Source organism: Capricornis sumatraensis, chromosome 8 (genome assembly GCF_032405125.1).
Source record: "Capricornis sumatraensis isolate serow.1 chromosome 8, serow.2, whole genome shotgun sequence".
NCBI classification, from domain to species: domain Eukaryota; kingdom Metazoa; phylum Chordata; class Mammalia; order Artiodactyla; family Bovidae; genus Capricornis; species Capricornis sumatraensis.
Genome location: NC_091076.1, coordinates 18067949 through 18212127, shown reverse-complemented (window position 1 = coordinate 18212127; position 144179 = coordinate 18067949). Strand labels below are relative to the sequence as shown.

The following is a 144179-nucleotide window of genomic DNA, read 5'->3' as shown; positions in this document are numbered from 1 at the left end:
TGAGATGAGTGCAATTGAGCATTCTTTGAGCATTGCCTTTCTTTGGGATTGGAATGAAAACTGACCTTTTCCAGTCCTGTGGCCACTGCTGAGTTTTTCAAATTTGCTGGCATAGTGAGTGCAGCACTCTCACAGCATCATCTTTCAGGATTTGAAACAGCTCCACTGGAATTCCATCACCTCCACTAGCTTTGTTCATAGTGATGCTTTCTAAGGCCCACTTGACTTCACATTCCAGGATGTCTGGCTCTAGGTGAGTGATCACCATTGTTATTATCTTGGTCGTGAAGATCTTTTTTGTACAGTTCTTCTGTGTATTCTTGCCACCTCTTCTTAATATCTTCTGCTTCTGTTAGGTCCATATCATTTCTGTCCTTTATCGAGCCCATCTTTGCATGAAATGTTCCCTTGGCATCTCTAATTTTCTTGAAGAGATCTCTAGTCTTTCCCATTCTGTTGTTTTCCTCTCTTTCTTTGCATTGATCGCTGAGGAAGGCTTTCTTATCTCTTCTTGCTATTCTTTGGAACTCTGCATTCAGATGCTTGTATCTTTCCATGTTAAACATTTCTAAATACTTGAATTTTCTCTTATATGACAAGCTTGCTTAGTGCTCATTGCCTGGGTGACTCTCTTCAAATAACTGATCATATTTATGAGCATACATTAGAGTATTTGCCTCTGAAATCACTCCTGTTTATTAAGAACCCTTTTAAGGTGAGCACCAGGAATTGCCCTCCAGGCTTTGGGGCAGAGGGCAAAGTCATCCTGGACAGAGTCACCTCCTCCTTTTCCCCCTGCTCTCCTTTTCTACCAGTGCACCTGCAGAGCATTCAGGCCTTTAGGAGGCCAGCACAATCGACTGCAAATTCTCGGGAATGCAGCCCTAAGGAAATGGAGGACAGGGCCGCTGAGTTTTGATGCAAATAGGGTGGAGGGCTATCTGGAGAGCTGGAGTTTCGGGAGAATGACAAAGTCAAGCTGGGAGTTATCACAGGTGGAAAAATGCAGGGAGGAAAGGTTCCCCTTCCCCTTCCCTTCCCTCAAAAATCAAATATAAAATAGGAGTGGGGGTGACTGGGGAGGTCATTCCAACCTGGAGGCTAAGAAGAGAGGCTTGGGGTGTGGCAGGGAAGGGAGGGGGTGCTGAGACAAACTCCCCCTACCTAGACCCCTAATCCAACCCCCACCTATAGTCCAGTGCTTAAAAATAACATCTTATGGAAAAACCCAAATGAACTTTTAGGCCAACCCAATAAATCTGAGACTAAAGTTATTGAGCTTAGCTGTCAAAGAGAAAGGATCCCATTTTAATTTCATTTTAATAGACTTCTGCTCTATGAATTTTGCATCAAAATGTTTTACATTTGCACTTATACAAAATGTATGATCGAATTCAGAATGAAAAACGATAAATTACAGAGATACACGTTAGATCTTCTATTCTAATGCCAGCCTATTAAACCAACTCAGTAGTTAAGCAAATTCAATCTTCAATTAAAATAGACAAGTATTTTCACTAGTGAAAAGCTGAAATACAAATGACTGGCTTATATCTAGAGCTCTTTTCCTGGTCAGTAGGTAGGATAATCTGTTGTGAATTGGTCTCTTTTCATCAAGAGAAAGCAGTGAGGCTGTAATTTCCTATCTATCACTCCTTCTTCTCCTTTGTCTTGAAGATGTTATTTTTCTTCAGAAAAATCTCGGGATGGATTAGCAGAACTTGGCTTCCATAGCCAGATGAGTGTCTTGGTGATCTTAGAGTTCAACATCTTATTTTGTTGCAGATAAAAGCATCAGAGAGGTTGCTGATTAGCCTGCAGTCATACAGCTAGTTGCTCACAGACTGTTAGTCCCTTAAAGAGTGTTATATTCTGCCTTTTCTTGGACTTCCGGTATTTATTTGGGCAGTTTGTTTTCTGGCCAGGACTCCCAGTCCTCCTCTCTCCTCTTGAGCTCCAGTGTTGCCTCTGTTAATTCCAACTGTACACACTTGGAATGAACACAAGCTTTCCCTCCTCCTTGAGAAATGTGAAGACATGTGTTAACGCAAGTTTGTGTTTCCAACGCACAGTGAGGCCAAACAAACAGAAATGTCGGGACTTTGAAGCAGAGAACGGTTTACTGCAAGGCCATGCAAGGAGATGGGTGCCTCATGCTCTATAAAGGGTTTCCCTGGAGGGTTTCAGCAAAGGATTTTTAAAAGCCAGGCGAGGGAGGTGGGGGTAGAAGAGTACTAGATGGATCTTATCGAACCCAATTCTCTGATCTGCTGATGGTGAGGGAGCAGGGTAGTGTTACAGGGGTGAACGTGATCAGTCCTCAGGCTTCAGGAGGCCTGGGGCTGTGTGCTCAGGCTCATCAAGTAGTTCTTTCATTTAGTGGGGTTTTTTTGTTTTTGTTTTGTTTTTTACATCTGCAAAACAATTCAGGAAATGTGCATCAAATACTATTATCTATTCAATAGGTACTTCAGAGAAAGCAGATGGTGCTAGGGTGGAGGGAAGGCCCCATAGGGTCCTGCTCAGTTACGCACAGAAAAATTTAGCGACTATTTCTAACACATTGTCCAAATCAGGTGGGGAATATTGGTGTGGAGGACTCCCGAGAGAAAAATACAGGATGGACATAGAATAGGCTGGTTTGCATCTGATTATGCTTAATCAGACCTTTCTCTGTGGCGAGATAGTAAATAATCTGCCTGCAGGAGATTCAAGAGACACGGGTTTGATCGCTGGGTCAGGAAAAGTAAGAAATGGCAACCCACTCCAGTATCCTTGCCTAGGAAATCTCAAGGACAGAGGAGACTGGTGGGCTATAGTCCGTGGGGTTGCAGAGAGTCTGATGAGACTGAGCACGCGCGTGCATGCATGTGGAAACACACACACACACACACACACACACACACACACACACACACATTAACTACATTTACTGAGTTAACCCTGCAGGGCTAAACAGAAGATTACATAAATTAATCCTAATTTTGCTAACTAAATGACTCAATTTTGCACTTCCATGCATTCACATTAAGAGAAAGAGATAGAGAGACAGAAAAACATGGAAAGGAGATTTAGGAAGAACAACTACATCAACCTTGCTGGTCAGCATCTCTGGTTCTCTCCATCTGGGTCTTCCTTCTGCCCACAGGGCTTGTCTGCATGGACAGCCTTGGCTCATATGGGACACAGCCTTACCATGTTCCACCGAAATGCATTTACTGAATTTTGTTATTTAAAAAAAATGGAGGGGCTTTCCTGGTGGTCCAGTGGTAAGAACCCTGCACGTCCTCTGCAGGGGGCACAGGTTCAATCCTTGGTCTGGAAACTAAGATCCCACATTCCGTGGGGCAACTAAGCCCGTATGCCGCAACTACTGAAGTCTGGGCACTGTAGAGCCTGCGCTCTGTAACAAGAGAAGCCATCGCAATGAGAAGCCCAAGCACCACAACCAGAGTAGCCCCGACTCACTGCAACTAGAGAAAGCACACACACAGCAACGAAGACCCAGTGCAGCCAAAAATAATGTAAATGAACAAAAATTTAAAAAATAAATTAAAAAATAAAACAAATGGAAAAAGACTTACTCGGCAGTTTCATATCTGGCATTGAACTTAACGACATCAGGGGTACACAGTAGCCAGGCTGGTTCCTCTTTATCTTCCCATGTCTTCTCTACAGCCTGTTCTCTCCTTTCCATCTTAATCTGCTTCTTTTTCTTCAATTCCTATCCTTCTTGTTTTTTTCTCTTTTCTCTTCCCCCATGTTTTTCTCTTGGGCAGATGAGAGTTAGAGAAATTAGGAGTCAATTGAAAGTGACCCAGGAGGCCACAGGGAGAAGTGTGGAGCACTTCAGCTCTGGACTTGAGGCTGGAATCCTGGTTTTGACCTTTGCTAGCTGTAGAAGTCCCAGCAAATTATTTAAACTCTCTGAGCTTGTGGTTACTCATTGGTAAAATGAAGATGAAAAGGACAGCTTCCCTCATTGGTTTTTGTGAAAATTAGAAAAGATAATGCATGTAAAAGGCTTAATACAGTGGTTGGATGTTAATGGTAGCCACTTATTTTATTAAGAGAAAGAGAATGTATATTGTGAAAGCCATGCCTATATTTTCTATGTTATCTTAGAGATATGATTCTTTAACAAAACTACATGTTTCAAATGTGTATTTGAGGGCTATGTGACAAGACTTTCCATGTGTGTCAGGTTCTTTTTGAATGAATAGCCCCATGGATAAGCATCCCACTTACCTGTCTGTTCCTCTCCTCTATTCCAGTAATTCTGAGCAGACAGCTTGTGGTAATGGTGGAAACGAGCAGATGAGGGAACCAAAGAAATGGGAGAAGGAGGGGTCATGTCTAAACCTGAAGCTGAGATATGCACATTAGGTACTGTATTTATTAGAAGTCATTTGGGCCTATCTCTACCCCACCAACAGCCCCAATGGTAGACAGATACACCTCAGAGTTTATTTGGACTTGAGGAACACAGGCCGGAAATGAGATGCTCTAGTGGGTGTTAAGAGAAGAATGGGAGCTGGGGAGATCCAGGGAGAAGGGAGGTGCCAGGCACCACGTGCTCAGTAAACAGCAGAGAGACCAAGTAACAAATACATTTATTCACTATTAAACTATCTGTCATGGGCCAGGTCTGTACCAGGCTGTAAGAAAAAAGAAGACTAAGAAATGGTCCTTATCTGTAATAACATGGATGGACCTAGAGATGATCATACTAAGCAAAGTAAGTCAGACAGAGAAAGACAAATATCATATGATATCACTTTTATATGGAATCTAAAAAACTGATACAAATGAACATTTTTACAAAACAGAAATAAACTCACAGACATAGAGAACAAACTTATGGTTACCAAAGGGGAAAGGAGGGTGAAGGGATAAATTAGGAGTTTGGGTTGAACAGGTACACACCACTACATACAAAATAGGTAAACAAGACGACCTATTGGATGGCACAGGGAACTATATGCAATAAAGCATTGCAATAACCTGTAATGGAAAAGAATCTGAAAAAGTTTCATACATATATAACTGGATCACTCTGCTGTCTACTTGAAACTAACACATTGCAAATCAATGATCCTTCAATAAAAAGTTATTTGTTTTGAAAAAAAAGAGTCAGTCCTTGTCACCAAGAAGCATACTATCTACTGAGAGACAGATATCTAAATAAATACTAATTACAAAAACAATGTGGTATAGAATCTGGTACTGAATGGCTTGCTCTGCCTCTGGAGTTGGAGTGTGTGGGTTTGAATCATACTGCTATCACTTTGCAAGTATATTTGGACATGTCAATTAACCTCATTGTGTCTCAGTTTTCTCATCTATTAAATGGGGATAATAACAGTGTCTGTCTGTCTTCCTCATAGGGTAGGTGTGAGAATTGAATGAGTTGTACATAAAGCATATAGACTTCTGCCTGGCACAAAGTGCTACGTATGTGTGGGCAACTATACTTATTTTTACAGATGGGCACACCATGTGCTGAGGTTTCCCAGGTGGCGCTGGTGGTAAAGAATATATCTGCCAATGCAGGAGACATAAGAAACTCAGGTTCGATCCCTGGGCTGGGAAGATGCCCTCGAGGAGGGCATGGCAACCCACTCCAGTATTCTTGGCTGGAGAATCCCAAGGACAGAGGAGCCTGGCGGGTTACAGTCCATAGCGTCGTAAAGGGTCAAACAAAGCTGAAGCTACTTAGCAGGCATGCATACCATTTGCTAGATGAGCAAGGTGGAAAGAGCAGATGATTCTGGAATGTTTTATGGAGAAAGTAACATTTGACTTAAGTCTTGATATAGTTTGGTCTCACCTGGTGGCTCAGACATTAGAGTCTGCCCGCGATGCGGAAGACCCGGTTTTGATCCCTGAGTCAAGAAGATCCCCCAGAGAAGGAAACCGAAATCCACTCCAGTATTCTTGCCTGGAAAGTTTCATGGATGGAGGAGCCTGGTGGGCTACAGTCCATGGGATTGCAAAGAGTCAGACACGACTGAGCGACTAACACTTTCACTTCATATAGCTGCTTGCTGGCAGAAATAGGGCAGGAGGAGGTATAGGAGAGAGGGATCCAGGCAGGGAGAAGATCACTTGCATGAACAAGGACTCATGAAAGAGGATGGGGTGACTGGAAAACACAGTCCATGGATTACTTGTAGGTCCTTAAATGCATTTCTTTTCTTTCAAAGATGCAGTAAAGGGAAAATGACCAACTTACTTGGAGAAAATACATCTTACTGTGTTTTGTGCTGCTGTTGTCTTGAAAGCACTGAATGCCTGTGTGCATGGGAAGACAACTCCCATAAGGGGATGAAAGTTGTTTTTATACCTACAAGAGTAGAGAGGACATCTGTATGCACAAACACACCAATGTCTATGCACAGAGACAATTGTCCTTTGTGGCTCATTTGGAAATCATCGTGTTCCCGGTCTTGCAAAGTTCAGACTTGTATTGATTGTCATGATCACAGACTTCTAGACCACAGAGATGACATCATCCAATGACCTCATTTTATAGCCAAAGCCTGAGGCCCAGTGAGTGACTTGCTCAGCATGACTACATTGCCCAGTTACTTAGTGGGAGAACCAGGATGAGAACTGGGGTGTTGTTATTGGAGGAGCTGTGTAGAACAAGTCCATATGCTGAAGTCCTGACTCCCAGGACCTTAGACTGTGTCTGTATTTGGAGATATGGTCTTTAAAGAGATGATCAAGTTAAAATAAGGTCATTAGGATGGGCCCTAATCCAAAATGAGTGGAGTCCCTTTACAAAGAGGATATATACATTTTAAATTTTATTAATTTTTTGAAGTAGAGTTGATTTACAGTGTTGTGCTAATCTCTGCTATACAGCAAAGTGACTTAGTCATGCACAGACATTCTTTTTTAAAATATTCTTTTCCATTATAGTTTATCACAGGATATCTAATATAGTTCCCTGTGCTATACAGTATGTATGTGGTCAGTCTTTTCAGTCGTGTCCAACTCTTTGTGATGCCATGGACACAGGCTCCTCTGTCCATGGAATTTTCCAGGCAAGGATACTGGATTGGTTTTCCTCCTCCAGGGGGTCTTCCTGACCCAGGGTTCAATCCCGTGTCTCCTGTACTGGCAGGTGGATTCTTTACAGGGAAGAATTCTTTACTTGGGAAGCCCTGTGCTATACTGTCAAAACTTGTTATTTATCCATTCTATATATAAGAACAAGATCCCACATGTGACAATTAAGAGTCTGTACTAAGACCTGGTGCAGCCACATTAAAGGAAATAAAAATAATGCTGATTTAATTTTTGTACAGTGACTATTCATAAATATTGCTGGTGTATTTGCATGTCTTCATCTTTTTAAATACTTATTTTTATTTGTTTATTTATTTGGTTGCTCTGGGTCTTAGTTGGCACATGTGGGAACGAATTCCCTGACCAGGGATTGAACTCAGGTCTCCTGCATTGGGAGCATGGCGTCTTAGCCACTGGACCATCAGGGAAGTTCCCAGTGATTTAACTGTTGTACAGTGACTATCCATAAATATTACTAATGTATTTGCCTGTCTTTATCTTGATTGCATGTCTTGGCAAGGACTATAATAATGTACACCTTTATGTGTTCTTTGTGTCAATAAAAAATCCTCATTAGATAATAAAAAGAAAATTTATCAGCGATAATTCAAACAGACAGTGCCTCTGCTTTGGCATCAGCACAAATTCCTGCAATTGGTACCTCTTGGACACGCTGTCCAACTCCCTGTTGACACACTGCCATCTGGTGGAGCGGGGCCTGTGGACCGCCTTTCACAGTCTGATGTTCCCTGTGTCTTGACATATGTTTGTTCCCTTTTCCTGCTGATTTTCCTGACAGCTGTCCAAATCCAGGGGCGAGACCCATGCAGGCCCAGGCCTTTGCAAAATACTGCAGGAGGCAAAAATTGTCTTTGATTTTCTCTTGTTTTGCCTTTCAGTGATGCTAACAGCCTGGTGTTCCCCGGTTTGGGGATGAAAACTTGAATTCCACTCACCAAATTAACATCTCTCTCCCTTCCTTAAATCCCCTTCAATTTGCATAAAGTTCACAGTTATAGAAATTTCTTCTGAAACTACTCTCTCATTGGCTTCAATTTTTTTGAAGTAGGCATGTCTAGACTATTGCCTTCACTCAACAAAAATTTACTGAGTATTGACTTGCTCAGTATTAGAACTAGGGGTACAGAGATGGTGGAAAGACCAAGGCCAACTTAATTCATTGGATGCAGAAGGCCCAGTGCCTGGAGTCTTTCATATTTTTAGGGGCCTATAAAAATGTTTCAATTTCTTTTAAAATCAGAACAAAAATAAACTTTTAAGTGGAATAAACATAATTTGATTATTATATATGATCCTTCTAATGTATTGTTGAATACATTAAACATAATAAATTCAGTTTGCTAGTATTTTGTTGAGAATTTTTGCATTCATGTTCATCAGTATGGGGCTTCCCTGGTGTCTCAGATTGTTAGGAATCTGCCTACAATGCGGGAGACCTGAGTTCGATCCCTGGGTCAAGAAAGTGCCCCTGGAGAAGGGAATGGTTACCCACTCCAGTATTCTTGTCTGGAGAATTCCATGGACAGAGGAACCTGGTGGGCTACAGTCCGTGGGGTCACAAAAAGTTGTATACAACTGAGTGACTAATGCTTTTTCACTTCATCAGTATATGGGCCTATGATTTTCTTGTACTGTCCTTGTCTAATTTTGGTACTGGGGAAATACTGGCCTTATAAAATTAGTTGGAAGCATTCTCTCCTCTTGTATTTTATGGAAGAGTTTGAGAAAATTGGTATTAATTCTTCTTTAAACGCTTGCTAAAATTCAACAGTGAGGCCATCTGGTCATGGTCCTTGTTGGGAAGTTTTTGATTACTAATTCATTCTTCTTATCACAGATTAGTCTGTCTAGATTTCCTACTTTTTCAAGATTCAGTCTTGATAGAGTGTGTGTTTCTAGGATTTTATGCACTTCTGCATTGTTCAATTTGTTCGTAGTAGTCTCTTACGATCATTTCTGTTTGTGTGGTATCAGTCGTAACGACTCTTCTTTCATTTCTAAAATGGCATTGGACAATCACCCCTCTGCAGACCCACAGATTTGGAGATCCAGAGAGCTAGTTGTTCTCATTGATGACTCACTGATTTTTTAAAAATATAATTTTGAAATCATAAATTTAAACCTGTTTGAGGAGTTCCAAAAACTTGCAATTATTTTCATTTTGAAGCTCCAGTTGGATTTTCTTTGGCCAGTGAGAGTCTCTTTATCTTGGTTCTTGATTCTTTCTGGCAAGATCCTAGGAATATTTGATAGCTTCCTTATTATCTAAAAAGACAGGATGTTCTAGTCTTGCAACATTTCCTTCCCTAGACCTGAAAGTCAGCCATTTTTTCAAGAAGTACTAGTTTGTTTTATTTTTTTTTACTTATTTTATCTTTTGGCCACATGGCATGTGAGATCTCAGTTTCCCAACCAGGGATTGAACCTGTGCCCCCTGCAGGGGAAGCACAGAACCCTAAGCAGTGGATCACCAGGGAAGTCCAAGAAGTACTAATTTCTTCAATTAATAGTGCAAATGGTATCAGGTTTCAATTGAATGGTATCATGGGCTTCCTTGGAGGCATGAGTTCGATCTCTGGGTTGAGAAGAACCTCTGGTGGAGGAAATGGTAACCTACTCTAGTAGGAGAAGGGGATGACAGAAGATGAGATGGTTGGATGTCCTCACTGACTCGATGGACATGAATTTGAGCAAGCTCCAGGAGCTAGTGATGGCTGGTGTGTTGCACACCACGGGGTTGCAAAGAGTTGAACATGACTGAGTGACTGAACTGAACTAGTATTTTTGCCTGAAAAATCCCATAGACAGAGGAGCCTGGCGGGCTACAGTCCATAGGGTCACAAAGAGTCAGACACCACTGAAGCTACTGAGCTTGAGTACTAGGCACTATGGTCTGAATTGTGTCCACTTACTTCCCCAAGTTCATGTGTGAAAGCCCTAGCCCCCTAATGTGACTGCATTTGGAGCTAGGACCTTTCAAATGTAACCAACATCAAATGAGGTTAAAGGAGTGGGCCCTACTCTGATGACCAGACAGTTCTTTCTCTCTTGTGAGGACATAGCAGGAAGGTGGCTATAGACAAGCTGGGAAGGGGAGTGAACCAGCCAGCACCTGGATCTGGGACTTTTAGCTTCCAGAACTGGGAGAAATAAGTCTGTTGTTTAAGCCATCCAATCAGTGCTTTTTTTTTTTTTTCTTTTATGGCAACCTGAACAGACTAATATGCTTGGGATGCTCATTGTTACTGGATTGGTGATTACTTTTAGCTTCTTTAATGGACAAGACAAAGTAAAGTTTATCCCTCATTATATAGTTTACAGTCCCAGGATAACAACACTGAAACTACCAACTATGTTATATAATGGAATATTTTCATCATATAATCACTAAAAAGGCTGAAAGCTCTTCCTTATTCTTTCCTCATATAGCTCTACTATATTTGTATAGAGCATATTACCATTACACAATGTTCTCTCTCTTTTAATTTTCATTTGGCCTTAAATTTGCAAGTAAGCATAGGCTTAATGTTCATCAGTTTTGGGGTTACTTTTCTGTGTTCGTGGTGCTGAGGACCTCTATTTTTCCCCAGCTTTATTGAGGCATAATTGACAAGTGAAACATATTTATTTATTTTTAATTGGAGGATAATTGATTTACAATGCTGTGTTGGTTTTTGCATACAACAACAAGAACCAGCCATAGGTGTACACATGTCCCCTCCCCCCAAACTATTTATTTTTAATTAATTAATTTTTTGGCTGCTTCATGCAGCATGTGAGATCTGAGTTCAGTGACCAAGGATAGAACCTATGACCCCTGCAGTGAAAGCATGGAGTCTTAACCACTGAACCTCTAGAGACATCCCCAATATGTGTATTTATTTGAAGTGTATAATAGGAGGATTTGATACCGATTTATATATAATATCTATACATATACTGTGAAGTGACGATGACCACAGTCAAGCTAATTCACACATCCATCACCTCACATAGTCATCTTTTGCATATGTATGTATGGGAACACTTAAGATTTCCTCTCAAAGGTGGCTGTCTGAAAGCCAGAAAGAGGGGTCTCACCAGGAAGTGAATCAGCCAGCACCTTGGTCTTGAACTTCCAAGCTCCAGAGCGGTGAGAAATAAATGTCTGTTGTTTAAGCCTATGGTTAATCTACGGTATTTTGTTATGGCAGCACAAGCAGACTAACATGTGCCTGTGTGACCATGTGTGTACGTGGGTGCACAGGGTCACGCACACACACACACACACACCTATATTTACATATTCTGTTTCTACAGAAACCTGTGAGTGCTCATTAACACCCCCAATTCCAATCCAACAGCAGAGTATTCCTTTCGCCTTGCCCTCATTTCAAATTTCAGACAATAAAAACTATGATTCTTGCTGTCCTCATTATTTTTGTCCTCAATACTACTTTATTTGCTCAGTCACCCTAGGCAATCAATCTTTTCACCCCAAACTCCTGAGTCTCACTTGGACATCTTCCTCTCTCTGTCCTAACCACCTGCTAAGCCACCTCTCTGCCCAATCTCCTTCTTTGCTTGGGTCCCCTAATGGCTCTTCCCAGGTGGAGCTAGTGGTAAAGAATACTCGTATAATGCAGGAGACACGGGCTCAATCCCTGGGTCGGGAAGATTCCCTGGAGTATGAAACAGCAACCCACTCCAGTATTCTTGCCTGGGAAATCCCATGGGCAGTGGCCCTGGCAGGCTACAGTCTATGGGGTGGCAGAGTCAGTCATGACTGAGCTCCAGTGGCTCTTTTATCCAATTCTTTAAAAAGGAAATAAACTTGTATTATTTTAAAAATGAATTAAAATTTATCTTGAAATAGAGATTCACTGTTCTCTGTTGTAAGATGATGGCATGTTCTTATCTGTAAGGATGTTATTTACTCCTTATTCTTTTTTTTTTCTTATAAGAATTTCCATAAGATTTGATTTTGATACTTTTCTATTGCTATTTTTTATTTGAGGTTAGTTTCTCTGAATTTTTAGAAAGAGGTAGAGTTGAGAGAGGCCCATCTAACTTCCAAAAGCATTAACAAACATGATAGCTTGCTTTCTGAGATTTCCGGTCTCTTTTCCTCCACCCCAACTTTGGGCCTTTTCTTCCATTGTCTTTTTCATCCCTGTCCTGTGAAATCTGATTTCACTCTTGGGACTTTCTCCTTAGCAGAGGTTCTGTTCTGGAAGTCAGTCTTTTTTTTTTTTTTTTTTTAATGGTACAGCCACTTTTTTTTTTTTTAAAGCACTCTTATTTATTTATTTGGCCTCACTATGAGACATACAGGATCCTGGTTCCCAGATCAGGGATTGAACCCATGCTCCTGCACTGGGAGCTCAGAGTCCTAACCACTGGACCACTAGGGAAGTCCCTGGGAGGGAGTCTTGGAAGTCAGTTTTGAGACTTACAGAGGCTAGGCTCTCTAGACCTTTGCGCGTTCACCTTGGACTCCTTGCACTCACCTATTACCCATGTAAATGGTACTACGACGCTGTTAAAACCGTTCAGCATCAGGTGCTGCTCTCAAGTTAGACCATCACAGATTTTAGGGAGTACTAGTTGCTCTTTTGGGGTTCATCTTTTGTCAACTTCTCAGATACCCCATTGCTTCCATCTGCACACGTGCCAATGCCCTACCAGCCTGTGCCATGGGTGGGTTGCCCTCACTGCTTGCATTTTGTAGTTCTTGGAGACACTTTATCACTTAGTTTCCCTGTGAAGTCGTGTCCAACTCACACAATCCCATGGACCGTGGCCAGCCAGGCTCCTCTGACCATGGGATTTTCTAGGCAAGGATATTGGAGTGGTTTGTTATTTCCTTCTCCAGGGATTTTGACCCCTGGTTGACAACTACCGATCATACCTCCAGGCCCCCCTCCACCTCCACTCCTATCAGAAAAAATAAGCAGAAGCAGCCTGCCCTCACCTGGGTGGAATGAAGGAAGACCTTTACAGTCTTGTCTCAGAGCCTCGCCACATCTCCAGGTCTCTGACACGTAAAATCCAGAAGGATTTGACCATCCTGCTCTCCTGTGGAACATCATGCTGGCCCCTGACATTGATGACATTTTTTTCTTATTTATTTATTTATTTATTTGATGACATTTTTTTCTAGTTGAATCTGGAAGAAAGAATTAGGAAACACTCTGACAAGATGCATGCATGCTAGAAGGGAGCTCAGAAGTGCTTGCTCCATCAGTGACAGTTCCAGGGCTGCTATGGTCTGGGGCTTAACAGCCACCGCTAAGTGAGGCACAGACTCCTGCACCTTGCAGGCTCACCACAAAGAAAAAGCACCCCATTTGCGAGACTGTTTGGGTTGCGGGGCTTCGTATCTGACATTTGGCTGTGCTACTTTGACTCACACACTGGGTCCCCCATTAGGCCGCTGATTTTGAGTGGAGCCTGATACAAGAACCCTTGGCAGAGCTGCAGGCTTCATTTCAAACTGTCCCACCAGTTTCACTGTAAAATCCAGCGGACCTAAAATTATGGCATCCCTGGCAGACAGAGATGCAACCTCCAACCAGCTCCCATAGGAGACCCCAGGGGCAAAGCCGTGCTTGTTCTGTGAACAACTACACTGTATTTGCAAATACAGCCACCTCACAGCTGGGTCCTGGCAGAGACGAGATATCTGACAATGGCACACGAGATGAGTTTGTAACCTGAACTGTTTGACTAAACTACATTTGTCATACAACTAAATGCAACCACAGAGCAGCATGTCAGCATAGGATGGAACCAATATCTATGAGATCAGGCCTGAACATGTCCAGGAGGCACGTTTTATGTTGCCGCGCAAGAAACTAAGTGGTTCGAAACAATGACTTGTTATTTCTCCTGATTCCGTGGGCTGGGAATTCAGGCAGGAACTGGCAGGGGAGTGCGTGAGCTCCCTGCCGTGTCTCCATGCTGTGAGGTCATGACCATGGTGGGGCCAGATCATCCAAAAGCATTTCATTCACATGCCTGGCTCCTTGAGACCCCTCTGCATGGCCACGCGCCTCCCAAGAATTTGGGATTCTCACAGGTCTGTGGTCTGTCGGGGGAGCTGGATTTCTTGCATAGTATGTGCTTTCCAAGGGACAAAAAGTGGAATCGCCAGTTCTCTGAGGAGCCAGGTCCAGAACCATCACTTCTGCTTTGTGTGTGTGTGTGTGTGTGTGTGTGTGTGTGTGTGTGTGGTAGTCGTTCAGTCGTGTTCAACTCTTTGCGACCCCATGGACTGTAGCCGTCCAGGCCCCTCTGTCCGTGGAATTCTCCGGACAAGAATACTGTAGCGGGTTGCCATTTCCGTCTTCCAGAAAGGATGCCTGATCTTCCCTATTTCAGGACATGATAGGTATTTGTGGTACTTCTGAGACAGCACTGAGGTCTGAGAGCCCCTGGAGTGGAGGACAGGGGAACTAGTTAGCCAGGGAGGGCATTCCTTAAACGTCTGCACTGAAGTACAATAGAATGGCATCTCCTGAGGACCTCGGGTGCTGGTCTGGGCCCAGGTGATGCTCTGAGCCCACCGGCGCTTCTCTGAAGCCAGTCTTGGGCGATGGAGATTTTTCTGCCAATAGAGGGAGACGTGGCACCACAGCACAGACGCAGTTCTGCCTTTCATCCGGGAGGGGGCAGTGCCGGCCGCCGCCCGAGACACCGCGGGCTCCCGGACAATCCGCTGCTGACTCCTGGCAGAGTCCCTCCGAAAGCCAAGGCGGTTGGGCCCTAAAGCCCCGCCGGAGGCGCCGGGAAGGACTGCTAGGAGGTGAAAAACTTGTGAGAACTCCGAGAAAGCCCATTGACAGTCTACCTTCTACAAGATTATCAACTCATTTTCCTTGCTCATGAAATTTCTGTTAACTTTCAACAGGTGATTGGGACTGTCTATATTTAGAGTAACCGAAGCTGCAGGACACATGAGATGCTTCGGCTTACCATCCGAGACCAACTTTGCTATTTCCTGACTTTAATATGTTTTCATATCAGCTTCCTTAGTATTCAGTACATCTCAGTTTTATGAAGTGCCGAGCATTATTAATGTGGAAGATGAAAAACAGATATTGTATAACTGTAATTATAACTCTTCCCACCCCCTTCCCTCCTGTTTGCAAAAATAAACTGGGATTCTTGAAGAATCATTGTCCAGTGGGAGGTATAGTGAACTAGAACTCAAAAGACCTGGGTCTGGGTTGTTTCGTCGCTAAGTCCTGTCAGACTCTTTTGTGACCCTATGGATTGCAGTCTGCCAGGCTCCTCTGTCCATGAGATTTTCCAGGCAAGAATACTGGAGTGGGTTTCCATTTCCTTCTCCAGGGATCTGAGCAGCCAAGGGATTGAACCCTTGTCTCCTTCATTGGCAGGCGGATTCTTTACCACTGAACCCCCTGGGGAGCCTGAGGCTCTGAGATTAGGGTCTACAACATTCTTAGCTGTGGGTGGGGTCCTCAGGTAAAACACTGATTGCTCATACGTGAAACACAAATGATGAGATTCATCCCTTTTCATTCATAGGATTTTGTAAGCTTCTAATGAAATAAGCTATTTGGAAATTTTCTGTGAATGTAAGTGTTCTCCACATGTAAGATGTTTTAAAAGTACACAATATTTTTGAACTTAAATGAAACACTTTTGAGGAAAAATGAGAAATGTTAACTGAAAAATAATTCAAACAATATGCAAAACTACAGAAAGGAAAGTAAGTCCCTCAAAATTTCACTATCAAGAAATTATCACTGTTAGTATTTGAACATGTTTTCAGACAACTCTGCATGTCCATATTTATGTAAGTATGTAAACAGTGTTTCAAAAATTAAATTATATTCCACGTTCTCTTATTTAAATGCCTTTTCCTCCACTCAACACTGCATAATATCTAATATTTATTGATCTTTAGTAATGTGTCAAGCTTTGTCTAAACCTTATAAGTGAATCCTTATTTAATCTCACAGCAATGGCATTGAGTATCTACTTTTATTGTAAAGACAGGAAACTGAGGTTCAGAGAAGTGAAATAACATATTTTCCAATTTCCTGCCACTTTCAGGAGTCTTATAACTAACATATTTACTTCTGCTTATGGCTTTTTCTACTTTTATTACTATATCTTCAGCATCCTATTTATTGGTAATCACATCAAGAGAGCTACTTATTTAATATGTCAATTCTCATACCTGTGAATCTCTGGGGAAAGAGACTTAGGGGTTGAGAATTTTTTTAAACAAGCTCTCCTTGAAAGTTATTATGTGTACAGTCATGTTTGAGAACCACAACCTTGGTTTTAATTCCTAGGTTGGGTTTGCTGGATCAGTTTTAAATCTGAGACATAATGCCAAACGGCCCTCCAGAAATGTCAACCAGTTTACATTCCCACAAACCGTGTGACTAATTTAAGCTCTTTTGCTTGGATCTCTTTTTCTATTCCACAATATTATCTTATAAATTGTTTCCTAGTTTGTCATCAGGACAGTAACCTACTTGTTGGCTATTTAGCATGTGTGTGTGTGTGTGTGTGTGTGTGTGCTAAAGTTTCAATTTGAGGTTGAGCACTTGTTTTGAAATATGTTAATTATTTTGAAGTTCAGGAACCTTTATGCGTATTCTGTTCAATGCTACCTTCTCTTCCTGTCTCATCTCTCCAATATCTTGCCTCATGCTGTTCTCTTTCTGGTCTCCAAGCTATTGTCTTCAGGGCTGTAAAACGTATTTTTCTAAAATTCCACTGGATAAATGAAAGTATAAACTGCATAATTAGTACCTCCAGGTGGAAAACAGATTCTTGTTATTTCCACAAGAAGTCAACTGCAATCTACCTTCTGCTCCCGTTTGATCTGCCTAGTTTATCCTATTCTTAACCTAGAATCCTTCTGCCAAATTCTCCAAAATGTCTTGATCTTACCAACCTGCAGTCTCCCCACCTCAGAACTAAAGTCCTCCCCCTTGGCTACGTGAACATCATTCCTTTATTGGATCCCAGAGTTTATGAAGCAAGATTCTCCTTGTACTAAAGTTCTAAATAAAACTCCTTTTCTCCTTTTCAAAAACTATCTTCTTCCTACCTAGGAAATTGGATTTCTTTGAATTTCTTCATCCTCAAAGTAAAGAGTTTTTTTCTCTCCTAAAGAAGACAGACTTTTTATTTTTTTTTTACCCATTCGTTAACTATTAACCTTTAACAATTAAGATAGAGACACTTCACGAGTTATACACAGACAGCCCCTAAGTGACCATGTACTGTGGAATATTCAGTAGGAGGGTGAGTCATCTCAGACTTAAAGTTTACGTTATTCATTTATGACAGTAATTGTTTCTAATTGTCTGTATCTTATAAATAAACATTTAAATCTATACGCAGAGAATAAAGCCCTGTAAACTTAGACATAGGTAAGTTATCTGGATTTCATTTTGCCCAAAAGAATATAAAAATGTCTTCTTTTTCTAATGCATTTATGCAAGTGAGAGCTTTCATTCTGATACAGTTTTCTGAACCAAATTATTTTATAAACTGTTTCAAATCGGAAGATTTTTAGTCTGTGAATGAGAACATGAATGTGAAAGGAAGACGGGTTAGTACAAGCAGAATGTTGGGCTGAGGTCCTCACACTTTCTCTTCCCTTCTCTGAACATTTGTTTCTCCTTGGGGCTGTCTCTATGTGATCTAGAAAGGTAGTGATTTGAAATCACAAATATTTGTTGACAATTCCATATCGGAGGCTGAAAAAAATAAAAGGATTTCATTGCTTTGATGATTTTACAGAGAAGCATTCTATGAAGCAGTGATTCAAAGAAAAGGCTGTATTCTCATGTACGTGGTCGTTCAACTAATGTATCAGATTTCCTTTAAGTGAGGACATAGGCGGACAGGAATGCTAGTAAATTCCAGGGGAATAAACACTATTCAGTGATTTCTAATACTGCTGCTTTTATTTTTCAACATTTAACAAACACCAGTCTGGCTTAATTCTGGCATGACCCCAACCTTGGGAACGTCGAATTCAAATGAACACAGAATCGTCTCAGAGACATGGCTAAGCCATCTTCATGCCCATGACATTTTGAACTGAAGAGCTGTCAGAACACCTCCCAAACATTAACTGATAAAAATCGCAACCTCCTTCAGGAACCGGTTTCAGAAGAGAAAATTAAAACCTTTTGAGCTGTATCCACTTACTGTCTACTCTGAGAAAACAACCCATTGTTCTGCTGTACAAATGACTAATTTGACTAATTTTTTCCCCTGACTTGGCAGAATCTTTTATTGAACTGATTGAAATGACCAGATGTTTTGGCAGCTTATGTAGACATAATCTAAGAAACTCAGTAATTGACTTAAGTAAACGTATCAGGATGTGGACTGGCAATAGAATTGGGGATTCTCTGTTCTGTGATGACTTCAAATCCCTTTTCAAAAGGAAGGCTGCTTGTGTAATTGAAATGCACAACAGAGATTGGCACCATCTCATTCATTTACTTTAGTAATTTATGGCCTATGTAGATCTGAGCATCTCTGTAACTTTCAGAAAAAATGCAAGGAAAAGCTTCAGCATTAGAGAGCTATAAAAATTGTCTGTGAGGCTGTCTGCTCAAGTGAAATGAAATACTTCTCTGCATAAGAATCCCCAGATGAAAAGATTGAAGCAGAATTTCATTTGACTCAAATTATCTAGAAAATGATACAGTTGCTTGCCTTAAGTTTTTGAGTGCTTTTTTTGAGAAAATATTTAATACTAGAATTTTCCATGTTATTTTTTAATTCTCCATTTTGCTTTGAGCACACTTCTGTGTTATAATCTCTACTAAAGGAAACAGTCTAATGAAAAAAAAAAAAAAAAAAAAGGAAACAGTCTACATGTCTTTCTGTGTCTAAAAGCCTGCCAATCTAGGAAGAGCACAGGGGAGAAGGAAAACAAACGTCAAACTTTGGGCTGGACAGTTCACTTGGCCTCGGTTTCTTTTTTTTTAAGCCTATTTATTCCCTCTCCTCTAAGATTAAAGGTTCTTCTTGAATTTGTTTAGGAAACAAGGTTTTTGAATATCTCTTATTTCCCCCTTTTCCTGTTGTTTCCTACGCATTCATTCCTATATTTTAAAAAATGTGTAGAACCTGGGCTCTGGCAAGTGTGCACACTCACCTCCTCTACACTTGGAACTAAGTGGGTGATTAGCACCTGTGTCCAGGAGTCCAAGCAAACTTCCTCTTCCTTACCAGCTTGGAGAGCAGAGGCCATTACGTTCTGATTGACACTCTGCACCCAGTGTTCTTGGTAAATATTGTTCTGTAAGAGCATAATAACAAACCCGCCAGCAAGTTAATCATTCGAGTGTTGTTTTCCCTTCATGTGGTCAGAGGCAGACTGGCTCCACAAGTCTTTCCCTGCACTGGCTGACGCAGGAAGCTTCCTGTCCTTGATAACAGCCCATGCCAACAACCAAACGACTGATCGCTCTCTTTGAAATCTGGCCTCTCTGGGTGGGTTGCTGGCCGGCCCTATATTAGGGCAGATTACCGAGAATTCACATGAAACCTAACTGAGGCCTGCTTGAGGCAGAGGAGAGAATAAAAATACGTTATGAGATGATTTGGCTGAGCTGTCACCCAATGGGTGCAGGATCCTAGCATTGTTTTTTGCAGAGAGAAAACAGCAGTGACCAATGAGCCAGTCTCTTGTGAAGTGCTGGTTAGGATGATTGACACATACAGATGTGCTGAGTCTGGGCTGCAGGTGCCAGATGTTGAGTAGCACTCAGGGACGCTTGGCGGCCAGTGCCATTCCCCTTAGTTAACGATAGTCCCTTACTCTTAGACCAGTTCCTCCCCTCTTCATTTCTTGGTTGAGCCTAGGTTCTGAACATTGAACAAAAGCCCAGACCAGACATATATGAAACTGCAGTGGCTCTGACTCTTTTTAAAATATGCAGTTGTATTTTGTGATGGTTTTTTAGCCCAATCCTTGTTGTTTATCTATTAAAAAAAAATTTTTTTTTTGGCTACTTCACAAGGCGTGTGGGATCTTAGTTCCCTGACCAGGGATCTAACTTGCACTCCCCCTGCATTGGAAGCTTGGAGTCTTAACCACTGGACTGCCAGGGAAATCCCTTTGTGATTTTTTAAAATATATAAATATATATATACATTAGTTCATTTATTTATTTTTGGTCTTCACTGATGCACAACAGCTTTAATCTAGTTGCAGTGAGTGGGGGCTACTCTTTACTGAGGTGAGCGGGCTGCTCATTGCAGTGGCTTCTCTTTTGCCAGCCACAAGCTGTAGGGTGCGTGGGCTTCAGTAGTTGCAACTCCCAGGCTCTAGAGCACAGGTTCAATATTTATGGCACATGGACTTAGTTGCCCCAAGGCCTGTGGGATCTTCCCAGATCAGGGATCAAACCCACATCTCCTATATCAGCAGGAGAATTCTATACCACTCACTGAGCTTCCAGGGAAGCCCTGTGATGGTTTTTGAAAGCAAATGCTTCCTAGGTTCTGAACATTGAACAAAAAACCAACCAACTCCCCACACACATGAAACAGCAGTGGCTCAGATGCTTTTTGAAAAATGCAGATGTATGTGTGATGGTTTTTAAAGTGAATAGCTTATTTTATTGAACTCAGAGTAAAGGCAGTGGGAACACCGGCTTCTCATAAATTGGTACAGTGCATACAGTCCTCCATGGAACCCTCCAGCAAACCCGAGCTGGCTATCATCAACCCATGTTGTGAGTGAAGACCAGAGGTCAGGGAGATTACTAACTGATTGGGCTGTGAATGGAACACACATTTGTCTGACTCAAAAGTTCTTTCCACTTACCCCAGGCTCAGAGCACTGCTCTCTGACATACTGAAAATGATTCTCCTCTCTTGTGGCAGCTTCCTCATCAGTGAGGGATATCATTTACAAAAAAAAGAACAAATCAAAACCAGTGGTGTCCCAAACATCAAAATCCATTTCTACAACATTATGGAAAACATAGGAGTGCTTAAATTTTATTTTCTTGGCTATATCCAATGGGATAATTGAGAAAAATAGGCAGAAACAAGACTATTTAACCTGGATGGAAGGGAAGGTTGGGGGAGAATGGATAAATGTATATGTATGACTGGGTCCCTTTGCTGTCCACCTAAAATTATAACAACATTGCTAGGTGGATATACTCCAATATAAAATTAAAAGTTAAAAAAAAAGAAAAAGAAAGAAGACTGTTTAATGTTAGGATAGAGCAATTTTAAAAAGGAAATAATCAACAAAACAAATGTTTTTTGAACTTTTTATTTTATACTGAAGTGTAGCTGATTCACAATGTTGTGATTGTTTCAGGTGGACAGCATACGGACCCAGCCATACACATACGTGTATCCATTCTCCCCCAAACTTCCTTCCCATCCAGGCTCCCACATAACATTCAGCAGTTCCCTGTGCTATACAGTAGGTCCTCAAAACAAATGTGTGTGTGTGTGTTTTAATTTTTAAATCCATATACCAAGCTTCTAAAAATTTGGAAACATTTGGATGATTCACTGCATTTTCACTTTTCACATAAATGTTAGGTGCCCTGTAGATACAGCAATCGTCTTTTTTTTTTTTCCCAGTTTAAAAACTTTTCCACCAGAAAGATGTTTCCAGAAAGAAGGACCTATTCAGACATTTCCAAGCCCATTTGTCAAGTGCACTGCATTTGTACCCTCTCTTAAAAAGATGCTTTACAGAGTATGAGAGCAGTTTTTGTAAATTAATATCATCATTAAAAATAAGCTGGCTTTCTTGTCTGCCTCCTTTGACTTCTTGTGCAAGACTGCTGGGCCGGGCTCTGCAGGCAGCAGTTTTGGCATGGCCCTGGAGCCCAGGGGAATATTAACTTACAAGGCTTTCCCTATTTTGCTTTTACATGTCTGAAACTATTTCAAAACTTAGCGACTGAAATACAAGTTATTAAACACACTTTACTGGAGTGTAAGGAGTGCTTTCGCTCCCCTCCTACTTGGAGAAAAGATGATGGGAAATGAATTCGTTTACTCAGAAGACTTATTTATGCACTGGCCACTTCTGTATCTACCTTGACACATTGCCCAAGGTTATAAAACGATAGTTACACAAAAAATGAAGCTGAGCTCATGTACCTAGGGTTAGCTCCTAGAGGCAATTAAAGTGCCACCCTAGGATTTTTAAATACCATTTTGTTTTATTAAATTTTCATGTATTCTAGTTGAGTAGAGACACTGGGTGTCAGATGAAATGGGAAAGAGCAGGTCTTTGGTTTCTAGTTGTCAAAACCTTAAACTTTACACAGGTGTCTTTGCCCCTTCTTTCTGGCTGGCCCTATCCCCAGGAATGAGACGCCAGATGGGGGAGGGGAGCTGAGCTCCTGAAGCCTCCTGGGGGTGTGCATTTTTATCCCCTTTCCTGCCTGCCTGAGCAAGAATGGCTGGGTACAGACGGGTCTGTTTCTCTCCGTGTGTGTTCCTCCCGGTAGAGGGGCAGACACCGCTGGGGCACAGTCGTCACAGGAGGCTGGGAAGTGTCTGTGGGTCTCCAGCAGCTGGAAAAGGTTTGAGGCTCTTTGGCAGATGTTTGCTGTTCCAGCCACTTCATTAATGTTGGAAACTAAACCCCGGACTATTCCTGACCAAAGCCCCACTTTGTGATTGACAGCTGGGGTGTGCTTCCTTCTACAGAAGCCCTTTACAGTCTGAGATCAGGAGAAGGGGAGTGAAAAGAGAGAGATGAGAGCAAAATGGGAGCTGGGCTAAATGCCATTGCTGAAAAATCAAAACTACAAAGGAAGGAGAGATGGATTTAAGGAGAAAGACAAATTCAGTAGAACTAGTGAAGATTCTGAAGTCCCACCAAGTTCTTGAGTCTTACACACATTATACAATGATCCAAACTTTCATGCATTAACTTATTCATGACATGTACTGAGAACCTACATTGTGCCAGGTGCTATGCTGGTCTTGGTGATACAAGATGAATTGTTCAGTGGGTGACACTAACACAGAGAAGACAGTAATTAGGTAAAGAAACCCCTAAGATAGGAACACCAACCCCAGTCTTGAGAAGTGGGGGGTATTTTTCCAGAGGAGGTAACATATGAGATGGGCCCTGAATCACTTTTTCAGGCAGAGAACGAGGGAGGGGATGGGGTGCCTTGGGCATGCTCATTGAGGGCAAGAGCTGTAAAAAGGCATGGATCATGAAACGCCAACCTTGTGCAACAGATATTATGATGGTCACGTACAAATGAGAAAACAGGCTTGTCTTTGATTATAAGCAACACAGAGCTGGAGGCTCCAGACTCCAAGATCAGGCATCCCTCTCCACTCTACCTGGAGACTTGGGCTCTCAGACCCCTTCTGAGATTTCTTGCGTCTGTGGTAGAAAATAGAAAAGACGGAAAGTCCAGGAATTATTACTTAATTTATTATGTAGCTATTTAATACGCTGCAGATTTCCAATCGCAGGACCAGTTGCGGGAGAGTCTGAGCGAACGTTGTGCAGTGCTCGTGTGCACTCTGGGAGGAACGCGGGCTGGAGGGCGCGGCGGGCAGAGGCGAGACCGGTTCCCCCCAGAACGGGCGGCTGGGGCTTCGGCGCAGTCCAGTCCCGAGAGCCACCCGCAGCCGTCCGGGTGGCAGAGCGGCGATGCAGGGGCACAGGAGCGCGGCTTCACATGCGTGTCTAAAGAGAGGGGGAGGGAGAGGACAAGAAGGAGCAAGGAAAGGAAGAGAGGAAAGAAAGAAAAAGAAATCAGGCTGGCAGATGGGGAGAAGGGGAAAAGCAGGAGTTCGATCGAGCAGAGGAGGCCCAAAGCGCTGGGAATAGTGGGGGAAGGAGAAATGGGCGCAAGCGAGGGAAAGGGACGGTGGCGGTGGAAGGGCCAGGAAGAGCCGGCGAGGGGAGGACCGGGCAAGAGGTGGAGGAAAAGACGGACCAAAGGGCGCGCGCGTTCCGTGAAGGCCCGACAGAGGGTTCAAGCCGTTATCGCTCGATCCCTCGCCAGGGTCGCTAGGTGCGATGCAGAGGCCCACCCCCAGCACGCCGCGCCCTCGGCTCCCACCAAACATTGTTTCTCGTCGCTGCAGACAGCGCGGCACTTTCCAGCAGGAAATTTAGCTCCGCACTCAACAACGTCCTCTGCTTCAATGCCGCACCCCTGGGACTGTCTGTCCCCAGTTCGTGGCGCAGCGTGTTCTGAAGGCGCCGGGTGGCGCTGCCCGGACTGAGCCCGAAGCATCCTTGGCCAGGCTCGGGGCGGAGGACAGGCCTTGGAACCCGCAACCACAGCTGGGGGCGCACCGGGGCCCAGCAGGGCGACCTCCAGGCCTTGTGGCGGGACGCGCGCCGTCACCCGGACACAGGGCCGCAGCTCCCGCGGGCCCTCGACCTGTCTCTCCGAGGGGAGAAGAATGATGAGCATAAGGAGATACGAGAATAAACGAAAATCGTACTAAATGCAGGGGAGGGGCGGAGGGGAGGCAGGGTGCACGCGAACACTTTGGGAATGAAGTTCCTCAAAGGCGCGAGGCGGGTCACGTCTAATGTAAGGCTATAATTCGGTTTATTACTACTTTTTTTTCTAAGTGCCTCGATATTAGTTCTCCAGGCGTGGCTCTTCCCTTGGAGTCGAACCACTCGCCCAGGCGCGCGCGTTCACTTGCTTCGCGGCGACTCCGGCTCCAGGACAAGCAGCTCCGCGGTGAGCCCGCCGCGATCGAGACCGTGAGATGTCACCAGCCACAAACTCGGTCTCGGCGAAGGCCATCCGCATCTATAATTCTTAATACTCCTTACGGCCCCCAGCAAACCCATTTCCAGACAAAATCGCGAGGAACTGGCAGCACCGACAGTTTCTGCGGAGCTCGGGCGCGCGGGGAGCATGCAGGCAGGACTGTCAGTCCGGGTGCTTAGGCTGGGTGGGGTCCCCTCGCCCAACAATTTCAACTGAAAACAAAAGTTCGTTCAGCTACTAATTGGAGAAGACTCAGAAGTTAGGCACCCAGGAGGCAAAAGACAAAACACTTCATGAACGCGTGTCCTCAAAGAGTCCCCGAACCCTGCGCGTCGCCAGGGACCTGGGGAAGGAACGCCGCGGTGCCCGAGTATTCGGCGCCAGGAGCCACCAACCGGTCGGCTGCCCGAGGACCGGCCGCACCGGCAGTCACGCTCCGCTGGTCCTCCTGGAGACGAAAAAAGTTTTATAAACAGAGTTAAAGAATTAAAAACACGTTTTTACTGACTCCTCTCTCTCTCTTTTTTTAGTTTACTGGTGGGATAACGGACAGCGCTAGGGTCATTGATGGCTTGGGATCTCCGTGGAACCATTAAGTTCGCGATCCCAGCGCACACTCCGAGTGCTGGAGCGCGCGGGCTGGGCGTGGGCTGCGAGCCTAAGGAACACGAGGGGATGCCGTGGTCCTCGGGAAACGGCCTCCGGAAGTCCAGGTGGAGAGGGAAGAAGGCAACCAGATGCTGGGGGTCGCCGATTCTGGGGTCCGCAGTCTCGGGAGCCACGGCGAGGTCTCCACTTCTTTCTAGTAACAGATCAGGACGTGCCGGCCGGCTGGGTGCTGGCGATGGGAGCGGGACCGGGAGCGCATCATGCCCAGAGCGTCGGGCTCGGCGCGGGCAGCGGCCAGCTGAGGCCTGGCCGGCAGGCGGGGGCGGCGCGCGCTCCCCTCACCGCGCGCACACATGGGCGCGCACACTGCACACACACCTGGAGCTCGTCCCGGGAGGGGGGCGGGGAGGAGAGCCAAAGCAAGTGTCTTAAAATAGGCAGGCAGAAGAGCGCTAGACGCTGAGAGGCGGGAGGAGGCGATCGCGAGCGGCAGGCACTAGGCGCGCAGGTCCGCGCCGGGTTGTACAGGCGGGCTGGGCGGGGTGGGCGCCGACGCCCCTAGGCGGCCAGCCCTAGGCGCAGCTCCGCACCCGGCCGCGCAGGAAGCGCGCGCTGATTGACAGCTGCGATGTCCCCAAAACGCTCCGCGAAGATGCTGATCCGCGGGTGGGTCTAGACGCGAGGCCGGCGCGCCCGGTGCCGCCTCCCCTCCGCACGCCTCCTGAGCCCCGCCGCCTCCCGGCCGCGGAGGAGCCGTGCCGAGGCCCCCGCCGGCGCGCCAGCCCCACGGCCCCGGCTGGCGGGAGCTCGTCCGGGCTCACCATGCACTGCCACGCGGAGCTGAGGCTGAGCTCGCCCGGCCAACTCAAAGCAGCCAGGCGGCGCTACAAGACTTTCATGATCGACGAGATCCTCTCCAAGGAGACCTGCGATTACTTTGAGAAACTTTCCCTCTACTCCGTGTGCCCGTCGCTGGTCGTGCGACCCAAGCCCCTGCATTCCTGTACCGGTAAGACGGCCCGCGGGGGCGCAGTGGGGTGCGGCAGCTTTGGCACCGGGGTCGGGCGCTTGACCACCTCTGTTCTCGCACCCGAGGGCGAGAGGAAGGAACCCGGGAATTCTGGGCCCCTGCAAGGTAACTAGGATTCTCCGCGGCTAGCATGGCAGAGGCCTCTGCATCTTGGGGAAAGGCCCTGCAAGGTGTCGATGGCCAGTTTGGAAACGCAGTCACGGCAGCGCGCCCCCAAGAAACGGCGGCTCCGCAGCGCCTTGGGATCCGCCGGCAGGAGAACCTTCCTTCTTCCCAGGGCCGCTGTGGTTTTCCGGCAGAAAAGGCTTGTTTTCGGGCACAAAAGGCACCCCCTGACCTGGTTCAGCGCCTATATCATTGTTTCTCACCTGAGTTAACTCGTCCAACCCCCTCCTGTCTCCAGTGAGAATTTTACATGTAAATCAGTAGTATCCTGAGGCTCCCAGAAAAATCGTGAGTCCGCTGAAGTTTACTTTAAAGGATCGCCTTCTGAGGAAGTAGTACTGGGAAGTGTGGCGTTGTGCGGCAAGCACAACCCCCTGAGTTCTAAGCGAGTGAGAAACAATGCTCACAATAAAAACGGTCCTCAGGTCTGGTTTCCTTTCTCCATAAGAGCTAAGACCCTTGGGAAAGATAAAGAGCACTTAATAAATATATTTTAAAAGTCGTAGGTTTATGTAGAAAATAAATCCAAAGGTATTAAAAAAAACTTTACATTAAGAGAAGCTCCAAGTTTCATAGTGCCCTGGTATTATAATTATAAAAGCATTATAATTTGGATTTAGACTATCCAAACGTGGGTGTAGCAAAAAAAATTTTTTTTAATCAAAAAAACCTGTTGACTGTGCTTTAACTGAAGGTAAAAAGTTTAGTATTTCCAAACTGAAAGACCCTTTGAAGTTATGTTTGTTGCATGGGTGATATGAAATAAATGAATTTAATTGTACTAACATTGAAAAAGTAAAGGGAAGTGTTAGCAATGGTTTTCAAAGATGATTTTGTAATCTTGGGCCAACTGCTGATACACAGTGCTTGGAATACTACATTTTCTGTTGGCTCCATTGACAGGCTCTTTAGGGAAATCAGTAAATAAGTGTATGAATAGATATAGTAGTTCTTTCACAACCAAGTTGTTGCTACATGTGTTTGGTAATAAATGAATATTCTATTCAGTTACTCCTTTGTAAAATACAATTTGTCTGTAAGGTGAAGCTAGATCTGATAGCCCAGAGCAAGACTTGAAATACTGAATTTCAAAAGCCAAGAAATTTACGAAACAAGAAATGAAGAAGAAATTTTAGAAACAAGACAGATATGGTTGATGTTGATGTTTTTACTTTTGTGTGTCTGCTGTGCATTAGCCCTGGGATGACTCGTCCACATAGATCTTGAAGAGAGGAGGTAGGCTGAATCTTGTATTGAGTATGAAAAATTATTTCCTGAAAAAACTCAAATCCCTTAAAGGAAAAAGAGAGGCTCTGTTTTAATCATAAATCTCCATGAACCCTGCAAAGACATTGCATACCTGGGGGTCCCTATGACAAAGCAGAACAACTTTTCCTAAGCACCTTGGCATAGGCTGATGCCTGCAAACTTTTTAGTGACTTTGTACCATGCGTTGACTTGAAGGCAGCTTTTCCTGGCTTTTAGCAGTCACAGAGTTGGGTCATAGAAGAAATCATGCCAGAAAAAGAGTAATAAATAGCCTCCAAAAACAATGATCCAGTCATCAGTCAAGGCTGAGTAAGTTCTATGTTTTATTGAATCTTGTGCGGGACATAAATCAGAGGAAAATACAATGATTCATATGTACTTTTGTGAGTGTTAAGAGTGAATTGCACATATTTCACAAACTAAACGTTTTGCTCAGTCTTGTACTCTTGAAGTGCTTTGATGGTTTGTTGGGAAGCATGGTTGTTGGCACTGACATTCTTTCCCTATCATTCCCGCGCTTGATTTCTTTAGGTTGTTCTTTTGAAAAGTGTGTTATGATTTTGCTTTAGTTGAGATTTAAAATATAGAAACTGGGATTGGCCAGTGGAATTAAACCCAAGAAAACTGGCTACAATAGTCCATCCTTTCAGATCATAAGCTTTCAGTGGGTTTACGATTACAGTTAAAGCCTTACATGTATTAGATCATGGGAATACCATTAACGACTTCTCAAAGGCTTTGCAAATACCACGCTTTGAAGGTTTTGCTTTTAACAGTAATATTCAGGTTCACAAATCTTAGATTGGATGAACTTAGTTTTTTTTTAACTTAATTTTTATTAATTGAAAAAAACAGCAATAAGTTGCTGGCATCCGTAAGGAAACTATATATACATATATATGTATATATAGGATAGAAATAAATACCTTAGCACTTTTGGTGGAACCAATGAATAAAATATTCAAATCAAGTGAAAGGCATAATTGGAATTAAAGTTACTGAACTGTCTCATCCTTTGGTTTTGCTGTTTTAAGGTTAAATAACTAAGAGAAGTGAACTTTGTCAGATAAAATAATGAAAACTAAGATAGTAAAGTGACTACCCTCCACAATAAGTACATAAAATTGTAGAGAAAAAGCTACAGTGTTTTAGAAGCCTCTACATAATTAAGCAATCTGTGTTGTTTAGATTTAGCCATCCAAATGTCAATTTATGATAGCGATCTCCTCAGGCAGAAGAGCATGTATTCAAGTAAACTGAGAAATGGAAACATTTTTCATCAGGCAGATAATCGCTTGACAGTAATTTATTATTAGATACTCTAACCTTGATGGAATACTCATCTTCAAAAAAAAACTATTTGTTTGAACAGGTCTTTTCTTATTAAAATATAGTAATTTTAGTTTTAGGATGCAATCTCTAAATGGATTTAAGTTTCCTAATAGATCTCTTACATCATATAATAGATATTGAGTGAAGCAATCCTTTTCTTAAAGCCAAACTAAAGGAACATTTGTCATTAAATTTAAAATGAAATAACTTAAAGAGAGTCTCTATTCAAAAAAAATTGTTATTCCAAGCATTGATGAATGTGGAACATGTTTAGAATTGAGTTTATAACATGTTGTTCATATTTTAAAATCTGATAATAGTAATCTTTATTCAGAGGGGAACGATATTGCCGTTTAGAAGCCAGTGATGATCTCTCATAAATATTAGAATGTTGACAGTGATTGAAGTGAAATACGACTTGCAGTGTATGATATCATATTTAACTCTTTGGTGCATTGTTTTATTTTTCTGGTTGTGATGACTGTTTCTTGGTGGGAGAGTCGCTTGAACTGGCTTCTCAGGACAGAACATTGCAGAGGTATCGTCACAGTTCCTTTGGAAGAATCTCTCTTTCAGTTTGATCTTTAGAAAAGGGCAGGGTTTCTAAATTTGAGGAGTGTTTGGAAAAAATGAGTAATTTGAATCACAAAAACGAGTTGTTACAATTTACCCTATGAGTTTTCATATGAGGATACTGAGAAACCAATGCACTGTGCATAATTACATGTAGCATTATAATTATTGATACTTATAACCTAGAATTACCCTAGGTCTTCGACATGCACATTTAGGGGGAGCTGACTGTGATATCTGAACATTTTATAACCCGTGACCACTACATGATTTTCAGTGATCTTACTGAAACCTATAGTTTAATTCCTTTTCTCTTCTCTGGGTTCTGTTGACTGTCTCCGGGACCTCCAGTGGCCAGTATTGTAGAGCTGACTGGTGAGTTTTAGAGCTGGAAGAAAACATACCAATCATAGACCAAGCTTCCCAAGTAGACATACTTTTATTTTTTGCAAAGTCCCCAAACTCCCCTCCCATCCAGGCTGCCACAGTATGGAGAAGAGTTTCATGTAATGTATGGCTAAGACCCTTCACTTCACCTGAAGCTATCACAACATTGTCTGTTAATTGACTATACCCAGTACAAAATTAAAAGTTAAAAAAAAAATGCTGTGGTCACATCAGTGACATATGACAGCTTAGATGTACTTTCAGCCCACACTGTACACTGCTGCCTTTCATATTAGGGTACTCAGAACTCAGGAAGATTTTTCCAACTCAGTTACACACCCGGGATAAATCCGCACAGTCACACCCAGGAGACAGTCAGCCAGTCAATTAAAAGGGGCATGTGGGGAAGGGTGTTTATCATAGGAGGTGGCTTTGAGAACATTTTATTCTTTGGTGGGTCTAAGAGAAACAAGTTCTTTTGGGTGGTGTCCTCGGGTTCAATTTTTATCATAAAGATTGAGTGTCATCCTGGTTAAGAATGAAATGAGGTGTGGACATGTGTGATGACTTCTTTGGGAGTTAGGGAGCTGGCTGCTGCTTCATGAGTTGGCTCCAATGAGTCCCCAGATTGTAGCTCAGTTTTTTAAAATTAGAGCCCAAAACCCATTGGATCTTGGGAGCCTGGCTCCTGGGCCCTGAAATGTTGATGGAGAAATATAAACTCTGGGTTTGGAAAATGGTCTTTATCAACAGGCATTTGTATTTCTGCCAGAGGCAAATGGGCTTTTATTAGCAATTACTCATCTCTGTCTTTCCTGTTCCCATTCTCAGGGTAAATAAACTGAGGAATGAATGGGGTAGAGGACTCAGGGTCAGAATATATTTGGAGTGGAGCTCTTTTGGGATACTGAGCTCTTTTGGGATCCTCAGCTGTCATCTCTTTCCTCCTCAAATTTTATAACGCCTCTGCAAAATAGAGAGGCTAAGGGGATTCCTTTGGAGTCAGTTTTAAGGAGTTTATTAGCAGTTTCTTCTCTGGTTCTGCTTTTTCTAATGGGAAATGGGAAAGTGATTCCAAATTTAGCAAGTTAAAAATGCCTTTCCAAAAGTCTATAATCTTCAGTATCATTTAACTCAGTAATTTAATTCAACAAATATTTACACTTGGTTGGTGATGGCAGTCTCATTATTTTTAAGTTTATTTAAAGTCTTGACTAACAGTGGGGATATTTTAAACCTTTCTCTGAAGTACCTGTAGAGCCACTGCCTAGTTTTCTTTGTGGTCCTCTGAAGTCTGTTTGGGCAATTTAGACTTGTGGACATTAAGGACATAGCAACCCACTCCAGTATTCTTGCCTGGAGAATCTCGTGGACAGGGGAGCCTGGCAGGGTTGCAGAGAGTCGGAGACGACTGAACTTCATGACTGAAGCGACTGAGCACGCACGCATAACAATTAAATCCTTTTGCTTACCATCTGGAATTTTTTCTTTGAGCTCCACCTGAAGGGTATTATCAGCACCTAAATTGTCATATTAACCTCCTTAAATGCAACTCAACTGACACTGTATATATAATAAATCTTTTATGAAACCAGTTTCCTACAGTGTCAGTTGTATCTCTGGGTTGAAAATAGAATTTGTGATCCCAGCATAGCCCGTATAAAGTTGCTAGTTTTAACATACCTCGGAAATCTAAATGAAAAGACTGTTACATTTTTATATCCAAGAAATCTATGTGAAAAGTAGTAACAATGGTAAGACTTTGTTGAGATTGTAAAGAGAGATGAAAATGAGAAAAGAGACGGAATAGGGAAAAAGAAAAAGAGTAGGTTTCTTTGAAACTCTTGAAGCCACTTGATTCCACCTTATATGTAGCACAGCACCCTTCAGGGTGACTGTAGGGGTGACACAAAGGTGGCTTCTAAGATTCTTCTGTCCCTGAGTGGAGAGGAAATGACCAACGTTGATTTTACTTAGACACCTCCCTGGGGACCCCTCAGGGAAGAGCCTGGCGCCAGTGCCCTGCCTGACATTTAGGCCTCACGGTACAGGACTGAGCCTGTGTGAACTCAGAGCATTTTTAGGTGCTGTTTGCACTTTGTTTTGAGGTCAGAAGGAAGAGGATCAGGGGTGGAAGTTAGGCAGGGCACGGACCAGAAGCGCCCTGCTTTCTGGGGACTTTGGTGTTGGAGCCTACATCATCTCTATCTATCCAGAGTGAAGATACTTTGGGTCCCTTGGCGACACCATTGCTGACCTCCTAGCTGGAATATGATTAGAGGCCATGGGGCTTTGGTTAGATGGATAGATAGGGGTCTCATTCTGCGTTCTCTTGGGGAGTGTCAGTGTCCATTCTGATTTTGAGTTGGTGGTGTTTTTCTCATGGACCCCCGACTCTGCTAGCTTCACCCCCTTCTAACTCAGAACTTGCCAAAACCAACAGGTGCTCTCTGGCCTGTTGCGAATCACTGGGCTGCAGGTCTTTTGGGAACAGTACGACAAAGAGGAGGAAGGAGAGAAAGAAAAATAGAGAACCTTCGGGTATAGACTTCCCATGTGAGGCAAAGGCCCTCCATCCCACCCGGCATGCCTGCCTCCATTTCAGCTGCTGTGATGTTGGAATGGTTGTTTCTCCTTCCATAACACAGACGACAGGATTAGAACTGGCCTTAGGATTGATCAAGAATGGGGTTTAGATCAGGACCATGCACCAGCTTAGTGATATTAATAAAATCAGAAATACTCTTGTCCAGGAGGAGAGCTGTTTGTTTTTCACCAGAAATGCCTTGCAAACCCTCAGAATTTAATTTATTTTTATTGCAGTTTAATAACAGTTAGAAAAAGAAATGTCTTGTTAAAATGAATGCTCTAAATAAAAACAAAGTTAATTTTCCATTACAGTGTCTAATTACTTATCATCACCAGGGCATTTTTATATGGCGATTTAACTTCTTGGAAGCGGAAACTTGGCACACATTTAAGGAAGAAAGCAGTACACCCAGATAGATATCAGAAGAGGGTCTAATTATATTTGGGCTGGAGTTGACGCTTACACATGATTGCTCTGCAGAAAGCAGGAGGAGGGTCACTGAGGAAAGTCTCTGGTTTCTTGAGTGCTGGTGGAAACTGAATCTGGAGGGAGAGATGAGGTGCCAGTCACCTGTTGAAGCTGATGTCAGGACTTCTTGATCGGCCTGGAGGTCAGCTGTAAACGCTCCCGACTCCCCTGGCAGAGTTCATGAGGATGAACGTGGCTTTTCTCCAAGGAGAAGCCAAGATGCAGCTGAGTCGAAGCCAACCTGGGAGGCTCTTGGCACAAAATTAAATATGTTAAGAGTCTGAGCAGAGAGGCTTACGTGATTCCTTTTTATTACATCTCTCTAGTGCACCACCATGCCCTTAGAAACATGTGCTTCTGGATAGCAGGGATACATAAGTATTTTCACAGAGTGCTTGCTACTGAGGTGATGTCAATGTACTTTTGGTCACTATTAAAAAAAACACTTCTGTGTTTGATATGTGATAGGATGATTGTCTTTTTGCAATTCTTCTGTGAGGGACATGCAGAGGTCTTGGGCTTGGTGGCATCTCATGAAGTCAAGGCTGTGCTTCCAACCCAGGAACACCAACAGATCTCTAGCACTGACTTAACTGCCAGTTTCTACCATCTCCTGCCCCCCTCCCTTTTCATGCAGGTACTTGAAATTCAGGGTCATGGTCCTTTTGCAGACAAGATCACGGTCGCTTGTAGATTGGAGGATGTGTCACTTTGATGTTTCGTTTAAGCTGTCTGGGAGAATCAGCACTGCACACGTTCCTCATAGAGACTTGTAAACAACAGAATCCTATTATGTTCTTGTGTCTAGGGGAAGTCGGAGTAAGAGATGCTCGGAGTCCCCTTCCTGAGTCCTGCAGCATTTATCCCAAAGGAGCTGTGAACTGGGGAGGAAGGCTACAAATGCATACTCTAAACCTCATTCTTCATCTTCATCACAATAATGGAAATAGTGACTTGTTTTGAGGCTCTATGTGTAACAGGCACTGGACTCAGTGCTTTTTGATCTGCTTCCGATTATTCCTAAGAGATGTTATCTCTACTTTTCTAATGGGAAGCTGAGAAATTAAGTAACTTTCCCAAAGTCACAGAATATATAAACATCTCTTCCAGACCAATTAAGAAAAAAACATGCAAGTAGGACTTCCCTGGTGGCGCAGTGGATAAGAATCTGCCTACCAATGCTGGGGACTGGGTTCGATCCCTGGTCTGGGAAGATCCCACATGCCAGGGAACAACTAAGCCCATGTGCCATGACTACTGAAGCCTGAGCTGTAGAACCCATGCTCCACAACAAGAGGAGCCGCCGCAGTGAGAAGCCCTTGCACAGCTAGAGAGTAGCCCCTGCTCGCTGCGGCTAGGGAAAAGCCCACAAAAAGTCACAAAGACCCAGCTCAGCCCAGAATAAGTGTAAAAAGACAGCTTGAAAAATGGAAAAAATGTAAGTAGAAAAATTGGCAATTCATAGAAATGAAGATCTATGTTGAGTGAACATGAAAAGGACTTTCCTGGTAATCAAGAAAACACAAACGAAAACGAGGTACCGTTTCATACCCATCGGACAGGCAGCATGAGTCTGATGCTATCGCTTGATGACACGGGTGCAGAACAATAGGCACTCTCATCCCCTGATGGTGGGAGTGTCATTTGGTACAATTACTTTGGAAGCCATGTGGCAGGACCTGAAACTGCACATACACACAGAAGCCCTTAATCCGGCACTTCCACCTGTGTTCACACCCTGAGAAATCACTGCGTGTAGGCAACGGGACAGTGGGAGAGGAATGTTCATGTCTCTGTTGTTTATGCTAATGAAAAGTCTCAAACAGTCTAACTGCCTTCAGAGGAAAAAATCATATGTATTATATTCATGCAGTTAAATTCATGCAATAAGAAAATGAGTGTGTGTGTGTGTGTGTGTGTGTGTGTGTGTGTGTGTGTGTTCGCGCATGCTCAGTTGAGTCCAACTCTTTGTGACCCCCTGGACTGTGGCCTACCAGGCTCCTCTGTCCATGGAATTTTCCAGGCAAGAATACTGGAGTGGGTTGCCATTTCCTTCTCCAGGGTATCTTCTTGACCTAGGAATCGAAACCTTGTCTCCTGTCTCCTTACATTGCTGGGCGGATTCTTTCCTACTGCCCCACTAAGGAAACCTGAAAATGGATGACCCAGACCTAACTGTATTAAGACAGATAAGATTTAGAAATACAAGGCTGAGGAAAAACAAGCTGTAGATTGATACCATGTATATAATGCTGGAAAACGTGCAGACTGATACTGTTATATTGTTTAGGAAAGCAGGTGCATGGAATTGGGAGGGCTACACACAGATTTTTTATTTTCCTGTGTAGTAATTTATTTATTAAGGAAAAGAAAAGGCCTAATGTCAATATAGCCAGGCATAAATATTGGACAAAGTTTGGTCACGGGCACAAAAAGTTCCTCACATTATTTTGTTGACTTTTCTGCATGTTTGAAATTTTTTATAGTATAAACTTTGAAAATGATAGTACAGGAGACTCCACATATTCATTTACCTCTTGGTCTTGGGGACTTTTGATGGTTTTCTTAATAGCTTTCTATCCTGAAACAGAAACTTTTAAATATAAGCTTCCTGTATTCATACTCATAGTAGGGAAAGAACTTTATAATTACACATGTGTGTTCGCTCACCCTGAAACAACCAAAGAGGCTTCTGAAATTGGGTTTTGGATCTCACTTACCTACCCTGGCTGGATGGGGATGTCGTTTATCACCAAGATAACTGCTGTTCCCCCAAGTAATGCTTTGGCATCTGAATAAATGGGCTCTGAGTTGGGCTTGGAGGCAGGAGGGAATTGCTGATAAACTGTGTGTTTGTTTTCTCTAAATACCCGTCAGTGATCATGCAAGCAAGAGTCGTAAGGTTCTTTCCCCTCTTTCTTAATGATGTTTCAAAATCCCAGTAAATTGCCTTTGATTGCATCCTGCTTTGCTATTTATCTGCTCAAATGATATGCCACCCTTGGCTTTTGACCAGTGGTCATTGCTATTAACAGTTTAACTTAAAATTTGTCTAGGGACATTGATGAATACCAAAGAATCAAAAACTGTTTAAAAAAACATAGCTTCTTAGCTGGGAAGAATCATGTGGATGTTGGCACATAAGCGGGTGAGTTCTCTTTATAGTCTGTAACCATGATTTGATTTTAAAACTTTGATGTGTGGTGTCAGGGATTGTTAGGAAGGAATGAGAACTGTTACCATGGTAATGACACAGAGAGCTGTCTGTTAGGGGTGATGGATGGTCGTCCTGTGGTTTGGAGAGGTTAACCTGGACCGAATTACTCTCCAGTGACAACTGTGGTGGCAGGTGCTTTGTTCAGCCTCTCTTAACAGCCCACACATTCTTCTTTTCTCTGCAGAATAGTTGCAATGTATAAATGTTGCTTTAAGGTACTGTGACAAAAACCTGACACTTTGGGAGCTCTATCTTTCTATGTCCCTTCAGAGGGAACATACTCCTTGGTATGAATGAAACAGTCTGTATAGTCAAGAGTTTGCCAAAGCATTTCTCCTTCCAAAACCACCTCTCTGTCCAAAGTAAGGTACAGGGTACTTGAGTGCTAAGTCATGTTTGACTCTTTGTGACCCCGTGAACTGGGGTCCTCCTGGACCCCGTCCAGGCTCCTCTGTCCATGGGATTCTCCAGGCAATAATACTGGAGTGGGTTGCCATTTCCTCCTCCAGGAGATCTTCCAGCCCCAGGGATCGTACCTGGGTTTCCCTACATATCCTCCATTGGCAGGGAGATTCTTTACCAACTGCACCAGCTGGGAAGCCTCTCTCCAGAATCCATATATAAATGGAGAAGCAAATAGATCAAAGCATCCAGAGCCCATATCCCATCCCTACCGTCCATAGCCAGGGTTGCTGTGCTGTCTTCGGTACTTGGCACTGTGGCAAGGTCTGCAGGAATTAATGACCACATCTGGAGGGTGGTGGCCAAACTGGACATGACTGAAAGGCTGGTGGATCTAGCAGACCTGCTGCCAGTGGACAGACTTTCAGGGCTACAGGGGTGAGGCCTTTTGCATTTGATCTTATCTGTATGGAAGCACAGAACGGCCACGGTGAGAAGAATAGATTGAAACTTCATTTGTGCCACACTCTGTCCCTTTCCTGGGTCTCTCCAGTGGAATCTTATTCCTTCAAGATGGACTTACCAGGCTTGAGGCTCTGAACGGAGTAATACTATCAAGAAACACACTCCATGGGGTGTGTGCGGCTATACAAGGAAGATAAAATGCCAGTCTTGCTCCTGCTGCCCTGACTGCCCACTTACTGGCAGCAAATCTGGCAGCTCCACCTTTGATCTTGTCTTTGGAACGACTTGGGAAAGGACGAGCAACGATTTGGTGTATTTATGGTAACTTTGAACAAGTTTCACTGACAGAAGGGGATATATCTTACTAAGGTTCCAACCCAAGTCCTTTCTTTGTCACCACTGAACATTTGATTGAAATAATTGCTAACTCTCCCCAGAGGAGATTTTTTTGGGGGAGAGAATGTTGTTAATTTTGTTATCCCTGGATATCATGGCAACTCATTATTGCTCTTAGCATGTTAGACAGCTGTGTGTTTTGGAAGCATGCTCTCAATCCTCAGTTTGGAGGATGGCAGAAAGGAATGTACTACTGGAGGGCTGGATTATTACTTTTTTTTTTTTTTTTTAAACTGGGACATTGAGCCTGGGCAGTTAGCTTCATAAACAAAATGTGTTTCACTTTTCAGAGAACGGGAAAGTAAAAATAATAACAATTATAAATGGTAACTGTGAGCTGTTTTTAGAGGAGCCAACGGTGCTCCTCTAAACTGAGTAATTTACACTTAGGTGGAGACTCTATAGGGAGTAGTTACGGTTATCACTGTTTTTCAGAGGAGGACAGTATTAATAAAACTCAGAGAGGTTAAGAAAATCGTAACACGATCCCATGACGAAGTGGTAGAGTTGAGACTGGAACTCAGGTCTGTCTCTTTCAATATCAAGTTCCATCCTGTGATCATATGTTGTTGTTGTTCAATCACTAAGTCGTGTCTGACTCTTTGAGACCGCATGGACTGCAGCATGGCCAGGCTTGCCTGTCCACTATTTCCTGGAGTTTGCTCAGACTCGTGTCCACTGAGTCAGTGATGCTATCTAACCATCTCATTGTCTGTCGCCCCCTTCCCCTTTAGCCTTCAATCTCTCTCAGCATCAGGGTCTTTTCCAATGAGTCTGCTCTTTGTATCAGGTGGCCAGCTTCAGCATCAGTCCTTCCAATGAATATTCAGGGTTGATTTCCTTTAGAACTGACCAGTTTGATCTCCTTGCTGTCCAAGGGACTCTCAAGAGTCTTCTCCAGCGCCACAATTCAAAAGCATCAGTTCTTTGGCACTCTACCTTCTTTATGGTCCAACTCTCACATCCATACATGACTACTGGAAAAATCGTAGCTTTGATTATATAGACGTTTGTCAGCATAATGATGTCTCTGCTTTTTAATATGCTGTCTAGGTGTGTCATAGCTTTCTTTCCAAGGAACAAGCTTCTTTTAATTTCTTGGCTGCAGTCACCGTCTGCAGTGATTTTGGAGCCCAAGAAAATAAAACCCATCACCTTTTTTGTGATCATACGAAGGTGTGTCAATTAGGAGTCAAGTATGTCTTCTTGCGTGGAGGCACCATGCTCTGTGTAAGGAAAGGTCCAGTGAATGCCAGCTCCCTAAAGATTTATTTTGAATGTATTAACTCCTTTACACATGTATTATACAAATGTATTTATGATCATTTCACATGTTTCTGAACAATTCCAGATGAATCTTAGGCAGCAGTGCCTTCTTTGGAGGAAGTGAGTGGTGGGCAGACTTTGGGCCTGCTGCAATGGCACTCCACTCCAGTACTCTTGCCTGGAAAATCCCATGGATGGAGGAGCCTGGTAGGCTGCAGTCCATGGGGTCGCTAAGAGTTGGACATGACTGAGGGACTTCGCTTTCACTTTTCACTTTCATGCATTGGAGAAGGAAATGGCATCCCACTCCATTGTTCTTGCCTGGAGAATCCCAGGGACGGGGGAGCCTGGTGGGCTGCCGTCTCTGGGGTCGCACAGAGTCGGACACGACTGAAGTGACTTAGCAGCAGCAGCAGTCGTCTGGCTGGGTCACTCTGAGCTCATGTCACCATTTCTGGACATCAGTGTTCCCTGACCAGGGATCAAACTGACACCCCTGCATCAGAAGTGCAGAGTCTTAACCACTGGACACCAGGGAAGCCCCTGGAAGCTTCTTCTTCTGGATAAAGCTTTTCTGTGGGAGTCCAGAGTGGAATTCCCAGGCATGCCTGTGTTCATTCATTTATTCATTCTTCTGAGCCAGAGAGAAAGTACTGAACAATGAAATGCTAGCCAATTGCCTTGAGAGTTAAGATTTTGAATATTTTTTTTTGTGTGTGTGAAATACTCATTATTAAGTTCAATGGGGAAAAAAATAAAAATCTGGGACTTCCCTGGTGGTCCAGTGGCATCTGCCTTGGAATGCAGACCTGGGTTTGATCCCTGGTTGGGGAACTAACATCCCACATGCCGAGGGGCAACTGAGCCTGGGCAGTATTACTGAGCCAAGAGAAATTCAGAGTGAGAGAAAAAAATCTGGCTGTTTTTATGGCATTGTTTAAAACAAAAGAATAAGAGATTAATTTCTTTCATATTCTCCCCAATCTGGTTGGGGTGAGTTCTGGGAATCTCTATTTTGAAAAAGAGATTGTAATGAAAAGTCAAGTTTGGGAAACACTGTAGTAGATGGCAGCTTAAGGATGAGATTGAGGTAATTTATGTCCATGACTCAAATATATGAAGCTATTGAGCAGAATGATCCTACTGGATGGATTTTGAGTCAGATGGTCCTGGATTTGTTTGTGTTTTATTATTGGTGTGACCTTAGGCAAGTCATTTAGTCTTTCTGACACTCAATTTCCTCATCTGTAAAAGGAAGATAGTAATAGCTACCTAATAGGGTTAGTCATATAGGTTAAATGAGATAATGTGTATAAAGCACTTAGCATTAGTTCCTGGCACGTAAGTACTTGGTAATTGATAGCTTCTATTACAACTAATTATCTTATAATAATAACCTCATCTTGGTTGGCTGAAGCACAGCCCTTTAGAGAATGATTACTATTCCTGGTGAATGAAACTCAAGAAAAATTAAATATCCTTTAAAAACCACTTCACTCTAGGGCATTCTTGTGGGTTATGTCATTGCACTGGCTGCCTTGGAAGGCCTCTGCAACCTGGGTGGTCTGTGAGCTGTTGAAAGTCTTCATGTGTAGGTATGTTTCATTCTCTCCACCATTCTGGTTTATAGTGTGAATTCAGAATTTTGTGAATTCATACATGAGTGGCACAAACAAGTCAAACACTACGGCATCACAAAATGTGCTTTGTTACTTTACTTTTTACAAGAATTGCTCGGGACTCTTTTACCCCTAGGAAATGTTTCATCATACAGCTGTGCATCTCAAGAACTGTTTTAGAAAAGTGGTAGAATTTCTCAGCATTTTTTTTTTCCTTTGAAGAACAGAGTTAGGAAAAGTCTTTTCTTCTGAAAGAGAATATGAGTGTTTTTATTTTCTTATCTCAAAGTACTAAGAGAGGGAAAGAAATGCAATTGATATTCTAATTGGTGGTGTGGAAAGAGGTGGCAGGTTGGGGGGTAATCCTTGTCTTCCTATATTATTGAGTCTGTGATTCAGAGGGAGTTCTAAAGAAAACCCCTGTATTACAGCTTTCAGTTGCTCATGGGGATCTTTTATGATTGCCTTCTGATCAGTAATGATGACCATTGTATAGAAGGGGCTCAATGCACAGGGTTCTGCGTGGATTTTTCCTGGAATGCTGTTTCTTAACTACTCACTGGTATCTTAGGAAGCCAAGTATCTGCCAATGAAACTAACTGGTGGATCCCCTTCATAGGGTGAGAAAAATCCTTTAGATTAAGAAGAGTGAATGAAATTCTCCCATGGGCTGAAGGAAGTCACAGTAACCAGGGCAGCAGCTCTTTCCAACTGTTTATAGTGGTGATTCCTGCAGGCAGTTTCTAGTGATGTCATCCAGGTTCAGACGGGATGGGGGCTGGCTGGAAGCAGGTGGGATAGGAAGGAGCAGGTGCCTTGGGGTGGTATTAATTTGTAGAGAGAATGCCAAAGTGGTCCCTTAAGCTCCTCAGAACCATTGTAGAAATAGGACTCAGTTGGAGATACGGATCTTTCTCCCCTCTCTTTATGTTTACTTTTTAAGACCATTATTTACTTATTTATTTGGCTGCGCTGTGCCTTAGTTGTGGCATGTGGGACGTAGTTCCCTAACCAGGGATCGAACCTATGCCCCCTGCTTTGGGAACGAGGAGTCTTAACCATTTGGACTACCAGGGAAGTCCCTATTTTCATGATTTTTTTAAACCTTTCATTTTATATTGGAGGATAGCCGTTCAACAATATTGTGATAGTTTCAAATGGACAACAAAGAGATATGGATCTGTGGCAGCCTGTTGAGAATACTCTGTTCCCGGTGAATTCAGAGGAGCAAAGTGTTTCTACTCTGGTGGGAGGGGAGCAGGCAGGGATGGGTGGGGGGTGAGAAAGAACGAGGGGGCTGGGAGAGTGGAGTCAGCAGAAGGCTTAAACAGGCTATTATTCTCCTGACGCGTGGATCCTTATGTGCTTGTTCAGCACTTGTTGTCCAGATTTGAAAATGAGAATGGGATATTTCATTTGGGAAATTGCCCTGTGAGTACGTGCTGCTTCTCAGAGGCGTAACTCAGAACTGACAGCAGCAATGACTTGGGGTTGGGCCAGGACTTGCTCAGCCACATAGGTTGCCTCATTATCATATATATTATGATAATATATATTAATGATGTATTAAAGAGTTTCACCATCCTGGGTCATGGAAGATACTATTATCCCATTAGGATGCAGTAATAGTGCTCTTGGAGTGCTCTGCAGGAGAATGTGTGTACTTGAGATGAGCAGGCAATGGGGGCACAGAGTTCAAGGTGGAATTGCTCTCAGAGAGCCTCCCCTGGGACTTCCCTGGTGGTTGAGTGGCTAAGCCGCCTCGCTCCCAATGCAGGAGGCTGGGGTTTGATCCCTGCTCAGGAAACTAGATCCCAAATGCAGAAACCAAGAGTTCACGTGCTGCAACTATAAGATCCTGCATGCTGCAACAAAGACCAAAGAGCCTGTGTGCCATAACTAAGACCCAATAAACATAAATTTTTTTAAAAAAGAGAACCTTCTCTGGGGCCCCCTTTCCCCAGGCTCATTCTGGGTTGGCTCAGTGCCTCAGTTTCTGCATTGATAAGACAGACCTGCCTCTCTGGTATGTGGGCAAGAGTGGTTGATTAAGGATTATTAAGTTAATGCCCTGAGAAGATCAAGATGCAGTGAACAAGCACCGTCTCCACATGAGGGCAGCTGTTCAGTGTCAGGACCATTCTGTTTTTCTAAATGGCTGGACCCCAGGAGGCCAAACCTGGACCAACACCTGTCTTCCTGTTGCCATGAGCTCACAATGGCTTTTACATCTGTGCACAGAAGTCAGAAGAACAATATTCCATGACGTGTGAAAGTTATATCAGGTCCAGGTATCGGTGTCTATGAAGTTTTACTGGGGACAGCCATTCCCCTTTGTGTACATACGGAGTCCTTTCGACGGAGAAAGTATCTAAAATATTTACTATCCTGGCCCTTTGTGGGAAGAGTTTGCAGACCCTTGAATGAGACTGATGGAAACAGGGTCCCTCAGTTGTGAAATGAGGTTGTTACTGATCCACACGTGGGATGTTCTTCTAGGCTACAATCTGATGCCTTACACACCAGGCTTGTGTAGTCATCTTGAAATGTGTGGAGGCCAGAAAGTGGGAGCTTAGTGGGGAATTTTACACAGACTCTCTGAACTTGGGATCAGGCTCTTCGCTCTATGGAGACATTTCCATGCCTTTCTAGAAATAACACTAGATTATTTTCTGCACAGAGACAGGGGTCAAAAATATTTACAGGAAAGTGGTTGGGATTCCTCTGAACTGGGTGGGGGGGGGCACTTTTCTTTATAGTTCTAAAGAGGAAATCTTTAGATTTCCCAGAGGAAATATGAAAATGACTGATGAGAGGCTGGGAGCAGCAAAATTACTGGTCTTTTTCCGTTTGAGGTTTGGGTGACTTTTATATGCTGCTTTTCTGACTTTAATTTGTTGCCTGGCCCTTGAAGTAATAGTAATAATGATAAACATTGTGCAATCACGGTAGCTCAACCCCACCTGGAAGGGTGTGTATCGCTGGATGAAGTGCTTAATTGCTGTGGTCCTTTCTGCTGTGGTTTCCACACACATCTGTGTGTGTCCATCGGAACCATCAGCTCACCAGGGTCAGGGCTGCCAGGCCTCTCTGGAGGGACCAAGTGTGATTCTCTGTTAAGGATTCTCTCATCCTTGCTTTTGTCTGGGCATTTGAATTCCAGTGAGGCTTCTGGGTTCCAAAGCAGCCATGAAGTGTTAGGGGAAGTGGGAGACTGAAATTAACCTAACTTCCAATTTGTGTTGGGTTGCTCCAGCCACCAGCCAGAGAATCATTTAGATTTTACCCTTGCCACTGGGATGGCATGGAGAGTGTGAGGGCAAGTGGAAAGCAGAGTAACTTCAGAGGAGGAAGTGGTTGATGTTGCAGGTAAAATTCTACCTGGAAGAGAAGTATGTGTGGGACACACTTCATCTGACTTTCTTACACCAAATCACAGGTGAAGTCACAAAGCAACAATAATAACAATAATAAACAAAGGAACTGTAAAAACAAATACACATGGTAGCAGACACTTACGTAATTGTTCCTATATACCAGGCACTGCTCTGATGACTTACGTGAATTAACTCATTTAATTCCTAATACAATCTTATGAGACTATTTTTTTTCCTTTTTTTTGGAAGTAAAGTTGAATTACAGTGTTGTTTTAATTACTGCTGTACAGCAAAGTGATCAGTTATACGTATACTGTTTTTCATAGTCTTTTACATTATGGTTTATCACAGGATATTGGATGTTATTTCCTGCGCAGACTAGTTTTCTTATAATCCCTGTTTCACTTGCAGTTGAGAAATGAAGCCTAGAATGTGGGAAGGGTAGAATCATGACTCGCCCTCCTAATTGCTGTTTTCCAGCCTCATTGCATTTGAGACACTATTATTCTTCCTATTTAATAGTCGTGTCCGACTCTTGGGACCCCGTGGACGGTAGCCCACCAGGCTACTGTATGCATGGGATTTTCTAGGCAAGAGTACTGAAGTGGGCTGCCATTTCCTTCTCCAGGGGATCTTCCCAACCTGGGGATAGATCCCTTGTCTCCTGCATCGCAGGCAGATTCTTTACCAACTGAGCCACCAGGAAAGCACCGAATAGAGGAGGAAGCAGGTAGAAAGAAGTAGGGAGATAGACCTCTTCTTGGGTGGGAGATTATGGGAGAGAAGTGGAGAGACAGCAGGATTCTAGGTTGTATAGAGATTGACTACATTAAGGGATAATCTCTGAGCTCTATGATGCTAATATAGAAAGACAAAAACTCTACTAAAAAAATATGTGAGGGAAGGCAGAGCAGAAATCAAAACCTGTCGCACATAGGGAACTGTGTTGCCTCATTTGGAGCTTAAACACCTGAAGAACTTAATTTCAAAAGCATGCTGCTGGGTACAAAGTAGGTCATCAGCAATATTTAAATTTATTTTTCTTTTATTACAACTAATTTGACTTTCCCTTACCTAGTTCTTTATTTGTAGGCAATAAAAACACCCCTAGAGTGATGAGGACATGTTTTTTTGCCCTCAAGGAGGAGTAAAGTGTAGGGAATGTCTGGATGCCCAAATATGCCAGGTGTGCCAGTGATGGACGAAGTTCACTATTTTATCCATTATGCCTCACTTCCTTAGGTATTGTTCCAGGGTGAGTACGATTTAAGTAAATTTCACCTGATTGTTGGACACCCAGGTGGGAAAGGAGGGGTGGGATGTATTGGGAGATATATGCACCACTGTGTATAAAGCAGATAACTAATGAGAACCCACACTATATAGCACAAGGAGCTCTACTCAGTGCTCTGTGGTGACCTAAATGGGAAGGAAATCCCAAAAAAGGGGGATATATGTGTATGTATAGCTGATTCACTTTACTGTACAGCAGAAAATAACACAACATTGTAAAGTGACTATACTCCAATAAAATTTTTAAATAAATAAATGTCACCTGATTATAAATATTGTTAATATAAACATCAGATTAAAATATTTATAAAAGATATATAGGATAGAAAAAAATAACAATACGGAGGGGTAGAAGAGGGAGGGACTGCAAATTTGGGATTAACAGATGCAAATTATTATATAGAGAATGGATAAACAAGGGCCTACTGTATAGCATAGGGAACTCTATTTAGTATTTTGTGGTAAACCATCCTGGAAAAGAATATGAAAAATTATATATATATATATATATATATATATATATATATATATATATACACACACACACACACATAACTGAATCACTGCTGCACAGCATAAATTAATACAACATTTAAATCAACTACACTTCTATAAAAAAGAGTAACAGTGAATAGCTGTGTACCTGCCACTCAGTTTAAGAAAAAGGGCATTTTGTCTCAGGCTGCGTATGCTCTGGCCTGACACTATCCTCAGGCCTTTGTCCATTAAGGAACCCGTATCTCAGCTCGCTATGTACACCTTGTGGTTTTCTGTAGTTTTACCATGTATTTGATGGCTCAGCTAGTAAAGAACCAGCCTGCCAATGCAGGAGATGCAAGAGATGCAGGTTCGATTTCTGGATCTGGACAAAGTGAAAGTGAAGTCACTCAGTCGTGGCAGACTCTTTGCAACCCCATGGATTGTAGCCCACCAGGCTCCTCCGTGTCTATGGGATTTTCCAGGCAAGAATACTGGAGTGGGTTGCCATTGCCTTCTCCAGGAGATCTTCCCAACTCAGGGATTGAACCCGGGTCTCCCGCATTGTAGGCAGACACTTTACCATCTATCTGGACATGGAAACGGCAACTTGATCCAGTATTCTTGCCTGGGAAATCCCATAGACAGAGGAGCCTGGTGGGCTCAGACCATGGGATCTCAAGAGTTGGACACAATTGAGTGTGCACACATGCACATCATATATTTATATCTCTTAATCCCTTTAGTTTTACTGTATATTTATCTTTCTTTTTTCTTGGAAGAATTTCCTCTTCCTTTTTTATTTAAATGTAAACTGCAAAATAAAATCACCGAGTCAGTTGATTGATTATTCATCAGAGACTTGTGACAGGTCAAGAAATCAATTACTTATCATTTTAATTGTGAGAGAATGGTTCATGGAAAGAATAAAATAAAATTGTTAAGAGAAATACTGTTGGGTTTCATACCCACCATTCCCTTTCAAATTACAAGTTTTACAGTTAAACCACAGTGCAATTAAAATGTGAATGAACTGATTGCACAGAGTCCATCATCTCTTAATCACATATTGTTTAGCTCTGCTGGTTTTTGAATTTGTTATAAATGTATTTTTGTGACTTGTTTTCTCACATAACATCCAAGATTTGGAATCATGTAGATTCCAAGAATCACCTATGCTGTATGTAGCTGCAGTTCACTCGTATTCGTTACTGTATCGAATCGAGTATGTAAATATTATATAATATGTTTATCCACTCCATTGACTTTTGCATTGTTTCCAGTTCTTATTACCAATATTGCTGCTTGAATATTTTTGCTAAAATCTTTTTAAAAAAACAATGATGAGGAGGACTCATTTAATTTTTTTAATTAAAAAAATAGTCTTAGAGCTTAATGAAAATTATAATGTCTGTTCTTTGCACAGATAAATGTAGTTTTCATTTGGAAGCACATATTACATATTACATGGGTTTATTTTTAGTTGCTTTTTGGGTTAATATTTTTCCCGAATTGACAATGATCTGTGTATTTTATTTGATAAACAAATCGAAGCATTGATTGTAAAAAACTCTGCCCAATTTTACAGGAAAGGCTTTGTAAATATTTTGATAAGTTTGAAAATAGTAGTTAAATTAGAATGTGAAGGACTTTCTTCTCTAAATTAAACATGAAATAAACTTTTGTCATCCAGAGCAACAAACAATGTTCTATTATGTAGCTCAGAGGGTCATTGCCCCCTTCTTTTATTTGGAGACTAGAAAAGAAATTTTTAACATGTTCCAACTTAAAAAGATAGGACTGAAAAAACTTGTGAAATCACTGGTAGAATTTTGCACAGGCACAGAGATTTAACTGGAGAAGGATTTAGAGTTCACTCTGCTTTTTTTTTTGACTGGAAGGAAAACCAAAGCTCCGAATAATTAGATGACTTCACCACCATCACAGCAAGGCCTTCTAGCTTTTTAGATACAATTTCTCTAAAACAGCATTGTGAGCTATAATTTCATTTCTAAATTAGAAGCCACAGCTTCTTTTCTTTTCTTTTTAAATTTATTGACCATCTTCTGTGCCTTTTTTTTTTTTTTTTAAACTTTTGGCTATGCAACATGGCATGCGGGATCTTACTTCTCTCATCAGGGATTGAACCTGCGCCACCTGGATTGGCAGCAAGATCAGGCTGCGATCACAGGCAGTGGATACCGGGTGTTTGGGGCTGGATGTGAGGCTTTTTGTGTTTCTGGACTTGCCCCTGCCCTCCTGTCACTCCCCAGCGCCCCACGGAGCTCCACCCTCTGCCCTATCCTGAAATAGCCTTAATTCAGCGGAAGGGGGGCAGGAATTGCTGGTGAGCCCTGCATTTGCCCCGGGGTAGCTTTTGACTTTCTTTTCCTTTCAGGAGAATCTGAAAGCTTAAAATCTGTTTAAAGACCTGATAGGAATGTAACAGAGCCTGGCGGCCCACCGTGGAGACTAAGGGTCCAGCCCGGCTCCTCTTTTGGTGACTCTGGACCAGCCACCGTCCTTTCCTGGGTCTCTCCTTTTTGATTGTGAAGCAGGTATAATAGCACCAATACTGCTTTTTGGAGCTGAATCGCCATCATTTTATACAAATAATTTCACCTCTGAAATACATTTGAGGGAAAAAAAACACAACCCTACATATTTCGTTATTTTTCTACATCAAAACCAGGAACATATTTGCAAGAGGCCAGAGTGCTAGTGGTTGGTTGCTGGCTCATGACCTGTCCAGCCCAGTCACACACCAGTGCCCTCCTCTTGCACTCCAGCAGCACTGACTCAGTGGGGATATTATACTGAAACTGTCAGACTGTCCCTCCTGTGGGGCTCTGAGCTTCCATCAGGCACGGTTTGTGCTTCTGGAATCTAACATATTAGTGGTGCATGGTAGGTACTAAGCTTCCCAGCTAGTAAAAAAGAGTTAGCCTGCCAGTGCAGGAGATGCAAGAGTCGAGGGTTAGATCCCTGGGTTGGGAAGATCCCCTGGAGAAGGAAATAGCCACCCATTCCAGTATTCTTGCTTGGGAAATCCCATGGACAGAGGAGCTGGACCATAGGGTCGCAAAGAGTCGGACACGACTGGGGCAGCTGAACAACAGCAACAAACTGTTTGAGAATTGTCTGTCCCTGGTGTTTCTTTACAGGAACTTGTTTTTTTCCTTATCATTTTCTTGTCCACACTTTCAGGCATGTGAGATCTTAGTTCCCCAGCCAGGGATCGAACCCATACCCCCTGAGTTGGAAGTGCAGAAGTCTTAACCACTGAGCTGCCAGGGAAGCCCCTACAGAAATCTTTCTTACTGTATGTAATGGGTTTCTCTCTCACTCAGCCTTCCCTGCTTCCTCCACACAATTGACTTTTTTACCCAGTCTGGGGACCACCCAGATCCTGCACATGCAGTTTTCACACATTGCTGCTCCTCCGTACACCCCCTTTTTTGGGGGTGGGGTCTAAAAATTTATAATATGTAGCTTGCCACACTTAGCTAATAGGCTTTATTATCTGGAATGGTTTGCTTCAGCGTGAGAATCCTTAAGTTGAAGGCTTTATTTGTCTATTTTACTGTGTCTGCTGTTTTTTAAATTCTCTTAGTTCACCCTAATTGTACTTTACCATGAGGGATAATGGTTCATTTCAAGTTAATCTACGAGACTAAAGTGTGGCCTATTTGATGGTAGGCCGGAGTTAAATGACAGCTGTTACGCAGTGCATAGCAACTCCTCAGAAGGGCTTAAACATGAAAAAGGAATCGGAGTAATAGAATATGCTGGAATTTGATGAGGACACTGAATGCTTCAGGACAGGGGACGTGAACTTGCAGTTGCAGACAATGACCATGCTTCCAAAGCGAGAGCTCCTGAGCCCTTCAGCCCATGGTGCCCCCAAGAAGGGCTGCTGGGGTTACCAGCAAGTTTCCAGGGTAGCTCCCTGGACCGTTACACTCTGTCGTCACACACCGACCCGTTCCTTTCTTCCTTCAAGTTCCCTGTGATAGAGACATACAGACTTGCCCCCTTCATGAAACCATAAGGCTGATGATCAAACCAATTGCAAAACCTTTTAAAACTTTCAGAGATGAAAAGTGGTAAGAAATGGAAAGAAGTCACCTAGTGCATGTAATTGGCATTCAACATTTTTTTCATGAAAGAATCTAGTCTCAGTTGCTATCAATAAATGCCCTAGTTGAAAGTATCATTTTAAGAGTGGGAGGGAGACCCAAGAGGGAGGGGATATATGTATACTTATAGCTGATTCACATTGTTGTACAGCAGAAACTAACAGCATTGTAAAGCAGTTATACTCCAATTTTAAAATAAATTTAAATAAAGAATGTGGATCCATTTGGAAATAAAAATTATTAATAAGCTCTCTTGCCTTTTTTTTGTGCACAGGAAATTTTGTCGATGACTGTTATTTTTTGGATTTTATACAAACTTAGATTCTAAACAAGTTTATCAAAAACTTAGTGTCTACATTGAAAACCTTAGTGAATTCAATCTAATCCTTAATTGATGGAGTGATCCATACTTAACTTTCCGGCTAAAACAAAATCTAATAGCGCTTGTTGTTTCAACTAGAGTTCATTAAAAACAAAACAGGTGTTGTGCTAAGACTGTGGTTATGTTGGGGACAGAGCCTCAGAGCTCTGCCCTTGTGGTTGTGGGAGAAATATGCGGAGGAATAAATGTGGAGTCACCAGCGCAACAAGACAGGACACGTTCCGTGATGGGGAAGGTCGGTGTGCGGCGGGGCGTCTAACCCAGGCTGGGATGGCGTAGCAGTTACGGAAGGCAGCATTAAGATGAAACCGCAGGATGAAGAAGCAGGCTGAAAACAGTGCCCCAACGGAGGCAGAACATTGCTAAACTGAGTTCATGTTCCTGAAAGCTGTAATGAATGTAATTGAACTTTTTTTCTCTGATGGTTGAAGATCTTATGACCTTCAGGGTAATTTTTTTTTTTGGTATTTTTAAAATTGAAGTATAGTTGATTTATAATGCTGTGTTAATTTCTGCTGTATAGTAAAGTGATTCAGTTACACATGTTTATATGTTCTTCTTTATATTCCCTTTTGTTACAGTTTATCACATGATATTGAATATAATTTCCTGTGTTGTACAGTAGGACCTTGTTGTTTATCTGTCTAAATATACTTGTTTGCATCTGCTAAACCCAAGAATAATATTTTTATCATCAGTATATAATATTGCAGATGAAATTGTATCAAATGTAGTAATATTAATGACAGCATGGTCTGAAATGCATCTTTAGAAATTGTATTTTAAAAATAAAACTCAATACTAGTGTGGTAAGACAATGAAAACCATTAGGGTGAATTGTGTGTTTTTGAATCATGACTTATTGTTGCTTCATAAATCTATTTCCCTCCCCGCCTTTTCATCGTTTTCCCCTTGGAAGGTCAGAATATTTTTCAAGTCTCTTGATGAAGTAAGGACTTCGTGTTTTACCAGGAATGGAGGTTCACTGATGTACTGGGTTTACTTTTAATTTTATAATGAGCCCCTGGAGTGACACTTCTTTTGAACTCTTTTTCCTTTAGAACAGACACAGTATGCTCATTAGTCAAGTGCTTGGAGGTTCTTAAATATCAAATAGGAAACTTAGGAAAATGTAAAGTATGATTCTCTTCATACAAATGGGTTTGCCTATTCCAGGCAGATGTATGATAAACGTGTCCTGAAGTAAGTCTGATTGAGAATTTAACCATTCATAGTTCATTGTAAAGCATTGGAATCCTAGTTGCAGCAGGTGAAAAAAAAAAAAAAAAAACTCACTGATAATTCTATTGGACTTTGAGAGCATTGTGTGAGAGTATTTCTTGGGTATACCACACAGCCTGTGGGATCTTAGTTCCTCGACCAGGGAATGAACCCTAGCCCTCGGCAGCGAAAGCATAGGTGTGTGAATATTTTTGATTCTGGTCCATTCATCATTTGGTTAGCTCAGTTCATCAGAATCTGCATGGGCGGTCAGGAAATATGTTAGCTCGGTTTGTGTAGGATACAGCTCAGCACCATTTGCAAAAGCTGAGTTTGAGTTCTAATACTTGCTTTACGGAACCCAAGAGAGCCCAGTGACCATGCTGGGGTTTGTGAGAGAAGGGGCTGTGTAGCTATGAGTTTCCTTATCCTCAGAGGCTTAGGATAACTGTGTTTTGTTCCTTGGTAATATAGTGGCTCGGAGAAAACCATTCCTGACTACTTTACCTCCTTAACTTATTTTGGGATTACAGTTCAACTCTAGGGATATTTTCAGAAAGAGAAAAAAATATAGCCACTTTTTTCCATAGCTCTTCTTTTTTTTTTTTTTAACTAATTTTGAAAGCATAGTTACATTTCTTCATACTCATTCCAAGCTATTACCAACTTCTTTCTCTTTCTATTCTGTCCTCTTAAAAAATTTTATCTTTAATTGAAGTATAGTTGCTTTACAATGTTCAGTAGCTCTTCAAGGAACTTCATACAGACCACTTGACAGTCCGTGGAACAGCTCATGTCCACCTAGTAGAGTAGTCCATCAGTATTGCATTTATAGGGGCTTCCCTGGCAGCGCAGACAGTAAAGAATCTGCCTGCAATTTGGGAGACTTAGGTTTGATCCCAGGATCAAAGATCCCCTGGAGAAGGGAATGACTACCCACTCTAATATTCTTGCCTGGAGAATTCCAGGGACAGAGGAGCCTGATGGGCTACCATCCATGGAGTCACAAAAGAGTTGGACACGACTGAGTGACTGAGACTTTCTCCTTTTTCTTGATTGCATTCATAACACATAGGGATTTGGTGCTGTAGGCGCTCCTGAAGTAGAGTTAATTAGGCAGCTTATTTTTGAGATTACCGTTCTCATGGGAAGACTTGCAGATCGACTGGAGGGGCAGAGTGGGAGGACCAGTGGTTCTAGAAAGCCAGGAGAAGAGATTAGACTATAAGCCAGCTGCTGCTTGTCCCAAGCCTGGAGAGTCTTTGATTAGAACTGTAGACCTATAGACCTGAAAGGCACTGAGGCTGCTCATCTTAAGGACCTTTGTTTGGCATAGGAGAAACAGGTGTGTGTCTGCTCAGAAAACATTCTTGGAGCGCCCACTCTTTGCCAGGTTGAGGGAGCAGGTACAATAATGAATTATCCCCTCAAAGAGCTTACTGAGCAGTAAAGGGCTGCAAACATAAGTCAATTTAAATGCTCCGTGGAGGCACCGTGGGAGCACAAAGGAAGAGATTCAGCCCTGTCTGTGTAGGAGGTAGCGGGAAGGGCTAGAGGAGGCTTTATGGATGAGAAAACCTAAGCTGAATCTTAAAGGATGAAAAGAATTAGCCAGGGGAATGAGAGTCCTTGGGTGAGGCTAACAGCATCCCGGGAAGAGGGGAAATAGAACCAAAGATGAGGCGGCTTGAGATAGCGTGTGTCTGGGAGCTGCAGGCAGCTCAACAGTAATAGGAGGTGAAGTGCAGAGAGCAAGTGCTGAGAGGCGGGGTGGGAAAGGACCACACCATAGAGGCTTTGTTCTGTAGATTCTGGAGAGTCCCTACCTGGCTCTAAGCAGGAGAAGAGCAATTGAGTTTGGGTTTGCGGAGAATCACTATGGGGGATGACTTTGCAGGAACAAGACTGAACACAGGAGGACCAGTTAGGAGGCTCTTGCCATCATCCAGGGAAAAGATGATGGACTAGGACAGTTCCCATTGTTAGGTGGCTCGAGTGGTAAGAAATCTGCCTGCCAATGCAGGAGACGCAGGTTCAATTCCTTGGTTGGAAAGATCCCCTGGAGGAGGAAATTGCAACCCACTAGTATTCATGCCTGGAGAATTCCATGGACAGAGGAGCCTGGTGGGCTGCAGTCCATGGGGTCGCAAAGAGTCGGACACGACTGAGCATGCATGAACGCACACAGGACAGTGGTAGGATTGGGCCAAGGACGGAGCCTTAACGGTCGGGAGAAAATTAGGAACCTAAGCAAAACCCCAAAGAGAGAAAATAAAAAAATCAGCAAAGAGTGCCAGGAAGAGGATTTCAGAAGGAATGCGTGATTGGAGGTATTAAATGTAGCTGAGGGATCCAGTTGGCTAAAGACTGAGAAGTGTCCAAAGTGGTGTGCCAGTGGTATCTGGGGGCTGGCTACAAGAGCAAACTCGTGACCCACACTTGAGAGACACAGTATGGATGTAGAGATGGCTGCTGACGATCTGGACAGATCATCTTTATTGGAGTGGCTGGGACAGGATCAACACTGCAGACAATTTGGGAGTTACTATAAAATGAGAAAGTGGAGCTAATATTGTCTTGAAAGAAACTTGACCTAGACAGAAAAGCGAATTTGTTAGAGACAGGTGTAAGTCAGCAAGTCACATTTCTGGCGCTTCCCTAGTGGTCCAGCGGTCAAGACTCTGTGCTTTCAGTGCAGGCAGAACGGGTTTGATACCCAGTCAGGGAACTAAGATCCTGCATGCCACACAGCATGGCCAAAATAAAATAAAAATTATATGTTAAAAAAAAAGACACATTTCTTAGCGTGGCTAAGACTTGAGCACCGTTTTTTTTTTTTTTTTTGGTCTAAAGGAAAGTAGGAAGATTGAGGTTTATGATAAGGAGGTGGCTAAAGAAAAAAAATATGTAAAGACTTACATATCCTTTCATAGCAGTGTAAGAACAAATGTAAATTACTGTACAGTGAAATGGAGAGAAATGGCTGTTGCCTTGGGGTTGTGAGGCATGGGGTTTAATTCTGGCTCTGTTTTTCAAGGTTTCTTTGAGAAATCTTGTATATGAATAATAATAATACATTGTAGGAGCCTCCCTGGCAGTCTAGTGGCTAAGACTGTGAGCTCCCAATTTGTGGGGCCTGGGTTCAATCCCTGGTCAGGGAACTAGATCCCACATGCTGCAGCTAAGAGTTCAAATGCTGCAACTAAGACCTGGAGCAGTCAAAGGGATAAATAGATAAAAATAAATATTTAAAAATACCATATGTTTAAAATATAGTACATTGTACTATTTTTCAAGCCCACAGACCTGATCTGAATTCCAAGTCCCTTACCATTAAGTGTGTAAACATGAGCAAATCATCTAAACACTCTTAGCGTTTGTTTCCTCATTTCTCGAAAAGGCATAATAATATCCGCTGTAGTGAGTTAATGTGGTGATTAAATGAGAAAGTGTGTATGTAAACTCTAGGGTGTCCCGTATTAGCAGAGACAGGATAAGCACTCAACAACTGTTTGAAGGAATGACTAAGAGAATTGATGTAAAAATTAGCACGTGACTAGGCAGGCTGTTTAATATTGGAATGTTGCAATTTCCCCATCTGTGGAAAAGGGCTAATAATAGCACCCTTTCATTTATAGAATTTTATTAAGAGAAAAAGGAGCCATTTATGAAACAGTCATATGAAATTTAATGCTTCAGAAGTTAAAGGAAACGTTTCACAGTACTGACGATTAACTGGTTGGCTGTCTTTTTCTGTGTCAGTTTCCTTGTAAACCCTCTAAAGGAGAAATTAGTCAAGTAATCAGTCAATCAGTGATCGTTCACGCGTATGTGCATAGTCGCTAAGTCGTGTCTGACTCTTTGCAGCCCCATGGACTGTAGCGCGCCAGTCTCCCCTGTCCTCCAGGCAGAAATACTGGAGTGGGTTGGCATTTCCTTCTCCAGGCAGCAAAGACTCATTGAATGTCTAATGTATGTAAGAGAACATTCTAGACACTTAAGGAGAGCCACAATAAACAAACAACAACAGAAGTCCACGAGGAGCTTCAAGTCTAACAAAAGACATGATGTTCCAGGGTAGAAGTGATTCTAGCCGTGTCAGGAGCTCAAACAGTTCGCGGTCAGGAACTTGTTCAGAAGAGGAGGAGAGCATTTGCAAGTCACTTCTTTTTGCGGATGCACTATGTTTGGAGAAATGGCAGCTGCTAAGACCAGTGGTGCCCTTGGAATAATCTCATTCCTTGAGCTGCAGTAGTCTCCCTGGCAGCTTTGAGACTTCAAGGAGCTCTGACCCCAGCGGCTTTCTCGGCCTCTCTACGTTTCTTATTCAGGAACAAGCTTGTTTGGAACGGTGGTCACTGATTACCCTAAAATTTCTTCCTTTCCACTGCTTTTTATATACAGACTAGGTGGTGGGAAAAATAGAAGAGGATGTAACTGGGCAGAGTTGTAAACCTTATTTTCTTCATGGAAATTGGTCAAGAAGACAACTGCTTTGTCTTCTTGGATATCCTTGAAGGCTGTGTGAAATTTGCATCTGCCTGGAGATGTTATGCCCAGTTCATCTGTGAGGCTGCTCCTGGTTTCTCAAGCTTTGGCTTCCCGGTGGCAGCCTCTGCTCTTGGACCACCATTTCTCAATATACTCCCTACCCTGCACCTTTGGTCACAGTGCTCACTCAGAATGAATATTTCCCAAGCTGCTGGTGACTGTGGAGGGCACAGTACTACCACCATTTGAGGTTCCATCTTATGTTTCCTGTGTGACCAATTGGCATGTTGTGTTGCAGAGCTGATGTGGAGTGGTGGGCGCCAGAATGTAAAAGCGGTAATAGAGGCTCCACCCGTTTCTTGCTGAGCTCTATCTCAATTGCTTCCATTGCAAGTGGATTTGGATCCAGTGGAAATTTGTACTTTTCTGTAGGCAAAGAAAGGTCAGTAGGAGTAAGGACTGCATCAGAACAAGCGATGGGATGCTGAACCAAAGATCATTTCTTTTTTGGAGGTTTCCCTGGTGGCTGAGTGGTAAAGAATTCATCTGCAATGCTGGAGACCCGGGTTCGACCCCTGGGTCCCGAAGATCCCTTGGAGAAGGGAATGGTAACCCACTCCAGTATTCTTGCCAGGGAAATCCCATGGACAGAAGAGCCTGGCAGGCTGCAGTCCATGGGGTTGCAAAGAGTCGGACATGACTAAGTGACAAACACTGATTTACAATGTGTTAATTTCTGCTGTACAGCAAAGTGACTCAGTTATGCACATATATATATTATTTTTCAAATTCTTTTCCATTATGACTTATCATAAGATATTGAATATAGTTCCCTGTACTATATAGTAGGACTTTGTTGTTTATCCATCCTATGTATACTGGTTTGTACCTGCTAATACCAAACTCCCACTCCATCCTTGGCAGCTACATATCAGCAGGAACCCATTCTAAATAAAGATTTGATCAAAACTTCCATGAGAGAGAATCCAGTGTCCATTTCACCCTGAGATTTTCCAGAAGGAGCATTATTGAGACCCGCAGGCACGCCTGCCGACACAGCCATTTTTGTTACAGTTCTGGCTGCTATTGCCACATCCTTAAGTAAACCCAGATCGGAGAGGTCATGGTGGGAGGCTGCAGGCTGCCATGGGGGAACAATGCCCCCATTCACAGGTTACAAGGGCGGGCCTGTCTCCTGCGCCAAGCAAAATGGTGCCCAGGATAGATGTCACTCTTCTAATCTTGCTTCAGGTGATTAGAACCAATTAAGAGGGTGACACATAGCAGAGATGGAGAAGGAAAACACAGAGGGTGTCAGTTGGTTTCTCTTGGCCCAAGAGAGAGAGCAAGCATTTGCATCTTCCCACTTCACCAGTGCCCTTGTAAACTGTTGGACACCTTTAGCTTGTCCGCTGACCTTTCCGGGCTCTTCTCCCGCTTGGTTTCTGAAACAGCAGAGCTGCTACCTGCTCAGTGAGAGTCATTTAGTCTTAAAGAATCTGGTGGGAAATGCTTTTCTCTTTGGAGAGCCTACTGTTATTGCATGCTTCCTTCCCAGGAGCACACAGAGTCTGTCCATTTGGTGCGAGCAGTGGAGGGAGGAGGCCAACAGGTGCCATTGGGGGAGCATTCTGGTCCATTCGGGGGGCACCAGGATTGTTTTGATCTTCACTCAGATGGGAGGCTTTAGTGGGATCCCCTCTTGGGCTAGGAAGGGGACTCTTTGATCTTGCTTCGCCTAATAGGCAGAACCCTCTTCTCTGTTTCCTCTAAGGACAAAAATAAACAGAGGAGCTGAGTTTGTGGACAGCTGCATAAACAATGCAATTTGGAAGTATGCAAAAAATATGTGGGTTATATATACATTCGTACACATATCCTCTTGATCTGGTCTTGCATCCTTGTGACCATCGCTGGATCTGAAAGAGATTTCCATCGGATGCAGTAAAATCCAGTCCCTTAATGTTTCGAGGAGTTTAAGGACTCAGAGCACTTGGGCAGAAGCATTTCTCTCCCTTGGACATGCAGCAGTTCTGAGACATTCCAACTGTAATTATTTCCAGTGTAATAAGACAGCCCTCCTTAACATGCCCAAAGCAGGCTACTCACACTGTAGACGGCAGGTAACTTGACTGTGTAGTAGAGGCGATGAGTTTACACTTAGACAACAGAGTCTGCAAGTCTGAGGCCAAATTCATCTTCTTTTCTGTGCCCCTCCCTCCCAAGGAGGTCTTTCTTCTGACACTTATCACTTATTTAATGGGGCCAACATTTGCCTGCTCACAGGCACAAAACCCTGCAGTGACCTAGTCTCCTTTGCTCTCAACCTCCAATCCGTCTCCATAAATGTTCTCTATTAGTCTGTCTCTTCGTTAACAGGGTTCAGGTCATTGACCTGATCAGAACTAATGCAATAGTTTCCTAACTGATAGTATAACTTTACATTTAACGACATACATAAAATATTTTGGGTAATAATATAAGATGTGGATAGCTCATACACTTCAGACGCTTGGGACAACAGAGAAGAGACAATGACATTTAAAAGACGGCAGTGGTTAAATGTTTAGAAACGTTTCACTATTTAATGCTGGTCTCTAGTTATTTTCCATGGCTTATTCCTCCCTGACCAGTCCTGCAAGTTTTTGTCTTTATACCTGTGTCACAATGCTCCCTCTGCCTAGAATTCTGGCATTCATTTGTTCCTTCTGCCGATCAAACTCCTCTTTGTTAATCAGAGTGGCTCATAGCTATGTCCTTCCTGAACATTCCAGGCAGGAATCTTCACTCCCTTGACTGAATTTCCAGAACTCTTATATGCTTAATTCCACATTTAATTGAATGCCTTGCTTTCTAGTTTCCTGTGTATATTTCTTTCCTGTCTCCTTACTAGATTATGGATTCCTGGACCAGAGAGGGGTTTATCTTATTTACTGTGTTTTTTTCTTAATTGAAGTTTAGTTGATTTGCAATATTGGGTTAGTTTCAGGTGTAGGGCAAAGTAATTTGATATTTTTTCAAATTATTTTCCATTATAGGCTACTGAATATAGTTCCCTGTGCTATATAGTATATCCTTTTTGCTTATCTGTTTTATGTATAGCAGTGTGTAGTGGTATTCCATATTCCTAATATACACCTCCTCTCCCTCCCTTTTCCCTTTGGTAACTATGTTTGTTTTGTATGTCTGTGAGTCCCTTTCTGTTTCATATAATGTATGGAAGTGAGTGAAGTCTCTTAGTCGTGTCCAACTCTTTGGGACCCCATGGACTATAGCCTACCAGGCTCCTCCATCCATTGATGGGATTTACCAGGCAAGAGTACTGGAGTGGGTTGCCATTTCCTTCTCCAGGGGGATCTGCGCGACCCAGGGATCGAACCCGGTCTCCCACATTGTAGGCAGATGCTTTTACCGTCTGAGCCACCAGGGATGTCCATATAATATATAACGTATACGGTCATTTATATTATTTTTTTAGATCCCACATGTAAGTGATATTATATAATGTTTATCTTTCTCTTTCTGACTTACTTAGTGTAATAATCTCTAGGTCCATCCATGTTGCTGCGGATGGCATTACTTCATTCTTTCTATGGCTCAGTAATATCCCATTGTATATATGTACCACACCTTAAACTAGTCATCTGTTGTTGGATGTTTTTTCCCCTTAAACATATTTGTTACCTGCAGAGCATAGCGTGGTGCCCTGCATAAGGTAACCCCTAAACAAATACTTTAAAAAGCACATGGATGGTACCAACCATGATATCCACACATTTATCTAATATTCCTTGGGAGGGGGGAAGGGATAAATTAGGAGACTGGGGTTGACATACACGGTACTATATATAAAATAGATAACTGTTAATAATAGGACCTACTGTATTCACAGAAAACTCTGCTCAGTATTCTGTAATGACCTATGTGGGAAAAGAATCTAAAAAAGAATGGTTGTATGTATATGTATAACTGATTCACGTTTCTGTACAGCAGAAACTAACACAAAGTTGTAAACCAATTATAATCCAATAAGAATTAATTTAAAATTAAAATAAAAAATAATATTTTTATGCCCATCATTTTGTGCCTTTGTGCCCATGATTTCTTTTCCTAACCTTATTGAGACCAGGCTTTTTTTCCAGGAACTCATAGCCTGACTCAATTAGCAATTCTTGACAGAACATTATTTCTAATTACCCTGATCCCATCACCCTCTCCTGGAGAGTCAAGTCTCATTTAAAGGATGCTTTCAACCATTGGGCCCAGTGCTCTGTGAGACTGGTCTTTAGCGATTCAAACTGTAATCAACTCACATCCCCCTTTCACCCATACCTGCTCCACAGACAGCTGTTAAATCATGTTTTCCATGTTATAGCCGTTTAATTCATTTATTCACTCAGTAGACTTTGCTCCTGCTCAGTTGCTTCAGTCGTGTCCAACTCTTTGCGATCCCATGGACTATAGCCTACCAGGTTCCTCTGTCCATGGGATTCTCCAGGCAAGAATATTGGAGTGGGTTGCCATGCCCTCCTCCAGGAGATCTTCCCAACCCAGGGATCGTCAACTCTGTGTCTCCTGCACTGGCAGGTGGATTCTTTACCCGCTGAGCCACCGGGAAGCCCAGTAAACTTTGAGTATCTATTAAATGCTCAGTTCTCTACCAGATGCTGTCTCTAAGATTTAATTCTGGACTAAGATGCAGTTTTGAAATTGAGCTCAGGGACTTCCCTGTGTGGTCCAGAGGTGAAGAATCCACCTCCCAGTGCAGGGGACACAGGTTCGATCCCTGGTCTGAGAAGAGCTCACATGCTGCAAGACATTAAGCCCATGTGCCACAGCTACTGAAGCCCTCGCTCTGGATCCCGTGCTCTGCAACAGGGGAAACCACTGCAATGAGAAGCCTGTGCATTGCAACTAGAGAGTAGCCCCCCTTCACCACAGCTAGGGAAAGAAAGCCTGCTGCAGCAATGAAGACCCAGAGCAGCCAAAAATACAAAATAAAAATATTAATAAATAAATAAAATTTCTTTAAAAAGAAATTGAACTCAGTCTAGTAGGAAAGACATACATAAATAGAAATTACCCACAGAGTGTGACAGTGCTGTGACAGAAATGTGTTTGCAAGGTGTTATATAGTCACAAGCCTCTTCCCTGGTGGCTCAGTGGTAAAGACTCTGCCTGCAGTGCAGGAATCTTGGGTTCGATCCCTGAGTTGGGCAGATCCCCTGGAGGAAGTCATGGTGACCCACTCTAGTATTTTTGCCTGGAGAATTCCATGGACACGGCAGCGTGGCAGGCTACAGTCCATGGGGTCACAAAGAGTCGGACACAACTGAGTGACTAACACACACACATATGGTCACAGAGGAGGGATATTCCCTGGAAGGGAAAAAGGTGGGGAGAGGGCAGAGAAGGATTCCTGGGGATTTGGTAATTCTGTGAAAGCTTGCAGCAGTAAAAAAGAAAAAAAAGTAACTTAACCAGGGGAAGGAGGAGAACAGGGCAAATAGGACAACCTTTGTAAGAGTGTGGGTGGGGCGGGGGTGGGGGGGCGGCTGAGAACGCCTGAGGGTGTTTGGAGGACTGACCAGAACAGGTTCTGTGATGAGTGAGGAAGCTGCAGAGGTGGGCAGGTTTTGCATGCCTTGCTAGAGAGGTTGAATTTTGTCTGAAAAGCTACTGAAGGATTTATTTATGTCTGTGGAATCTAGCCCATGCCAAGTTTTACAAATTCTGATAACATCATGCAGCGCGTTACTTTTTTGTGGCATGAGAGGACAGTTTGGTAAGAATACTTTTTCTGTTTCCAGATAAATTTTGGGTAAAAATATTGGAAAAGGGATAATAAAACAGACAGAGGCCCCTGACATGAAGGTAGCCGTTCAACAGCATTGAATATGGGTGGTCAGAAAACAGCTGCAGGTCTTACAAAACCTGCTCACTATCCTGACCTGGCCCTTCCTGTCTCCCCAGACACCTGCTCTGCTTCATGCACATCCTCTTAGCTGTCCCTGGGATGCGCTAAGCTTTTCCCTGTTTCTGGTCCTTTGCCTCAGTCATTCCGCATCCTGATACACTCATTCTTTCTATGGCTGGTTCTCCTTAACCTTGAGATTTCTTCTAAAAGGTCTTTTCAGAAACTGTATCTCAGACTTATTAATCCCAAACCCCACCTGGGTATTTTCCATCATTCCACCTGAACACTTCTTGCATATACTTATTACGAGTATGCTTATATATTTAACTTTCTATCGTATTATTTATTCATCTTCTGTCGCTTCCTCTAGACTCAGAGCTTTCTTTTTTAATTTATTTATTTTTGATGGAAGGATAATTGCTTTACAATATTGTGTTGGTTTCTGCCACTCATCAACATGAATCAGACGTAGGTGTACATGTGTCCCCTCCCTCTTGAACCTCCTTCCCAACTCCTCCCATGCCTTCCCACCCCCTCCCATGCCTTCCCACCCCTCTAGGTTGTTACACAGCCCCAGTTTGAGTTCCCTGAATCATACAGCAAATAGGCTGTAATCTTACTGAGAGGAGAGACCAGGACTCTGTCTACCACAGGTGCTCAGGAAATATTTAGGTGCTGTTAAATGTGGAGGTTTCTATGTGAACACCCATCAAATACGGTGAAACATGAACCCTAGGATATGGGCAATGAGCTTTGCTGACCTCAGGCTGCCCAAAGGGGAGTCTAATCACTATCCAAAATCCAAAGTGATGGCCATATTATAGATGAAGCTAAATTATAGCAAGATTCTTTCCAAGTATATTCTTGGACAGTCTTGAAGTAGGTCTGTGATTCAGGGGATGTCACAACCTTTCTGCTTATGCTATGGTGACCCTCCCTGTAAAAGTGAGTCTATAAAGAAAGGCAGGGGGACTTCCCTAGTGGTTCAATGGTAAAGAATCCTTCTGCCAGTGCAGGAGACAAGGGTTCAACCCCTGGTTTGGGAAGATCCCACATGCTGCTGGAACAACTAAGCCCGTGCACTACAACTATTGAGCCTGTGTTCTGGAGTACATGAATTGCAACTACGGAAGCCTGTGCACCCTAAAGCCCATGCTTCATAACAAAGAGAAACCACTGCAGTAAGCCCACATGCCACAGCTAGAGAATAGCTGCTGCTCACTGCAGCTAGAGAAAGCCAGTGCAAAGCAGAAAGCCAGTGCAAAGCAGAAAGCCAGTGCAAAGACAATGCAGCCAAAATAAATAAATACGATTTTAAAAAAGGCAGTGAGTAGATATAAATGAGAATAATATGGACATGACGGAGTTATGCTCAATAACTTGCCTTTTAAACATGGCAGAGCTGTGTTTACATGGAGAATTAAAAGTCAGTTATGTACCAGCCTTGGAATAAATTCTGAGGAGATACAGAGGAGAATAACACACAAGAAACATTTGTTTCATATAGAGGAAAACAGAATTAACAACTTTGAAAAAACCAGAATGTTATTTGCTATGCTAAATTGTGATTGGGAATTTAAGTGCATTAAGATATTGAAAAGGAATTCCTTGGTAGTTCAGTGGTTAGGACTTGGTGCCTTCACTGTGTGATGCAGGTTCAATCCCTGGTCAGGGAACTAAGATCCTGCAAGCTGTGCACTGTACCCCGCTGCACCTCCCCCACCCCCAACCAAGAAAAGTATTGAAGAGATACAATTAAATATATTTGGAAAGAGTTTCTAGTTGGAAGTAGAATTTGAGTTTTGCCTTGAAAGTAAAGTCGCTCAGTCATGTCCAACTCTTTGAGACCCTATGGACTGTAGCCTACCAAGCTCCTCTGTCCATGGGATTTTCCAGGCAATAGTACTGGAGTGGATTGTCATTTCCTTCTCCAGAGGATCTTCCCGACCCAGGGATCAAACCCGGGTTTCCTGCATTGTAGACAGGCACTTTACTGTCTGAGCCACCAGGGAAGTCCCTAGAGTTTTGCCCTAGAGAACTGCAAATAATTTAATTCTACAATTTAAAGAGGAAACAAGGAGGACATACTTCTTCCCAGGCAGCATGCTAAGCACTTTGCAGGAATTATCTCATTCAGTGATCACAGTATACTTATGAACTATGTTATTATTATTTCTCTTTTGCGGGTGGCAAAACTAAGGCTTATTGAGGAAGACATTTGTCAAAGGCCATACAAGATATAAAGTGGTAGAGTTAAATTCAAAACCAGGGCTGTGTGGCCCTTGGACTGAGCTTGAACTCATGTCTATAGGACCAGCATGAGCAGAGAGGGGAGGACAGGGGAGGCAAAGTACATTTCTTGCATGTTGCGTAAGTAGCAGGTGAGGTTGAGTAGACCTTTGATTGAAAAAGTGAGTTGGGGCCCAGTTCAGTTTATCAGGGATTTTGATGTCCATTTCATGGAATGTAACTTTATATAGATCTCTCAGCAGGTGAATGGATAAAGAAGATGAGGTACATTTCCACAATGGAGTACTACTCAGTCATAAAAAAGAATGAAATAGGAATTTCCCTGGCGAGCCAGTGGTTAAGACTCTGCCTGCCAATATAAGGTTTGTGTGTTCAAGCCCTGATCGGGGAGCCACATGCCTCATGGCCAAAAAACCAAAACCATAAATCAGAAGCAGTATCGTAACACATTCAATAAAGATTTTTAAAATGGTCCACGTCAAAAAATATCTTGAAAAAAATAGAATGAAATAATTCCATTTGCAACAACATGGTTGAACCTAGAGATTATCATACTAAGTGAAGTAAGTCAGAAGGAGAAAGGCAAATACCATATGATAAAACTTACATGTAGAATCTAAAATACGATACAGATGAACTGTTTTACAAAACAGAAACTGACTCACAGACGTATGAAAGTAACTTGTGGTTGCCTGGGAGAAGGGGGCAGGAGAAGGTTGGAATGGGAACTTGAGATCAGCAGATGCAACTATTATATACAGGATGAATAAAAAACAAGGTCCTACTATACAACACAGGGAACTATTTTCAGTATTTTATATATTATATATATATATAACTATTTTCATATATATATATGAATCACTTTGCTGTACAACAGAAATTAACACAACATTTTAAATCAACTATTCTTCAGTATTCTTGCCTGGAAAATCCCATGGTCAGAGAAGCCTGTTAGGCTGCAGTCCATGGGGCCGCCAGGAGTCGGACACGACTGAGCGACTTCACTTTCACTTTTCACTTTCGTGCATTAGAGAAGGAAATGGCGACCCACTCCAGTGTTCTTGCCTGGAGAATCCCAGGGACAGGGGAGCCCCGTGGGCTGCCGTCTATGGGATCGCACAGAGTCAGACACGACTGAAGCGACTTAGCAGCAGCATACTTCAGTAAGGGCTTCCCAGGTGACACCAGAGATGCTGGTTCAATTCCTGGATTGAGAATATTCCCTAGCATAGGAAATGGCAACCTATGCCAATATTCTTATCTGGGAAATCCTGTGGACAGAGGAGCCTGGTAATCTACAGTCCATGGGGTTGCAAAAGAGTTGGACATGACTGAGCTACTGAGCACACACACAGATACATACTTCAATAAAATAAAATTTAAAACATGTCTTAGTAGTCAAGGCATGAAGGCCGAAGGGCCTAAACAAGGTCAATGACAGAAGGACAAGGAAGCATTCAATTTTGGGCACATTGGAGAGGAATATCTGTTCTTCGTGTCCAAAGATCGCAGGGCGTGTGGGAGTGGACAGCAAGTACTTGACGCTTATTTTGGTTTGATTTGAGTTTGAATTTCCTTACATTACATTAAGGAAAGATAGGGAGATTTTGGAGTTGAGCATGTCTCCCCTTCTTTTAAAGAAAAAGGCCAATGCAATTTTTCTGAAATTGTTTAACTTTTATCTAAATTAGCTCTAGGCTTGTAAGGATTGAATGACCTTTGATTCAGTTAAGCCTTGGATATTATTTAATTTAGGCCCTGAGACTAAGGACTAAGCTACTTCACATGGCTTATCTTAGAGCTTCTGAGATAAAGGAATTACATAAGTTCAACCTTTCCTTCTGATGTAGAACTGGTAATATTTTCTCAGCGAGCCAATAAGCCTTAGTTCTCATTTCCCCTGCTTTCTTTAGTATTAATTACAGCTCCTGGGTTGTGTACAGATCTTTCCTTAATAACCCAAGACTTTACCAAATGATATCTTCTCCAAGTCTTGGATGCGAAGCCTTTCCAGATCTTATCTTGGGCTTCTCTAATGCTGTACTGACACCTGTGTCTTCAAGTGCTGTGCTCACACTGCCTGGGGTGACAGCAAGGAGAAGCAGGGGACAGTTCGGAATCTGCCTGGAGCTCTCTGCTATTGCTGTCCTGTGCTAGCGTTAAGAAAGACTCTGTGCCTTGATTACTGGGATCCTGGTTGTGAGAAAATACTAGGTGAGCCAGGAGCATTATTACTAATGATTTTCACAAGGTCCGAAGTGTTTGGGCCAAAAATAATTAGAGTGAACAATAGAGCTACCAGGAAAGTAACCAAATAATGAGATGGCAATTAATGAACCAGCTCATTGTTCTTTTTGGCTCCAGGGCATTAAGCCTTTCATTTTGTCATGATGACTAGTAGTAATATTGTTCATTTATGCCTTTATTTAATAGTTATTGTATACCTTGATTTGATAGTTATTTTACTTTTCATTTCTTTTAGTTTTAATCTTAATTTAATATCAAATCTTTTATTTTATTAATTTATTTGGCTGCATCGAGTCTTAGTCGCAGTATTCGGACTCTTACTTGGACCATGTGGGACTGAGTTCCCTGACCAGGGGTTGAACCCAGGCCCCCTGCAGTGGGAGTGTGCAGTCTTAATCACTGGACTGCCAGGGAAGTCCCAAGTCTTTTATTTTAATTAAAAAATTAGATTCCATCCCCTATACCCACCCCATCATAAACCTTATGAGCAAGAATGCTTTTGGTGCTTTGTAACTTTCTGATTTCTTTCCCTGTGATAGGCCCCATAATAAAGATCCCAATAAGTGTTTTGATGTGTCGATGATGATCCACTCCACTATTCTTGCCTGGGCAAGAGATCCCACGGGCAGAGAAGCCTGGTGGGCAACAGTCCATGGAGTCGCAAACGAGTCAGGCACAACTGAGCAACGGAGCATGCTGTGCACTGGACCTCCCTTTAGATATCCATTTCCTCCTCCTTTTAGATCCAGAAGCATCGGGAAAAGCCTTTCACCTTACTTTCATAGCCAGGCTTCCAGGATGTCATGGGAACTGCCGGCACACAGCTGACCCAGGCAGCAAGCTTCCCCTCCTACAACTGCCTGCCCAGAGATTCCAGACAAGCAATGCTGGTTGCTCCCTGGAGCCCGTTTCTCCTAATCTGTATATTAAGTGCCTCTCGCATCACCTTCGGCGTTTCTCCTTTCTCCTCAAGAAAGACCAGATTGCTTGCAATTCATTTCTCAGACTGCAGAATGCTGAGTCCTGGCAACTTTGGGCTCATTTCCATAACTAAAGTGTTCAAAGTGTCATAAGCGAGGACTGATCCTGTCCTTTATTGCACAAGTTATGTTTGCACAAGACATTTATCAAGATTTGGTTGAACAAATTCCTCTCCCCCAACCCTAACTTTTTTTGTTCTCCTCCTTCTGAAGAAAAGAGGTCAATAGGCCAGTTTAGGTCTTCTCTGAAGCCTTAGCTGACCCTTGCTGGTTCTGAAGTAAAAGTGTGGCTGAAGACCCACTGCTACTGCTACTGCTAAGTCGCTTCAGTTGTGTCCGACTCTGTGTGACCCCACAGACGGCAGTCCACCAGGCTCCCCCATCCCTGGGATTCTCCAGGCAAGAACACTGGAGCGGGTTGCCATTTCCTTCTCCAGAAGACCCACTAATTTCCCTGAATCTCTCAAAGATTCTGTTTCTGGAGGCCCCTTCTTCCAAGGTCCAACCTCCCGTGGGCTGTTCTCTCCCTTTTTTGGCTTCTCAGAGTTCACACCCAGAGAGACCCATCGATTTCAGAGATGTGGATTTTTTAGAAATCTCTGTCCCTCCCTCTTTAAAAAAAGATTTATTTATTTAGCTAGATCCCCTGGAGGAGGGCATGACAACTCACTCCAGTATTCTTGCCTAGAGAATCCAATGGAAAGAAGAGTCTGGTGGGCTATAGTCTATGGGGCTGCAAAGAACTGGACACCATTGAGTGACTAAGCGCACACACATCTATTTATTTATTGGCTGTGTTAGGTCTTCGTTGCTGTGCAGGCTTTCCTCTAGTTGTGGATAGTAGGGGCTACTCTCTAGTTGTGGTTTGCGGGCTTCTCATTGTGGTGGTTTCTTTCATTGCATAGCATGGGCTTTAGGGCATGTGGGCTTCAGTAGCTGAGGCTCCCAGGCTCTAGAGCACAGGCTCAATAACTGTGGCACATGGGCTTAGTTCCCAAGGCATGTGGGATCTTCCTGGACCCAGGGATTGAACGTGTGTCCCCTGCATTGGCAGGCAGATTCTTTACCACTGAGTCCCCAGGGAAGCCCAGAAATCTCCTGTCCTTTGTTTCATCTTTGTCTTGTGTGGGAAAGGTTGGATTAGATGGGCTGGCTGACCTCCATGTAGACACTCTGTTTGGTCTGCAGGTGGGTTCAGGGCTGAGGCTGGCATGGAGGATAAGGGTAGGGCATGCTTTTTTGAAATTTAATTTGTTTTTATTTTTTGGTCATACCTCTCATCATGTGGGAATCTTTGTTCCCCTGCTGCTGCTGCTGCTGCTAAGTCAGGGATCAAACCCTCGTCTCCTGTATTGGAAGTGAAGAGCCTTAACTGCTGGACCATCAGGAAAGTCCTAGAGGTGCTTTTTTGATCATTATGCCTGACTCTGAGTTGGGTCTCTTGTGTCTCATGCTTGGGATCCATGCTGTGTGTGGATTCTGAGATTGCTTACCGGCCTTGACAAGAGGTGACGCTGATGGTGGCTGTGGGGAGAGTAGGGAGTGGCTGGGGTGGGGGTGGGGATTCTGGTTATGAAAGACTAGCAAACATTAGTGTGGACAGTGGGAGGGGCCACGTGGGGGATGGAAAAGTTTGGCAGGACAGGCTCTTCTTACGTGAACTTTCTCAGAAAGTCCTTAGCAGAAACGAGCTGGCTTGGTGCTTCTGAAGGAAGCTATAATGGCTGTATATCTTTGGCTGTAATGCCCAAAGAGTTTTGAAACTCAGGATTATAGATATCCTTGCTGGTTAAGAATAAGAACACCTGTGGTGCCCATGACCTGTACTTGGAGTTGGTGTGTTTGTGCTGATTATTTCCCCTTTGAACTCTGACGAGCCAGGTGCCCTCATCAGTTGTGTGAGCAGGATAACAGGTGTCACCACGAGTCTGTATTTAATTGCTACCTTAGAAAAGTGACAGCCTGAGCGTGACTCTAATAACTTCACTATCGGCCTAAAAATATAAAAGACTAACTGCGGTTCTTCATCTTCTCTGTGAATGGATGTTTGCCACTGAGATCCTGGTAGGGTGTAGATTGGCATGAGGCTATTTTGGGAGGCTTTTGCAGTGTCCAAAGAGTTCATCCAACCAGGGTCTTTATCTGTACTTTAGATGACACGACCACATTCCTGCCTCTGCCAGCCCTCTAATGAGCTGTGGGGTAATGACGTGGATACAACAGACCAGCGAGAGACCCCGCTGTGTTCTGACTCTCTCAGCTCCGCTCCCAGGACTGAGAAGATGCTTCCTGGGGCAGCTCGCAGCTTAGCTCTCAGATGTGTGATGAGAGAGGGAAGGCGGGTTCTGGCCTGAAATAAGGACCCAGGGATGCTGGGTGCAGGGGCTGCAGTGTTGGGCTATTGGAAGAGAACTCGTGCCCACAGGACACACTGTGTGTTCAGCTCTTCTCACTGGGGCCTGAGTTGCTTTGGTCAAAAACTCTCTTTTCTGTGCTGATCTAAAGAGTGGAGATGAATCTTTTTTGACTGTTGAACCTACTGCAGAGTCCCGTTGAGTCTGAGCTAGTAGTTAGTTATGCTTCATGTGGGAACTGGTTTCTGTCATGTTGATGGCAGGAAGGGAGAAATTCTGGGAAGGACTGTGCCTGTCTGGGGATCCCTGTCAGATGATAATTCTTAGTCTATAGGTGTATTGCCCTTTTCAGTTTAGAATAGGATATATATAGTAGTATAGTAGTATAAAATAGTATATGTAACTGAAGTACATCAATTATTACATTGACATTTGTATAATTTTCCATTTTCTGATTAAATTTCAAAATCTTATACTAATATTTGTCTTATAGGCAGAAGAGACCCTAAATTAGTATATATATATAGCCTTATTTTATTTAGTAATTTATTTTGTTGAAATATAGTAGATTTGCAATGTTGTATTAATTTCTGCTATACAACAAAATGATTCAGTTATATATATATCTATTTTTTTTAGAAAATATTCTTTTCCAATATGGTTTATCTCAGGGTATTGAATTATATATCTTTATTTAAAAAATGTGTCCCTTTGTAAATCAACTCTACTTCAATTGAAAAAATTATGTGCTTTGAGATATCTTGGTAGAATTCTACACTGCAGTTTATTGACCTTATTTTTTTCTGTTAATAATTGGCAATTTTTGAACCAGTAGTCCTGAGCTTAGAATCTAGTGAGAAGTATTGTTTATCTGTGCTTGTACAACTTTTCTACAGCAATTGTTAACTCGTTCCCAACTCTGGAAATAAATTTGACTGATTGGGAGAAGCAGTGTTGATGTATATCTCTAGGAATAAGAGTTGCAAGTTCTATAAAAATGCCTCTCTGCTTCTCACATGGTCAGTGGGGAAATGGCTCATGGAAAATGAAAAAATACCTGGGCATCTGGCTACAAATCTGAGTTCCTTGCCATGTGTGTGGCTTGGCTCAGTTCTTTGGTCTTGGTAATAGGCTCATTATTGCTATGTTAGATGGATTTCAGAATGTCATAATTTGTTTCCATCCAAGCTGTTCCCCAGGAAACACAACTGTTTGTCCTCTTTTTCTTGTTGGACTAAAACCATGGCACCATCTTTCTTCCAGGCAGACCAGAGTCTATCCAAATAGGACCTCCTATGTCTTTCAGAAATCTGTGAGCTTTGCTGGTTTTTCTGTATGTGGGAATATACACAGCTTTTTATTGGTGTCTGTGTTTCTGTAGATTTAAATTTTCTACACTGAAACATATTGCTTCCTACTGGGAAAAAATTAATGTGATTTAAGAAGAAACAAAAAAGATGATATCCTTTGCCTGTTTCTTTTGGAGAGGGGGAATAGGGCACTGAGTCATGAAAATTATGGAGCCTTGAGATAAGAATTAACTATTTGGATGTCATGTGAGCCAACATGCGTGCCCCATGCTAAGTTGCTTCAGTTGTTTCTGACCCTTTGAGACCTAATGGACTGTAGCCCTCCAGGCTCCTCTGACCATGCAGTTCTCTAGGCAAGAATACTGGAGTGGGTGGCCGTGTCCTTCTCCAGGGGATTTTCCCCATCCAGGAATTGAACCCACATCTCTTACATCTTCTGCATTGGGAGGTGTGTTCTTTCCCATAGTGTTACCTGGGAAGCCCATGTGAGTCAATATTAGTGCCTAATTCACAAGCACACCCTGGACGAGGCAGAGGTTTAACTGTGCTTGACTGTGCATCAACTGTCTGGAACAATACAATGCCATAAGGGAAAGTCCCTGGTAAAGTGTATTTTAGGATTTTGAAAGGTAGCATGATATAATAACGAGCATGGCCATGCATCAAATTTCTGTACAGATTCCAGATATTTGCCCTCATCATCAGATAATCTTTGTGAGGAGTAAAAGAGATATGTATGTGCGAAGTTTAGCCCCTAGTAGTGGTACCAATAAACTCTCCTCCCTTTGTCCCCTCCATCTGTCCATCACCTTGAGGTTATGGGTGGAATTTAAGGGATGTGAGGTTGACTTAGCATCTGTTAAGCCTCTTTTCTTTTGGAGAGATTGGATTATTATTTTTTTCTTATGAACAAATCGATGTCAATGTTTCGGGCCATTGAGCTGTAATACAGTCAGAGATCTACACTTATCTCCACCTTTCTCCTAAACATCTACTGGCCCAATTTAGGGAAAATTTCCAAGCAGAAAGTCTTTCAGACTGGCTGATAAAAATATCAGATTATTAGCTGTTAATCTTTAATACGTTCAAACTTCCTAAAAACTCGACCACATGATTACAGCCATTACAAAAAACAGTATGAAATTTCCTAAAAAATGAAAGATAGGTCCTATGATGTGATAATTTCACTTCTGGATATGTATCCAAAGAAAGTAAAATCACTGTCTTAAAGAGACAACTGTGCCCTCATGTTCAATGCATGTTATTCATGACAGCCAAGACATGGAGACAGCCTAAGTATTCGTTGACATATAAATAAAGAAAATAGGAGATAAACATTTGCTATGCAGTGAAATATTACTCAGTCTTGAAAAAGCAGGAAATCCTGCCACTGTGACAACATAGATGAACCTGGAGGACATCATGCTAAGTGAAATGTCAAAGACAAATACAACATGATCTCCTTTATAGGTGAAGTCTAAACTAATAGGACTGGGAATTCCCTGATGGTCCAGTGGTTAGTCTCCACCGCAGGGGTACAGTTTTCATCCCTGGTCTGGGAGCTAAGATCCCACTCACATGCTGCACTGTGTGGCAAAAAAATTAAAAAAAAAACCTGTATAACTCATAGAAACAGAGAAGAGAGTGGTTGTAGGGAGCTAATGGGTAGGGGAAATGGGGAGATGTTGGTCCAAGGGTACAGACTTCAGTTATGAGATGAATACCTTCTGAAGACCTAATGTGCAGCAAGGTTACTAAGGTAATAATAATGTATTATGTATTTGACATTTGTTAAGAGAGTAGCTCTTAAGGGTTCTTACCACACACCCGAAATAAAACAGTATGAGGTGATGGATGTGTTAATTAGCTAGATTGCAGTGATCATTTCCTAATGTATATATATACAAAAATATATAAAATCATCATGTCATATGCTTTCAGTAGATACAGCTTTTATCTGTCAATCATGATTCAGTAAAGCTTGAAAAAAAGAAGTGAAATTGCAAAAAACCTTAGTAACTTCCAAGGTAATATTTACCATGTCTTCTCAGATTATTAAAACCATAGTGGTTTTAACACTAGATTACAGAATAAAAGTGTTAACCATTAAAATAAATAGATTACATGAATGAGGAAGAATTAGTATCTGAGGCCAAACAGTACTCAACACTTTGGCAGGCTCTTGCCTAGAAAGGCAATACGTGACGTGAAAAAAGTGACGTTAAAAGAACATTTATCTCTTCAATGGACATGAGTTTGAGCAAACTCTGGAAGATAGTGAAGGACAGGGAAGCCTGGCGTGCTACAGTCCATGGACTCACATAGAGTCAGACACAACTTAGCGAATAGACAACAATAACAAACTGGAGGTCTGGGCTCTGGTTCTAGTTCAGACATCGACTTTGTGTGACTTTATCCCGTCAAAGGCCGGGTTAGGAAAAACTACTCTCTGTGTTTTTTTATTCAGTGTGTCATTCCCTATAAATCAAATAGCGTCGAAGTCTTAATTGTGTGTGGTGAGATTTATTCAAAGATAGTCTTTTGCCTTTACAGTTAAAATCTGGATCACCTATGAGGATATCAGATGAGTAAATACTTCATCACTCCACTCCCTTGTGAATTGACAAGATTTAGTGGTTCTGGGGAAGTTTACGTGCAGGCGTTAATACTCTTGCTCTTAGCTCACTCATTAACTGCAGCTAATATTTATTTAGTTGATGCCATTTGCAAAGCATGGGAAGTGCATCGTGGGAAAAGAAGTATAAGACAAAGACTTTACAATCGAGTTGAAAAATGTAAGAGACTCCGTATGTCAGAGGGTGGTTATTGCTCGTAAAGTCATTGTATCTTGGTACTGAAAAGGACCCTAGAAACCAACCAGCTCCCCCAACTACTGATGAGGAAAACTCAGAGAAAGAGAGACCTCATAGTGGACTGAGGCTAACGCAAGGGGAATGGCATTGTTGAGAGGAGAGTTGGATCTTAGACAGGATGGGGCTCAGTGCAGGGAGCATCTTGCTGTAGGAAACAACTCTCTTTGGTCCCAGTTGACCAGTTAGTTACCATGGTCCACATGATTCACATTCAGTGTGTTGCAGAATTTTATTGCTGTTTTCTCTTATTACCTACAAGAGCAAGACTCAAGCATGAGTAAATATTGATAACTGTTGTATAATTTTCTCACTACTGTTTGCGGGTAGGGCTTCCCTGGTGGCTCAGAGGTTAAAGCGTCTGCCTGCAATGCAGGAGACCTGGATTTGATCCCTGGGTCGGGAAGATCCCCTGGAGAAGGAAATGGCAACCCACTCCAGTATTCTTGCCTGGAGAATCCCATGGATGGAGGAGCCTGGTGGGCTACAGTCCACAGGGTCCCAAAGAGTCGGACATGACTGAGCGACTTTACTTTTCACTGTTTGGGGGTACACTGGCTGTCATTTGATCTTAACTCCTTGAACAAAAGAGAAAAGGAGAAGAATTGTTTCATTCTAACAAGAGCTTGCCACTAAATAACTGAATTCTAGCTCTCTCTTTTCAATTAATAGATTTCTCCAAAGTCTGAGTGCATTTTGCAACACAGTTCTGTATCTGCATAAGCTTCAAAAGTACACTTCTATCAGAAAATAATGGGGCACCAGGAAGAGGAGATTTAACCATTGAAATCACATGACTATCTGCATGACATCAAGGAATCTTGCTGGAAATGCCTGTGTTATGCTGGCTATCACCGCAGAGAGAGATGTGCTAGTCATTGACTGTACTGGGGGCTTACTGGGCCCTGGTTTGAGAGGCCTTCAGTTTAATGTTTTGCCTTCATGTTCCAGGGTTTCCCAGGTGACACAGTGGTAAAGCATTCACCTGCCAATGCAGGAGATGTGGGTTCGATTCCTGGGTCGGGAAGATCCCTTGGAGTAGGAAATGGCAACCTGCTCCAATATTCTTGTCTGGAGGATCCCATGGATAGAGGAGCCTGGTAGGCTACAGTCCAGGGGGTCGAAGAGTCAGATATGACTGAGTACACACAGAGAGAATGTATACGGAGAGGAGGAAAACTAAATTGGACTTAGAAAATTACATTTTGACTTGAGGTGCTCAGTGTTTGGCAGCTGCTTCTCCTCCTGGGTAATCAAGAGCTTGCCTGGGCCCCACGGGACCACTGACAGACAGTAATCTTCAGTGGCTTCTCCTCCTGCCCAGGGTCCTAGCACAATATGTATTTTCCCATTCTGCCTGGTGGAGATTCCTATACCATGAAGATAGGTCTGGAATATCAGAAAAAGGGAGAAATTTTCAAAACTTAGGAGATTTCCTAGTGAGTAACCTTGTTGAACGGAGAAGGCAATGGCACCCCACTCCAATACTCTTGCCTGGAAAATCCCATGGATGGAGGAGCCTGGTAGGCTGCAGTCCATGGGGTCGCTAAGAGTCGGACATGACTGAGCGACTTCACTTTCACTTTTCCCTTTCATGCATTGGAGAAAGAAATGGCAACCCACTCCAGTGTCCTTGCCTGGAGAATCCCAGGGACAGGGATGCCTGGTGGGCTGCCGTCTATGGGGTCACACAGAGTTGGACACAACTGAAGCAACGTAGCAGCAGCAGCAGCAGCAACATTATTGAAAGTGGATCCTTCTTGAAATTCTCTGGTCATTTCCACTGACCCTGTACTCCTACTTGTGCTGCTTGCTTCTTACGCTGCAATGTCTTTCTGGTTGATTGGTCCTATATCCTTTCCAGCTCCATTGATGAAGATGTACCCCAAGGCCCAGTCCTTCATCCCCTGATGGTCTTAAATCTTTCTTCTTGGAAGATGAATTATACTTCCAACCCTTCAGTTATGTGCTGACCAAAGGTCAATGCCTTGTTGAGGAAAAAACTCAGGGTCTTTGAGGAACTGACTGAAAGCTAGTGAGACCAAAGCACAGGAGTAAGAAGACTGTCCCACGATTCAAAAAGCAGGCAAGATCCAGATCCTGCAGGTCCCTCACAGGCCTTGGTGAATAGTTTGGGTTTAGTTTTAAATTCAGTGGTAATCTGCGGAACAGTTTTAACCATGAAAGTAACATGTTTAAATTTGCATTTTGCCTCATTCTGGCAGTTGCTATCACAATGGCAGGTACAGCAGCTTGGGTTATAGCTTGGTAATAACAGAGGTGGATAGAGTTGCTGTCATTCACTTGCTAAGTCATGTCTGACTCTTTGTGACCCCATGGACTGCAACCCGCCAGGCTTCCCTGTCCTTCACTGTCTCCTGGAGTTTGCTCAGATTCATGTCCGTTGTGTTGTTGATGCTGTCTAAACCATTCCATCCTCTGCCACTCCGTTCTCCTTTTGCCTTCATTTTTCCCAGCATCAGGGTCTTTTCCAATGAGTCAGTCAGCTCTTCAACTCTTATTCTACGTAAAATCCACAGACTCATCTCCACCGAGTCCTTCAGCAAAAATGAGTTTGTGACCATGCCTGCCTGCCAGGAATCATATGTCAAAATCAGTGTATGATTGTACCTCAAACTAAATAAGCCTCTGCAAGCCATATCTCTTCTAATGAAACACTGTCACGTGACAGAGGCAAAGGCTGTCTGCTCCCAGCAGTTCTGCTGCAGTATTGAATCTTCCAGTATCTTCTCTGTTTGCCCTCCCCTCTCTTCCCAATCTAGTGCTTCTCCAGGTCCTGTGGGTTCTTCCTAGACAGTGATTCTGGAATCTGTTCCTTCCTTCCCTCTCAGAACCCTAGCTCCTCCTTTTTTCATGACCAGCCACTGTACACTCTAGAGTGCAGAAATCCATCCTGAATTCCCATGAGTCTTCTGCCATCCAGCATTTGCCATACGCTTCTTTGTCTACTTATTAACTTTTATTGTAATGCCTCATGTCTCCAGTGAGATAATTAGCTTCTGAAGGCAGAGCTATTCAGTAGACTTCACAGATGATGGTGACAGTGAACCGGAGGGCCCTTCCTGGTCAGTTTTGTGTAGCCTCTATCCCTGTGACAATAGAACCTTAACTGGAAATGACAGCATACAAAAGACAAGACAAAGGGGGATTAGGTTAGCACAGAAAGCAGGATTAATGTTTGTTTTTTGATTGTTTTCTTGGCCGTGTCACAAGGCCTGTAGGATTCTAGTTCCTTTACCAGGGATTGAACCCATGCTCCCTGCAGTGGAAGCACAGAGTCTTAACCACTGGACTGCCTGTGAAGTCCCAGGATTATGATTTCTTTGGAAATAGAAGCATCTCTGAAATTTGGAAAGCTAGTACTTTTTTGACTGCTAAAAAAAAAAAAAAGAACCTTTTTGTGGTATAGTTCTTCATTGTTAACAAAATTGTTTTATTGAAAGAGACACGTGTACCCCAATGTTCATCACAGCACTGCTTACAATAGCCAGGACATGGAAGCAACCTAGATGTCCATCAGCAGATGAATGGATAAGAAAGCTGTGGTACATATACACAATGGAGTGTTACTCAGCCTTTAAAAGGAATACATTTGAATCAGTTCTAATGAGGTGGATGAAACTGGAGTCTATTATACAGAGTGAAGTAAGCCAGAAAGAAAAACACCAATACAGTATACTAACACATATATATGGAATTTAGAAAGATGGTAATGATAACCCTGTATGTGAGACAGCAAAAGAGACATAGATGTATAGAACAGTCTTTTGGACTCTGTGGGAGAGGGAGAGGGAGAGGGTGGGATGATTTGGGAGAATGGCGTTGAAACATGTATAATATCATATATGAAATGAATCGCCGGTCCAGGTTTGATGCATGATACTGGATGCTTGGGGCTGGTGCACTGGGATGACCCAGAGGGATGGTAGGGGGAGAGAGGAGGGAGGGGGGTTCAGGATGGGGAACATGTGTATACCTGTGGTGGATTCATGTTGATGTATGGCAAAACCAATACAATATTGTAAAGTAATTAACCTCCAATTAAAATAAATAAATTTATATTAAAAAAAATTGTTTTATACTTATTATCCATTGCTATCTTTCAACAAGCCTGGGAGAAGTATTATTAGTGTCATTTTTAGGAAAGAAAGCCAAAGGTTGGAAGAATGGTTTGACCAAGACCACAGACCCCAAACGTGTCAGAACAATGTCTCCAGCCCCAGTCTTCTGATACCAGGTAAAATCAGTTCAAGTCAGGCCTGGCATTTTCACTGGGAAGATGCACTTAAAATTTTTTTTTAATTTTTTTTGAAGGATAATTTCTGTACAACATTGCTTTGGTTTTTGCCATGCATCAACCTGAATTAGCCATAGGTATAGCTATGCCCCCACCCTCTTGATCCTCCCTCCTACCTCTCGCCCTTTTCCACCCCTCTCGGTTGTTACAGAACCTCGGTTTGAATTCCCTGAGTGCGTTTCCATTGGCTGTCTATTTTACATATAGTAGTATGCTTCCATGCTGCTGGCTCCATTCATCTCGCCCTCTCCTTCCCCCGCCCCAACCTGTGTCCATAAAATGATGCACTTTTTAATTCTGTCCTGGAGAAGTTTGCAATCTAGTGAGCAATAGGTGGGTAAACACATTAACTCTTGCTGCAAGGTTTGAATTAAGTAAGGGTGAATAAGGACACATACAAAAAGCTGGGGTGGGGGTGCCTGGAGGTAGGAGTGATGAATTCAATCTCTGTACTAAACAACAGCTGCTCTGGGAAGCTTTCCATCCATGAGTGGTTACAAGGAGTGGCTGAAAGCAGGTGTGAGTGTATGGAGGCAGCAGAATGGCCAGGAGGAGAAAGACAACGTCATTTCTTATGTGTGCTTTGGTGCCAGAGGACGTGGAGCAGTAACAGCTAGAGGGTGGTTGATGATCACATCTGGATGGGTCACTTTAGGCAGGATGGGAAGGTCTACACACCTCTCTTCCAGCTTAATTGATTTCACGGAGCTCCCTGTGAAGCCCTGCGTTTTTGTGGGCGTCTGTTGTTTTGATGATGCTGCAGGTTGAATGTAGTAAGACCGAGCTTGTCTCTTTGCGAAATCAAGAATCTGAAAAGATGGCATGATGCAGTCCAACCTGCTGGGGTTGCTCTCATGTCTCCTCTTTGTTTCCCAAATCTTCGTTGCTCTAAATACCCAAAATGTCTTCTCCCTACTCCATCCTTTTGTGACCCTTCTTCAGTTTTTAATTTCACTAAACACTTATTCCAGAATCGACATTATGGCAGTCACATATGGATGGTGAAATAAATTTATTCCACATGTTTCTAATTCATTTATACTTAACTCATCAAAATGCCCACCCGCTTTTTTTTTAATGAGGTAGTTAATGGCTAAGATGTTTTGTTAGTCTTTGAGTTGGCCTCTTAAAACATTTTCTTTTTTCTTTAGTAATACAAAGCCATAACCTGTAAAGGGAGCTTATATTCCATTAACTCTTCCTGGGCTTGAAACTTAGTGTGTCACAGAGTTAAATGGCCATTCAGCCTCATTATATCCCCTTTCCTCCCTTCCTTGCCTTTCTTTCTCTACAGCCAAAGAAATAGATAAGCAAATATTTAAATAAAATTCACATGCCATTTGGTCCAGAAACTTACATTTAAAAATGTACCCAGCAGGGATAGATGTTCATTGCAGCATTACATGTAGTAGCAAAAACATAACTATCTTGAATGTCCTCAAAGGGAGGAATGACTGAATAAGCATCAGGTGCAATCACAGTGTAGACTGCTATATTTAAAATGTTTATGTAAATATATCTTTAGGTATTGGGATGAATTACATCAATTATCAATAGAAACAGAGAACAATTTTTAACATATGATACAATTTTAATACATATAAACTCACTTTCACCTGCTGTAAACAATATGAAAGTCTTCTTGTTTTTTTTAATTTAAAAAATTAATTTAAAAATTACTTATTTATTGGCTGCACGGGCTTTTCTCTGGATGCAGTGAGCAGGGGCTACTCTTTAGTTTATTGCAGTGGCTTCTCTTGTGGAGCACAGGCTCTACGGGCTTCGGTAGTTGTGGAGCATGGGCTCAGTTGCCCCACAGCATGTGGGATCCTCTCAGACCAGGGATCTAACCGGTGTGCCCTGTGTTGTCAGGCAGACTCATAACTGCTGGAACACCAAGGAAGTCCCTATATGGATAATCTTCAAGAATGGTAAGGGAGGAGGCTTCCCTGGTGGTGCAGTGGTTAAGACTTTACCTTCCAACACAGGGGATTCGGCTTTGATCCCTGGTCAGGGAGCTAAGATTCCATATGCCTCCGGGCCAAAAAGCTAAAACATGAAACAGAAGCAATATTGTAACAAATTCAATGAAGACTTTAAATATGGTCCACATTAAAAGGAATCTAAAAAAAAGATTATTCTTATAGACAAACAAGCACTGAACTTTCATGTCTGGTTGCCACTTACCTTCAGCTTAGCCTTTTCTTAGTCCACCTTCAACATAAGACGAGGCACGTTAATTTTAACCATGCATCTCTGTTTGCCCTGCAATTTTTAGAAATTGACTTTGATACGGTCCTGTGTGCCTCCACCTTCATCCTTCTTTGCCTGCAACTAACCTTGGGAAGGGCTATGAATTGTTTATCCAGGTGTGCAAAACCGCAGTAGTTATTTTTTTATGGTTTTAGGGGGACGTCAGTGACACTAGTGGTAAAGAACCCGCCTACCAATGAAGGAGACATAAGAGATGTGGGTTCAGTCCCTGGGTTGGGAAGATCCCCTGGAGGAGGGCATGGCAACCTGCTCCAGCATCCTTGCTTGGAGATCGCATGGGCAGAGGAGCCTCGTGGGCTGCGGTCCATGGGGTCGCAACGAGTCAGACATGACTGAAGCGACTTAGCACGCATGCACTGGCTAGGTTAGCCCTCTCACTGATTTACTCAAGCTGTCTTGTTCTGCTGTTAGGCCATTTAAAGACCACCATTTGGCAAAGAGAAGCTGGCATATTCTAGTGTTGCTGAATCTTGCTTTTCATGCATATGTGCAGAGGATAAGAAGAGAACACATTCGTAGCTCACAAGTAAGTCCACTTTCTTGCTAATTCCAACTTCCACTGAGCTCATTCATGGAGCATCAAACTACTGAAGTGAAAAGAAGAAAGAGAGGTAACAGCAATTAAATGCATTTCATCTTTACAGTAATCTACACAGGGAAATTATTATTAGTCCTGCTTTACAGAAGAGAAAATTGAAACTAAGAAAGTTTTGTTAACCTGCTCTAGGTCCATCCAGGAGTCAGTGAGGTCCCGTTCTTTCCATTGTCCTAGCTTACCAGCCTATGTGTAGGGATGTGAGTCCGTGGGAGCCATTTGGTGTGGGTGGTTTTATGATTTTTCCCAGGAAACTCAGCCAGAGCTCCCCAGTTGTTCCACCAAGTCTGTCTTTTAGGTTAACTGAATACATCTCTACCCATGCCTCTGTGTATGCTGCCTCTGTTCTTCGGAAGCTTTCTGCGGGTGTATAGGTCACACATTCACAGGACATAAATCAGTCAAGCAGGCAGCTTAGAGAGCCTTATCTACTCAGACCTTTGACCTTCGCTTGTGTCAACCAGCTTGCGGGTGTAGAGAGCTAATGTAGGGACTAGGTGTCTTGGAGGAATGGAAGAGGAGCCCCCAGGAGGTGTATGGGTGCCGGCACAGTGCTCTGGGGTTCAAGTCCTGCTGTAGCTAGGAGTAGACTGGTGTTTGTGGGGAAGGAGGAATTATGTTGGGGAGCTGTGCCTGGAATTGGCCATTCTGGACTGTGCCCATACTTGGCCCAGTTGCATTCACATGCATCCCTTCCACTCAGTTTGCAGAATCTGCTTGGGCTTCCCAGGTGGCTCAGCAGTAAAGAATCCAACTGCCAATGCAGGAGACGAGGGTTTCATCCCTGGGTGGAGAAGATCCCTTGGAGGAGGAAATGGCAACCCACTGCAGTATTCTTGCCTGGGCAATCCCACAGACAGAGAAGCCTGGCCAGCTACAGTCTGTAGGGTCACAAGAGAGTTGGACAAGACTGAGCAGCTAAACAATAACTTGTTGAATCCATGAGATGGAACATTCTGTTCAGCCTCCTGAATGTTCCACTTCTTCCCAGGCTGCCGGGGATGTCCCTGAGCATCAGCCTATCACAAATGTGCTCAGGTTTTCTAATCCCAAAACAGATTCTCAAGACAGTCCAACATTTGGCAGGCAGCTATTTCTAGGTCGACGGTACCCGCAGTTACGTGATACCCATCTTACAGCCTTATTGGTCTGGGGGCTGGGTTGCAGAAAACAGCTATTAGAAGATGCATTCACTGTGGTCATATTTATACTCCTTTTGTCAACTAAAATGTATTTGTTTAAACAAAGTCTTTGGTTTATGACAGTCATTACTCCCTCTCAGTAGCAGATAATGTGCTCGAATTTCACAAGTGTATGTAAATGATCCAGGGTGGCTGGGCAGCTGTCTTCAGTCAACATTTTCACATAGTGATAATTCTCAGGAAAAGAGAAAGCATACTTAATACATAGTGTTATACAGTATCTGCCTTCTCAGTAACCCAAGTGGCCCCCCTCCATTGTATGTGCTCATTTATCATTTCCCCTCTATTTTTAAAACCTAAATTTGATTTTTTAGCCAAAATATAAATAGGGGGCTAGATGATTTCACAGAACTTCTGTGAGAAAGTGAAATGGGAGTGTGTAAGTGCTCGGTGGAATGAAAGCTCTGAGTACTGTTTTGTTGGAAATCAGGTCGTATATTAAAACAAGGAAAGACAGGGAGCAGCTGGCTGGAGTATATTTGGTCTCACTTTTCTGCTCCCATTGGTTTGCCTCTCAGGAGATGCCCCGCTTTGCTGCACACACAGAACCCACCCTGTGTCCTGGTGCAGCCATGCTGTCTTTCCTTGGGGACACACATCAAATACTAAAAACACAATATGGTGTCTCACTGTGATTATGTTTGTTTACAATGATGGCCTCCCTGAACCCTCCAAACATTCATCAGCATCCCAGAGGCCTCGTGGGTATCTCCAACATCAGAAGGTGCTATTTTCACTGAGTGAAACTGTTAGTCGCTCAGTCATGTCTGACTCTGCAACCTCACGGACTCTAGCCCCTCCAGGCTCCTTTGTCCATGGGATTCTCCAGGCAAGAATCCTGGAGTGGGTAGCCATTCCCTTCTCCAGCGGACCTTCTCAACCCAGGGATTGAACCTGGGTCTCCAGCATTGCAGGCAGATTTTTTTTTACCATCTGAGCCATCGAGGAAGTCCCATATAAGAGTTTGAAGACTTCTTTGAAATTATCTCCTTTCACTCACTTGTACAGCTGATAAAACTGAGGCCCAGAGAGATAAAATGATTTCCATAGTGACATTGAAAACACAATTCTATGGAATAATGGAAAGGAAGGACTTTTTCACTTGAGCTTAAAAGTATCAGCAAACAAAAAAAGGTGCAGCCCTCAAGCCACTCAGCCCTCAGCCACTACCCCTGCCCCTTGGTGAGCCTGAGGGAACTCAGGAGGGAGACCTACAGGCAACTACCCTGGACCACTGCAGCTGCCTCCAACGGTGCACCCTGAGGGCACTCAGGAGAAGAAGGAACCGGATACTGGCCCCAGATAGCTGAGGTGCATATCAAAGGAATGACTTTAGTGAGTCCAGATTTGCTCTTCTCTCATGTGGAGATGTGCTAAATCCATTAACTTGAGTTGTCTGTGTTTTCTCTCTCTCTCTCTTTTTAAAACTTTTATTGGAGTATATTTGCTTTACAATATTGTGTTAATTTTGGCTGTACAGCAAAAAGAATCACCCATACGTATACATATATCCACTCTTTTATGGATTTCCTTCCCATTTAGGTCATCATAAAGGACCAAGTGGAGTTCCCTGTACTATACAGCCAGTTCTCATTAGTTATGTATTTTATACATAGTAGTGTATGTATATCAATCCCAATATCCAAGTTCATCCCACCAAGCCTTTCCCCTTGTTGTCCATACATTTATTCTCTATGTCTGTGTCTCTATTCATACTCTGGAAATTTAAGTTCATCTGTACCATTTTTCAAGATTCCACACATAAGTGATCTTATAGGATATTTATTTCTGTCTTTCTGACTTACTTCACACTATATGACAGTCTCTAGGTCTGTCCATGGTTTTCTTTAGTTAATAGTAATCCTTTGATGTTGTGACCACCTAGTCTTTGTTGCAAAAATTCCTATATATCCTGGCTCCTCCCTTACCTCTTCAGAGCAGTCCCTTGGAGCTATCTGCAAGGATGCTCCTGGGCTTCATGTCTTAAGAAATTCCCTAAAATATAAAACATAACTCTCAACGTTTAGGTTGTGCAATTCTTTTCAGTCAACAAAAGAGAGAACATATTTTTGGACAGGAAGGGTCTCCTCTCTTAAAATTCAAAACAGGCACAGAACTGTCTGGGAACTACCCCGCCCCCTACCCCAGCACACCCTGAAGGAGACGTCAACCTCAGCTGACTTCCATCAGCTGGACTCTGACCCATCCTGAGAATCCTCCTTAACATAGTGCTGGAGGCAGCCACTATAACAGATCTGAATTTTCATGTGAATTAAAATCTTTTGGGCCCCTCTTCTAAATGATGCATCTGTGTGATTCATGGTATGGTAACTGCCCCATATAGTTCAAGCCAGAAGAACCTAGTTTGACTCCTGAATGTACTTGTTTCTAGCTCTGTGACACCATCTAAGTCCTTTAGCCTTTCTGGCCGGAACTGTTTTCTTATCTCTGAAATGAGGGAGTTGAAGTAACTTTTAAGCATCTTTCTACCTCTGAAAAATGTTCTGATTCAAGGTTTGTTGACTTCCCAGGAAGAATTTATACTTGCAACCGTGTATTTTTTATAAAGACTGGAGGTGGGTCTCAGGTACTTTGTATGTTATGAATCTATTTTGGTTTCCTTAAGCCTTCAATTCCTTGCTTTATCTGACTACTTCCTTCCATCTGCTGTGTCATTGACCCATATCTGTGAAACCAGAATTAATAGATTCAAAAGGAAGAGATGAGGAAAGAGTCATTTAAAACCAGAGGGAATTCGGGACCCTCTTCTTTGTCGTGGAAGACTTGAATGTTCTCACCCATTTGGCTGATCTAACCTGTGTGTGTCCTGCCCACCCAGCCTTCCCCGTTTATACCCGCTTGTGAACAGGAGGCCCTGCTGGGCAGACGGGTCTCACTGTCGGGTCCTCTGGGATCTCTGGCCCCGTTCCTCTCCCCACCCCTGCCCCACCCCTATGTGACCCACCTCCCTGTTTGTCTTCCAGGACCCACTTCCCTCCGGGCATATCCTCTCCTCTCGGTGATCACCCGACAGCCCACAGTCATCTCCCATCTGGTCCCCACCACCCCGGGAATCGCCCAGGCTCTGTCCCGCCACCCGGCCGCGGAAGCTTCCTCTGCGGAGGCCCCAGGCGAGAACCACGGCAGCAGCGAGTCTGAGACGGAGCAGCCCACGCCCCGGCAGAAAAAGCCCCGCCGGAGCCGCACCATCTTCACCGAGCTACAGCTCATGGGCCTGGAGAAGAAGTTCCAGAAGCAGAAGTACTTGTCCACCCCAGACAGGTGAGGACACAGGGAAGGGACTGTTCCAGGTAAGGCCCTTGAGAAGGGAGACTCCTTTTGCTCTCAATGTGGCACAGAGAGCCACAAGGACTGTTCTAGGGTTTGTGCAGGACACTAGGGCAGGAGTCTGTCCATGCCTCGACTCAAGTAATCTCAGCCTTGGTTAAACAAAAGCCAGCCCACCTGAGTGCTTCCTAGGTGGTGCAGTAGTAAAGAATCTGCCTGCCAGTGCAGGAGATGCAAGAGACCCAGGTTTGATCCCTGGGTGGGGAAAATCCCCTGGAGTAGGAAATGATCAACTCACTCCAGTATTGTTGCCTGGAAGATTCCACAGACAGAGGAGCCTGGTGGGCTACTTATAGTCCATGGGGTCGCAGAAGAGTCAGACACGAATGAGCCATTAAGCACACACATAGCTCACCTGAATTCATCATACTTAGTCCCAGAAGCCTGTCTGATGCTGAATTTTTACTGCTCACTGCATCTCTGTATATTAACTACTGCAGTACAGCAAGCATGGGGAAAGTGAAAGTCGCTCAGCTGCATCTGACTGTTTGTGACTCCCTGGACTATACAGTCCATGGAATTCTCCAGGCCAGAATACTGGAGTGGGTAGTCCTTCCCTTCTCCAGAGGATCTTCCCAACCCAGGGACCGAACCCAGGTCTCCCACATTGCAGGCAGATTTTTTACTAGCTGAGCCACAGGAGAAGCCGAGCAAGCTTGTTTACCATACAACAAGCTTGGTAAAGCTTAGCAAATGGTTGCCCAGGCGCTCAGCTGGGAAACAGGTTTGGCGTTTAAAACCACTGATGCTTAGGATCAGATGCACTGGGACTAGACCTGGAGTTGAGGTCCATGATCTTCCCAGGCTTCTGCCCACCCTCTAACCCCCGACTGGCTTAGCAGGCACACCTGGCTTCTGCATGCTAGCCTGGATTAATGGGGCTGCGGAGCTATCAGATGTCCTGATGGACTTGACAGGTAGCAAGTCAGAACCATTTAGCTGAGACCAAGGAGGACCTGGATGAAGGTCTCTTCTATAAACCGTTTTGAGATCTCAGTGAGGGTGGCTATGACCGCTGCTTTACTCAGAGGCTTCAGTACCTCCCCACTTTCTTTAATTTAGCATCTTAGCAAAGAAATATGCTGCAAGAGTGTGTGTTCTACCTTGTTCTTTCAAACTCACTCTGGAATGACTGGGCTAACGTGTGACCCTGTTTATTGGAAGGATTTTCCAGGTACTTTTGCTCTTTCTTTGCTTACTTATTATTTGCTTACTCTTTCTTTGCTTACTTATTATTTGCTTACTCTTTCTTTGCTTACTTATTATTACTCTTGCTTTGCTTACTTACTTATTTCAGGTCTGACCCTATCAGAGAGAAGGAAAGGAAACTTAAATGCATTTCAAGCTGTTTATTAGCTGCTCGATAAAAATTTGAGAGAGGAGCCTGCAAGTCATTGATTAAAAGGGCATTTGTCTACTGATTCAGTTAGTTGAGCTCCTAGCAGCTGTGTGCAAGGCCCTGTGGCGGGGATTATGGGTCCAGAAGATAGCAGACAAGAGTCCTGCTCTAGAGGAGGTCATGGGGAAGGATGTGGCTGCAGTAACCACATCATGACTTGGGGTGTGGATGCCAACATGTTCCCGAGGGCTCCAGGAGCACAAAGGTATTGCTGAGTGTATCTGGTGGCAGCTGGGAAGCCTTCTCAGAGGAGGCAGCACTTCAGAAGCAGTTTGATCCCAGGAGGGAGAGGGCATCCCACAGAGGGAACAATGTGCAAAAGGCACAGATGTGCTGCTGGGCCTGCTGAGCACCTGCAGGTGGTCGGATGTCTCCAGCTTCAGGAGTTGTGGGGGGGTGTGTGGGAGAGATGAGGCTGCAGAGATGAGAAGGACACTGTATGTCTGACCAAAAGATGTGGACTTTGTTGTGCAGGCTGTGTGTTGGTAGCTGTGAAGAGCTGCGAGTGCTGTGGCCAGATTTACGTTTTATTTTTTTAATTTTTTATTTATTAAAAAAATTTAGGCCATGCCCTATAGCATGAGGGATTTTAGTTCCTTGATCAGGAATCAAACTTGGGCCCCCTGCATTGGGAGCATGGAGTCTTAACCACTTCACTAGCAGGGAAGTCCTGAGATTTACATCTCGGAATCCTCATATTGGTAGCACCATAAGTAACAGAGAGGGAAGAGTGAGAAGAGATCGAGCAGGGAAAGCAGGTGGACAGAGTCCAGGGAGGGTCATTGAAGAGTTGCATTAAGGTGGAGACAGTGGGAACAGAGACGAGAGAATAGATCAGAGACCTGTTTTGAAGCCAGAACGACAGAATTTCCATTGGCATGAGGCAGAGAGCTGAGAATTCTGTGGCTCCTGCATGGGCCACCAGGGAAAGAGGGGCAAGCATTAACTGAAGCTGGAAGGCAGAGGGCAGAGTGAGTTTGGTGAGGAAAGAGTGCGTTCTGTTTTGGACATGTGCAATTTGGGGCACCTTCAGGCAGAAGATGGAGGCAGGTCTGTGATTTGGGGATTAATAGATGAGATCTCTGGGCTTCCCTGGTGGCTCAGATGGTAAAGAATCTGCCTGCAATGAAGGAGACCTGGGTTAGATCCCTGGGTCAAGAAGATGCCCTGGAGAAGGGAATGGGTACCCACTCCAGTATTCTTGCCTGGAAAGTCCCATGGGCAGGGGAGCCTGGTGGGCTACAGTCCATAGGGTCGCAAAGAGTTGAATACAATTAAGTAACTAAGCACATGCGCGTGTGCACATACACACAGTCTTCTGCTATTCTGATGCTCCCTGGTGTAACAAAGCACCTCCTGGACTCAACACACGTGGCGTACAGGAGGTGGAGTGGGCATCTGGATTTATGAATCAGCACACTCAAGATAACATTCTAGGCTTATTTTAGAAGTCAGGTTTTTTTTTTAAGCAGAAACGTTAGTTCCAAATCAACCTCCTGGGGCTTCCTGCTACCTGCCCAGGCACCTCTCAGGTGAGCTTGATTCACTTGCCTGCAGAGGAGGACCATATGGCTGGCATGGAGGCTGCCGCCCGAGCTGCCCCGCCAGCTGTTCCTCACCTCATACGTGACCAGGGCCATGAGCACGCCTCCTCCCACGCCGCACACCCTCTTCCCCTGTGTTTGTTTCTCCAGTCTCCTAGGTGACCCCACTGAAGCGAATTTGCGCAGGGAAGTGAGAATCTGTAACGGCGGCAGGTAATGAGAGAGAGCTGATGACAGCGAAGTGTGTTTCTGGGGCCAGCATGAGTCAGGAGTGCATTTTTCCCAAGTGAGCTCATCCTGGTTTGCCAATGCCATGGCAGAGCTGTGAACTGATCCTTCCATTCGCTGATGCACCTGACGGCCTTAGGTGAACTGGCCAGGAAGGCTGTGGGGAGGAGGGAAGCCCTCTGCCTCCACGGGGTCTCCCATGCCCCCTTGGGCTCTTGGTGTTTAAATGAATAGCTACCCGGGATGCCAAATTGTGGCCAGAAAGGCTATGATGCAAAATTTACCTATGCCCCTCGAAGAGCTATCCAGAAATACCATGAACTGCTATATGGTTGTTAATAACACTATTGCTTATAGTGTACCCACTGGGTGACAGGCATTGTTAGGTACCTTACATTAGCAGTTCTCAAAGGGTTTGGTCTTGGGACCCTTTTACATTCCTAAAAATTTTTGAGCCCCACTCCCCAGAAAACTTTTGTTGGTTAAACTATTGATATTTACCAAATTAAGTATTAAAGTTGAGAAAGTTTAAAAATATTAGTTATTCATTACAGGATAACAATATTAGACCTATCACATTAACATAAATAATAATTTTTAAATTTAAAAATTTTCCAAAAAAGTGAGAAAAACTGATCTTGTTTTCACTTATGCAAATTTATGTCTACCATAATGAAAAAAGTTTAGATTCTCATATGTGCTTCTTGGGCTTCCCAAGTGGTACCAGTGGTAATGAATCCACCTGCTAATGCAGGAGATGCAAAGGGCGCAGATTCCATCCCTGGATCAGGAAGATCCCCTGGAGAAGGAAATGGCAACCCACTCCAGCACTTCTTGCCTGGAAAACTGTATGGACAGAGGAACTTGGTGGGCTATAGTCCATGGGGTCACTGAGTCGGACACGACTGAACGCACACACACCTGGGATGCAGGGCTTCATTAGTGGGGAGGCTAAGGACTGCTAGCACAAGGAATTTATTGGCTTTAGTCTGTTAATGACTTTCAATAAAACTGTCAGCTTACAGTAGCCCTTTTACTGGGTAAACAGATAGGTGTGAATGGGGATTGAAGCCAGGAGCTGAAGTCCTTGAAGGAAAATGGTTTTTCTTATTGGAGATTGAATTGGGCACTCTGGTCCAAGCAGGGGGTCTGAGAAGTATACCTGGCATGCCAGGAGCCACACCTGGAGCCTTCACTCCTGTGCCACTGTCCTGATGGTGAGGTGTTGCTTGTTACTCCTCAGGCAGAGAAAGTTGAAGCTGAGGTGCTATGCTTAGTTGCTCAGTCGTGTCTGAGGCTTTGTGACCCCATGAACTGTAGCTCGGAGAAGGCAGTGATAACCCACTCCAGTACTCTTGCCTGGAAAATCTCATGGATGGAGGAGCCTGGTAGACTGCAGTCCATGGGGTCGCTAGGAGTCGGACATGACTGAGAGACTTCACTTTCACGTTTCACTTTCATGCATTGGAGAAGGAAATGGCAACCCACTCCAGTGTTCTTGCCTGGAGAATCCCAGGGACGGGGGAGCCTGATGGGCTGCCGTCTGTGGGGTCGCAGAGTCGGACATGACTGAAGTGACTTAACAGAAGCAGGACTGTAGCTGGCCAGGCTCCTCTGTCCATGGGGATTCTCCAGGCAAGAATACTGGAGTGGATTGCCATGCCCTCCTCCATGGGATCTTCCAACCCAGGGATTGAACCCAGGTCTCCCGCACTGCAGGTGGATTCTTTACCAGATGAGCTACCAGGGAAGCCCCAGGTAAGCTTGGGTGCAGCTGAGGATGTGTACCCAAGTCCCTGTGGCCCAGGCTGGTGGCTCTGCAGGCTACAGAGAAATGTAGGACCACGCTTGGCCGTGGAATGGGGAGCAGGAAGGGTACGGATGTAATGTTCCTTTTGGAATCTGGAACAGTTGAGGGCAGGGATGGAGGATGAGTCAACCTGTCAAAACGTATTTTTGAGCCCTTGTTCTTAATTTAGAATGCTGTAAGCACGTTTGTGATTGTGAAGGAAGCAGTGGAGTTAGGGAGGCAGAAATAACTCATAAGCAGAGACCAGTGAGAACTCAGAGCCCCCTGGGTGAGAGTTGACCTGTGCAGAGGAAGCAACCTTCAAGGGAGTGTGTAGAGATAGCAGGGGTCGGGGGTGGGGGTGGCGGGAGGCTTACCGCCTGGAAAGATGGGACTTTACCTTTCTTCCCCAGTTTGGATTTGGGGTCAGAGCCTTCATTTTATACAGGATCAGAGTAAAGAGTCTGTCGGGTCAGGGGGAGGACTTTGCAGTGAAGGTTCAGAAATTCCTTTCGGGTTCCATGTAGACAGTTCTTAGGCTTGGGCATCTATCTTTTAGCTTCACAGTTTCCTCCATAGGATTCTGGGAAGGAAAGCAGAGCGAACTGGTTTAATGGGGAGGTCCAAGTGTTGGTAACAGGCACGCACCTCTGCTGCCCATTCCCCTCTTCCTCATCCTCCCCCTGTCTCTCGTGCCTTCTAGGTTGGACTTGGCCCAGTCTCTGGGACTCACTCAACTGCAGGTGAAGACCTGGTACCAGAACCGCAGGATGAAATGGAAAAAAATGGTAAGAAAGAGAGTAAGTCCTAACCATGGGCCCATCATGATGGGAAGAATTCTCACTACAGGGCTGGCAAGAAGGTAGGAAGGACCCTTTGGTGGACTGAGCTCCAGAGATTGGAAGGCCTTTTACGATGCTGGCTGGGAGGGAGGCCGTTTGAACAAAAGGATAAGCAGTTCTTTCTGACCCGGATTTCCTGACCAGACGGATATTCTTTTCACAGTTTCATTGGAAATAACAGAAAAAGAAAGCCTCCAGACTTGTCAGTTGCTGCTTTTAACCCTACCTGCTAGCCTTTTCAAAGAACTTCCTTCCCACTCCCACCAATAGCTAAGAATAGAAGTCAGTCCTCTGTGTTTCTAGAGGACATGCAGGGTGCACCTGCTCTTGCAGCTGTGTGTCTTCTGACACAGGGATTCTCGACTCCAGTGGGCATCAGAGGAGCCTGGGTGGCAGGTATGAATGCAGAACTCAAGGCCCTTCCTAAGATTCTGCTTTGCTGGCCCAAGGCAGGGAGTGTTAACTAGCACCCAGGTTCCTCCAATGCATATGGTATAGTGACTCTGGTTTCTCAAATACCACTCTAGTGCCTAACATCAGATGAGTCGTTCCCTATTTGGTTTTTAAACGAACTTATATAGCAATAGAAGGTGAAAATGTGGAAGCAGTGACAGATTTTATTTTCTTGGGCTCCAAAATCACTGTGGACAGTGGCTGTAGCCATGAAATTAAAAGATGCTGGCTCCTTGGAAGGAAAGCTATGAAAAACCTAGACAGCATATTAAAAAGCAGAGATAACACTTTGCTGATAAAGGTCCATATAGTCAAAGCTATGGTTTTTTCAGTAGTCATGTACGGATATAAGAGCTGGACCATAAATAAGGCAGAGCACCAAAGAACTGATGCTTTAGAATTGTGGTGCTGGAGAAGACTCTTGAGAGTCCCTTGGACTGCAAGGGGATCAAACCAGTCAGCCCTAAAGGAAATCAGTCTTGAATAGTCACTGGAATGACTGATGCTGACGCTGAAACTCTAATACTTTGGCCACCTGATGTGAAGAGCCAGCTCTTTGGAAAAAACCCTGATGCTGGGAAAGACTGAGGGCAAATGGAGAAAGGGCAGCTGAAGAAGACATAGTTACATAGCATCACTGACTCAATGGATATGAATTTGATCAAACTCTGGGAGATGCTGAAGGAATGGGAAGCCTGGAATGCTGCAATCTATGGGGTTGCACAAAGTTGGACACAACTTAGTGACTGAACAACAACAAATTAGTGTAAACAGCTCTTTAAAAAAGAAACATCTCTACATTTTAAGGAACTCATTTCATAATGGTTTAGCTCTCTCTCTCTTTCTTTTTTTTTTCTTTTTCTTATTCAAAAAAAAAGCAACAGTTAAATCCAGATTTCCAAAGCAGTTGTCTCACTTCCAGTTTTGAAAACTCCAAGGGTCAAAGTCAAAGCCCAGAGCAAACAGGAGAGTTGGTAAGACAGTGGGAAGAAACCTCTGACACAGGCCTCTCCATGATCTCGCTGGGTCTCTGGGCCCCTCTCCTGTCCTGTGGACTGAGCATCTCAGGCCTGCCTGCATAATGTCCTAATTGCTAAGCCATCTGGTCACAAGGCTTGGTGTCTCAAGGGCTGGAGTATGAATTTTCTACAATGACCAAATAACTAAGACCCCCTTCCCTGCACCAACCACCTAATTTTCAGAAACATAAAAAGTTAATAGGCACTTTTTGATAATGGGTAACAGATTTTGAGTTTTCTCCATTTTGTGTTTTTACCCAATATATGTATTTTTTTTCTCTGAAAACTTTGGTTCTTGCTATTGCCTGCTAACAGGCTTCCAGATGACGCTAGTGGTTAAGAACCAGCCTGCCGGTGCAGGAGACATAAGAGATGTAGGTTTGATCCCAGGGTCAGGAAGATTCCCTGGAGGAAGAAATGGCAACCAAGTCCAGTATTCTTGCCTGGAAAATTCCATGGACAGAGGAGCCTGGTGGGCTACGGTCCATGGGGTTGCAAAGAGTCAGACACAACTGAGCACACACAAGCAAGAGTCCAGAGGAGAAGTGAAATATTGGGACAGCTTGCAGGGAGAAGTTGAAATGGAAAGATAAATAAGATTCAATTAAACATGTTGTTGGTCCCCAGCTTCTAGAATGCTCAGACACTCATGGAGCCTTTTAGGAGACTGATCTCTAAGGGAACCAGATCTGGGACCTGGAAACACTGGGCTGTGTTTCCAGGCGTGCCTCTCCCTGGTTGGCTTTGGGCAAGTCTCTTCACTGCTTTCTGTACAAGTTCCACCACCCACCTCCTTCCCCATCCCATCGTTGTCATCAAAATTGATGTCTCCTGAGTGGCAGAGGCATTGTTTGAATTGGTTATCAGCGATCTTTTCGTGAGTCAGACGATGGAGGCACTGACAGCCTGCCGGCTCTGCCAGCACCGCCCAGTGCCCATGGGGAACACGTGTGCCCCTGCCACTGACGTCAGTTGTTTTCTACTGGCCTCTGCACTGCTGGCACAGCCGCAGGCCGCGTGTCGATGGTTATCAACGTCGTAGAAAACAAAATGGAAGTAACTGCACAGATTTAAATCTCCGAGCAGTCCACAAGCCAACCGAACGCAGGCCCCTTCCGGAAATTAGAGTCCACTTCATTTCACCTTATGAGCAGTTACTTTTCACCAGGCAGTAGAGATGTGGCTATAAGACACCACTTGTTGTTGTTCAGTTGCTAAGTTGTGTCCTACTATTTGCGACCCTGTGGACTGCAGCATACCAGGCTTCCCTGTCCTTCACTATCTCCCATAGTTTGCTCAAATTCATGCCCATTATGTTGGTGATACCATTCAACCATATCATCCTCTGTTGCCCCCTTCTCCTCCTACCCTCAATCTTTCCCAGCATCAAGGTCTTTTCCAATGAGTAAGATACCAGGCCATCATTAAAGAAAATTCAAAAAAGGTACTCAGTCAGTGGGGGTAGCTGACCTGTAAGTCAGAGTGATCAGGGCAACAGTGGGGGGAAATAAAAGGTTCAGCATCAGTAGGAGAAGGGAGGGCTTCCTGGAAGAGGTGCCATCTAAGTTGGGTTTAGTGGATGAATAGACACCTGCAAGATGAAGTTGAAAGGGTGTCACAGGCTGAAGGAAGGAACAAAAGTATGCGGGGCGCTGCAAAGACCTCAGAACAGCTGGAGTGAAGAGGAGAGCAAGGTGGCTCAGGTGTGGGTCACGTTCTAACTCTCTCAAAACAGCAAGGCATTGTTGAGATCCTGATTGCTTCATAGTTTCCCCTGGTAAAACTTTCAAGGCTGTCTCTTCAGGGACTGGGGAAGAAAAGAATAATTGAGTAATAAAGATGTCTCAAGGCAAGTAATTTCATTGGAACTGGAAAAAGATTAGCATTCGCTCTTCAGAGTTACTCGCATGCTGCCAGAACCGAGATAGCATCTCTGACTAGTTTTTACTGGTCAGCATGTAGAACCTATGGCGGGTTGGGTAAATGTGGTCTCCCACATTTGGTGGGATGTGCACCCTCCCTTCCGTGTCTGCTTGGCTTGGGTTCCAGTAGGGCCCAGGGGGCTTCGTAGCGGGCCAGAAGTACCTCATCATTCAGGGGTACTTTTCATCTCCAAAGTAGGGTTCTGTCCTGTGAGAGGGTCCAGATGGGTGGTACCTTCCTCTCCCAGTCACAGAACTGGGTGGGCCACATACCACCCACAGCGGTCATCTTATGCACCAGAAGTCTCCAGCTGGTCAGCAATTCTGTGAAACTGCTACCGGTTTCTACCTATGTAATCGTGGGCAAGCACCTGTTTCCTCATCAGTAAATGCTTGATGTCCACCTTACAGGGATGCAGATGAGGTCAGTGAGGTAATCTGAGCCAATCCTTGTAGGACTCAGAACAGCGTCTGCCCCATAGGATACAATCAGGAAGTGTTAGCTGCTGTGGGTCTCAGTGTGTTTTTTTTTTTTTTTTGGTTTGTTTTTTTGTTTAATTCTTTACCCATCCACAAAATTCATGTCTCTAGAAAATCTAAACTTTTGGAGGCCAGGAGAGATAACCTGAAAATGAATTCTGCAAGTTTCCGGGATGCTGGTTAAGACAGTCAGGTGTTTTTCTGCATCCTCCCCACCTGCAGGCCTTCCCCAGTTAGTTAGTGCTTTAACATTCAGGCTTGAGTTGAGTGGAACATCCCATCTTCGGCCAGAAAATCTGCTAAACAGTGAGCTGGGGAAGCATCTGTGCTGGAGATGGTGAACGTCTCAGCTTCAGAGAAATAGCATCAGTTACATGGCTCTCCAGACGTCCCTGGTGGCTCCATGGTGAAGAATTTACTGCCAATGCAGGAGATGCAGGTTCAATCCCTGGTTCAGGAAGATCCCCTGGAGAAGGAAATGGCAACCCACACCAGTATTCTTGCCTGGGAAATCCCATGGGCAGAGGAGCCTGGTAGGCTACAATCCATGGGGTTGCAAAGAATCAGACATGACTGAAGCAGCTAGACAACAACATGGCTCTCATCATTCCCATAGAGCAGCAGGTAGAGAAGGGAACAAAAAGGCCGTGGGATAATGAGTCCGTGGCCTAGGATCTGCTGGGAGATTAGGAGGTCGGTAAGATAAATGTGGTAGAAATATCAGTTGAATCCTTCCCTAGTACATTACGTGCAATGAAATACCAATAAGAGTGTTTGATTCAGGCAATTGAGGTTTTGTATTCAAATCCCAGCTCTGCCTTTGGTTGCTTTTCCACCATGACAAACCACTTCGGCCTGAAAAGTGAGGGAGGTAGAAAGTTTCTCTCTGCGCTGACAGCCGGGCCCTCCCATCAATGTGCCCATCCCCCGTCCACCTATGCAGGTCGAGAAGGAAGGTCCTGACATCCCCAGCAGGAGGGCACAGGAGAATCTAGTTTTAGAGTTTGGAGGAAGGCTGCCAGCAGGCCAGGTTAATAAAAGTAGATGGTGTGCTGGGTGTTTTTCCCAGAGGCATGTGACCTCACGTGCAATGGGTTGCCTGGCCTCTCTGGACGAAGGAAAGTAAATTGGGTCCAGAGATGCCTAGGGAGGAGGGGTCCTGAGAGAAGGGCCGCAGAGTGCATGCGAGTGTGTAGTCCTAGCGTGGGGTGGTTGCGAGATAATTGCATGTCTCAGGTGTGCTGGGAGGCAGGGGCCAGAGGTCAGGTGCAGAAAGCAGCCAAGAGTGTAGTTATGTCCTAATTATTGCTTGTGCTGGAATGTTTTATTCCATTTAGAAAATGGTCTGATTGTTTTGATTTTTTTTTTTTTTTTCATGCTGTAGGAAAACAGCCAGGTGGGGTCTAGCCAAGCTGTGTGGGTGGTGTTCCCTAATTGCTGGGCTGGACTTTCTTTTGCCAATTAGGTGGCTTCCTTAGACCTGCTCTTTTATAACTTGATTACTACATGGGGCAACTCGATTTTGTATAACCTCTTTCATACTGAGTGGAGCTGCTTTCAACATGTCAATTTCATCTTGGCACATTTGGGTGCTTTCAACAGCCTGTGCTCACATTGAAACCAAAATCAGATACTGACATATGAAAAGGAATATAGAGACTGCTTTTCCCCAGAGGTTGATTCTGTCAGCATCTCTATCTTGTTAGAAGTCCCCTGCATATCTCTGTGTTAGCTGTTTGGGTTGAAAGTACAGTGGCTGAGTAAATGCCCAGCTAAATGGAGGTGTTTAGTGCAAATATATGGTTTTCCTTATACGATAAGCAAAAGTTAACTCAAAAGGAATTATAAACCTAACTGTAAACATTAAAACTATGAAACTCCTATGGGTGATTCATGATGAGGTTTGACAGAAAACAACAAAATTCTATAAAGCAATTATCCTTCAATAAAAAATAAAATAAAAGTTATGAAACTCAGAGGGAGGGGACATACATATACCTGTTGCTGATTTATGCTGATATATGGCAGAAACAACACAATATTTTAAAGCAGTTTTCCTCCAATTAAATTTAAATATTAAAAAAGGAAAAAAGAACTATGAAATCCTTAGAAGAAAACATTTTCTTTTAGAGTAAATGCTTGTGACCCTAGGTTAGGCAAAACCTTTTTAGATAAGACACCAAAAGCACAAGCAGTAGCAACAAAATTGGACTTCATGAAAATTAAAAACTTTTGTTCTGTTGAAGGACATCATCAACAAAGTGAAAAGGTGGGATTTCCCTTCTTAATTTGCCAGGGGTTAAGAATCTGCCATGCAATGTAGGGGATATGGGTTCAATCCTTGATCAGGGAACTAATATCCCACATGCCAAGGAGCAAGGAAGCCAATAAATAAATAAACATTTTTAGAAAGGATGTGAAAAGGCAACACAGAACAGAATATATTTTTCAATCTTCTATCTGATAAGGGGCTTTCATCCAACGTATTAGTATTAATAGAGAACTCATAACTCAGTAATTAAAAAGGACAACCGCATTTTTAAATGGGCAAAGGATTTGAATAGACACTTCTGCAAGGTAGATATACAACTGGCCCATAAGCACATGAAAAGATGCTCAACTTCAATAATTATCAGGAATGTACAACTCAAAACCACAATGAAAAACAACTTCACAACAGCTAGGATGGCTGGAATGAAAAAGACAGGTAATAACAAGTATTGGGACTTCCCTCTGGTCCAGTGGTCAAGATTTAACCTTCCAATGAAAGGAGTACAGGTTTGATCCCTGGCTGGGGAACTAAGATCCTACATGCTTTGAGGCCAAAACAAAACAAAACATACATAAAACAGAAGCAACATTGTAACAAATTCAATAAAGGCTCTAAAAATGGTCCCCATCAAAACAGCCCTTAAAAAAAATGAGTTTTGCAGCAGATGTGAAGCACTGGGGCCCTCACATACTGCTGATTGGAATATAACAAAGCTTCTGCTTTAAGAGAACAGTCTGGAAATTCCTCCGTCTTGGACTTCCCCTGTGGCTCAGATGCTAAAGAATCTGCCAGCAATGCGGGAGACCCAGGTTCTATCCCTGGGTCGGGAAGATCCCCTGGAAAAAGTAATGGCAACCCACTCCAGTATTCTTGCCTGGAGAATCCCAAGTACAGAGGAGCTGCTGGGCTACAGTCCATAGGGTTGCAAAGAGTTGGACACAACTCAAGTGACTTGCCACACATGCACGCATCGCTGTTTTACAGAATAGGAAACCGAGGCCCAGAGTCTTCAAAGGACTCTCCCAAAAGCAACGTAGACAAGGGGCACAGTTGGTGTTTAATCTAGTTATTCTACTTTCAAAACAAGAACACCCTCTCTCCTATGCATTCCTGCTTCTTCAAACAACATAAAACCATAAGTTTCATATTTCCTTTTCTGATTACAGAAATACTTATATATGATCATTGTTGAAAAATTTAAAAATACATAAAAAAAGAATTAAAATTATCCTTGATCTTGAGACTACAAGCAGGGTAGTGTGTAGTGGTCTAGCCACCAAATTAAATTATGCTGGTTTAGAACCGATTTTCACAAAAATATATGAATATTTCTCATGTTATTATATGTTCTATATAATGATTGTAATGATTGTTAAGTTTTCTCTCTTTGCCATATACTATAATTATGAACTCAATTATATGGTGAAAACTTTAGAGTATGTTTTTTTTTGCTGTTGTTGCCAGTTTTGTGATGAACATTTTTGCATATCAATCATTATCCCAATCTTTGATGACTTCCTTAGGCTAAATTGTTAGAAGTAGAATTTCTGTGTCAAACATTATGCACATTTTTTTTAAGACTTTTGGTTTGCATCCTCAGGTTGTCTTTTGAAAAAGCTGTACCAATTACACTTTTACACAGACATATGAGTGTTTATTTTCCTGTTTGTGACAAACACTGTTTTTTTTCTTTTAACTTATCAACTTGCTGTCACACTCATATTTTAATTTTCATTTATTTCCCAGTTTTTGAAGTTGGATTTTTAATGTATTTATGATCATTGTATTTAATAGAAATCATATTGACTAAAAGTGCATCGAACCTTTCATGAATGAAGCTGTCTTTGTAGACTGCAGGTGACTCATGGAGAATATTTTTTGCCAAACTTTGCAACTTCGCTGCCAGGAAGGAATGGTTTAGAGCAGGGGTTCCCAACCTCTGTGATATAATGCCTAATGATCTGAAGTGGAGCTGATGCAATGAAAAAAATAAGAATAAAGTGCACAATAAGATGTAATGTGCCTTTATCATCCTGAAACCATCCTCTCCCCAGTCTGTGGAAAAACCGTCTTCCACGAAACCAATCCCTGGTGCCAAAATGTTGGGGATCGCTGGTTCAGAGGTGAGGGAATGGGAAAGTGGAGGGAAGAAGTTATTTCTTAGATTTGATCTCATTTGTCTCCCACGTAGGTTCTTAAAGGTGGACAGGAAGCACCCACAAAACCCAAAGGTCGTCCCAAGAAGAATTCCATCCCCTCATCAGAAGAGATCGAAGCTGAAGAGAAGCTGAACAGTCAGGTTCAGAGCCAGGAGCTCCGGGAGCCCTCCCAGGGCCTGGAGGGGCTCTGTGATACGCAGGAACCAAAGGCACGCGTCGTCCCCGTGGAGGTGGCCGAGTCCCCAGGCCAGGCCCAGGAGTTGCCAGTAACCCCTCCAGAACCCCCACCATCAAGCTAAAATAAAACTCTTGGTGGGGGGAAGGGGGAGACTGGGAAGAAGGGAAAGAGAGAGGGCAGGGAGACCAGAGAGAAGAAAGCTGCCGAGAGCCCGTGACCTGGGGGAGAAGACCACAGCCGGCTCCCTCCCTCCTGCCCACGGCTCTCAGCTCCAGCTTTTGAGGAAGACTTGCTAGCCTTGGCCTGCTCTTCCTGAAAAGCTACCTAAGCCACACAAGCCCTTGACTAAGGGACACAGTGCCTTGGAACTGCCGGCCCCAGTTGGGGTGACGCCATGGAGCTGTCCGGGTCCAAGCTCCCCCTGGCATGATGGGGGACACTCCGACCAGCCTCGGAGCAGCTAGCCATCAAAGCAGAGAGAGATGGAGGAGTGGGCAGCATGCCCAGGTTCCTTGCTGACTCAGCACTTATTTCTGTAGTTTTAAAAGAGAATTTAATGTTTTTGATTGTTGTTTTTTTTGGGGGGAAGGGGTGGTCGGTGAGGGCGGGCAAGTAAGAGTTGGGGGAAGGGAGTTTTGAGTTAATAGAATAAAGTTTGTTTGAAGACACGTGTGCTTTTGTACCCATTATAAGGTAGTCAGGTGACCCAGGAACTGATAAACCTTGTTTTTCTCGCTTGATTCAGTTGCCATCCCTGAAGCTGCAATGCAGATATGTTAAGATAACTTTTATTTTTTAATTAAAAATAAATCTTCCGAAAAGGATGGGATGTGTTGTTTCTTCTGCGGACTATATTTAGATCTTCTTGAATACATCCTATGGAAAGAGAGTGGTGCTAGTGGTAAGGAAACCACCTGCCAATGCAGGAGACACAAGAGACTCGGGTTCGACCCCAGGTCTGGGAAGATCCCACATGCCATGGGACCACTAAGCCTGTGTGCCCGTGTGCTGAGCCTGAGCTCCCTAGAGCCCGTGCTCCATAACAAGAGAAGCCACTGGAGTGAGAAGCCCGTGCACCACAACTAGAGAAAGCCCACACACAGCAACAGAGACTCAGCACAGCCAAAGATAAAATTAAGAAAAAAAAAAAACCAAAACTCGTAAGCCTGTGAGCTTGTAGTATACAGCTCCTTCGACAGAACTAAGTATCGTGACTGCCACTTCAACTTTGCTAAGGCCGTGCCTTCCCTTGGCCGTTGAGATCAACAAAGAGAAAGCAGTCTCTCTCTTAACACGGAGGTAAGGACTTGGCCTCTGCGAACCAGTTCATGAAGCCCACACCCAGCTGTTGGCCACTGCCTCTCTCAGCTGAGTCCACCCCACCCAGGGCTTTAGGATCTGCCCACCAGGCGGTGTCACCATGGCCAAAATAAGCAGGTGAGTCCTGCCAGCTGGGTCTCCCTTCTGTCCTGTTCTCCTGCCCCAGGAAGGCCCTCATTAGGACGCAGCTTTCTTAGGCTGGTTTTTGGCCTCTGGTCTGGGCTCTCATGGTGTCCTTCTCCGAGGTGTCCAACAGTGGCCACCACGCCTCAGGGAGAGGTGTGTGCACACATCTGGGTTTCTGCCAGCCGGGCTCTGGGCACTGTTTCTGACTTCCGGCCCTGGGTTCTTGGCCCGTCGTCTTTGGTATTGTTTCTTGGCCCTGTGTAAGAGACAGGATCATCAATACAGTGGTCTCTGTATTGGGAAGTTCCCCTGGAGGAGGAAATGGCAACCTGCTCCAGTATTCTTGCCTGGAGAATCCCATAGACAGAGCAGCCTGGTAGGCTACAGTCCACGGGATCACAAAGAGTCGGACACAACTGAAGCCACTTAGCACAGCACAGCACAGCACAGCACTTGGTTGGAGGGGTGAGTGGAGAGTCTTAAGAGCTTGGGGTATCTTGCCTCCTGTTTTTGAAGCCCTGAGCTCAATGTCACCTCCACTGACCAGCCTTGAGCTTGTCCTCCAGACTCAGCTCTGTGGAGTTCAGCCCTGTGGCTCAGAGGTGGGTCTGGGCTAGGGCTCTCCAAAGCCGGTGGGTGCAGATTCAGGGGGCAAGTCAAGCTCCTTCTCCACCTCCATCCTTCCCTTTTCCTTCCAGGTCTCAAGCCTCATGACCAACACCCAGAAACCAGCTCCACAAGTCCCTATGGGGAACCATCTCCTCTCTTTATCAGCAGCCACTAGATGTCTACCTTTGAGGACCCTGCTGAACAAAAGCATTCTCTCCTCCAGCATCCAGGGTGGTGACCCCTGAGGGCTCAGGGTCTTATTTCGGGATCTGCTCACCTGCTGCCTTTTGTTTTTCAAAGGACGGAAGAGGGCTGAGGCAAACTGACCACAGAGGGAAGGTGACCACGTGAGATTCCTGCATCCCTGTGAGGATGGAGGAGTCTCTTACAAGCACTATAGCTGATGCTGCCCCTTGGGCTGCAATGTGGACTGTTTTCCCCAGTTTTATAGGAAGCTTATTCATTGGGGTGAGGTTGATCATCTAACCCTGGTCATGCAGCTGGTGGGGAGCCACACCAAGAGCTAAGCCTGGTGGCCTTCGTCCTTGCAGAAGGTCTCCATGATTGGCCTGCTCTCTCTCCCCACTTGGAAACCGCCTGCGCCTTCTTGGGGTGGTGGTGGGGAAATTGCTTCCAGCAGCAATTGCACACAGCTTCATCAGGATTGGGAGGTGGCCTCCCTGCCTCCACTCCCACCACTTGGACTCCCAGGGCAGGTCCCAGCCTCCCAGGGTGCCCAGGCCTGCTTGCCAAGCTCTGCATTCATGTTCTGGGGCATGGCACCCCCGAATGACTTCTCTACGGTCTACAAAGGTCTCACCCAGCTTGACTCACAGTCTCCCAATGGGTCACGCTGTGAGCTTCGAGCCCTCACACTAGCCCAGGCAGATCTATCAGAAACCAACCTTAACTGGGCTGGTTTCCAGTCGGTCTCAGAGATTGATCAGTTCTAGAGCCATGTTAGAGGCCTGCAGACCTCAGTGATCTGCCCTTTGAGCTGTGTATAGAGTTCCCTGCACTTCTCACCACCTTTCAACTTCATCACCCTGCCTTGCCCCATGGCCTGAGAAGGGCCAGGGCTGGAACTGGACAGCAGGGCAGGAAGCTCTTTCCTCAAGAAGCTGTGCTCTGTCAGCCTGATTGCATGTTGTCCACTCAGCAGAAAATGACCAGCGACTTAACAGGACCGGGTTAAAGGCTGTCCTGGGGACTCACCCCACACAACTCTTACCTGGGTCACCCGCTGGATGATTGCCTGAGCTCCTGGCAATTTTCTGTAGGTGCGACAGAAATCTTACCCCATCCATTATTTGAAGACCAGGAAGTACTGGGGTTAGACAGCTGAAATGTGCTTTACACACACATATACACACACACACACACACACATACCCCACACCTGTTTCTCAGGATTTCTATACACTGAATGCCTATTTGTCTAAAGTTTGTCGGGGGCTGCTGCTCTGTGTCCACACAGACTCCCTGGCGGTCCCCTCTCTGCTATCCTCATGGAGGGAGGAGCTGAATCTTCCATGCTTCTCCAGAGGCTTCTCCCTCCTCTTTGGACCCTTCCAGTCCTACTCCATGAGGCTGCACCCCTCCCTACCCAGGAGACAATGACCTCCTCCCCAATGGCTCTCTCTCCCTTCCCCTTCTCCAGCATGCATTTGAAGCCACGTCTTCCCCTTCTTTCTGGCTCACCTCTATGCCAGTCTAACCTGTTCCTTCCTTTCTCCCTGCTTCCTCTTAATGCATCTTTTGTCATCATCATTGTGATCCTGCCATTCTTCCAAAGAGCACACGGATCTGTTTGGTTTCCCTGTTAGAGCATGAATTCCTTCAGGCTGTTTTCCAGTTGATATGTTCCGAGTTTCTGCACAGAGGTTCCCAAGAACCACACACAGGCACTGGAAGATCAGGACCTGCTGACACCGCTCCTGGCGCAGGGGTTCTGTGTTCTCAGCAGGAGGGTTGGTCTGGCTTTGAGCCATGCACCGCCTCTCCCAACACTGACCCCTGTTAGCACCTCACTTGCTGGCGGCAGGGCAGGGGGCTGCCAGCACTTTTCAGAGACGAGAGAGAAGGCTGAGCAAAACATCTGTTGTCTGCAGAGAGTCCCATCAGCTAAGGGCTCTGTGCCAGGCTGCTTCCCCAGGGACAGAGGCACTGGGGAGGGTTATGGGGAGCCTCCACTTGCTGGCCTGCAGGGCCGAGGGTCAGCCCACCTCCATCTGGCTAACCCTTTGAGGGGAAAGGCATTGAAGCGACTTTGAAGAAGAAACCCTTGGAACATTCTCCAGATCACAGGCTGGGATGCAGCCGACAGCCTGGGAAAAAGATGCATACAGAGGTGTTTGTCTAAAACAGAATTAAAATCCTACTTAGGGCTTCCCTGGCGGCTCAGTGGTAAAGAATCTGTCTGCCAGTCCTGGAGACACAGGTTTGATCCCTAGCTGGGGAAGATCACACAGGCTGAGAAGCAACAAATATGGAGCCCACGTGCTGCCAACTACTGCAGCCCGCACGCCCTAGAGCCTGTGCTCCACAACGAGAAGCCACTGCAATGAGAAGCCGAAGCACTGCAACTAGAGGGTAGCCCCCATTCACCGCAACTCGAGAAAAGCCCATGCAGCGTAGAAGACCCAGCACAGCCAAAAATAAATAATTTTTAAAATCTCCTATTTAGATGCAAATCTTATTTGTAGCTGGTGGCGGGTGGGTGAGGCGGTCTGATCTGGCTCCTGAGGCAATGTGGAAGGTGGCTAAAGAGAAGGCATCAGTCCTGGAGGACTGGGGGGACAGGGAAGGGAGAGGTGGCAGCTGCACCTAGGGCTCAAGCCTAAAGCCTAGGGGCTGGCAGCACTTGCAGGATGTGGGGAGGGAGGGCTGAGGGAGACAGCAGAGAGAGGACTGACACTCAGGCGGGAAGCCATCAGCGACCTCTGCCCTCAGAAAGTGGGGTGTCCCGGCCTCTGGGCCCAGCAGCAGTGTCAGCCCCATTGGAGTCAGCAGGCACTTCCCGTGCCTGCCCAGGGCTGGTGCCAAGGGCAGGGGAGCCGCGAGGGGGCCAAGGAACATGTCTCTGTCCTCAGTAAGCTTGCTGGAGACACACCTGAGTGAGTGTCGGAGCAAAGGCGGGGATTCCAGCTAGATCTCTGTGTTTCTACCCTGTCCCTACCCAGGAGCTGGTGTTCTTTGCAGACAAGGAAGGTGATTCATGGAGGGCACATCCCCACCATGTCCTTACCAGGCTAGGCCGCTAAGGTAGCACTGAGTCCTTAGGTTGGACCCTTGTGCACCTGGGAGGGTGATTAACACTGGAACAACAGGTGTGCGATAAATCACCTGAACCTGCCTCTAATCCCAGATTGTTGCCCCAATCCTGGGCGGAGGGTGGTTTGGGAGGCAGAAAGGTCCTGGTAACACCGCCTCTAATCCAGGTGCAGATGCTGAAAAGAACGGAGCTCTGCACCAGCCTGCTTCGGCCTCCCTGCCTCCTTTTGCCCTTGCCCCTCCTGTGGACAGGGGATGCGTGGTCCTCCCCGCCTCCTCCCCCATCCAGCTGTGTGTGCCCCTGCAGGTGTGTGTGCTCACCCAGCCATGCGCACTGTTGGCCCCTGGCTGCTCCAGGTCAGTGGTGGCTGGGAGGGTACGGGCAGACGCTGTGGTTGCTGAGGGCTGGTAAGTCACCGTGACAGGCCCCTTTCATACTGACCTCCTATCCTTCCCAAACCCTCTTCCCTCTGTTTACTCTGGGTGCTGATTTATTAGATACGCAGTTAAGTGCCCATTTAGCTCTGCAAACTGTCAGCGCCCCTGCTTTATGAAGAAGATTATTCACTGACAAAACCTTTGAAACATTTTTTTAACAAGAGGGTGGGGAGGAATGGGGGAGAGGAGAGGACCAGGAAGTAGTGCCCCAGGTCAGTGAGGAGGCCAGGAGGGACCGAAACCAGAGCGCAGCCTCTCAGCTCAAGAATGCAGCCAGCGCCTGGAGCCACCTCACACTCACCCTGTCCGTCAAGACAGGTGTCATCGCGCCTGTGGGACTGCGAGGTCTAGAGTTCACTCCTTTGTCTCGGCTGCATGCGCCTGCTCTGAGTGGTTCTGAGAACCTCAAGGCCTGCTGGGTGAGTCGGTGCCCCTTGGGCGTCCTCGGTTGATGGGCCGGTTCTGCCAGGGCTCCCCTCCTCCATCCAGGTGGCATCTCTTCCCAAGCACCCACTGCTTAAACACACAGAGGGTAGCTGACCCTGGTCCGTGTCTCTCTATACCCAGGCCCTGCAACGAGGACCACTTACATCATCACACCTAACACCTCAGCAGCCCTGCGCTGGTGGCATAATTAGCATCTCAGCTCAGAGATGGGGAAGTGAGGCCGACATGGTGAGGTCTCCCCGACACAGCTATGGGTCTGTCTCCCCCACAAACCATGCCTGGGCTTACTTCTAAGAAGGCTGAGGTGACCAAGTCTGATCTGAGGTCAGTAGCATCCTGCAGGTGCCCTCACCCACCTCCCACGCAGCTGTCACTGGGGTCCCTGTCTTGGCATGCGCTTACAGCGTGGGGTACAGAGAACAGAGCGCAGTCTTCCCCTCAGGTGTGAATGATCAAGTCCTCCAACTACCCACCTGTGATGGAGAACACCAGGTTCCCCCTCCCACTTCTATTATGTTTTCAGAGGCTTGGAAAGAGTCAGAGTTTGGGGGTGTATTGTCCTTGGCAGTGACCTTAGAAAGGGGTGCTGGCATCTGGAGGAAGCTAGATGGGAGGGGTCATGTCTGAAGCACAAAGACAGTGTAGATCCTCGCTACCAAGTGACAGACATTGCCAGGGGACACTAGCTTCCACCCCAAAGTGGTGGGGGGGGCACAGAGAAGCTGGGAGACCGCCAATAGGATTTGTGTGGAGTCCTGAGACTTCTATTCTGGTTTCAGACGTGGATGCTGTGCCTTCTTGGCAGTCTCGGGTGTCCTCTGAGGTCTAAGCCAGCCTTGGAGCTTGCCTTCTGGACCCAGAGGTCCCAAAGCTAGTGTTACTTTTCCTGCTCCACCCTGTCCTCCTCCTCTTGATTTCTCCCTCAGCCATTTATTTCCCTTTATTTGTAGTATGTGTTCAATGCAAATTCCCTAATATGAGAAAGTCACTGTGAATCCAAGCATCGTTACACAGATATAAGGATGACCTAAGCAGATGTTCCACACACGAATAGAAAGCAACAAGGAGTATTCATGAGGCATACAAAAGCTTGAGATGTGTTGGAGATGCTTGTTTCGTACTGTTTTCTAAGAATGGCAAATATTTGCTTTTGTTATCAGGGCTATATGCCTGTCTGGACCCTGGAACACCAGAGTATCGTCGTGGTAATCAAAGAATTCAATGAGTGCATGCCGGGGTCCAGCCCCAGTGGATCCAGGGAATTCGAAGGGTGGACGGAGTCAGCGAGGAAAACATATTTATTTATTAATATAAGATTAGATTAGGAAGAAATAGTGTAGTAGGAAGATTAAGTGGAGAGAAGAGGCTGATTAACTTGGGTTATGTGGAAAACCAATAAAGTTCCAGACAAGGAGCTTGCACCATCTACGTTAGGCTCCCGGCGCCCGTTTGAATATCTGAGAGCGCCCCGCCTTGGGCTTTCTCTCTTATAGATCTTTTTTTTTTTTTTTTTTTCTCTCTTACAGATCTTAAAAGCCGGGACAAGGAAGTAGACATAGTGAGCCTCCACGTCCCAGATGGGAATTCAGCCTGAAATTAGAGTAAAGAGGAGACACGGGGGAAACCAGTCCAGCGACTGGCTCTCCTTCTATTGTCCTTCAAGGCCTTTCATACTTTTGATTATACATAGAGATCAATGGGTAATACAAAATTATGTAGCGTTCGCAGCCCAGACTCTTTCTGTATATCTTTTTGTATACAAAAGGTCTCAGGTGATTTACATTATCTTCTGGCCAAGAGGCTTGTTAACACCTTTTGGCTCTTTTCCTTAATGAATGTTAATTTTGTTTTCCCTGAAGTGTTTTTCTTTAATCTGCATCCCCTTAAAGCATTAAAGTTACATCTCTATAGAATAAAGGTGCAGTGGGTTATAACAAAGAAGGTACTTAACTCAAAGATCTAATGTTGCTAATATCAGGTCTACTACTTGTTTTTCTATATACCAACTATATCTAGAAATAAAGGATATGAAAATTTGGCAGCAAGTATTGGCTCAACAAATGAAACTTTTAATCAGTCCGATTCTAATGATTTTGACTCCTCGGAAGCCCCTATATTCCTAGGATGTTTTAAGCTTCCTGTGCCTCCTGTGGTCAGGAGGCCTCAAACAATAACATGTGCAGCTGTACGAGTCCTGCAGGCAGGCTAGAAAGTCATCAGAGGGGTTTTTGGATCGAAACACTCTTTCAAATACAGAAGACTAAAGCCCTGAATTGACTTTTTCCAGAGAATGTCAGAGGAGTGGAAAAGCAGGCAGATTCTTATTTTTGGGGGGTGGATGCTCAGGAAATTCCAGGGGGGAAACCTGAAGTCTGATTAGCCTTGCCATCAGAGCTCTGCCACATGACCTTGTCACGGGTGGAATTCCTCACGCTGGCTCCCGGCAAGTGCATATTTCTAAACACAGGCTTCTGCACACACAGACAGCTGTATAAGACGTACTTTCCAGAATCAAGCTGTTTTTAGACCGGGCATCAGGTTCTAACCATTTAAAACACTGGCTGACAGGGTGTGCTTCAATGCTAGCCTTATTCATACAGGTGGAAAAAGTATTTATAAAAATAGCATAAAAGAATTTTTATGAGCTCAATTCAGGTAAGTTTCCAACGTTCAATTTACTTCAGTTTTTTTTTTTTAAATTTCTCTCAAGATTTACAAAAAAACACTCACTGGATGTTTTAAAATTTTACATATACTGAAAAAAAAAGGCACTAATTTAAAGTTATTTGGGATTTCCCTGGTGGTCCAGTGATAAAGACTTCACTTTCAGTGTGAGGGGTGTGGGTTTGATTCCTGGTCAGGGAGCTAAGCTCCCACAAGCCTCAGGGCCAAAAGACATAAAACAGAAGCAATATTGTAACAAATTCAATAAAGTCTTTAAAAATAGTCAAAAAATTCTTAAAAATAAATAAATTTATTTGGGGTCATATTCTCTCAGGCAAAAGAATCTGACTCTTTTGGTGAATGGGAATATGTGAAGGGAAATGCCCAGTTCTCAACATTTTTGGCTTATAAGCAAGATTTAGTGATTATCTTCCATTTGGGGTAGTTTCCAATCTATAACTACTCTGGCACACGCCATTTACTTTCAGCAAGTCAAGTGCAAAACCTTGGAGGAAACAATTTAGTTCCCAAGAGAACAGTGAAGGCATATCAATGGAAACCTTTATCCAGAGTAAGTCAGCATTAAATCAGTTCTGCTGAAAAAATACAAAGAAGCTTCAAGGTAGAACCTGGAGGTTCCCTCCACTGTGCACGTAGATAGGAACCTGGAAGTTTTCATACTATCTAGTTACTTGACATCTGTAGAGATTTAACCAAAGTGAAAACTGAGTCTCCATTCTACATCCTGTTCTTTTATTCTAGATCAAGGTAAAATCTTTTCATTTCCAAAGTAGAGTTTTAGGTATCCACATTTCCTAAGCCATATTATTATACTTGCATCTCTCTTTGATTTTGTATGAGAAATCGCATTTTCCAGGTTTTTAGCATTGGCATCTACCATAACATTAAATTCCTCAGATGTTCTTCAAACCAATCACATTTAGGAGTCTCAATAACTAAGTCACTGCTGTACAGCAGAAATTATTACAACATTGTAAATCAATTATTCTCAATATATTTTTTAAAGCCCCCAGACACCCGCAACCTGCCCTCCAAAAAAGAAAGTAAGTGCTAAATAATGTTTGATATGTGGGATGTGGACAACAGTGAGACCCTGTAATGATTAACCTTATGTGTCAAAATTAGCTAAGCTATGGCTATGTTGTTTGGTCAAACATCAGTTTAAATGCTGCTGCACAGATAGATATGATTGCCATTTATAATTACTGGAAAACTGTATGAAGTTTCCTCAAAAAAAAAAAAAAAAAAAAGAACTACCATAGGATCAAGAAACTCCACTTCTGGTATTTATCTGAAGAAACCAAAACAACAAAAATGATAGCTACACCCCCATATTCATTGCAGCATTATACATGGTAACCAAGATATGGAAGCAACCCAAGTGAATACTGATAGATGGACGAATAAAGAAAATGTGGTATGTATATATACGTATAATACATATAACAAAATATTATTCAACCATAAAAAAGAATGAGATATTGCAATTTTTGACAACATGGATGAACCTTGAGAGCATTGCATTAAGTGAAATAAATCAGACAAAAATCAAATATTGTATAACCTTGCTTATGTATGAAATCTAAAAAAAAAAAAAAAAAAACAACCACACATACACCTCCCTTAAAAAAAAGAACAAACTGAGCTCATGGATACAAAGAACAAATTGGTGGTTTCCAGAGGTAGGAGTGAGCAAAATGGGTGCAGGTGACCAAAAGGTATAAATATCCAATTATAAGACAAATAAGTCCTGGGGGTGTAGTGGGCAGCATGGTGACTACAGTTAACAATTCTGTGTTGCATATTTCAAAATTGCTCTATGCAGAGTACATCATGAGAAACACTGGGCTGGAGGAAGCACAAGGTGGAATCAAGATTGCCAAGAGAAACATCAATAACCTCAGATATGCAGATGACACCACACTTATGGCAGAAAGTGAAGAAGAACTAAAGAGCCTCTTAATGAAAGTGAAAGAAGAGAGTGAAAAAGTTGGCTTAAAGCTCAACATTCAGAAGACTAAGATCATGGCATCCGGTCCCATCACTTCATGGAAAGCAGATGGGGAAACAGTGGAAACAATGGCTAACTTCCAAAATCACTGCAGATGGTGATTGCAGCCATAAAATTAAAAGACGCTTACTCCTTGGAAGGAAAGTTATGACCAACCTAGACAGCATATTAAAAAGCAGAGACATTACTTTGTCAACGAAGGTCTATCTAGTCAAGGCTATGATTTTTCCAGTGGTCATGTATGGATGTGAGAGTTGGACTGTGAAGAAAGCTGAGTGCCAAAGAATTGATGCTTTTGAGCTGTGGTGTTGGAGAAGACCCTTGAGAGTCCCTTGGACTTCAAGGAGATCCAACCAGTCCATCCTAAAGCAGATCAGTCCTGGGTGTTCATTGGAAGGACTGATGTTGAAGCTGAAACTTCAATACTTTGGCCACCTGATGCGAAGAGCTGACTCATTTGAAAAGACCTTGATGTTGGGAAAGATTGAAGGCAGGAGGAGAAGGGGACAACAGAGGATGAGATGGTTGGATGGCATCACAGACACAATGGACATGGGTTTGGGTGGACTCCGGGAGTTGGTGATGGACAGGGAGTCCTGGGGTGCTGAGGTTCATGGGGTTGCAGAGAGTCGGACATGACTGAGTGACTGAACTGAACTGAGAAAGAGTTGATCTAAAAGGTTCTCATTACAAGAAAAAAAGTTTGCAACTATATATATGGTGACAGATGTTAAGAAAACTTTCTATAGTTATCATTTTGCAATATACACAAATATCAGATCATTATGCTGTGCACCTGAAACCAATACAATGTTACATGTCAGTTCTATCTGAAAAAAAATTGTAAAAACTGTCAAACTAAAGAAATTCTTGCAATCAGCAGCAGACTTTGAGTGAGGCAGATAATATTCCATAATATGGGTAGGCTTCTTTCAATCAGTTGAAAGCTGCAAGTAAAAACATTGAGGCTGCCAAAAGGAAGAAATTCTGCCTCTGTGCTTTCTTCAGACTCAAAACTGCAATCAACTCCTGCTGGAATTTTCAGCCCACCAGTCTGCCTCACAGATTTAGGACTTGCCAGTCCCACAATTGCATAAGCCAATATCTACCTTTTTCTTTATCACGTCTATCCATAGATGATCTATATCTTCTACTGGCTCTGTTTCTTTGAAGAGCCTTGAGTAACTCCCACCCCAAGTCCCAAGTACAGCTCCTAATTCAGAGGCTGCAGAGGAAGAAATTTCTTTCCTGCCCTGTGCTGTCTCTTCCCTCTGCTTTCTTTTCTTTGATTTGTCTGTCTTTCATATTGGCAGCTTTTCTTATCCATGATCCTTGCCCAACTATAAAAATGATGCATGAGGTAGTTGATGGAGACTGCAAGTAGAATTATCAATTGGTGGGCTTTATTTACCATAGGGTTTTCAGGCTTGGACCTGGCCTCTTTGAGGGGCAGGGGGTATCTATGTTTGTAAGTTGTTTGCAGTGAAGGCATTTATCAAAGAAATAAATGTGATAATAGTTCCAAGAATTTGAGTGTGTTCATTTCTAGGTGAAGAAAGTCTACTTTATGCTTAGTGTGAATGAGAAAAGACCCACATCAAGGCAACTGTCATGAAAATTTGGAACATGAGGAATATGAGAAAGATGCTTATATACATCTCCTGGGGCATGTTTGCAAGCATCTCTAGAATGGACACCTAACTCTTCTAGCGTCTGCGAGGGTGCACATGGCCAGCATAATAGATGTTGCCAAATCACTCTCCTACATGTCCCAACTGAAAGCAGTGAATGACAGTGTGATCAGACTTAATGTTTTGCAATCTAATTAGGGTGAAATGGTATTTAATTATCATTTTAATTTGTATTTTCTCTTTATTAGAGAGGTGTGGCATATTTTCACATATTTATTGTTGAGATCTATTCCTCTGTTTATTGTGTATAAATATCCTTCATTCATTTTTCTTACTAATTTGAGTAGTTGTTTATGTATTATAGATATTAATTCTTTTTCAGTTATAAAGTGTTACAAAAATCCTTTCCCATTTTATACTTTTCACTTTGTGTTTTTAATGTTTTCTTCTAGAAATTTGGAATGTTTCTTTTCGAAAAATTAACATCTTTGGACTATATCTTTTTTATATATCATGTAGGGTGTTGTTATTTTTGTTTAGTCGTTAAGTGGTGTCCGACTCTTTGTGATGCCATGGACTGTAGTCTGCCAGGCTTCTGTGTCCATGGGGTTCTCCAGACAAGAATGCTGGAGTGGGCTGCCATTTCCTTCTCCAAGAGATCTTCCCGACCAGGGATTAAACTCAAGTCTTCTGCATTGCAGGCAGATTCTTTTACTACTGAGTCACTGTAGGGTAGGGACACATTTTTCCTCCCATATGGACAGGTATCATGCCTTAAAGAGCCATCTTCCACTGACTTGTAATGACACCAAACTTATGGATATATTGATATATTTTTAGATCTGTGTCTAAGGGGTGTCTGCTCTCTCAACTTGCCTTTTGTCTATCCATGTTATAATGCCATGCTCACTTTATTTTATTTTCTAGTGAGTTACTTTAATTTCCAGTGAGTCTTACTGTAAGTTTAATTCATCTCCATAGACTCTTCACAATTGTTTACCCTATTTTTAAATGTTAAATTTAGAATTAGATGATCAATTAGGTGGGAAAAACTCTACCAGTAATTTTATATTTTGCACTGAATTTGTACTTTAATTTGGAAGATATATTGTCTATTTAAAGTTGTTTTTAAGTTCTTTAAGTTTCTTTTCATAATTAAAAAATAATATTCTCCACAAAAGTCTTATGCATCATTGTTAGAATTATTCCTAGTTACGTTATAGTTTTTGTTGGTATTGCAAATGGTGTGTCTGTGTTAGTCACTCAGTCGTGTCCAACTCTTTGTGATTCCACGGACTGTAGCCTGTCAGGCTCCTCTGTCCATGGAATTCTCCAGGCAAGAATACTGGAGTGGGTAGCCATTCCCTTCTCCAGGGGATCCTCTTGACCCAGGGTTCAAACCCAGGTCTCCCAAATTGCAGACAGATTCTTTATTATTTGAGCCACTAGGGAAGCCCCATTGCAAATGATATCATTTTTCAAAATTTATATTTTCCATTTGATAACTGTTGGTCTGTAAGAACACTGATGATTTTATATACTGATTTTATGTAGAACATTGTTAAAATTCTAATATTAGGATTATAGACATTCTCAAGTATTCTAAATAATTATATCCTCTGAGAATAATAGCAATTTTGTTTTATACTTTTCAATCTCCTTTCTTCCTACTCAATCAATTTTAATGACTCTAGGTTGATTCATGTTCTCTTTTTTCTTGAATTAGTTTTAAAAATTATTTTCCTGGAAAATTGCCCATTTGGCCAACCTTTTAAAATTATTTCATTTGTTTATTAAGGTATAATTGACATACATTATATTGCTTTCAGGTGTACAACATAATGATTAGATATGTGTATACACTTCCAAAGGATCACCCCATAAGTCTTGTTAACAACATTCATCACTATACATAGTTAATAGATTTTTTTCTTATGATAAGAACTTTTAAGATCAACTTTTTAACAGCTTTCAAATGTGCAATATAGTATTGTTAACTATAGTCACCATGTTATGCATTATGTTCCCAGGACTTATTTATTTTATAAATGGGAGTTTGTACATTTTGACTATTTTCACCCATTTTGCCCCTCACCCCACCTCCCCACAGGGAATCAGCCATCTGTCTCCCGTATCTGTCAATATTTATAAGGTTGTTTGTTGTGTGGTTTTGTTTTTGTTGGCTATTACTTATGAGATCATACGGCATTTGTCTTTGTCTGACTTATTCCACTTAAGCCTGATGCCCTCAAGTCATATGACAAGACTTCATTCTGTTTTATGGCTGGACAATATTTCATTGCATATATATAAACCACACCTTATTTATCCATTCATCCATCAACAGGCATCTAAGTTGTTTTCATATCTTGGTTATTGTAAAGAATGCTGCAATGAGCAGGGTGACACACATATCTTTTTTTCCCCTTACCATAGTAATCTACTGTAATCTACCTTTATTTTTTTTACTTTAAAAAGCATATGTCTTTTGGAGTTAGTGTTTTCATTTTCTTTCAATAAATATCCAAAAATGGAACTTCTGGTTCACATCTTAGCTCTATTTTTAATTTTTGAGGACCCTCCATACTGTTTTCCATAGTAGCTGAGCCAATTGACATTCTCATCAATACTGCACAAGGGTTCTCTTTTCTCCACATCCTCAACAGTTCTTGTTATTTCTTGTCTTTTTGATAGTAACAGGTATGAGGTGATATTTCATTGAGACTTTGATTTGCATTTCCCTGATGATTAGTGATGCTGAGCATATTTTTGAGTACCTGCAGGTCACCTGTATGTCCTCTCTGGAAAAAAAAAATGTCTGTTTAGATACTCTGTCCATATTTTATTTGGATTCCTTTTTTTTTTTTTTTGCTATTGAGTTGTATTGTTCTTTATATATTTTGTATATTAACTCCATGTCAGATAGATGATTTGCAAACATAGTCTCCCATTCAGTAGGTTGCCTTTTCATTTCATTGGTGGTTTCCTTTGCCTTTTAGCTTGATATAGTTTCATTTGTTTAGTTTCATTTGTTTAGGCTTCCTTTTTGTTACCTTTAGTTTTGATGTCAGATCCAAAAAGTCTTCACCAATGACAAGAATGACTATGCCTTTTAAAAAACTGGTTGGCCTATTGTTTCCATAGAATTTTCCTAAATTTAAAAAGAAACTAATTTTATTTGTATTTGTCTCACTTTTAAAATTCCTGCTATTACTTACTGTAGTTAAACCTTTTTTTCATCGAGTTTTGCTCTTTTATTATGCTTTCTTCTTTCTTCCCCTCTATATGCCTATATGTGTATGTTTAGTCCTCTGCGTTATTTCTAACTTCTTATTTGTCTATTTATCTTATTAATGTTTAGACTATCTTTCACTACTTTATACATACATGTATACACATATATATGTTCAGTTCAGTTCAGTTGCTCAGTCGTGTCCGACTCTTTGCGACCCCATGAATTGCAGCACGCCAGGCCTTCCTGTCCATCACCAACTCCCAGAGTTCACTCAGACTCACGTCCATCGAGCCGGTGATGCCATCCAGCCATCTCATCCTCTGTTGTCCCCTTCTCCTCCTGCCTCCAATCCCTCCCAGCATCCCAGTGAGTCAACTCTTTGCGTGAGGTGGCCAAAGTACTGGAGTTTCAGCCTTAGCATCATTCCTTCCAAAGAAATCCCAGGGCTGATCTCCTTTAGAATGGACTGGTTGGATCTCCTTGCAGTCCAAGGGACTCTCAAGAGTCTTCTCCAACACCACAGCTCAAAAGCATCAATTCTTCAGTGCTCAGCTTTCTTCACAGTCCAACTCTCACATCCATAAATGACCACTGGAAAAACCATAGCCTTGACTAGACGGTCCTTTGTTGGCAAAGTAATGTCTCTGCTTTTGAATATGTTATCTAGGTTGGTCATAACTTTCCTTCCAAGCAGTAAGCGTCTTTTAATTTCATGGCTGCAGTCACCATCTGCAGTGATTTTGGAGCCCAGAAAAATAAAGTTAGCCACTGTTTCCACTGTTTCCCCATCTACTTCCCATGAAGTGATGGGACCAGATGCCATGATCTTCATTTTCTGAATGTTGAGCTTTAAGCCAACCTTTTCACTCTCCTCTTTCACTTTCAACAAGAGGCTTTTTAGCTCCTCTTCACTTTCTGCCATAAGTGCGGTGTCATCTGCATATTTGAGGTTATTGATATTTCTGCCGGCAATCTTGATCCCAGCTTGTGCTTCTTCCAGCCCAGTGTTTCTCATGATGTACTTTGCATATAAGTTAAATAATCAGGGTGACAATATACAGCCTTGATGTACTCCTTTTTCTATTTGGAACCAGTCTGTTGTTCCATGTCCAGTTCTAACTGTTTCTTCCTGACCTGCATACAGATTTCTCAAGGGGCAGGTCAGGTGGTCTGGTATTCCCATCTCTTTCAGAATTTTCCACAGTTTATTGTGATCCACACAGTCAAAGGCTTTGGCATAGTCAATAAAGCAGAAATAGATGTTTTTCTGGAACTCTCTTGCTTTTTCCAGTGGATGTTGGCAAGTAGATCTCTGGTTCCTCTGCCTTTTCTAAAACCAGCTTGAAGATCAGGAAGTTCACAGTTCACGTATTGCTGAAGCCTGGCTTGGAGAATTTTGAGCATTACTTTACTAGCGTGTGAGATGAGTGCAATTGTGCGGTAGTTTGAGCATTCTTTGGCATTGCCTTTCTTTGGGACTGGAATGAAAACTGACCTTTTCCAGTCCTGTGGCAACTGCTGAGATTTCCAAATTTGCTGGCATATTGAGTGCAGCACTTTGTGGATCACCACAAACTATGGAAAATTCTTAAAGAGATGGGAATGCCAGACCACCTGAACTGCCTCTTGAGAAATCTGTATGCAGGTCAGGAAGCAACAGTTAGAACTGGACGTGGAACAACAGACTAGTTCCAAACAGGGAAAGGAGTACATCAAGGCTGTATATTGTCACCCTGCTTATTTAACTTATATGCAGAGTACATCATGAGAAACTGATGGGCTGGATGAAGCACAAGCTGTAATTACAATTGCCAGGAGAAATATCAATAACCTCAGATATGCAGATGATACAACTCTTATGGCAGAAAGTGAAGAACTAAAGAGGCTCTTAATGAAAGTGAAAGAGGGGAGTGAAAAAGTTGGCTTAAAACTCAATATTCAGAAAACTAAGATCATGGCATCTGGTCCCATCACTTCATGGCAAATAAATGGGGAAACAACAGAAACAGTGAGAGACTTTATTTTTTTGGGCTCCAAAATCACTGCAGATGGTGACTGCAGCCATGAAATTAAAAGATGCTTGCTCCTTGGAAGAAAAATTATGACCAACCTAGACCCATATTAAAAAGCAGAGACATTACTTTGCCAACAAAGGTCTGTTCTAGTCAAGGCTATGGTTTTTCCAGTAGTCATGTATGGATGTGAGAGTTGGACTATAAAGAAAGCTGAGCACGGAAGAATTGATGCTTTTGAACTGTGGTGTTAGAGAAGACTCTTGAGAATCTCTTGGACAGCAGGGAGATCCAACCAGTCCATCCTAAAGGAAATCAGTCCTGAATATTTCATTGGAAGGACTAATGCTGAAGCTGAAACTCCAATACTTTGGCCACCTGATATGAAGAACTGACACACTGGAAAAGACCTTGATGCTGGGAAAGACTGAAGCCAGGAGAAGGGGATGACAGAGGATGAGATAGTTGGATGGTATCACTGACTCAGTGGACATGAGTTTGAGTAAAGTCTGGAGGTTGGTGACAGACAGGGAGGCCTGGCATTTTGTGGTCCCTGGGGTCGCAAAGAGTCGGACATGCCTGAGTGACTGAACTGAACTGAAATTATAGATACACAGCAGAAGTAGAGCCCAGCTTTGGAATTCAGCCTATACCTGTCTTTAGTTCCCTCCTTACTGAGTTGGTTCTTTGGGGAAACAGCTAATTAAGTTCACTCTTGAGGAGACAGCCTTTTGGGACTGGTGATGCTTGTCCAGGCTGCTTCCTCACCCTTATATCACCCTCTCCTCTCAGCTCTGGGGTTCCCATTCAGGGGCCTCAGCTGTGAAGTCCTGCTCTGTGGTCCTGGCCTGGCAGAGCCACTTCCTGCTCTGACCTTCTCTGTCAGTGAAGCAGATATGAGCTGTTCTTTAGTCAATGACTGTTACCCCGTGCCCCCCTTCTTTCCCAGACTATTAGCCTCTTCAACAGGGATCATCCTGCAGTGCCCATCACCCCTAGGACCTGGGTTAGGGCTGAGCCCACACTCAGGGCTCCACTAAATAACACTGATGGATGGTGCGATAGCTTCATCCAAGAGAAAGAAATGACAGTGTCCTTTTCTCCTGATGTTTTATAATATCTTTATTGAGCAAAATATATATGTGTACCTATGTAAACCTTGTTGATCTGTGAAATCCAAAAGTCTTGGATCCAAAAGTCTTAGCTCTAGTGGATGGACCCTAAGTCTGCGGGATTTATGAATCATTTAGGACAATAAAAAGTAGATTCCTGGACCTTGTCCCAGGCCCAAGGAACTGGAAAATGAGAGCCCAGCAAAGCTGTTTTTAAAAAAGATAAGCAGATTATTCTGATGTGGGTGGTATTTAAATTAGGCCTCAAACACTGGGGAGAGTTTGGACATGGGGTGTTGGAGGTGGGTACTGGCAGGAAGAGGCCTCCAGAGCGAATGTGTGAGCAAAGGTGGAAAAGAGGAGACTCAAGTTTTGGAGTTGCCAGTGGACTATATGGACCAGATAGATGGCCTGTACAAGGGAGCAGATGAGGTGCTATCCAAAAGGTAGGTGGTGGCCAAAAGGTAAGTGGTGGTTCAATTGTGACAAATTGAACCTTTACCAAGAATACTAGAACCTCCTCCAAGGCAGAAGAAAGAAAAATTATGGAATTCCTTATGTGCAACAATCATTGTCTTTGGGCAGAACAGATAATGTCCCATGTATCATTTTATTTTATTTTTTTATGGATTTATCCATTTTAAATGGATATTGTTTGGATTAACACAACATAATATTAATATATAGGAAAGCTTTCCTGCATTCTAGGTAGTGTTTGGTTCTTTTTAGCAGATCTTAGAGTACAATTTTCATGATGTGAGATGCTATGAGTTATTTTAACCAAAAGATTGAGAGGGGCTTGTTGCCTCAGGGGGACCCCCTGTTTGTTCGGGTAGTGGTTGTTGTTCAGTCAGTAAGTTGTGTTTGACTCTTTTGTGACCCCATGGACTGTAGCCTGCCAGGCTCCTCTGTCCATGGGATTTCCAGGAAAGAATACTGGAGTGGGTTGCCATTTCCTTCTCCATTGTTTGAGTGGCATCATTCTTTTATTAATTTTTCTATTGAAATATGTTTTCCATATAAATATGTGCAACATGTTAACTTGATACATTTTTACACTGTAATGTGATTGCCATTGTAGCAATAATTAACACCTCTATCAATTTACATAATTATCCTTTCTTTTGGTGGCTGGAATAATTAAGTTCTATTCTCTTAGCAAGTTTGATGATTATAGTACATTATTATTATCTATGTTAACTATACTGTGCATTTGATCTCTAGGACTTACGTCCTAACTTGTTGCAGATTTGTACTCTTAACCTCTATCATATCCCTTCACCTCCTATCTATTGGTAACCATAATCTTACTCTCTGCTTTACAAGTTTGGCTTTTTTAGATTCCACATGTAATGATATCATACAGTTTTTGTTTTTCTCTAACTAATCTCAGTTAGCATAATGTGCTCAAGGCCCATTCATGTTGTTGCAAGTGGCAGGATGTCCTTTTTTCTCAGACTGAGTAGTATTCTGTTATATGTACCAGAATATACAATACACAATCAAGGGACTCAATGAAGATGCTTATAGGACATTTAGGTTGTTTCCATGTTTTAGCTATTATAAATAATATAGCTATTAATTTAATATAAATAATATGGAGGGTACAGATACCTCCTAAATAACCAAAGAAACCCTGAGAAAAAAGAACAAAACTTGGGGAATCCTATCTCTTGATATCAAACTATACACCAAAGCTATAGTAATAAAAACAGTAAGTACTGACATAAAAACAGACAGAGACCAATGGAACAGAAAGAGCCCTCAAATTAAACTTCTATATATACAGTCAGCTAATATTCACCAAGAGAACCAATACCCAGTAGGGAAAGTATCGTCTCTTCAACAAATCGTGTTAGGAAAACTGGATAACCACATGTAGAGCATTGAACTTGGACCCCTATCTTATCCCACTCACAAAGAGTAACTCAAAATAGATCAAAGACTTAAACCTAAGACCTGATAACTTAAAACTCCTAGAAGGAAACATAGGGAAGAAACTCCTTGCCATTGGTCTTAGCAAGGATTTTTTGGCGATGAGTCGAAAAGCATAAACAAGAAAAGTGAAAAACAACAAATGGGACATCAAACTTAAAAGCTTTGGCACAACAGAAACAACTAACAGTATGAAAAGGCAATCCTGGGAGTTTGAGCAGAAGACTAATGGAGGCTCAGGGTGAACTGAGGAAGGGAACTACTGACGATGGAGACACCAGGGAGAAGGCCACTCAAACAGCTCCAGAATGAAGTAATGAGGACCCGCAGGAGGTGAACAGCAGTGGGTTTGAGGACAGCATCATATCTTGTGGCCTGGCTAAGAGTCAGCTTCTCTCGTCTTTTTTTTTTTTTTTAAGATTTTTTTGATGTGGATCTTTTTTTTTTTTTTTTTTAGTTTTTATTTAATTTGTTACAATATTGCTTCTATTTTTTTTAAGGTTTCTTTTTGGCCATGGGGCATGTGGGCTCTTATCTCCCCAACCAGGGATCGAACCTACACCCCCAGCACTGGCAGAACTCTTCTCCACTGGACCAGCAGGGAAGTTCCTCCCTATTCTTCTTCATCACATGTCTGTCCTTTACAGACCTGCCCAAACCGCCATGTCTGCACCAAGCTATATGTCCTTGAGGCAGGAGATGTGCCTTATGCTTCTCTGTGTGCAGAGTCTTGGCAGACCAACTAGTAATAAGTAATTTGATTTATCTTGCTAACAATGATCATTCCACATAACGCTTCTGGCTTGAAAAGACTCTCCTGACCCAGAAATGTATTTCTCAGGATCAAAGTATAGTCCTGGGTGAATGAGGGTAGGAGAAAATGGACCAGAGAACAGTCAACTAATAACTCAAAGAGATCAGATTTAAAGAAGCAGCAATCCTTTAATCCCAGGCAATATTGCTTCTGCTGCAAACCCTGGAGTCCACATCACCATACAGATGAGCCCTGGCTGCAATCTCCAGCCACCTGGTCCTCAGAAGGGGCAGGAACATTAGCTGTTCCAGAAGTGGGCACAATGGGCTGTTTGGGTGGGGCTGGACACTGTCATTTAAGCCACAGCATGCCTCTGTCTCTGTAGGAGCAATTGGTGTGATGGAGATATAGAGAACCTTAACCCTAGCTTGGCACAGAGGCAGCCTGGTATTCCCCAAGGCTCTTCCACCCAGAAATTCTGCATTGTAAACAGAAGAACCAGTATGCAAGCCTGCGGTGAGGACGGGCCACTGAGGCATGTGGCATGGTGACATAACAATGGAATTTCCTGGAGGAGGGACATTTTTGGCCTCACATCTAGACTTCCTGTCTCAGGCAAGACTGCATTGTGGTCTTATTTCACCACTTTATATCACCTGTATTTCCATTTTTCTGGAGGAAAGTAATGCGTGCATGTTCAGTTGCTCAGTCACATCCGACCCTTTATGACCCCCCTGGACTTCAGCCAGTCAGGCTCCTCTGTCCATGCAATGTTTCAGGTAAGAATACTGAAGTGGATCACAGTTCCCTTCTCCAAGAGATCTTCCCAACCCAGGGATCAAACTCACGTCTCCTGTGATGCCTGCAGTGGCAGGCAGATTTTTTACCGCTGAGCCACCTGGGCATCCCATACATAGAAAAGTGCTAAATTCCTTAACTTGGGATATCTGGTTTTCTTTAATTAACAATAATCTTCTGACATTCGGACACCTCTCCTTTGTTGCAAAACTTCTGTATAACCTGGTTCCTCCCCTCACCTCCTTGGAGCCATTCTCTCAGAGTTACTTGAGATGCTGTCTCCTGGGCATAAAGTCCTAAAAATTTGTACCAAATAAAACATAACTCAACTTTTTGGTTGTGAATATTTTTTACGTCAACACAGGGCTAAAGGAGTAACTAGAATGATCATTAGCAGAGACTAATTGGCCATAGGGTCTCAACAACTGAAATAGTCAGTTCATTCATGTTCTATTTGAACTACCGAAGAGAAAACAAATCCTAGGTCTGATGAAAAGAGGTGTGTCTTTAGCAATTACCGTAAAGTTTTATGGGACCTTAACAAATTCCTTGTTCTCAAAGTGTGAAACACAAGCAATTCTTCAGCTCCAAGGAAATCACAGAAATTTGTGTCTCTCTAAAGACTAAAAATGCAGGTGCAATGATTCCTATGTTCCCATTTAACTCAGCTCTTCTTCCCTGGTGGCTCAGATGGTAAAGCGTCTGTCTACAATGTGGGAGACCCGGGTTCGATCTCTGGGTCGGGAAGATCCCCTGGGGAAGGAAATGGCAATCTACTCCAGTACTATTGCCTGGAAAATCCCATGGAGAGAGGAGCCTGGTAGGCTACAGTCCATGGGTTCACAGAGAGTTGGACACGACTGAGCGGCTTCAGCAACTTCACTTTGGTTTGTGTAGAGGAGAGATTGTTTTAGCAGCCAGCACTGAAAAATATCCTTTCACTATTTTGCTACTCTCCTTTATTTTAAGACCTACTATTCTAAGGAAGAAGCCAACTAAGGCACCTGGAGGAGTGTAATCCAGATTCTACCAACCAGCTGAACACTGCTGGGACTTGAATTCAGAAGTGAATCCCATGAGGAGGCAGCTACATGTAAGGGGATGCTTATCTGAACTGCAAGCTTGGTGAAGGCAGGGGATTCTTCACATGGGCAGTTGTAACCTTTCCAGCATTTGGTGTCCAGGATTACAGGGGCCAAGGAGCATCTGGTCATGATGGTTTTGCTAGAGAAGCTGTTGAGTGTGGCTGCTGCCCAGTTCAGATTCTGTCTTTCCAGCTTTCCTGGAAATTTGCTGAGCTCTCTAACATTCTTTGCTGGGAGAAACACCAACAACCTGAGATATACAGATGATACACAGTAATGGCAGAAAGTGAAGAGGAACTAAAGAGTCTCTTGATGAAGGTGAAAGAGGAGAGTGAAAAGTTGGCTTGAAACTCAACATTCATAAAACTAAGACCATGGTATCCAGTCCTATCACTTCATAGCAAATAGAAGGGAAAAAAGCAGAAGCAGTGACAGATTTTATTTTCTTGGGCGCCAAAATCACTGCTGACAGTGACTGCAACCATGAAATTAAAGATCTTGCTCTTTGGAAGGAAAGCTATGATAAACCTAGACAGTGTATTAAAAAGCAGAGATATCATTTTGCTGACAAAGGTAATATAGTCAAAGCTATGGTTTTTCCAGTAGTCATGTACGGATGTGAAAGTTGGACCATAAAGAAGGCTGAGTGCTGAAGAACTGATGCTATAGAATTGTGGTGCTGGAGAAGACTCTTGACAGTCCCTTGGACTGCAAGGAGATCCAACCAGTCAATCCTAAAGGAATTCAAGCCTGAATATTCACTGGAATGACTGATGCTGAAGCTGAAGCTCCAACAATTTGGCCGTCTGGTGCAAAGGGCCGACTCACTGGAAAAGACTCTCATGCTGGGAAAGACTGAAGGCAAACGGAGAAAAGGCAGCTGAGGATGAGATAGTTACATAGCACCAACTCAATGGATATGAATTTGAGCAAACTCTGGGAGATATCAGAGGACAGAGTAGCCTGGCATTTTGCAGTCAATGGGGTCTCAGAGTCAGACATGGCTCAGCGACTGAACAATAACAACAATAACAGTTTAGGACAAGATAGCTCTGTCCACGGGGTCACAAAGATTCAGACATGACTGAGCCAGTAACACAGTCTAAAGCATACAGTGGCAAAGAATCAGTTCAGTTCAGTTCAGTTCAGTCGCTCAGTCGTGTCCCACTCTTTGCAACCCCATGAATCGCAGTATGCCAGGCCTCCCTGTCCATCACCATCTCCTGGAGTTCACTCAGACTCACGTCCATCGAGTCAGTGATGCCATCCAGCCATCTTATCCTCGGTCGTCCCCTTCTCCTCCTGCCCCCAATCCCTCCCAGCATCAGAGTCTTTTCCAATGAGTCAACTTTTTGCATGAGGTGGCCAAAGTACTGGAGCTTCAGCTTTAGCATCATTCCTTCCAAAGAAATTCCAGGGCTGATCTCCTTCAGAATGGACTGGTTGGATCTCCTTGCAGTCCAAGGGACTCTCAAGAATCTTCTCCAACACCACAGTTCAAAGAATAGTCTCTTCAATAAATGGTGTTGGGAAAACTGGACAAACACACACAAAAGAATAAAACTGGACTCCTGTCTCACACTATCCACAAAAATAAACTCAAAATAGATTAAAACCCTTAATGTAAAACCTGAAACCATAAGAAAGCCATGTTTCTTCCTAGAAGAAAACATAATGAGTAAAATTCCTAAACATCAGTTTTAAAAAAGATTTTTTTAATTTGACACCAAAAACAAAGACAACACTATCAGAAAGCAAGCATGAACAAGTAGGACTATATCAAACCAAACACTTTCTGCCTAACAAAATGAAGACAACCTATGGAATGAAAATATTTTCAAATCATATATCTGATAAGGGGTTAATACCCAAAATGCAGAAAGAATTCAAACAACCCAATAGCAAAAAAAAGAAAAAAAAAAAAAGAACAACCTGTTAAAAAGTGGGCAGAGAGTCTGAATAGACATTTTCCCCCAAAGAACACATAAAAATGGCCAACAGGTTCATGAAAAGGTGCTCAGCATCAGTAATCATCAGGGAAGTGCAAATCAAAACCACAGTGAGATATCACCTCATACATGTTAGAATGGCTGTCATCACAAAGACAAGAGAAAAGTGTTGGTGAGGATTTGGAGAAAAGGTAGCCCTGTGTATGGCCCCTGATTTCAGTTCATGCTCTAACACGCCCCTCTGAGCAGCTCCTCTCTCCCAGCTGCCTCTCACTTCTGACAGTGAGAGCTTTGAGTGATGGGGAGCACATGCGGTGACGTAAGTGTCCTGTCTTAATGCCTTTCCTGGGGCTGGCTGTTTTGTACCCTAACCCGAATGTTACTATGTCAGAGATCCTCAACAGTGCCTGCTGGGAAAAGCAGAGTGTGCCATGGCCTAGAGCAATGAGGAAAGCAGTGTTAGTCGCTCAGTTGTGTCCAACCTTTTGTGACCCCATGGGCTGTAGCCCACCAGGCTCCTCTGTCCATGGAATTCTCCAGGAAAGAATACTGGAGTGGGTTGCCATTTCTTTTTCCAGGGGATCTTCCTGACTCAGGGATCGAACCGAGGATTCCTGCATTGCAGGTAGATTCTTGACCATCTGAGCTACCAGGGAAGCCTTAGAACTCTGAAGGCCTCCATTCAAATATTCCAAAATACCCCAGGCTTCCAGAAAGACAGAATTCTGAGTGAACACTGCACTTGGGCTTGAGCTCTCCCTGGGGCATCTGAAACTGAGGTAATTGATCCCAGAGTATTGTGTGGACCAGAGAGCTGGGTGTGGAAGAAAGAGTATAGGGTTTAGTTGAATCTTGGCTTTGAATTTGTTTCTGCCCCAAGCATGTGTCTTTCCCCCTCCCTTTCAATGGTCTCAAGTTTCCCTTTCAATGGTTCCAAGTGTGTCGAGAGGCATTACATGCACAGCAGCCCAAGAGGAGGCCCAGTGCAGACACAATCAGAGCAGAAGTAAGAGTAATCTTGGAGACAGAAACGCCAAACCACTCCAGTATTCTCGCCATGGGAAATTCATGGGCAGAGGAGCTATAGTCCAGAGGGTTGCAAAGAGTCAGACGTGACTGAAGCAACTTAACAGGCAAGCATAGGAGTAATCTGGGAGGGCTTCCTTTAGGAGGTGAGTCTTACCAAGGACTTTGAATGTGCTAGACCACAGTCACCCTGGAAAACACACAGATGCCAAGGTTACCGCAGAGGCCACTGGCAAGTCCCCATCCTCCACTTCATCTGGGCTCGGCCTCCTTGGCTCCCACTTCAGGCCTTTGGGGAGAGGTTGACATTCACTAACAAAGGGATCCTTTGAGAATCCGGGGAGCCCAGAAAGAAAGGCACGATCTGGACTCTCCATCTGCCTGCCTGGCTGTTGTGTAAGAGCTGCAAGGGAAAGAGGAGTGGTCGGCGCAGGGTGGCTTATGGTGGCTGCAGTCAGTCCCCGGCCGCAGCGAAGCCAACTCTGCTGGCTGACAGGCCAGGCCTCTCCCACAGGCCTTCCCTGGGACTAGACAAAGGAGGAATAGAGAATAGGAAAAGGGTGGAGGCTGCAAATAAAAATTAATTAACACTATTTTTCTTTCCCTTTCTGAAGGTAATCCCTTAATCCTAAGAAGTGGGATGTATGCCTGCCCCTTGGTCCATAACAAAAAGGGAAGGTCAGGAAGAATCCATCATGTTCAAGGTTCTCACCTGTTAGACTTACTTTTGTCAATGGGTCTTTGTGTGGCAAGCTCCTGTGGAGTGAAATGGGCCTTCTCAGCTTGGACTAAGATTGGACAGTCATGTCCACGGATGGCCATCACCGGGAAAGTTTTGACTTGGACAGATTGGCAGCTGCAGGAAAACTGCATGCCAGGACTTGAGTTACTGAGGGGAAAAGAGGGACTATGATCGTTTCTCAAGTGCTTTCCAAATAAATCTTTATTCCATCAACCGGTTTTTCTCTGTAACCCATTATACTCCACTTTTTCTCTGCTTCCATCCAGGAACCTTGTTAGGGATTAAAAAGGTTCTTTTTAAGGTCTTTGTCTCTAGGCTCCAACATAATCAATATAGGAAAGTGTTTACCATCCTGGCCTCCACCATTTGGAAGTGGGCAGAAGGAAGAAGAAAAGGGATGACTGGAAAGGAAATACGAAAAGTAATTTGGAACCAATCAGAAAACCCGGGAAGCTACTCTCATGCTTAACCTAAGTAAATGGCCCACCATTCCCTTGGTTGTTCAGGTCAGACACTTGGGTGAGCATCACTGGTCTCTTCCCCCACCCCCTCTGCATTCATAGTGAGGGATTCAAGCCATTGTGACCTCTTGTCTGGGTTATTGGAATGGTCTTAATGATCTCTTGATCTAATATATTATAGTCCTTCAATCTAACTTGCAAATCATGACCAGAATTTCGTTCGACTACACAACTCGATCATATTTCTTTCCTGGTCTAATGGCTCCCTACTGCTTTCAGAATAATTTCCAAACTCCTAAGTATGGCAATACTTTGGTTACCTGATACGAAGAGCCAACTCATTAGAAAAGACCCTGATTCTGGGGAAGAGTAAAGGCAGGAGGAGAAGGGGACGACAGAGTACAAGATGGTTGGATGGCGACACCGAGGACATGAGTTTTAGCAAACTCTGGGAGATGGTAAAGGACAGGGAAGCCTGGCTTGCTGCACTCCATGGGGTCACAAAGAGTTAGACATGACCTAGTGACTGAACAACAACAAAGTATGGCAATGCCTGTGACTCTAAGGTCCAAGCTCACCAATCATCTGGTCTAATCCCTTCTTATAACAGATGAAGACAATGAAGCTTTGGAAAATGTAGTGACTTGCCTTTGCCCAAGGATACCAAGATATTCCAGCAAAACTAATCCCAGAAGCACAAAAACCGAGTCAAATACTCCTTCCATGACATTCATGGCTTCCTGTCACCATCAGAGAGGAAGTGGGGAGAGGGACTGAAACCCTACAAGGCTCTGAGAAAGCCCTTTCTCTCATCTGTGTCTGTCATCTCCTTGGCAAACTAGGGAGGACCCTAGTGAGATGTCACAGGGCATGTGAGGCATTTGGAAAATACAAATCCCTCATTTAGGAGAGTCTAAGCAATTATTTACTTGTCATCTTGGGAGGGTAGGGCAGGATTAATCTGAGCTCAAAGAATCAGGGTAAAAACAAAGGTGTCATTATTACTTTAATAATGATAATCATTTACTAATCTGCAGACTCTATACACGTATTACTCCACCCTCGAGTAGTTTACCTGTTACAATTGGGGCTAAGCCAGTGGTGAAGGTGGAGATGAGAAGGAGCCAGGTGATCGACACCACGAGGGTCAGAAGGTAGGAAAACAAACTGGAGAAAGAAAGGATGCTGATGTGCTGCTGATAGAGGGAGAGTGCGGACGGTCCAACAGGCAAGACATTTTACAGTCATAAAAGTCATAAGCTATTTCTCTTAGGGAATACTTTATAGCGGAACTCACATTTCTCATTTTTCTTTAAAAAACTATAAAAAAGCACATCGGGTCTTAGTTATGACTTACAGGATCCTTCGCTGTGGCTCACGGACTCTAGTGGCATGCAGGAGGCTCACAATCTCAGTACCTGTGGCTCACAGGCTTTGTTGTCCTGTGGCGTATGGGATCTTAGTTTCCTGAACAAGGATTGAACCAGCGTCCCCTGCCTTGCAAGGCAGATTCTTTACTGGATTACCAGGGAAGTCCCTCTCATTTCTCTTGTTGTTGTTTAGTAGCTAAGTCATGTCTGACTCTTTGTGACCCCATGGACTGTAGCCCACCAAGTTCCTCTGTCCATGGGATCTGCCAGGCAAGAATACTAGACTGGGTTGCCATTTCCTTCTCCAGGGGACCTTCCCAACCCAGGGACTGAACCTACATCTCCTACATTGGCAGGTGGATTCTTCACTGCTGAGCCACCTGGGAAGCCCCTCATTTTTTCTTATTAGGAACAACAACAAAAAAAAGAATGTTAAGTGAACTGCCTAAGATCCCACAACTTGTCAATGACAGAACTTGAACTAGAACTTGAGTCTTTTTACAGTTAGTTGTGTGCTGGTCCAAGAAGAGCCCACATGGGTGCTGGAGAATGTAGCACTTTGGGGAAGAGAAGGGCCAGAAGATAAGATGTTAGGATGTAGGTCTAGGGGCTAGTTCACTACCATCAAATGCCCATCTCTGATTTCCACTAACACCTTCCTCCCCTCCCCCAGTGCATTTCAAAAAAATATAAAAGGGCCCAAGTGTGAGGAATGGGCTTCCCTAATAGCTCAGTTGGTAAAGAATCCACCTGCAATGCGGGAGACCCTGCTTTGATTCCTGGGTGGGGAAGATCCACTGGAGAAAGGAGAGGCTACCCACTCCAGTATTCTTGGGCTTCCCTGGTGGTTCAGCGGGTAAAGAATCTCCCTGCAATGGGGGAGACCTGGGTTCAATTCCTGGCCTGGGAAGATCCCCTGGAGAAGAGAAAGGCTATCCACTCCAGTATTCTGGCCTGGGGAATTCCATGGACTGTATAGTCCATGAGGTCAAAAAGAGTCAGACATGACTGAGCCACTTTCACTTTCACAAGTGTGAGGAATAGCCAAAATCCTCACGTCTGGGGCTGTCCAAATCAAACTGGCATCCAAAAGCGGGAGAGAAATTGTCGGCTCTCAGTAAGAGAGTGTGTTGCTTCCTCTGGAGCTCTTCAATTTTTCCAGGAGTGAGAACCCATATAAAGGAGGAAGAAAACAAAAGACACCATGAAATTCTAGCAGTTGTCCTCTTTTCTTGAGTCAAGCATCCTCAGGTCTACGTATTCTGTCAGTGGTCTGCACCTCTTCTTGGCAGCACCTACCGCTGAGGTGACTCTACCTGGAGTCATGGGGCTACTTGAGTAACACCTGCCTCCCTTGCTGGACTGCAAGTGTGGTCAGGGCAGAAACGCCCTTGGCCTTTTCTTTGCTGCCTGGTATGGAGTTTGGCACTCTGCTATAGTTAAGATGTGCCACCCAGGGTGCCACCCAGATCCACTTCAGGAAAGAACTTGCTGCCCACCTGTGGGGAACACAGTCAGCACAGAGCCTCCTGCTGTCAGCATCTTTAGGGTCTGGTTCAGCTGCAGAACAGCATCTCTGAAGGTCATATCTCCCAGGTGGTGGGCACTCCACAGTGGTGACTGAGTGGAGCAGGGGATAGTGGATTGAATGGTGACCCCCAAAAGATACATCCGTGTTCTAACCCCCAGACATCTTGTAAATGACGCCTTATTTGGAGAAAGGGTCTTTGCAGATGGATTTAAGTTAAGGTTCTCAAAATGAGGTCATTTGGGGTTTTTTTTTTATTTTTATTTTTTTGGGGAACAGTAAAAATATTTAATAAATTTTAATTTTTTCAAAATCAGTGTCTCCATAATTACTTTATTTTCATTTTAAAAAATAATTTTATTTTTACTTTATTTTACTTTACAATACTGTATTGGTTTTGCCATACATTGACATGAATCACCACGGGTGTACATGCGATCCCAAACATGAACCCCCCTCCCACCTCCCTCCCCATAACATCTCTCTGGGTCATCCCCGTGCACCAGCCCCAAGCATGCTGTATCCTGATCGGACATAGACTGGTGATTTGTTTCTTACATGATAGTATACATTTTTTAATGCCATTCTCCCAGATCATCCCACCCTCTCCCTCTCCCTCTGAGTCCAAAAGTCTGCTCTACCCATATGTGTCTCTTTTGCTGTCTTGCATACAGGTCATCATTGCCATCTTTCTAAATTCCATATATATGTGTTAGTATACTGTATTGGTGTTTTTCTTTCTGGCTTACTTCACTCTGTATAATAGTCTCCAGTTTCATCCATCTCATTAGAACTGATTCAAATGTATTCTTTTTAATGGCTGAGTAATACTCCATTGTGTATATGGACCACAGCTTTCTTATCCATTCGTCTGCTGATGGACATCTAGGTTGTTTCCATGTCCTGGCTATTATAAACAGTGCTGCGATGAACATTGGGGTACATGTGTCTCTTTCAATTCTGATTTCCTCGGTATGTATGCCCAGCAGTGAGATTGCTGGGTCATAAGGCAGTTCTATTTGCAATTTTTTAAGGAATCTCCACACTGTTCTCCATAGTGGCTGTACTAGATTGCATTCCCACCAACAGTGTAAGAGGGTTCCCTTTTCTCCACACCCTCTCCAGCATTTATTGCTTGCAGACTTTTGGATTGCAGACATTCTGACTGGTGTGAAGTGGTACCTCATTGTGGTTTTGATTTGCATTTCTCTAATAATGAGTGATGTTGAGCATGTTTTCATGTGTTTGTTAGCCATCCGTATGTCTTCTTTGGAGAAATGTCTATTTAGTTCTTTGGCCCATTTTTTGATTGGGTCATTTATTTTTCTGGAATTGAGCTGCATAAGTTGCTTGTATATTTTTGAGATTAGTTGTTTGTCAGTTGCTTCATTTGCTATTATTTTCTCCCATTCCGAAGGCTGTCTTTTCACCTTGCTTATATTTTCCATGTTCATGGATTGGAAGAATCAATATAGTGAAAATGAGTATACTACCCAAAGCAATCTACAAATTCAATGCAATCCCTATCAGGCTACCAGTGATATTTTTCACAGAACTAGAACAAATAATTTCAAGATTTGTATGGAAATACAAAAAACCTCGAATAGCCAAAGCAATCTTGAGAAAGAAGAATGGAACTGGGAGAATCGACTTGCCTGACTTCAGGTTCTACTACAAAGCCACAGTCATCAAGACAGCATGGTACTGGCACAAAGACAGAAATATAGATCAATGGAACAAAATAGAAAGCCCAGAGATAAATCCACACACATATGGACACCTTATCTTTGACAAAGGAGACAAGAATATACAATGGAGTAAAGACAATCTCTTTAACAAGTGGTGCTGGGAAAACCGGTCAACCACTTGTAAAAGAATGAAACTAGATCACTTTCTAACACCACACACAAAAATAAACTCAAAATGGATTAAAGAGCTAAATGTAAGACCAGAAACTATAAAACTCCTAGAGGAGAACATAGGCAAAACACTCTCCGACATAAATCACAGCAGGATCCTCTATGATCCACCCCCCAGAATTTTGGAAATAAAAGCAAAAATAAACAACTGGGATCTAATTAAAATTAAAAGCATTTGGGGTTTAGAGTGGAACCTAAATCGAGTGACAGACATCCTTATAAGAAAAAGGCAGGGCTTCCCTGGTGGCTCAGTGAAAAAGAATCTGCCTGCCTGCACAGGAGACATGGGTTCGATCCCTGATCCAGGAAGATCCCACATGCCAAGGAGCAACTAAGCCCAGGTGCCACAACTACTGAGCCTGGGCTCTAGAGCCTGTGCTCTGCAACAGGAGAAGTAACAGCAATGGGAAGCCCACACACCACAACTAGAGAGCAGCCCGCGCTTGCTGCAATTAGAGAAAAGCCCTTGCAGCAAGAAGACCCAGCATAGCCAAAAGAAAAAAGAGGCGGAGACTGGAGGGATGCTGTTCAGGGACACCTGGAGCCACTAAAACTTGGAAGAGGCAAAGAAGGTTACTCCCCATGAGCCTTAAGAGGGAGCACGCCGGCCTTGCTGACACCTCATGCTGGACTTCCAGCCTGCAGAACTGGAAGGAAAGGCATTTCTGATATTGCCATTGGTTATGCATCCCTAATAAACCAACACATGGGCATAAAGGACTGCATTTGGGCCGCTGATGATGACCGGTTCATGCTCCAGAACTCACTGCTGGGTCCCCGAGGTTCTGTCAGGCCTGAATCATGTGCAGCTTCTTCTTTTGCCCAATCTGCTTTCTTCCTTCCTCCTTTCACAGATTTTGATCCCTAATAAACAACTCACACTCCAAAGTCGGTCTCACTGACTGTTTCTGGAGAACTCAGCATAGCATGTTATACTAAGATATTTGTTAAATGAGTAAATTAAGTAGACAGTGAGTTCCTGCAAAGCAAGCAGAATGGAATGTTGTGCTCAGTCAAGCCCGACTCTTTGAGACACCATGCACTGTAGCCCACAAGGCTCCTCTGTCCATGGAATTCTCCAGGCAAGACCAATGGAGTGGATTGCCGTTTCCTCCTCTAGGGGATTTTCCCGACCCAGGGACTCAAACCCAGGTCTCTTGCATTGCAGGCAGATTCTTTACCAACTGAGTCACCTGGGAAGCCCTTATTTGGGAGGCAAGAACTATGTCTTATGCCGACAACCTTAAAGTTTAGGACAGTGTCTCACACAGAATACGTGTTCAATTACAATGTCTTAAAGAAAGAATGCATGAACATATAGATAGTTTGAATTGAACTGATAGATTCAAATGAATTTTGGTAAAAATACTTTTGTATATTTCATGTGAGTCTACACTGAAGGAGGAAGGAAGGAGAGAAAGGAGGGAGGAGGGAGCGAAAGAAGAGAGGAGGGAAGGAGGGTGATCATGGCTCCCTGTGTCTTGAACTCAGCCAGTTATTGTCTTCGGGCTCCTGTGAGGGTGAGAACAGAGGACACAACCTCTGTGAAGGACAGCTTTCCCCCTTTAGGGCAACATTTTTGTTCCTGCAGCGCCAAGACTCTCCCAATCAACATGCAGAAATCATTTCACCACCATGCCCCTAGCCACTCTGACATAAATCCTTATGGATAAACATTTTTAGTGTAAAGAGCAAAAATAAAACAGAAGGGACATGTTCCAACAAGGCAGTGGAATGCAGGTAAAGGAGAAAGACTTGCCACTATTTTCAACAGTCAGAAAGTCTCTGTGGAGGAAATGGGATTTCAGAATGACTTTCTGTCTCAGCAGGTTTCAGAGGATCAGGACCTCAGAGGTCATGAACCACGGCACCTTCTTTTAGAGATGAAGACATTACAGGCCAGTGACAGCAGGGGGTCTGCTACCAGGTGCCCAGAGAAATGAGGCTAGAACCTCAGAGTGCTTCCTGCCAACTCTAAATGGGGCAGAAGGAAGGAAGGAAGAAGCACAGGAGGAAGTGGAGGAGAAAAGGGGTACTGGCAAAATGAACAGGGTTTTAGCACATGTAGGGCTTTCCATGTGGCTCAGTGGTGAAGAATCCACCTACCAATGCGGGAGACACAGGAGACCTGGGTTTGAGCTCCAGGTCAGGAAGATCCCCTGGAGAAGGAAATGGCTACCCACTCCAGTATTCTTGCCTGGAGAATCCCATGGACAGAGGAGCGTGGCAGGCTACAGTCCTTAGGGTTCAAAGAGTCAGACACGACTGTAGTGACTTACCACACATGCAAGGGAAGGAAATCACCCGATTCTGGCTTGGGGCTTCAGACAGACTATATAGCATTCATTCCCTGTAAAAAGGATGTGCTCTCTTCATTTCATCATCCAGGAAGTGAACTCAGGAACATTGGGTAAGTTTCCCAGGTAAAGTGTAAAGTTAGGATTCAAAGTCTAGTCTGACCCCCAAAACTGTGCTTTCCTAGAACAGCATGTTATAAAGGAGAAGGTGAGAATAAAATGGAAATGAAGGATTGGCTGTGATAGATGGGTTACCTTTCCAAGGCTTCCCCAGCCAAGGGGGAAGGAGAACAGGAGTGGGGATTAAGGAACTCAGGAACCCCCAGAAAAGAGTCTTAAAGCTCAGAGTGATAGGAAAAAGGCACTGGGAGCCGTCTTCTTATCTGCAAATGTCTAAGGAGAGAGGAGATACGGCGGCAGTGTCTGTGTCTGGAACTGGAGCTAAATGTTGGTGTTGAAGGTGGAACACTGGGTGGGCAGAGGGGCTGTGATTATCCCCGAGGGGGAGATGCTACTGCCCATCAGTACTGAGGGCATGACTCTGCAAATGGCAAGAAACAAGTTTCTTGGACTTCTGGAAAACAATAGACAGGAAATGGAGAGGATCTGCTTTGGATCAGCAATAGGAGCTTTCTTAGGAGTAAGGGAGGCCCAAGGGAAATAAGAAGCTATCCTGCCAACCTTCACTGGGGGCCCTTGTTTTAATGTCCATCTTCCTCAGTAGACTGAACCTCTGGAAGAGAGTATCTGTTTCCCAGTCCTAGTGGAGTAGACACTCAAGAAACAAACCCTTAGGTGCCTTTCAGCTCAAACAACCTACCCTATTCTGCTGTTTTTTTTAGCACCATTTTCACTCTAGAAGGAAAAGTGCTCTAGTTGGCCATAATTTTGTCTCAGAGGTGCTCTAAGTAAATAAAAAGTCCTTTTTTCTCACCCAGAGAGCTTGGGTCAGGGTAGATAAATAAACACAGATACAAAAAATTCACAAAAGTTGTCTGCCCTAAACCCCTATTGTCTGTTTTTCTAGAGTTGTCTGCAACAATAGCAATGTTTTCATATTGTTGAGACTTCCCTGGTGGTCCAGTGGTTAAGACTCTGCACATGCACTGCAGGGGGGAAGGGTTTGATCCCTGGTCAGGGAGCTTAAGATCCCGCATGCCTCGTGGTGTGGCCACAATAAAAAGACAGTATCGATAACTTTCACAGCCACATTTACTGAATGCTTACTCTCTTCCAGGCACAGGACTAAAGGCTGTAATCTGCCCAAGTTCACATACCTGGCCAGCAGTGGAGCCAAGGAGTGATGCTGCATTCAGTTGGCTGCTTCACATGGAGCAAGGCAGCCAAGGCTATCATGGACAAAGCACAGGTGAGCAGGCTTCTCAGTGGAAGGCAGAGGTGCCAAGTCACAGATGGAGGAAGTCTGAAGAAATGGGAGCTTCCTCTGTGGGACCTGACTCCCCACTAGCTGAGCTGATGGTTTTCCCACTTTCTTGCCATGGGTTTTCCTGGAATGAGACTAATTGCTGTATCAATCCTCTCTTTGCCAGCAGATGAAGATGCCAAGCCTGCCAGACGGGCTCCTGCAGCTTCCCCTGCTGCTCCAGGCCAGTCGCAGGTTAAAGCCCTGTTGGCAAGAGCTACCTATGGAGCTGGACTCCCAGCGTGGGGCTGCAGGGTTGGGGAGTCAGATATGATAGAGTGGACTGAATGGAGCACCTTCCCCCATCTGCTGTTTCTATGCTTCTCCTTCCTACTCCTCTTAATGACATCAAGGAAATGCTTCCAAGCTGAGCTCAGAAAGCACGGGTTAAGCCCAAAGCCCTGTGCTGGGCAATGGCTGTTTCAGCACAGAGAGAATCACACTGGCTTCTGTATGTCTTCCTCCCCCATTCCCCAGGAGGAGGTGGAACTTCAGTCACTAAGACATGTCTGACTCTTTGTGACCCTATGGACTGTGGCCCGCCATTTTCCTCTGAACACAGAATTCTCCAGGCAAGAATACTGGAGTGGGTTGCCATGCCCTCCTCCAGGGGGACTTCCTGACCCAGGGATCAAACGTGCATCTCCTGCATTGCAGGCAGATTCATTACCTTCTGAGCCACCAGGGAAGACCCCTCACCTTTCTCAATTCCATCGCCAATCGTACAGGACCCTCTGACATCTCAGCATCTCTGGGCAACCCTTCCTTCTCTGAATTCTCTAACTATACACCTCTGGCACAGGGTCTAGCAGAGGTTGCACTTCACACTTGAGATTCAGTCCATCTGTTCAATGTGTGCAGGATTGAGCGAGCACCTGATCAGAACTGCAGTGGGTGTTGGAGACAGGGCATGAGGGAAGACCCAGCTCCTGCCCTAGCAGAAAGACAGATTAAACAACAAATGGCAAGTGGAGTGTTAAGACAGGGCAGGTAAGGACTTCTGGGGTGCAAAGAACAAAGGAACTTATTTGAACCAAAGGATTCAAGGGAAGCTAGCCATTTCTGATTTTTCTTTTTCTTTTTTTTAATTATTGGAGTATAGTTGCTTTATAGTGTTATTTTCTGCTAGACAGCAAAGTGAATTAGCTATATGTATACATTTCTTTTATACATTTCCTTTCCCATCTAGGTAACCCCAGAGGACTGAGTAGAGTTCCCTGTGCTACATGGTAGGTTCTCACTAGTTATCTATTTTATACACAGTACAGTATCAATCAGTCTATATATGTCAGTCCCCAATCTCCCAATTCATCTCACCCTCCTCCTTGGTATCCCTGTTTGTTCTCTGTGTCTGTGTCTCTATTTCTGCTTTGCAAATACGTTCGCCTGTACCATTTTTCTATTTTCTGACTCTTTAGTCATTTGTGCCTGGAAATGTGTTTTCCCTGTAAACTGTATGTGCTTCAAGATGAAGAATCACACATGATTTAGCCTGAATGTCCTTTGTGATTGTTAGTCTATGAAAAATCATCTGAAAATACTGGTGGGTTGCAACATGGTTAATATGCTTATTAATAAGCATATTAAGATATTAACATGGTTAATATCCCTTGGTTGGGAAGATCTCCTGGAGGAGGAAATGGCAACCCACTCCAGTACTCTTGCCTGGAGAATGCCATGGACAGAGGAGCCTGGTGGGCTATAGTCCATGGGGTCTTAAAGAGTCAGAAATGAATAACTAAGTGACTAACACTTTCATGTGTTGGATTTACAGATTACTTAGGGAATTACTGCCATCTTAACAGTATTAAGTCTTCCAATCTATGAAGATAGGATGTCTTTCCATGCTTCATTTCTTTTTACTGATGAATAATATTCCATTGCATGGATATAGAACATGTTATTTATCCATTTGGATATCAGGGTGTTTTTTTTTTCTACCTTTTTGCTATTATGAGTAACATTGCTGTGGGTATTTGTGTACATGTTTTTGTGGGGATTATGTTTTCATTTCTTTGCATTATATACACAGGGTGAAAATGCAGGGTCATATAGTAATCCTATATTTAACATGTTGAGGAACTACCAGATTGTTTTCCAAACTGGCTGCATTATTTTACACTCACCATTTACATTCTCAACAACGTATAAATTCCAGTTTCTCCACATCTTAACTAACATTTGTTATCATCTAATTTAGGTGTCCTGGTGGGAGTAAAGTGGTATTTCATTGTGGTTTTGATCTACATTTTCTTGTTGGCTAACGACATTGAACATCTTTTCATGTATTTATGGGCTATTCTCTTTCCTTGCTTCAAGGGTTTTAAAATTAATAAAGAGCTGCAGGCCACTCACGGTGGTTGACTGGTCACAACTGACTTGAGCTATGGGCATTCAAACACAATGAGCAGTGCCCACCACCCCTCTGGTCAGTTATGGAAGGTGTGGTATGATATGGTGTGGTATGGTGTGTAGTGTGGCATGATGGGGTGTGGTATGGTGTGGTATGTGTGATATGATGTGGTGTGGTATGGTATGGTATGATATGGTGTGGTATGATATGGATAGTGTGTGGTGTGGTGTGGTATGCTATGGTGTGGTATGCTATGGATAGTGTGGTGTGGTGTGGTATGATACGATGTGGTACGGTGTGGTATGGTGTGGTGTGGTATGATGGGGTGTAATGTGGTGTGGTGTGGTATGATATGGTGTGGTATGATGGGGTGTAGTGTGATATGGTATGGTATGATATGGTGTGGTATGGTGTGGTATGATGGAGTGTGGTGTGGTGTGGTGTGGTGTGGTGTAGTGAGGTATGATATAAATAGCGTGTGGTGTGGTGTGGTATGCTATGGTGTGATATGATATGGACAGTGTGGTGTGGTGTGGTATGATATGGTGTGTAATGGTGTGGTATGATGGGGTGTAGTGTGGTGTGGTGTGGTATGATATGGATAGTGTGGTGTGGTGTGGTGTGGTATGATGGGGTGTGGTGTGGTGTGTTATGATATGGTGTGGTGTGGTGTGGTGGGGTGGGGTGTAGTGTGGTGTGGTGTGGTATGATATGGATAGTGTGGTGTGGTGTGGTGTGGTATGATGGGGTGTGGTGTGGTGTGTTATGATATGGTGTGGTGTGGTATGGTGGGGTGGAGTGTAGTGTGGTGTGGTGTGGTATGATATGCTGTGGTGTGGTGTGGTATGATATGCTGTGGTGTGGTGTGGTGTGGTATGATATGCTGTGGTGTGGTGTGGTATGATATGGATAGTGTGGTGTGGTGTGGTGTGGTATGATGGGGTGTGGTGTGGTGTGTTATGATATGGTGTGGTGTGGTGTGGTGGGGTGGAGTGTAGTGTGGTGTGGTGTGGTATGATATGCTGTGGTGTGGTGTGGTATGATATGGATAGTGTGGTGTGGTGTGGTGTGGTGTGGTATGGTGTGGTGTGGTGTGGTATGATATGGATAGTGTGGTGTGGTGTAGTGTGGTGTGGTATGGTGTGGTATGGTGTGGTATGATACGGTATGGTGTGGTGTGGTATGGTGGGGTGTAGTGTGGTGTGGTGTGGTATGATATGGTGTGGTGTAGTGTGGTATGATGGGGTGTAGTGCGGTATGGGATATCCAGCACAGTTCCCTGCAGCCCCAGGGCAGCTGGTCATCCCAGCACAGTAGGCAGAAATGTTCTAATTTAGGAAGTAGTTCATTCTGAGACCAGCTAATCACTGAACTGCTTCCAAAGGAATCTGCCTATTTCCTCCAGTCTAAGACAGATAGCACACAGAGCCACACAGATCCTGGAAACCTGACAAAGACAAACAAGTGACAAAATGCGGCATCCTGGGAGACCCTGACAGCAGCAGTCAGCCCATCTGAAATGGGCTTTGTCAGAAAAAGGGGGGGTGGTCCCAGAGAAATGACACTGCCTCCCAAGCATTAGGGGAGCACAGCAGGGAGGCATCTGAATATGTGGGTGCTTGCTGGGCCCCCTAGGGCCTAATGACGAGGTCTGCTAATGAAGAGGTCCAGCTCCTTTCTCAGGGCCCCATGATGAGGCAGCTCTGAGAAAGTTCCAGTCTTGAAGCCCCTCGGTTATCATTGATCAGTGCTGTATCCGAGTCAAAACCAGCTGTGGGAGGAGGTTCAGAATGAAAATCTAGCTGTGAGCTTCTCTGCCTTAGAACACTGTGAGGCTCAGAGGGAAGCTAGACTTGGGTTGCCACAGTCAATCACAAGCCCTGTGTGCTTGGTTGGCACGCTCCTTGATAAGTATCATTATTAGGAAGTGGGGATGGCTGAGTGGCTCAATGGTAAAGAATCCGCCTGCCAGTGCAGGAGACACTGGTTCCATCCCTGGGTCCAGAAGATCTCCTGGAGAAAGAAATAGCAACCCATGCCAGTGTTCTTGCCTGGAGAATCCCATGGACAGAGGAGCCTGGAGGGCTGCAGTTCACGGAGTTGCAAAGAGTCAGACACAACTTAGTGACTAACCAACAACAAGGTCATTTCCTGCTCTCCAGTAGGTCTCCAATAAGTGCTAAATGAAATAATGGCACAGTCATCTGATGCCACAGAGAAGTCTGAGGCAGAAATCATGACCAGCAGGGATACCATAAGAGCCCAAAACTGGTTTTTCCCCAAACCTAGAAATCATCACCAAAGCATACCTGAGCTCACAGGCAATGGGGAATTAATTAGCAGGGTGCCCTTGGCAAGCTTTTGGGGCCAATGGAAATGGATGATGGGAAGTAACATAAGTCAATAGGAATCAGAGACAGAGTAGAAGACAGTTACATACTTCCCAAGGTCTCGACAAACCTTTCTGATGCCGTGGATGACACCCATGAGCCGTTCACATTCAGAACCAGCCACCTCCAACTGAGGTGTGCTCAGTTCTGACACAGGCCTCCCAAACTCCCATTTCTTTTCCCCTGAAGTTCTCTGTTACTTCCTCAACCATTAGAGCACAGCTGCACACTCCTATCAACCCTAGTTACTCTGGCCTCTTACTTCACCCTCTAAGTCCTAACTTGAACTTCCTATATCACTGAGCCACAGCCTCTTTCACACACTGGTGAGCAAGACACCATTGTGTGTAGTGATAGACATGAGGAACCCAGGAGCGGCCACCATATGTACACGGCATCAAAAATGTACAACCAAATCAAGTGTCAGCATATTCTGTTGACTAAGCAAACAGGAGGACCTGATAGGAACTGACAAAAGAGGAGCAGACTTCCAGAACTGAAGAGGCCCCGTAATGTGTGTGTGTGTGTGTGTGTGTGTGTGTAGGAATGAGGGGAAGATTCTTCCACAGCTGACTCAGCTTCCCAAATTTCACCTGCTCATCCATGGAGCACACGGGTTGGCCTCTGGGCACCATCTGCTCCCGGGCACTGGCATGTAGAATGCCGTCCATCAGCCAGCTGTCCTTGGCCTTCTGGCGGGCGGTCATCGGTACATGTGCAGCCGTACCCCCTGTTGGTTTCACTCGGCTCAGTCCCTTCCTCTTTCCCTCCCACCACACACCCCAAACTTTGCCTGAGACAGGGTTATAGCCCCAGCTCCGGGGAGCTGGCATCTCATGAGGAAACAAAAGCGGGGAGCAGGACTCTTTTGCTTAGAGTCTCAGATCCGGACAGAACTGGAAGGAATCTCAGTGGTGCCCTGCCCTCACTTTATTCTGGGGAAACTGAGGCCCAGGAGGGTGTTGCCACTGATCCAAATTCACACAGTGGGCCTAAGACAAAAATTCAGGTCTTTGCTACTCCCTTAAGCCTCGGCTGCTTCTTCCAAGCTGTGACTGCTTTGATAACAAGAAATTCGCATGAGCCCCCTCCTTGCCAGCCTCCAAGTCTCCTAGTTGATTCAGCACCTCTGTCCATGACTCCAGGGGCCAAAGACTTGAACACCCTCTGTCACCATCCTCTATTGCCCCACCCTCCCCAGGCTGCATCTTCGCCCTTGCTCCCTGGGATCCCCCACTTCCTATTGTCATGATTGCTTGCCTTTTTGACCAAAACTGCAGCAAGGCCTTAGATAAACCATCTGTAGAGTAAAATCCCAGCCAGAGTAAGAAATCATTGAACTAACCAAATGTTGCCATATAGACTTGAAACCCCCTTTCCCCCAGAGCAGCCTACTCAGCCCCTGCCCCTCATCCCTCTTCACATCTTTGTTTCCAGGGCCCCCGGCTGCTCTCTTGTTTCAACAAAATGACTGAAATGCCCTACAAGGGACAGCTCAAGATTTGAAATGACTACTATATTGATTCAGGCAAGTTCTTACCTTAGGAATTTTGAACGGATCTGGGCAAAAATGTGTGAACGTTCCAACACACCGACTTTAATCTCATTAGTGCAAATTCAACTGACAGGTGCTGAAACAATCCTGGTGGTGGCTGGGGGAGTGGGGGCTTGAGACATGCAGACACTTACAAGGGGCAATTTCCTTTGCACCTGGAGATGAGAAATCACAGATGTCAGCTGTCGCTTTGAAAGGCAGAAAGATGGGCGATCGAGTCTGAGCTGCACGAAGAGCTTGGACACCTTTTATTCCCTCCCAGGAAAGGGGCAAGAGCACAGAGCAGAGGAGGACCAAGAGGCAGCTCGAATAGCTCACACCTCTCATGAGGGAGAGCAGGGATTAAAGCCATCAAAACAGATCAAACTGTCTCTGCCCTTGGCTCCTCTACAGCCTCCACCGTGAGCATTGTTCCATCTGCCATCCTCATCAGTGGAAATTGCCAAGAAGTTCTAAACCTTTCTCTGTCCTCCTAAGAGATTAATCAACATTGTACCTGCTCCTTATTTCCATATATCTCAATGACTCTCTAGCAGTAGCTTCAAAATTTTAGACCCGGAAACTTCCCTTCTGGCATAGAATTGCCAGATCTTTATTTTGTTGAGCCAAGATAAACAAAACATTTTGCTAAAACAAAATGAAATGAAAAACAGATATCTCTCATCACCATGATTTATTTTTCTTTTTTTAAGGGCACTTTTGAATAGGGCTTCCCTGGTAGCTCAGAGGTTAAAGCATCTGCCTCCAATGCGGGAGACCTGGGTTCGATCCCTGGGTTGGGAAGATCCCCTGGAGAAGGAAATGGTAACCCACTCCAGTATTCTTGCCTGGAGAATCCCATGGAGGGAGGAGCCTGGTAGGCTACAGTCCACGGGGTCACAAAGAGTCGGACATGACTGAGCGACTTCACTATCACTATCACTATCACTATCACTATTGAATAGAGGCAGCTGTAGAGAATGGACTTGCGGAAACAGCAGGGGAAGAGGGTGGGACGACTTGGGAAGTAGCATGGACATGTATACCCTGCGATGTATGAAACAGCTAGCGGGACAGGGAGCTCAGCTCAGTGCTCTGTGATGACCTAGAGGAAGGTGGGAGGGAGGCTCAAGGGGGACGGGATGTGGGTATACTTACAGCGGATTCACACTGTTACACAGCAGAAACTAACACCACATTGTAAAGCAATGATCCTCCAATTAAAAATTAAAAAGGGGGCTGCTGCTGCTGCTGCTGCTGCTGCTAAGTCGCTTCAGTCGTGTCTGACTCTGTGCGACCCCATAGACGGCAGCCCACCCGGCTGCCCTGTCCCTGGGATTCTCCAGGCAAGAACACTGGAGTGGGTTGCCATTTCCTTCTCCAATGCATGAAAGTGAAAAGTGAAAGTGAAGTCGCTCAGTCGCGTCGGACTCTTAGCAACCCCATGGACTGCAGCCCACCAGGCTCCTCCATCCATGGGATTTTGCAAATAAATAAATAAAGCTCTTTATGTAGCTGTTAATTTTCTCGTTTGGACATGGTCTTCATTCGGATTGAGGGGATAAAGACCCCACTGGGGGTCTCTGGATATGCCTTTGGATAACTGAAAACTGTATTTCCAACTTCAGTCCCTACTGCTGTCCCCGACCTTCTTCCCTCCCCTAAAATATACCCTTTAATCGGTCTCAAGAAACCAGACGCATGTGTCTTCCCACTCTCTGTATCCTTAGAAATGCCCTCGCTGGGGCTCCTGCTCA

The 144179-nt window shown here is 43.8% G+C and overlaps 1 protein-coding gene across 1 annotated transcript; it reads left to right on the top strand.

The window, feature by feature from the left end:
* The first annotated feature begins 26270 nt into the window (after nucleotides 1-26270).
* On the top strand, nucleotides 26271-100081 carry BARX2 (BARX homeobox 2). The gene is made up of 4 exons (XM_068979204.1): nucleotides 26271-26457; nucleotides 85312-85609; nucleotides 91339-91423; nucleotides 99815-100081. Exons 1-4 carry the CDS (start codon nucleotides 26271-26273, stop codon nucleotides 100079-100081), a joined length of 837 nt encoding a protein of 278 aa, XP_068835305.1.
* The last annotated feature ends 44098 nt before the right edge of the window (nucleotides 100082-144179 follow it).

Bases quoted from the DNA above. Each gene is read 5' to 3' on its own strand.
- BARX2 (XM_068979204.1), top strand. From the start codon at position 26,271: ATGCACTGCCACGCGGAGCTGAGGCTGAGCTCGCCCGGCCAACTCAAA. The intron at 85,610-91,338 runs GTGAGGACACAG...CGTGCCTTCTAG, and splicing joins TACTTGTCCACCCCAGACAG to GTTGGACTTGGCCCAGTCTC. The intron at 91,424-99,814 runs GTAAGAAAGAGA...TCTCCCACGTAG, and splicing joins GGATGAAATGGAAAAAAATG to GTTCTTAAAGGTGGACAGGA.